Source organism: Corvus kubaryi, unplaced genomic scaffold (genome assembly GCF_017639235.1).
Source record: "Corvus kubaryi isolate FWS band 111438036 unplaced genomic scaffold, C.kubaryi_AGA036_p1.0 66, whole genome shotgun sequence".
Taxonomy (NCBI): Eukaryota; Metazoa; Chordata; class Aves; order Passeriformes; family Corvidae; genus Corvus; species Corvus kubaryi.
The window spans coordinates 19,932,117-20,065,467 of NW_024582054.1; the positions used below are offsets into that span (position 1 = coordinate 19,932,117).

The 133,351-nt window shown below is 37.0% G+C and overlaps 1 protein-coding gene across 3 annotated transcripts; it reads right to left on the reverse strand.

The window, feature by feature from the left end:
* Window positions 1-4,897: 4,897 nt before the first annotated feature.
* On the reverse strand, window positions 4,898-115,739 carry TTC7B (tetratricopeptide repeat domain 7B). Of its 3 annotated transcripts, XM_042047383.1 has the most exons (20): window positions 115,565-115,739; window positions 114,606-114,774; window positions 100,225-100,355; window positions 98,015-98,136; window positions 97,586-97,609; window positions 88,374-88,452; window positions 86,213-86,385; window positions 81,982-82,045; window positions 78,005-78,142; window positions 72,961-73,044; window positions 71,664-71,768; window positions 70,269-70,386; window positions 70,015-70,072; window positions 66,407-66,479; window positions 64,939-65,099; window positions 50,607-50,723; window positions 46,540-46,637; window positions 36,154-36,294; window positions 31,433-31,635; window positions 4,898-5,888 (listed from the first exon to the last, which is right to left on the reverse strand). In XM_042047383.1, exons 1-20 carry the CDS (start codon window positions 115,712-115,714, stop codon window positions 5,667-5,669), a joined length of 2,430 nt encoding a protein of 809 aa, XP_041903317.1. In that variant the 5' UTR covers window positions 115,715-115,739; the 3' UTR covers window positions 4,898-5,666. The 3 variants fall into 3 exon arrangements, with proteins under 3 accessions (XP_041903317.1, XP_041903318.1, XP_041903319.1); XM_042047384.1 differs by lacking the exon at window positions 97,586-97,609 and having other exon boundaries at window positions 115,565-115,738; XM_042047385.1 differs by lacking the exons at window positions 64,939-65,099; window positions 66,407-66,479.
* Window positions 115,740-133,351: the final 17,612 nt, after the last annotated feature.

The window sequence follows — 133,351 nt, forward strand, 5'->3', positions numbered from 1 at the left end:
TTCCTGAAGGGCACGCCTGGGAAGAAGTGATTTTAGTCTAAGAGCATGTAGGGCTTGTGTCAATGAAGCCACTTGCTGGGCCCTTTGGCCACAGGACCTGCCCTGAAGGTTGCAGGGTTCTCATTCCAGCTCACAGGAGTTAGTTATGCTAAAAGCTTGCAATATTAAAAAGAAGAAAGAGAAAAGCCTTTCTTGAAGGAACCCTTACAAAAAACAATTTTTCAGTCAGAAGATTACTGTTTTATTTCCAATAAAGAGCTATTTTTGCAACACAGTCAAAAGGAAAGCAACTTGGCATGTTTTATGGCCTCTGTTGCCCCCTCCAGTCTTACATTAGTAGTTGGTACTGTTTGGAAAACAACAATCTTAGGAAATCCTGCACTAATAATAACAATGTCTCAGGCTCATCATTTGATATACATCTGACATGCACTGGAAGTGAAAACTGGGGCCAGAATTTCCTTTTCTGGCACAACCAGCTATCTGTCAAAAAAAGCAAAGCCTCTTTATAGAGGAGATGGCTTTACAGGAGCTAAAGTGAACTTGTACAGGAACTTCCTCTCAAAACTCTGCCACAGTTGTAAGATGCACCTGTGACATGGCTCTCTGTAACTGTGAGCATGTGCATGCACATGTGCAGCAAAAGTGTCCACTTAAAAATTGGTAAGCAGGGCCAGTTTTCTCTTTGGGAGACAGCCCAGGGCCCACGTGCTGATCAGATGTTTGTTCCTCAGCTGTACCCACCAGAGGGACTCTCAGCTTTACTGTCCTTACAGAGGAGGGGGCTCAGCTATAGAAACAAACAGGAAAACACCAACCGTGCATGCTTTTAAAGCCATGTCACTGTGGTGATAACAAAGAAGTACTATAATTACCTTACTTAATTGTCTATCAATTGATTTTTTCAAGCCAGATAGACAGGGCGCCTTCAGTGATTTCATATTGAAGTGTCACATCCTTGGGGAGGCAATTCTAGAGGCAGAGAGGGAGCCAAGAGCTAGTCATGCTGCTCCCAGTGAGGATAGGGGGAGCAGGCTGTAGAGATTTATACCTGGATGAAGCAGACGTAAATATACCTGGAAAAAGGGTCATCTCTCCTACAGAGATCCCTGCCTCATGTAAGGACACAAAGGAAAAGAATTCAGCACAGCAATGGCACATTTCATTGACCTCTTTATGTCTAAAATAGGTTTTTACACTCAGTCCCTCCAAGGAAGTTTTCTAAGTGAAGGCATATTTAGAAAGACCAAAGCCCTCTCCCTCCTGCCTTTGGGAGCTTTGCTGTGTGCTCCTGCCGTGCTTTAGGGCCACATCCAAAAGAGCACACCTGGAGGCTGCTGCACTCTGCAAATGTCCGAAGCAGTGCCAGGGTAGTGGCACTTGGTGCTTGTCTGTCCCATGACTGGGCATGGAACAGGAGCCAGACAGAAGCAGTTATATCTTTTCAAAGGACTGAGAAATTAATAGGTACAGTTTTCTCTCTTTGAAATAGTAACTGGGGAGATTACCCACCTGGGCTATAAAGGTGCTTTAAATTGAGAACTGGAAAGGCCAGGTGACCAAGGTGGTGACAAACCAGCATAGCAGTATTGTGTTTCCCTGCAATGGGGAAGAGCAAAGTCTGAGCAACACTCACCCCCCACACATTCCTCTTTCCAAAAAAACTTTCTGTTTTCCTCAGGTTGAACTTCACTGTCCCATTTCTTCGAGTCCACCTGTTCGCTTTGCAAGTCTGAGAGACTTCCCAGCAAATTTCACACAATCAGCAATGACAGCCACATAGGACAAAAGCTGAGTATTCTCTGTCTTTCCTGTTGTCCATGAGCAGAATCCTCACCAGATAGTCTTTGTAATAATGTGGATGCATGTGGAAGTGTAACAGTCCACCACAGCCCATCAGTGTGATCAGAAAAGGTAGTTTGGAAGTGATGAGGTTAAATAGATGAAATGTTGGAGAAGTATACTTGCTGAAAGCATATTTTAGCATATAAGCTTTTTAACTTGATGCTAGAGAAGAGAAAGGACAATTGTGAGAAAAATACCATTATAACTGATAACTGAACAAACAAAGAATTAGCAAGGTATATCTGGAACTCCAGTATATCCAAGCTTCTGCTATCATTCCAGAGTAGAACAGTCTACTCAGGAAAAAACAGATTTTCAAGGAAAATTAAAGCAATTTTAAAAATAGCTTTGATGTTTAAAATGCATATAATTAATGAAAAAAAGTTTTCAAAGATACAGTTGGATTAGTTCTGCTTGGATTGGTTCTCTTGTTCCTGTGAATCATGAAAGCAAAAGTCGAAATAAAATAAATCATGGAGTAGAAATGGTTATCTGCACCAAAATTAGAGATGAACTTTTACCAATTACTTGAATGATAAGTTTTCTTACTGCAGGCGCTGCAGAGTCCAACCTTTTATCAAGTGCAACAGAGATTGCTGCTACACTTCAGCATATGCTCAGTAAACCAAATGTTAATCATTTTGAGTAGCACAAGCAACCTGCAGAATAAGGGCAGTCTCCTCTGAAACCCACTATTCCAGTCTTATGGATTTAAGAGAAGAGTATGTAATCCCCATTGAAAGGCTGGAGATCTTGGGCGTGTGCAACTTGTCCCTATATTGGTATGAGTGCTCGACGATGCACTTTAGTAACTGTTTTACACTGGTCCAAGCAGGGGCTGTCCTGCCTTTCTCCTCTGCAAATTAATGTTACTACTGGTGCAGTAAATCAGATGAAGAACTACCTGAAGCCTTTACTTGGCTCCCACCCAAAGGTTAGTAAAACCTTGAGACAAGGGAGCAAGGGGGTTGGCGTGGTTTTCAGCCCTTGACTTACCTCACCAATCATTTGACCAGCTCTGATTCCTGACACAGGCTGGGGGAGCAAGAGCACACACAGATTGTGTGTCCACATGGAGATTTTGCCAGCCACAAAGTCCAGGAGCAGCCTTCATGAGGATGACACCAACCCACGGGCACCAAGGGAACACTTCTCCGGGACTGGCTGTGCACATAGGCATTGTTTCCTTCACTAGTGACTGAAAAGTTATGGTGGTCTGACAGCAGACTGCAAAAGGCAAATCTCTCTGTATAGCAACTAAAACAGATATTTTTTTATCTTGGCCTTCTTACTTGTTTAAAAAAAAAGTGCAGCTGTAAAACCTAGAAACTTGTTGTTTTAACTCAAAAACTATGTTTAAACAAGTGTTGCTGTATAATTCATATGCTGCAAGGATTTCCACTTCTGCCTGAAAATTCCTAAATGTACAGCCTTACAGACATAATCCATTTTTAAAAATAGGTAGCTGAGGCTATTCCCAAGAGGTAGAAGCTTGTGGATTTACAGTGAAACTGATTCCAGTGCAAGAAAAAGAAAACAGATATTCAGGTTCACCTGATATGCACAACACCAGTGACAACTTCTCCACTAATAAAAGACATGACACAATTAGATTGCTAACCTTTCCACATTGGGAGTTTATCAAAACAGCCCAGGACTTGAATTGGAATGAGAAGAATCAGAACTGAATTCTGTTACAGAATTCTCCTATTCTCTACTTTTGTCTGAAGCTCTCTTGAGAAAGACCCCCTGTGTCATATCTAGGTGCAAATTGCCTTGTTAGAAAAGCTTTGATATTACCGTAAAAGGTGAGTCAATACTGTGAAGGAGCACACTTGTGAAAGGTATCACAAATTTAACTAATGGAACTGGGATAGGAGAAGTGCTCAGGAAGAACTGAATTAAACAAATGAAAGTTTTGCACTATTTTTTGGTATCATGTAATGGGTGCCAAAAGACAGCAGGGCCAGAACACCAATTATGAACTGGGACTAGAAAAGAGAACAGTTGGCAAAAAGAAAAGAGAAAAAGAAAGCCAAGGACAGTAGGAAGAAAATATGCCAAACAGGGACTTTAAATGGGGAAACAAAACTGATGTTTTTCACAGTGAGCAAGATGACACAATTTCTACTGCCTTTAAAATAGATTTGAAAACACTACCTATTACAGGGTTTTGGTCCATTTTACAGAGAACATATGGGCCAAATGCCAAGCAGTTACAATTTCAAAGTAGCCTCAGCCTAACAGGCACATGAAATGCCAGGGGGAAAACTGAAGAGTTCCCCAGGTTTAAGTCTTCTGCCATTAGAAGATGCTCACTGGACCCCCACGCTGCCGCAGTGAGGATCCTCCATGTGTTTGAGGCGCATAAGCTCTGGTGAGCAACAAAGAACAACATTTCCTGAATCATCTGCTATCCTGTGCTAAGCACTTTAAAACCACTTCTTGTGACAAATCAGCCAAGTATCAAGGAGCACCCAGTCTAATGGGGAAGCTGGAACTCTTCCCAGGCTCCAAATGTGCCCAACGCTGAAAATGAGCGGACGCTACTAGCCCAGCTCACGCACCCTGAATAGTCATTGCAACAATGACTCTTCTCTACACATCCCAGAGAATCTCTGGCAAGTATTTGTCTGCTAAACCAGCCAACTTTTCTTTCAAGGGACACAAATTGCAGGAGATGTTGAGAAAGAACTATGAAGACAGTAAAAAACCCCAAAGAATATTGTATAAATATTTAACATGCTTTTCCCAAGCACTACCAAGGTATATGTGAATGTCCGTATATTATGTAGAAGCAGTGTAATCTGGCTTCATAGAGAGCTGGAGTGGAAGGAAGAAAAAATGAGTAGTGAAGATTTAAGGAAACCTGAAATCTAAGATAACGGTACCATTGGCAAAGAGTATAGCAGCTTCTTTTCTCTAGACTGGCCTCAGAACAATTTACTTTTGGTGTTGCTCATCTTCAAGGCCAGCCAGCCAGCTCATAAAAATGTGTCCACAAACCATCTATTTCCCCCAGATTCTTAACCAGGACGGGACACAGGAAAGGTTCCATTTAAAAATCATTTTATTATTAACATAATCATCCCATTTAGCCAAGTGTGGGTTCATGTATAAGGAATGTCGGTAAATATTCCATTTGAGGCTTCTTTTTACATATTTCCATTGATAAATAAACTCTGAATTCACATAAAAAAGTTAAACTTAAATAACTAATATATTTTTTGTAACAGGCATACATTGATAAAATATAAATACTCTTGTACTCAGCCTTTGCTCTAGATAACAGTTAGCCACACATCACAGTTATTAACAACTACAAACAAGAACTCAACTGATTTTCTGGCCTGGACTAAAATAGAGATGGAAACAGAAAATTCACATTTTGACTTTGGGCCAAAAGAGGTTGAGAGGCAGGAATAGAAGAGTTTTATTAACAGACTTGTTAAAAATAGTCTGTTCTGCCACTGAATCTTATTCTACAATTGGTAGTTGATTCCATTATAATTTTATGTAACACTCAAGTATCACTAACAAAATATGGCACATCATCCATGAACAATATAACGATGTTTTAAAACTACCAGGGCAAAACTGCAGGCGATATGAGTGATTTGGCTCTGGCTCACCACTCTGTCCTCTCAGTCTGACATTAACATATGGTGGCATCTCCCTGCTTTGGCCACTTTCCCGCTAAGAGTGGAGTTTGTTACCTGTAGCTCTAAAGTTTCTCAAACTAACCAGTTACCAGGCAGTCTCATACACTGGGGTTGCTCACCCAGAAGTCAGACCAAAAATCGGTTGATCAAGGTGCCCTCTCAAAGGACTCTGGGAATGATGGTAAAAGGGACCACAGGACTGCTGGCTTCAAGCTCCAGTGCTGTCAAGAAGCATTCAGTCGCAGCATCATCATTGCCTTGAGCCTGCAGCACCTCTCCCAGGCTGTTCCAGACCTCGTGGGCTGTGGAGTTCACTTGGACGGCATCTCTGAGAATCTTCTCTGCCAAGCTATAGCGCCCAAGCTGGTGAAGTATCAGAGCCTGCAAGAAAGCAAAGGGAAAATGGCTGTAATTGGCCAGTAGGGCTTTCCTGTAGCTCAAACAAGGTCACTGCAGTGAAATAAGGGTAGGCAGCTCTTGGGCTCAAAGTGTTAGACTATGTAATTTTTTTTTAATTTAAGAAAAGAAATGACCTGATGCTGGACTGGAGCAAGCTACTCCACACCAACAAAGTCAAGGGGCTTTGTACAGGAAACAAAGACTAAGTAACAAAAACTCCACCCATTTGCCAAGAAGCAGGAATTACCTGGGCTTTTGCATAAACTCCTGTTATCTGAAGTCCTAAGGTGCATGCCCTGAAGTTTTCATATCCTCCCTGTGCATCTCAGCACCCAGCTCATACCCTGTAACACCTGAGAGCATACACAGCACCAGCGGCCCTCGGGGATGGCTGTAACAAGACTGAGTTCAGCTCAATGGGCAACAACCACAGTGCTTGATTTAATCTGCAGAACAGAACAGGGACTGATATTGCCCCAGTAATGCACAAAGGACCAGCAGGCACAGAACTTCCTCATAAGCTTCCTTGTTACAGATTCTCCATTTTCCTCTGCGAGATGAGATCCAATTCAACACCACACGATCCAGAGCACATCCAAACCCACTAGGATATGGGCTGAATGAGGCCATGGAAATCTCCATCCATCACATTCAGCTATGTTACTGTGCCAGAAAAGTCATGGAATGACCCAGTAAGAGAGCTTTATTCTGGGATTATAATAATCCTAACAATATGCGTTTTTACATTGTGATTCTGTATTGCAAAACACATATGGATCACAAATCTTTGTTTTGCAGAGAGGCGTCCCTTACTGCTTACAGAGGCCTTGTGACTTCTCCCCTCCCAGCCCCCACTCCTTGGACCACAATTCTTTTTATCTCTCTGTACATCTGTCCCTAAAATCCTTATTAACCCAAGCACTGATGATTAGAAAGTACTGACATTCTATGCAGCCTCTGAATTATCCACCATACATTTCCAGAATTGTGCCCACCAGGCTGAGTTTCAGCTTGGGAAGACTGCTGACTCCATCCTACAGAACAACCGAGCACACCCTGAACTGTAGAACAATATAAAGAGTGCTGTACAGTATTGGCAAGTGAATAAATAAATGCAATGCAGGCTAATTTGTATCAGCCTGGCAGATGTTCTCACATAGAGGTGCTAGAGGGCTTTTTTGGGTTTGGACTTTTTTTGAGCTGTCAATTGAGTCAGCATTTTCAGAGCAAGTGAACAGTACTTCCAATACAAAAACTGGATAACTCTCAGGGTCAGTGCTTTTTTTCCCTGCAGTGAAGTGATTGTCAGTGAGTGGTAGGTATCAGATGAGAAACTACAAAAAATGAAGCAAGGAGATGGAATACACAAAGCTGGTGTCACTGCAGTGCACCTAACCCTAATAAAATGTAAATGTTGTTAATTTTCAAGACAAGATTCTCTATTTTCAAAAGCCTTGCTTTTTTGGGGTGCAGATATGTCTGTTTTATACTAATTAAACATGTGAATTATTTGAATATTGGTAATACTTTTTTCTTAAATATGCCAGACTATTTTTCCTGCTTGCTAAGGATACAAGCTGTTCTTTTCAAGACTGAAGAAAAATCCAATTTTGCAGATATAAGCCTGTTCATAGGAAGAGACACATATTACGTCACATCTGCCCTATTCTGTATGGCAAAAAGGATAGCTGAGATTTTCCGGGTGATAGAACTAGAGCAAATACTGGCAGTTTGCCTGCTTTTATACCTTCCTAAGAATACAAGCATCAGTCTTGAAATTAGCATGTAGCAGTAGTGAAGGAACAACTCGTGTGGACAATGGGGTCGCATCGTGTACCCTCATGCTTTGGGGACACAGCTTTCTTGAGGGAGTGTTTCCTGAAAGTCAAGTCTTTCAGTAGTATCTCAGACTGGGATGGTAGCCCTGGGACAAGCAGCTTTGCTTCCAAAGAACCAATAGAAAATTAGACTTGTTTCAAGCAGAGCATTAAAAGGACAGTGACATTTGATAACTGTAGTTGTGGGCTGAACTCAAACAAGTGATCCAGAGAAAGAATGCGAAGTACCCTCCGATTCATTAACTCTCTGAGAATGATGGTCAGATGTCATCCATTGTAAGTGTCCAGTTTGTAAATCCCCTTCCTAGATGACTTCATTAAAATTCTGAGGCACAGAACATTTCAAATTGTTTGCAGTCCTTGCCTGACTTTGCTCTATTAAGCATTACACACCACAGGCAGAAGGAGCAGGCATGTCTATCACACAGCAATATCCTTTGGTGACCTCGCACCCACGCTCATCCAAGAAAACTAACTTCAGTTTACCAGCTGTCAGCATATGCTTGCTTTCTGAATTAACTCTTCAGGAAAAAAACCTAAACCACTAAAACCAACAATAACAACAAAACCCACCCAACTAATCCCATTTCCCAAACCAAAACTCCTCTAAGACTTCCCAGAAATCTGTACAAATTATCCCAGTCCTTCACTGCATATTTTCCTCTGCTTTCTAACTGGAAACAAAATCTCGAAGCTACCAGTTCTGGCCTTCACTTATTTAGCAGCAGATGTATGGACGACATTTATCTGCAGAATAATGTTAAGTCTCTTGCTTTATGGGTGGAGATGGGCCTGAACAACACATCAGCTCTGCAGAAACACAGAGGGATACCTAAGTGACATATGGTTCAAACCTTCAGACTTGGCATGTTAGTTTAAAACCTAAGCAGAATGCCTTTTCTGTATATCCTCTCTATAAATAGAGATATAGTCTTTAAAAAGATAAAATATTAGAGGGATTTTGGAACTGAATCAATTAGAAAAAATGCTGTATAATAATTTGTGTAAATAATAATAACTGTCAGTAGGAAAACATCCATTTGACAAAAGATAATCAAACCAGTAAGTTCCGAAGGAATTACAGAAATCTAAGGCAACCTATTCGTTCTTCATTCATTTTAGAATGCTGCAGTACTTGACAGGTGTTTAAGACAACTGTTGGCATCTGCAGGAGAAAGCAGGATCTTTCCTGCCATTGCATCACTTTCACATGAAAGAACAATAAATTTATGACATTTGCTCCTAGCAGAGTTATAAAAGCCTCTAATGTGTGCACACCTCTTCATTTTGCAGCTCGGTACAAATGTTGCTTATTACTTTACTCCATGTTTGGTTTGTTGAGAATTTTGGGGTTCTTTTAAAGTTGATTTTTTTTCCTGTGAAATCACTGATCTCCCCTAAGTGTGTTAAGGCTTTCACTTTCTCACTGGTTAGGATGTCTATATGTTGTAAACTCTCTAAGCAAACCTTATTTTTCTTTTAGCCAGTTCTTCATTGTAGGGGTTGATTTTGTAATTCAAAAAACTCGAAGAGAGAACTCTAATGAGAAATAGCACAGGCAGAAAGTGAAGGGAATCTCTGAAGAAACAAAGAGACTTTTTTGTGCCATCATCACAATAAATGAAACCAGTGCTTCATGTCTCCAATCCACTGATATTTATACCAGTCACTTTGAATAATCAACAGTACTCAAAGATCTGTGGAGCTCAGATGCTCTCTGCTCAAGGAAAGGTCAACAGCCTTTTACAGTGCCCAGCCAGAGCTGGGAGTAAAAGGGACTTTGCAATTCCAAGAGCCTCCAGGGGCTCTCCAAAGGGGCTTTCTAAAAGAGCAGCACTGTGTAACACTGTGTGCTGCCTTCAACAGGGAGGTACTGTTGTCACTACAAACAAGGTTCTATCCAGACTTCACATCCCAACAAAACAAAACCCTCCAGGAATTAATCAAAATGGGGGGGGAAAGTGCTTCCAACTTCTGCCACAGGTTATTTTCAAGATCTTGCCAACTCTTTCCTCACCCAGTCTGGAGTCACAAAGTCTCCCTCTTGGTCAATGATTTCACATGTGTTTCCTCCCTCAATCATTCCCTTTACACTTCATTTTACATTGCCCCACATACAAAACTACCAGTTTTTGCTTATTTCACCCAAACATCTCTCCAAGAACTGTTTTTTACAATGCTCAGTCAAACAGAGCCCATTTATTCATTAGACAAATGTAAGCATTTTTTAAAAGGAAAACATTCAAATGAATTGGGATTTCCAAATGGAGCATTACAGACTTCAAATAAAATTTCCAGTTAGAAAATGCACTATTATTTATTGATAAAATATCATCACTCAGAGCCTGAACAACATGATATAATAAGGAATTGTATAAAGCCCTAATTGCTTAAATAAGCATGTAGTGTAGTCTTCACTGCAAAGGTATCTTTTTTCTGCAGACAAGCTTTCTCTCTTTGCAAATTAACCTGTCATAATGATTACCAAACAGTCAATGGAAAAGACATATCTAGACAAATAAACATAGGACTAAAACTCTGTAAATAACTGATTTTTGATTTTGAAAAACAACTATTTAAAAAATGATTAAAACCAGCCATTTAGAGCAGTCCAGTAAGGTCACTTTTTTATTTGCTTCTAGGCAAGTGAGAAGCTAACATTCAATTTTTTTTCATGGAACTAACTTTGAAAAAATTACAGTCATAATTATTACCCATCATATGTCTCATCAAACCAGAGCTTTATCGTAAAGTGCTAAACTATATTTGGATTCCATTGAACTGGAAAAAAAAAAAAAAAAGGGTAAAAAGGTAACACTACAAAGATCACTGTGGCTTCTTTGGTGTAACTAAAAATTTTGTCTGAAGAGAGCTGGAGGTTTTCTTAAGGTTTACCTATCTGATTACTTCTCCACCGTGCCTGAAAATAAACAGTTCTCAGTCTCAACAAAAGCACCACTTGAGATTTTTACCTTTATTCACTTGATATCAAGAGGAACATTTTCATTTTCTCTGAGAAAAATATAGACTAGAGGTGGGAGATGTTCTCAAAAGCAATGAAATTTATTTAAAAGTGAAAAAAAAGGGGAACTGTAACCATGAGTCCATTTGCACTCTTGCCTTTTTCAGGGACGGTGCTGAACTCTCTCTGCAGAGAAGGAAACTGGGAACTGGGAGAAATGGACAGAACAAAAAACGTGGCCGACTTAATGTGCAAAGAAGTGCCAGAGATTCTCACCATGTTTAAGAAATGCAGCCTGTTGACCTACAGAAGTCTCAACTGTGGAGATTTGAGTAGTACCAGATATGATATTCATATTAATTTATTCCTGGCAGGTCTGTTACATGACTTGATTGCTAAAAAGCTTCTAGATTTGTATGACACAGACCTTATTTAGCCAAAAAATAACCCTCAGAGATAAAAGTGTGTCTTGCAAAAACAATAGCTATAAGAAAACATTATAAGCATATGAAAATAAAAAACGGACTGATTTTGCCTTTGATGATAAGAGCAGGGAGACAGAAGAACAGTGGCCAGTTTTGCTGATGACCTGCTGAAGCTCAACAAGCTAACAGCTGATTACGTATAAGCAGACACAAAGCTATTCAGATGTGGAAAAAAAAGATTTTTAAAAGCTACAAAAGATTTAAAGAACTCACTACATCCAACTTCACAATAATTTTCCCAGTTCACTATCTTACTGTTTTTAAGCAGGTCCCAGCCTAAGAGATAATCAACTTTAAGCTGTGATATCAGAAGGAAATGTTAGAAACATCCCCATCCTATCTAAAAACTTAAAAATCAGGGATTATGACCATAAATAGTTACAAAACTCGGTGTGCAATGTATGCATTGCAAATCCATATGCAGTGTAATTTTAGCATCACAAAACTGCCCCTTGTTACATGGTGCTTTTTCAGCCTATTTTGCAAGTGTTAAGGTGGCTGCTATTTTTAAACAAATCTATCAAACCTGAAGGTTTACCAGAGACTTGACAGTGTTATGCTATAATAATGAAACAGAAGTGTTAGTGAGGCAAAATGAGAAGAATTTGTCATGATACATGGAAAAATAAGTAAAATTCTACAGCTGATACTTTCCAACCTCTGTGATAAAAATACGCATTTTAAATGTAGTCTATAATCAATATTTTACACTTACGTAGAGTGAAATAGAACATTATTTATATACTATGCTCTCCTATTTTCATTTTAGCTGATGACTTTGTGCTGAAACATGTCCATCTAGTCAAAGTATGACTTTGCATAAGAAATCATTTATAAACTCCTTTCAAAGGCACATGCACGTTGAGTCATTGTACATAACTATTTTCTGCAAGTACGAAAAAATTGTGACACAACACAGCAGTTAGAAATAAGCCACTCCATCGAAAAATGATGAATAAACATAGTTCTGTATCTGCAGACACAGGTTGCATTTTAATGCAGGGATTTTGAAGGGTGGCCACATTATAAGATTTAAAACCAACTGGATTAACCACACTACACTTACTTTACAAGTAAAGGTGATAAAAAATACTTTTTTTTAATTTTTTTTTTCTTTTGGAAAAGAAACTGCAACATGTATAGAATTCGTTTTCCAAAATACAGAATAAAAAACTACTTATCTTATTTTCTCTAACAAGACAATTCTTTTGAAAAATAAAAAGCGTATTTCTTCAAATGTGGTCTAAATAAGACTTCCTAGCAGCTCAGTATGGATTTTCTTTTTTAAATGAGAACAAGCAGCTAATAATATAACAGTCAATCACTCACTAAACCAAACAAAGCAGCTGATGAACAAATATGAACCTGTGCCTGGAGCCAACACTTTTGTTCAGAGCCTATCCCAGAACACTGCCTGTGCCACATGTCCCTCTCTGCCTGGCCCCCTCCCTCGCCTTCCTCCATGCCCAGCACACCCTTTGTGTGCTCTGTGGCCCCTCTGGAGCCCCAGTTTGGTCTTTCTCTGCCCTTCCCCCAGTGCTAACATACCCCCTAAGGTATCCAATTGCTTCCCCTGCTGCAAAACACTTGTTGCTAGGAGAAAATCTACTGCTTGGCAACAGATTTTTAAAACAACAACTTTGGCTTTGTTACTCACTGAACTTCACATCGCCAGCATGAAAAAACGAACCCGTGTGGTCGGGAGTGCTTCTCTGTACTTGTAACTCCCTTGGAAATGACCGAGCCCTTCCCACAAAGATGTGCTTGCCTTTTAGCTCCTTACAGCTCACAGCCCAGAATGCAGAAAGGTTCAAAATCGAAGGTTTTTTTTAAAAAACTGCTGATCGTAGCCTTCCACTGAGATGGAAGCTCTTGGGGGACTTTTCCTGTTAAGACAACATGTTGTTGCAGTAATCTGCTGTAATTTTGATTTATACCTTATGTGAACATCCTATCAGCTTTTAAAAAAATAGCATGACTACCAGGCTACATTGCAAGAACCAATTTGACAATAGCATGTACACTGGAAACAAATAGAACGGCTTATGATAAAGTGAAGCAGATAGTGACTCCAGATCTTATTTAACTTTTTATCTCCATCTGAAAATTATATTGAGGGTCTTATTTTATATGCTGTGGCTACCAACACAGTAAACCCACAATGGTTCTCCCTTCAAAAGGCAGATGGCTACAGCTCTGGCAAGTACTGCATCACCACTGGCATCAGGGAATAATTACATATAGCCTTAGCCCTCAGATTATGGCCAGTCCTAAACTTGGAGTATTTCTCATCTGGTGCAAACGTTTTACATTTCGTCCCAGGTGTGAGACCATGAGGTGATGCTGAACTGTATGTAGGTCTCTTGATCACCTCCTTCCATCTGGAAGCTTGGTAGCACTGCATCTTCCCTCCCCCCGCTACCAGCACTGAATCCACATCATTGTCTTCTCATCTCTCCCACAAACCAGAAACGAGGATTTCCCAGATTTATAAAATACATACACCTGCAATGAAAACTGGTGCAGGAGATCACAGCTTCACGCAGTGCTGTTTATGAAAGGGCCCATAGTAATTTCTGTAATTTGGTACATTTTTGTCTTTCCCCTTTGTAGACAGTTTATAGATATAAACACATCACAATGCATTCCCTACAGAAATCCTGCCACTTAATCAGTCTAATCTGTAGCTGTATTTCAACACCGCCTGGCTTTAAAGCAAGGCCAAGTTTACCACTGGATCATTGTACTCCATACAGAGACTCCTAAGAACTGTTTGTTATTGATGCCATTATTTTCCCAGTATTGAGTCAAAGGGTCAGAAGTACAGAAAACTGTATTTCTATTATTCAAAACCTAGGAGTAACATAAAAGTTTCAATATCCAAAAAAGGGAAAAAAGACCCAAATCCTCCAAAAATTATACAAGTGCCAAACAGGATAAACAGAAAATCTCAGACCAAGGTTTTTGAAATGAGCATCCTCAAAGTCAGCCCACTGAGTCAATATTCAATTATTTGAGCAAAAGCTGGATTTTCCACAAGAACTGAGGATACCAGGAATTCAGGGTCCTTACTCCACTGCCTAAGAGTAGGTTCCAGTTTAGAACACCTGAACGTTCCTGGTTTTGAAAGCTTGTGCTCCATGCAAAACTACTATAATGTCAAGAAATTAATGTTTTTCTGTCCATCAGTCAATTATGGATAGAATTAAAAAATAAATAATTGGAAATAGCAAGCAGTGACTTTTTAAGAAGCTGTTTTTCATTAATGACAGTTCTTCTATGCAACCACATAGAACATAGTAGTTGTATGTGTCTTCTGGAAATAGTAATTAGAAAAACTGACCAAATGTTTTAATGAAGAAATCAATCTGAAGTCAGAGGAATAGTTTGTGTATCAAAGGAAAACTAGAGTTGCAGATCCAGTGCTAGGCTTTGTGAGCAAAATTTATAATTAATAGAACTGTCAGAGTTCAAATCAAGCACTGTGGATATCTTTAGCTAGATTGCCACTGTATTGAAAGCTAGCACTTGTAGTCCATGCTTGTACACACTCAGTAATACAGAAACTAGCACTTACTTGTCTGAACTTTTGAGACTATGGAAAAGGAATCAGAAGTGAATGATATTCTTCTGAAGTACCTTTGTGCATTTATGCATGTGCATTTCTCGAAAATATTCTGAAAAATGCTGTATTAAATATTCAAAAGTCAGAACTGCAGTATTAGATAAAAGATGACCAATCTTTTCATAACTAAAAAAACCCAGAAATTCATAGATTAAAGCACATTACTCACATTTCTACTCCTTTTGCCCTCAGCCAAAGAGACTTCTGCATATAAAAATACGTACATACATATGTTTATAACTATGACTAATGTCACTGTTTCAAAAGAGTTATGACACTGCAGCAGCACTTACTACACTGGCACTGCAGTAACCTCTAAGAAAAAGAGGTTATTTTTAATACAGCATTAATAAATATTTTTTTCAATAGCATCCCCAGGAAACAGAGCACTTCCTCCCCCGCAAAGCAGATGTGAACTGCCATCTGCTGCTCATGCTCAGCACACTGCACTGGAAGGGCCATCCTCATGGCAGTGTGCAAAAACCTCCCGGCAGGAGAGGGAATGCATCCCCCCCCATCTCTCCCCGGATTCTGAAAAGCAAGGCAGAAGCTGTAGGTAGCTACTAACCTGCCAGTCTGCCAGGACAGCTGCCAGCAGACTCTTCTTTAAGGGACAGCTATTTTCAGTGTGAAGGGAGGGCCCACACCCTCCCATCTGTGCACCATCAGGCACAGGTCAGAAGAGCCAGAATTTAACCATTGGCTAAGAAAGGGCTTCTAGCACTTTCAGAAAAATAAAACAAACACTTCCCTTTATACTGAATTACCTTGCACAAAATTGGATGAAGTTGAACATACTGGAAACTACAGAAAAAAGCTTCTGACAACTAAAGAGAGAAACCCAAACAGCAGTATTTTTGGGAAAAAATTATTAAAGACCTAAGAATAATGTCAATGTACCTCAACAAATCAGCTTTTGTTAGTACTGATCTGGAAGCAGATTAATATAACTGAAGCATCACCTAAGTTTTATAATTAAATTCCATATAAGCCTGTCACATTTTCTCTCAACTGGTTTTTTTTTGTGGATCATTGTCAATTTCTTGTTCCACAGTGTTCAGCCTGTAAGTGCTAGGAATCCTGTTCACATCATCTTCCCAAATTTTTCCCTAGCTAGTTTGTTTTTATTTGCTCCAGTGCCAATGCCACTTAGCCTTATTTGGATTATGCATATTCCTCTCATGTTTACAAGGATCATATATTAGTATTAAAGTTTCCTATTCCTCCCAGGAAACTCTGCAGAGATTTCCAGTGCCACACCGCAGTCACCTTGGCACTCACCAGGTGCAAGGGCAACACTGATGCAAAGCCACAGGCTGGGTTTGCCTTCCAGCCATGTTACTTGGGATTACAAGAGAATCACAGCCCCAGCCTGTGAGGAACCCCGAGTGAAACCTCTGCCTTAGTGCATACTGAGGGTTCACTTGTCCTGTTGGCTGGCCTCAGCTGGTTTCACTGGGCATGGCAGTCTCTGTTTTGGGGACATAAAGCAATCCGTGGAGCATGAACACCACCATTCCACAAGGGAAGGAGAATCTGTAGGCTTAGAAAAGGTGAGACTACACTGTTGACAAGATGATGATGCTGATAACAGGGACAAGATGATATCTCATGTTGTGCCAGGCCAACTCATGCACAATGGAGATGCAGCTCTGATCAAGTACTATCCCAGCTCTTTGTTCTCCCCAATCACTTCTATACTCAGTCTTGCTCTTGGACTTTGTATTTCTGAAAGTTATTTTATTTCTTTCACTGAAGGGTCTCCAAGTCTCACTTTTGCCTTTGTCCTGTAACTCTTCTCACTGAGTAGAGGTACTGCACGAACTATTCTAAAATTTTCTGTTAACAAATTCAGTAATATTTAGTGAAGCCTCAGTTATTTAATCACCTAGTTCTTCCAGAATTCTGGTCAACTCCTCCATACTCTTCCACCAGGAAGTACTTGCCATCATTTCTATATTTTCATTTCCACTGCTAATTTTACTTTTGCCATCCATGATGAATACCACATTCCTGTTGAAGATTGAGGCAAAATATGACTTGCGGTTACGGACTTTTTGTAAGTGGATATCCACCACTGCACTGATTGACACTGCATGTTAAATCATATTCTGTAGTTGGTTTATGGCTCTTGAAATTTTCCAAGCTGTATAATAAGTTAGTGCACAAGGTTGGAATCTGCAGAGAAAGTGTAATTCCAAATGCTGTTTTTCTCCCTCAGTCCTCTCCTTTTTTTACTATTGTCAGCTGACAGGCAGCTGGAATAAATTTGAGCCCTGCTTCCCAGAGTGTAAGAGCCCTGTCCATTTGAGTCACTTTTCTAGTTCACTGGAGCACAGTTGTCAGGAAGAACAAGAATGACAGAAAAGGCACTCCCCCACAAAGCTAGGATTTGATCAGACTAAGCAAACTGGGAAGTTAATGCTCTCTGAGTAAAGAGCTGAAATGCAAAGTGGCAGCTTCCACTTTTCAAGGAAGGAATTTTCAAGGAATAAGAGCTACAGCAACAGCATGGGTTTGGTGGGGAAGGTGGGAATTCTGGAACTTAAGTGAGCTGCTGAGTCTGAGGTGAGATACAAACATTTCCTACCAGCTATTGTGTTAAACATCCATTGATTTATTGTCACAAAAATATTCAGATATAAATGTTACATTAAATCAAATGTAATCCACATGGCAGAAAGGCCACACTTGCTCATAACAGGGTTTGATTCTGCAGCAAATGAGGTGAGTTTGGATGGCCAAGCTAAAGCTACCTCATTTATTTTCCAGAGATCACCAGCTGCTCATACTATCGTATCACAATTTTAAGGAAATTAAGTTTGACATGTCAATTACTTTAATAGATCTGACAGCATTTCATACAGTTTTATACTTTATATCAAAACCAGTTATTTCTGCCAACTGTAACCTACCAACTTGTGGCTAGGCATTCAATTAATATGACAAAGTATCATCACAGACTGCATTTGTGTCATAGCATTTCATAGCCCTCTGATAAATCTTTGGGTCCGTGACCCTCACAATACCATCTGTTCCAATGCTATTGTGGCTACCACTTTTTCAAATGGTCATAAATTAAAAACCAGACAGAATCCCAAAGAAGCCATTGTCACCTGTCAGGACAAACTGTAACAAGGACCATGGAAAAATGGAAATTGAAATGGCTGTGCAGCTGATAGAGGTTCACTTGCTCATCTTTTGAACATTTGTCATTTGTAAACACGTGACAATATCTGCCTTAATTTATTATTGCACCCATTTAGAAAATAGGGGGGTTTGGCTTTCAATGAAAGAATGTACTTTGAAAATGATGTCTTTATTTTAAAATATTTATTTTAAGGTAGCAAACCCCACTTACCATCAGGGTCATTTTAATTGAGAGGCCAAGGCAAAATCCTTTCATTTAGTAGGTCAGATCACTTCTGATAGACAGCAAGTATTCTTCCAAAGTGCTACCTAACACGATCTTTGTCCATGTAGATTTAGAGCTCTGAAGCCATTTTCATACTGTATATTGTACAGAAGAAATGTTGAATCCACATGATTTTTTTGTTATTTCTATAGCCCTTTATGGATAAGGTCTCTGTATCACTCACAATTCACTATTTTCCCTAAACATATTATGCTATCCAGTAATACAGCTAACTAAGCTAATGTAGCACAATACATTATGTTATGTTCTGGAATAACTTTAAAAAGTCAACTTTTAACAGCAGTGACTTCAGTGAAGCCTGGTTTGGTTTTCTAATGACTGTGTCTTACATCACTGCAGCGGAGAATTTACAAACACTCACTCTTGTGCGTTTGCTGATACCTAATAAAAACTGAAATAATGAAAAAGCCTTGGTAGTCTTTCCTCCTGCCTCTATTTTTGTAATATTTGCACAAGCCTCTTTTTTTTTTTTCATCATTCCCTCTTCTGATCAGATGAAACAAATGTATTAAATAATGATTTCATAGGCCTGATTTCCTAAGGATATTGGTCTTAAATAGTAAGTTCAATGTGTAAGATATAACCAGAGTATTAGTAGTGGCTGAGGAAGATTGAATACACTGAGTTGCAATGAATCATTTCACCAGCATCACTGATTAAAGACTAACTAATTAGAACCCAGAAAAAAATGGGTTTAATTTCATGTTAATTTCAGATACTTCCATAAAAGAAGCATTTGTAAATTCACTTACAATGTTTAGTTCCTGGAATAACAGGAAAGCATTTAAAAACCTCAGGATTTTTCATCAAAGTATTCAGAAAGAAAAACTGAAAGAATCAAATGTCTGCATCCTAATGGGCCTACTAAAGCATGCTGCTCAAGTGGTTTTGGGTAGTGTCTCCTTGCAGGGCTTAGCTTTTAACAGTGTGAACAATGTTCATGTTTTCATATTTCTGCCAAGTAAGTGCTTTGCTAATGAATTGCTTTGCTTTGTTCATCTGAGCAGTACTAAAAGACTGAATATTTCTTCCAGGTCAAATGCTTTATGTACAGATACGTAGCTCTTGAACATGAGCACTCCATTTTAACTCAGTGTTTTGCTAATGTTTCTTTTTCCTTCAGTTCTATACCAGCTCTTAAGAAAGAAAGAAAAGCTGTTCCTAAAATCAACTTCAAATCTAATTTAAGGGCTATTTCTTGAAAGCCAGCTTCCTTGAAGCATCACACCAGCATCTAACACAACACAGGATTTCTCAGATTAGTGTGTAAAAGCCACACATGTATAAAATACACATCAGAGATTAGCAGAAAGAAGCTGTAATGCAGTGTGATGCAAAAAGTTTTCTCAATTTCTCAAGACTCTGATAAGTGCATCTTAGTACAAAACTACATTCAGCCTCAACATCTGGACAGTAATATATACTTAGAACCATTGTGACATACTTCAAAGTATTATACAGCCCTCTTCTGTTTACCTCCCACTAATCACAGAAGAGGAGCACAAAGTTATGGCTTGCCATTTCTTACCAAACTGATCTTTCCCAGAGGGTATTATCCCTCTTCAGGGAAAAGCTGACCTGAAAAGTCTTACTGAAAACAGTATTTATTGCATAAAATGGTAATTACATAAGCACACAAACAACATAACAACGAAAGAAGATTTATGACATTAGTTCTCCAAACCTGACTCTGGTTACACACAAATAAACATTCCAGAGTTACATTTGTGCTCACCAATTCAAGTTAGGGACTATAATAGTCTTCAATTTCCCCAAGGACATACATCAAGATTTAATTCTTTTTTGTTCAAACCCAGGTAGGATTCTCATTTGTAGGAAGATGCACCAAAGCATAGACCTGAACAGAACATCTAAGAAAAACTAACCTCTCATTGTATAATAAAAGCAGCAATCCTTTCTCCTTTAGATTTCTATACCCACGTACTTCATATTTAGTTCTGGTTTGAAGTTAACTTCTCTTGAATTTTATCTTACTACCAAGTAAAAATGTAAGATAAGAACCAAAGATTTATGGAAATAATTTACCTTTATCATTTACAAAAGTATGTTACTATAAAACAGTGCAATGTTTAACTGAGCTCTGAAAACCAGATCAAAAAGTAATCACAGAAACAATGCACTGATGCCTCAGGTACTTCTGAACCAATCTGCTGTCCAAACAGACATCTCCTTCACAGGCATCTCAGCTGCAGTGACTTGGGAAATAATATATTCATTGAGCAAATCCAAGGCAATATTGACAAATTTTCCATAAAGGAGAGGAACTGGGAGAAAGAGAGACGTAGGTAAGTGAAGTGATATATTATTTAAGAGTATTGAAAGTGAGTGATACAAGGGCCTCATTTTACATGGCTGAGCTTAATGGCTATCAAGGAGATGCCACAGATCCCTTCACTTAAACTGCATGCAAAGGCAATAACTATCCAAGACATAATTTTCACTGATAAATTATAGAACTGATTTAATAATCTACTTTTTAATAGGAGGTCCATCAGTGACAGAACTAAATTTAAATATCATAAGGGAAAGTCCTCCTAAAGTCTGCCAATAATTTGCAAGTCAACACCCACAAAAGACACTCCACAGGCTCCTTTCAGCAGGCAGCGGGAATACTGATACTGCTGCCCTAACGAGGTTGACATTGGAGATGACTATGGGGAAAATTATTTTCTTCACAGTGCAGAGGCACTGGAAAGAATAATCACAGGAATTAAATGTCAGTCCCATGAATGTGATGCTCAGAATGAGAAATCAGGAGGCTTGTACTGTATTTAAAGCTAGGTATGTCACAGCACCTATGCTCCAGTTTCCCCAGTTTTTAACTGGGAATTCATGCTTCAGGGCCAAACATACTTGAAACTTAACATGTTCAGCACTCAAAATTATTATGAAAAAAATACTATAACCTTTTAAAAACATCCAAATTTTTGATTCAGAGAAAGAGTAAAAAAGATTTAAGTTATTGTCTTACTCTTTGACATACCAGCTCTTAGTTGCCGTAACACTTGCAGATGCTCAACTTAGCCAGTTACTTTTTATTCTTCCAATGCTTAAATATTAATGGCTAAAAATATAATAACTATAACTAATGGTATTTTTTTTCAAATGCTAAGAGTTGTTTGCAAAGCTAGTGTTTTAACAAAACATACAGATTAAAGTAATGATTAACTGTTGAAACTAGAAAGCTCTTACTTCTTGGCTCTCTGTAAGTCCACACATATTAGTATCAAATTTTAAAAGGTGCAGATCAACACTGTACTGCTGACTGAAAAGTGAGGAAAGCCCAAAACAGCTTTCTGTTTTCAAGTTTATCATTACTTAGTCTCACTGATGATGTATTTTTCCACCCATATCAGCTTAACCAGGTTGTTTACCATTACAGAAGTAGCATTAAAAGCATTAACAACTCTAAGTCTGCAGTCAGTTTTATTTAGAGAAAACACTGGCCTTTTCCAGTGAGATGAAGTACACAAAGTGGTCAGATAGCATGTCTCCTCTCCCCTACTGAAAAATCAAGAGATGGCAGCTTTCTGAGTAGTATCACTGCGTAATTTTCTTCATGCCATTTGTTGCTACCTGTTGAAAAGAATATACTCTAATAGGAATAATTATGGAATAATAACCATCAGACCTTCAAAATGAACATAGTTTTCAGAGATGTACAAAACGCACTTCAGATTTCTCCACAAAGCTCACTGAAATAATTGCTTTCTCTTAATTTGTTCATCTAGATTAAAAAAAAAATAACTTGACATAAAAAATAGCCCATCACTAACCTTAAAAGCCAATTCTCTAACTCCATCTAACACAAGTTTGCTACCAGAAAACACAGTCTATGTTTAAAGAAATCTAATCTTGGAGAAAATATATTATGCTATTCACACATAGTAAGTTGGTTGAATTCTTCCAAAGTGCAAGGTGCAACTCATCTTTAAACTGTAGACTCATGAGCAGGGGAATTACTGCTAAGTATAAAACTGGCTAGCAGAGACACTAAGCCTCAGCAATGGAAAAGAGGTCTTCAAATAAAATTTAAATGAGATGAGCTGAAGAGGGAGAGAGAGACATAGGAAGACTGCTCCAGACTGGGGATTTGCAGAAAAACTCGGAACCAGAGCAGACAACTTATCTGGGGAATACAGCTGCTTGACATAACCCTGCAAAAGCGAGCATTAAAATGATTTCCTGGGGGACCGTTGCTTCCAGATCTCTAGTTTTGCATTAAGGTAGGCTACTTTCTGCTTGATAAGGATAAAATAAAGCATAATTTTCAAGAACAAGTTGTTTAAGTTCCTAGTCAGAAAAAAACCCAAATTATAAGGTAACTTCTGGTCCTCTCAAGAGCAGTCTGTTTTTTTCAGGAAATAGCTTCTGCCAAAGCAAGTAAAGCTCCCTTGTGACAAATACAAAAGCAAAAAGCAAAAGATAATTTCACCAGTGCATTAGAAATGCATCTGAAAACTGCATAAGATTTATAGCAAAATACATGCACTGATAACTCATGCACCATTTTATAATAATGTTATTCTAAGACAGACTGACAAAGAGTCAGGACGCAGACACCTGCTGATGGTGCTGCAAGTTTCTCACACACATTTACTCACCACCTCAACTAAGCCACATGGAATGGTTTATCTCATTCAGATTGCTGTTGATGGTAGCACTTAGTTATATTTCACCAGTTTGCAAAGTTAGGCAAGAAAAGAAAAGAAAAGAAAAGAAAAGAAAAGAAAAGAAAAGAAAAAAGAAAAGAGAAAAGAAAAGAGAAAAGAGAAAAGAAAAGAGAAAAGAAAAGAGAAAAGAAAAACAAAGAGACAACATGTCCACAGGACTGCAGACTTCAAGTGTCCTGTAGTTAAGAGTTCTCACCTACAGAATTCTACAACAGAACCCTTCACAAGAGAAGGAAAATAAAATCTCTTCTGTTCATTTAAAGTTGAGGATGGCTGCTCTCTCAAAGCCTTTTTCAGATTCTTTATATTTAGCCCCCAATCCTTAAAAATATTTCTTTATTAATTATATGAAATTCAATTATAAGTGATTAGATGCCAGATGTTACCGACAAGCAAAAGCATACCAGGTGCTACGTAGCTTTTATTGCTGTGTAAGTTCTCAGCTCCATCTATAAAGAAATACTTTAATAAATTCAACGAGCGCAAAAATGGTCAGGGAAGCAAAATAATCATAATTAGCTCAGTGCATACTTCAGCAGAATGACCTAATTTTAAAGTGTTTTGCAAAGCAATTCTCATATTGAAAGGCAATTACACAGAGCAAAATAAAAATAGAACTTTTGAGATCCATGCAAAAAAGGACCAGCAAGTATCCATGAAAAGGGATGTAAGAGACTACAGAAGATAGCAGGGAAGAGCACACATTTTCCATTTTGTCCATGCCTTCTCTCTTTTCCTTTTTGTTCTTTTTTTTTTGAAAATAAGGAGAACTTAAATATCAAGAACAACTATTAGCACTTTACTGACACAAGGCCTCCTGGCCATTTCCTGAATTACTAAGACTGCTAAGACTACTGACATTTTCCTTCATTAAATTACTCATCCTTGTTAATATTTTTTTGATTAGTATAAATCTGTATGTTTTTTCCCCTACATCCTATTTTAGGTGGCCAGTTACCCAGAAAAAGGCACAGAGGAAAAGGGATGTCAACAAAACCCATCTGTCAATGGCCTTAATGTAGTTGGCCCTTTAGAGGGTAAAAGGCATAAGAAGATAGAAAGACTCTGGAAAGACTTTTAATAGGAATTACCCTTTCTAAAACCTACAAAGAAAAAAAAAGCCTGAAAAAGGAAATTTTTCATTATGCTGTGATCAGATGCTTTTACAATCTTGCTGGCTGTTCATCATCTCTGCTTAGTACTACGAAAGAGATACTTTCTATGTAAACAACAGTGAAGAGTCATAAATATTTTATTTTCTTTAAATAATATTAGACACATCTCTGTCTATGGAAGCCTCAGTGCAGATAACAGTACCAAATTCAAAGACTTTATCCTATAAAACGTAAATCAAAGCTTGAGATGAACACTACTTGTATTTCAAAAGCTGGAAACAAAGATTATTAAAGTCTTCCAAGCAAAGAGAAGGAACTCCATTGGAGTACTACTGCACGTTGCAGACTGACCTGCTTCAACAGTGAATTGTCATGAATTATCTGATGGGTGGACTTTTTTCAGTTCCACACAATACAATAAAAACAGTGGAATGATTCGTGCCCTGCCAAATAAAGAGCAGTAACTCTAGCCAAAGCATCCCTTCCTTCTGCCAGCATCTGCCACTAATTAATTTTCCATTTTTTTAAATGGGAACAAATAGAAGGGATAAAATGGTTTCTGGCAAGCTGTGCCTGAATAGATAAACTGTGGAAAAATCTATCACACAGATAACATGAAAACAGAAATTTAAAGATGAGATTACAGGCAAAAATCCTCATGTTAAAAAACCCCAACAATCAAACAAAACAAAAAACCCCAAACACCCCCAAAGTTTAAAAAAAAAACCACCCCAGCTTTCTGAACCTTTAAGTGTTTCGGTTTTGTTTGCTTTTTTTTTTTTGTCTACTTTTAAATTAACATTCCTAGGATTTCTATTTGAAACAGTTTCTCTCTGTATTCAGAAAGCTGCCTTAACCATTGCTACTAGATTCTCAGTAAATAGTACACCTCAACAGCTGAGTTTCTCCATATAAGCCCAGTTCCATTCAATGCAGCCATTGTGCATGCTGCACAAAATCAGATTACCTTTTCATCTTCAGGTACTCAGATTGTCTAAACCAAACAACCATTTAAGTGAGCTGCAGAATTCCTTTTGTAATGGCTCACGGCTGAGGACAGCACCAACGAATTGAAGAGACCTTAGAGAGCTCGCTCTTACAGGGTGAAAAGCATCCAAGAATGGAAGTATTTTCTTGTTGAAAGATCTGCTCCTGTCACAGCTGCTTTAAGCCATTTGGAGTAAATACAGAGTAATGTGAAAAGAAAGTCTGTTATGAAGCAGTATTATACCATCAGCCCCATCATTCCACTTACAGAACAACAGTTCTCAGGGAATCAACAGTCTTGCCTGAGTAAATGGGAGTTCACCGCTTCAAGCTATAAACAAAATTAGTGCTGCAAATTCCTACAGTCACTTTCTGTTTCCAAAAGAGCAACTAGGTTCTAGTTTAAACTCAAATTTGTAGCAGTTATTGTTGTCAAATACTGAACAAATATAGATCTGCTTTAAAAGAGTACTGTAAAATTCAGGTAAAGCATTTAGGCAATAAGAAATTCTACTAATCTTTCTCCAAGTCAGTATGAAGTGGTTAACTGCTGTACTTGATCTCAACATTACAAATAAAAGAAGGTAACTTTGAAACAAACAGGGAAAAAAACTTCCCTAATTTTTCACCTTGATCTCCACTTTATTGTATTTCAAAACCTAATGACCATGCAAGTTGATTTTATGCACTTTTTTACTGCACCGAGCACTGATGGCTTTCTCTTGTAAGGCTAAAAGGGGAAATAATATTTTCATGACAGAAAAGAATATAGCCTGGGAGTGCCTCACAGCAGACAAAGCATTTAAAATGTATTGAAATGGTCCTTGAGTTACTTGAACTCAATGGTTTCCAGGTTAAAATGCAAGCAGAATTGTTTTTTCACAGTACAGAATACAATCATTTGGAACATTTAGACGTGGCCAAGTCACAGTGAAATGCCATTGTAAGGAGCAGTGAGATTTTGGCCAAACATATATTTTGCTTTCTCTGCCTTTTGTGAAATGATCTTGAAGTTTCTGAAGGGCAAACCCAGAACACTTTACTAACAGATATAACAAAACCAATGACCTTTATTTCTCCATTCTTCTTCAACCACCATGTGTGTAAGGATGCATTTAGAGTGAGTCAAATGAGCACTGAGATTTGGCATCAGCATTTAGCTCTGTGGTCATCAGTTACAACCCAAACCACCCATGAGAACCAGCGTAATGTGCTTAGGACAAACCTATGCAGCCTAAACCAACAATTTTACTGTGCAGGGGCCTGAGGATGAAAATCAAATGAGTTACTCAGTGTTCTCCAGATGAGAACACTGACTCACAGAAAGAAAAAAGTTAGTTGGGTGACTGTATTTACACTTTATCTTCCTTAACTCCCATGATCCCTTCAAACAGGGTCTGAATTCATGTTTCTAAGTCTTCTCTGTTTTTCCTTTCTTTCAGTCAACATCTGTGACAGGCTCGTAAGCACACACTACCCACCCATACATACTGCCAGACTTCTTTCTGGCAGTGTCTTTGGGTCAAAAAAATAAAATAAGAGTCAGTATAGTAAGAAATAAATAACAGTGTATTTATAACTGAGAGATAAAGCACACATAGTTAATCTGAGCCTTAAGAGATCTGGTTCAGCTATGCATAATAATAGGAAACTAACAGGTATCTAAAGTGTGAAGTAGGGAATGTAACTCTCTAAGATATTGCTTTCTGAAAACTAATTTCTACATGAGTAAATTGCTTAAGTAATTTCTCCCTTTCTGTTTTAGTTTTCTACTCTTAGAACCTAAGCTACTAATAGTATTAAATGGCAAGTGCTATGACGAATTACGTAATATTCAGAAAATACTACAGTCTTCTGGGATTATACCAACATACGAATGCTGGATACCTATTTAATTTCAAAGCTAAATTTACATAGGAAATTTTCAGCCTGAGAGAGAATACACAGATTTGTTTCCTGGACAATAGATTGAAATATTCATTGCCATTTCAGGCATTAGAGAATGATGGCCTGTTTCAGGACTTTTCAGACGTCAGCAGTAAGGGCTACTTTCCACAACAGCACTCTGACTGCAGGAGATAAAAGAATGTTTATTCTTTTTTTCACAGGGGAGGAAAACAATGACAAAAGCAGGAAGGCAGCAGTAATGCAGAAATCTGGAGGTGGTGATAAAGGGTAGGGAGAATGGAGAAAGTTGTTCAAATAAATCCATTTTGGCCAAAATCAGGCAGGTGATAACCATAGGTATATGACATTGAAGTGTGAATCATCATTTTAAAAGTAAGTAATTAAAGAAAAATTTAAATTTCATTAGGTGTGAGAAAAAAAAATATTTGAAATTCAGGAAAAAAACCAAAGCATTTGAAACCTTTAGAACACAAGTCCACATTGTTTTTTCTGAATGCACTATACAAACCTTAAAAGGAAGAAAGGACACTGCATTTGTTCAAAAGCATTGCTGCTGCATTCTGTAAAGTACACCTAATTAATACTGACATGTTATTGCTTCCCTCTGGACACCTTGTGAACAGTCAGAGCTAGCCAAATAGCAAGCTGGTATAACCTCTGGCTTAGAGAAAATTTCAGTTAGTGACAAACAGTAAAAAATAGCACCTGAGAACAAGGGAGAGCTTAAAATGAGCATTGCTCAACAAAGTAAAGTGAATGAATGGATGGATGGAAACATTAACTGTATGGGGAATAATTTAGTTCCACAAGGAACTGCAGAGAATTTTAACAGCATTTCTCTTTGAAAAAAACTAGTTCTATTGCTTGGCTGATTTAATTAATAAACCCCCCAAGAAGGGAGGTTTTATTAATTAAAGGTATTAATAAACCTCTTAGAAGGGGCAGAAATAGCAGTGAGCACAAACACAAACATGCTGCCCCTGCAGCTAGCTCTCTGTTGGAATAGCTCCCATCTTAGGTAATGCAATAGTATGACCCAAGAAGTTCCATTTCCCAACTTTAGTTAAGCAGAATACAGCTAAACCATTTGTCATTTACTTGTGGATCAAGTCCCCAGCATTTGCTGTTATGTTGTCTTAGGCATTTCATTAATAAGGTAAAAACCTTTCCCCCAAACCTTCCCATTTATGATTATCGTTTTGTTGGCAAACAGACCTCTTTCATCACCCTTAAATGCTTCAATTTTCACACCATCATCAAGACCTCCCCTTTTTCATTTTAGTAAATCTCTTGAAAAAGGAGTAAATGAGTGAAGACCTTCAAGACAGAAGCAAAATGAGTAAGAAATTGTTTCTTTAAAAAAACTTTAATTTTGCAAAAATAATGATGCCAGCCAATAAAAAGTAGCTTCATTCAGATAATACATTAGACTCCTGCAGAGTCTTCATGGTCACACTAACAGAATGTGGAGTCTGCACAAGAGACAAATGCAAGAGTCTTTTTGCAGAAACTCCAAAGCGCAGCACATGCTGTAACTCAGAGGAAGAAGTACAACACTTCTGAAGCCACAAAGCTAACTTTTCTGGTCTTTATTCACACATTTCTTCAGTAATTTAAATTAACAAGGTTAATTTAAATTTAATTAATTAGCACTTAATTAATTTAATTAGCACTTCACCATAGTAGATCATAATCAGGAATAGGTACTTAGAGAGACTTACGGCCAAAATATTGTATGAAATGTTATATGAAAAATAGTAAATTTTTCAAAGTTTAGCTTTTCATCCTCCTTACCAGCACAATGTAACATCATTAAAAGGATGGATTATAAAAGGAGAAAACTCCTATGCCCACTATGCTATTGTTGTTCATACAAATTGAAACAAACATTTTATTTAGCTTTTTTTTCCCCCTCTGGACAACTACAAAGACTCTCTCCAATCAAAGACTCAGATTTCCAAACCATTAGGATCAGGAAATTTTACTGAGTGTCAGATGTCACTCATTCTAAAATTTTAATAAAAACAAAGAAAAGTTCTTCCAAACTAATTTCAGGTTCAACTATTTCAAGTAATTTCACTTGGAGAAGCGGGCCTGGATACACATGCTACATGCTAGAACTCATGCCATCCTTAAATCTTACTTGCTTTTTGTTTCATTTTATACATAAAGTTATTATGATCTATACTCAGTATTTGCCCCTCAAAAAGAAATTCACCAAAACTTATTAAATAAACATAAGCTCTAAGGTAACTTTTATGTGAAAATAGTTACATTTTATAATACTTTCTAAGCATTACTAGAAAGCCATATCAAATAATTTTAAAATATCAAATTAATCAGAAAATAAGGGGTTTTTACACAGAACTTTCATTCATAAACCAATTGTCAGCTTAGAATTGTGAATACAAATATTAGAAGCTAATGTTTGAGCTGTTGTCACAGAGGCCGATACCTCCACATTGCTGTTGCTATAGCTCCCCTGCCACTGAGATCATCTCTCTTTATAATAACTAGGTAAATATATGCAAACAAAGCGTTGGGATGTACAGATATTCATCTATACACACAGGCAAGAGTAAACACTGCAAGCTTCCTCATTAAAATACTTTTTGCAATAGTCAAAAGGTCAAGAAGTATACAGAATCCTGTACTTTCTCCTACATGAAATTACATAGACAAGTATTTTTATAGCATACGTCTTGAATATTTGTATTTAAGCAGCATAAATCTCTCAGAATCTACTGAAAACAACATCCTAGTGCAGAAAAGTGCAGAAAAGTCTAGAACAGTAGAAAAAGCTCTTATAAAAATTTTTTAAATTATAAAAATCCTTTAAAAGGACTGTCCAATCCAATGAAATGAACAGTTACCTTCAAGCTAGGACTCGAACAGAAAATCCCATAAAAAGGAAACCTGGATTAGAAGCCCAGTAATTTTCATCTCACGTGCCTCTTAGACAACTAATTTCTCAGTCATTCTGAAGAGTACTGTGTGTTTACAGACTATTTATTCAAAGGTGCATTCAGAGGAGGGGCAAAAAGATACCCAGCAAAACATGAGCTTTCGTTTTCACTGAGTTGCCCTGCTTTAGATTGACTGCCTGCTTCTTCAGAAAAAGGAACCTTTTGGCATTTGTCAGCAGGCTCAAATATCCTGAAATGCTGAAAAGGTGAAACAAAAAAATTTCCCTGTGCTGCCTTCCTATCTGATCTTTTGTCTCATATGTTTCCCTCAGGGATGCACAAGAAATTTCTCTGAATAATTCATAAGTACCTAGGCAGAAACCAGCTTCTACTTCCAAATAAAAAGATGGGGTATGAAGCTGATTTCAGCTGTTCTATTCTGCTCTATCTGGAAGAAAATTGGATTAAAAGAAAGTAAATTTCCTAACATAGCAAGCACACAACATATACATGTATGTATCCATGAAGTATATAAATAAGCATACGTTTATACTGGGGAAGGTACCTTTGTACTTAAAGCTACACATTCATTCGAGGGCAAGACTGATTCTCTACCTTTCAAAAACCCAAGAAATCACATAGCACAAAGGTAATCAATAAACACGCAGAATGAAGAAAACAGTTCTACTCGGCACTGATGTAGCCTCGAGTCCTGTGTGTAGTTTTGGGAACCACAATGTAAGAAAGATATAAAGGTATTGGAAGGCATCCAAAGGAGGACCATGAGGATGGTGAAGTGCTTTGAGGGGAAGCCGTATGAGGAGCAGCTGAGGGCACTTGGTCTGTTCAGCCTGGAGAAGAGGAGACTGAGGGGAGACCCCACTGCAGTTACAACTTCCTGTGAGGGGAAGAGGAGGGGCAGGCACTGCTCTCTTCTCTCTGGTGACCAGTGACAGGACTGAGGGAATGGCCTGAAGTTGTGTCAGGGGAGGTTTAGGTTGGATATTAGGAAAACCCAGAGGGTGGTTAGGCACTGGAATAGGCTCCCCAGGGAAGTGGTCACAGCACCAAGCCTGACAGAGCTCAAGAAGTATCTGGACAATGCTCTCGGACACATGGTGTGACTCTTAGGGGTGTCCTGTGCAGGGCCAGGAGTTGAACTTGATGATCCTTTTAAGTCCCTTCCAACTTAGAATATTCTATGATTTTACAAATTCAACTTTTACTTTGGAACACCAAAGTGACTGGTCTTTCCTGTACTGTATCCAACTACAGTATCCAACTCTTCTCTTACCATAAGCCACCTTCATTTCCCAATGGCACTGAATATTAGGCAGATGCAAATGACTTCTTCTATAGTCTCTGTTAGGATTGAAATAGTCTTATGGCTGGCAAATCCTTTTTATGTCCCAACACACAGAAGACTGAATAAATGCCAGGAAAGACTGTTTCCAAAGCATTTTGTAATAAGAATATAGATCCCAAACTCACAAGCTATGGGTTATGTACACCAAGCCAAGACTTCCCCAGTTGAGATGATGCTGCTTATGAACATGGGCTCAAGACTTACCAGCCTCTGCATGCTTTTCACATGGGTAGGACTAATAGATAAGGCCTCCTCATACCAGCGTTTAGCTTCATCAATATTTCCACGAAGTTCAGCCACCTGACCTCTCATGTAGAGAACATAATGTGACATCGGAAAGAGATTAGCTGCTTCCTGGGTACATGCTGTGGCCTCAGCAGGCTTCCCAATTCCTATGTAGACTTCAGCTGTGGAAGAAACGTCAGGACCAATTAATGATTCTTGCTTCATCATACCATGACTAGGTGTTGTCACATGTGCTGTATTTGCAAATAATTTCACTTTAAATAAAGGCTATTTTCCTAAAAAAATTTTGCGTCTTAAAAGACAAATTATTACCTAAATTATTTTAAATTAATTATTCTTTCAGGAAAGTTGGTTTTCAAAGTGTATGAGGAGTTACAATTTCTAAATGGCTGTTTTAAACCCCAGAATACTCTTTATAGTTTGCTATTTTTATCCTAAGTCTTGGATTTTTTCATTTTAGTTTTATTTTTAAGACACGAGCATGTGAGTATTCCAGTACTCTTTAGTTCAGTTGAGTAGCCTGACACACACTTATGTAAATCAGATTGACTATAGGGGAAAAAAGTTTCATTCAGTGAGTAATTAACAACTAACAATAGAAGTATTTGCCTTCAGTAGCTCTTATGATACTCTAACACTCTTCAACATTGCTATTTCACTACCTTGCTGGTTCATCCTAATCTCTTGCTGAAAGAGTGGGAGAAGAGAGGAACAAAGAGATACTAAATGCAAGAAAAAGCTATTAAAATTCTGGGTTGGGTAATCTTTTCCTTTACAGACCAAATAAAAATAGATTCTCAAAGTAATTGTATGACTGCATTCTCTTGTGTCACACTGTAAAAGAGTTTTGTAGATTAAGGTTTAAATCAAGCTGCTGCATCAAAACAGCAAAGTGATCTGTCACTGCTGGAGACATGCTTCTCACTGTATGATACAGGCCACCCATCTTGGTTTAAAGGCTCTCACATCAGGAACTCACACTACAGCAGTGGATTTCAGATTATGCCTAAAAATCTGAATCAGACTGATATTTGAGTGCCTTTAAAGGAGCTTGCTTATGAAAAAATTGCAGCCAACAGCTTTAAAAGTATCTCTAACTAGTCAAATTCAGTATAGTAGAGTGTATACATTGTAATTTACAGATGATACCTGCTATGAATATTCATAATTATTTTCATAAATATCAATTTATAACAGTGACTAACAAAACACGGACTTTGAGTTTAAAGGTTTAGTAGTTTAAAGGTCCTTCTCCATTTTTATTTTATTAAGCTATTTTTACATGGTTGCAGGAGTAAATTCTTTTCTTCCTGTAAGACCAGCTCATATTGGTGAGAGAACAGACCTTTTTCTACCGGAGGAGCATTATTTTGCTCCTCAGTTGACTTGGTGATTTCACAGAACACATTCTACCAAATATAAATAATATGTCTATGTAGATGTATTGATTAATGCAGTTTATTTTTAGAAAATACTGAAATGTTATTTGATGGAAAAAGTCTCATCCACATGAAGAACTAACATGAAATTGCAGATCCAGTCACACTTTTTACCCCTCTTCCCCTCAGAGCAAGTTGTAGACTGCAATGGGGTCTCCCCTCAGTCTTCTCTTCTCCAGGCTGAACTGATCAAATGACCTCAGCTGCTCCTCATACGGCTTCCCCTCAAAGCACTTCACCATCTTCATTGCCCTCCTCTACATGCTATCTACTAGCTTAATATTTTTTTTTTTATATTGTGGCACCCAAAACTGCACACATTATTCAAGGTGAGGTCACCCCAGTGCAGAGCAGAGTGGGACAATCCCCTCCCTTGCCTGGCTGGCGATGCTGTGCCTGATGCCCGCCAGGACACATTTGGCCCTCCTGGCTGCCAGGGCACTGATGATTCATGTTCAACTTGAGAGGACCCCCAGGTCCCTTTCCACAGCACTGCTTTCCAGCCTCCCCTTCCCCAGTCCGTCCATACATCCAAGATTGCCCCATTCCAGGTGCAGAATCCAGTACTTTCCCCTGTTGAATTTCTTATGGTTGGTGATTTCCCAGTCCTCTGATTTGTCAAGGTCTCTCTGCAGAGCCTCCCTGCCTTCGAGGAAGTCAACAGCTTCTCGCGGTTTTGTATCATCTGCAAACTTGCTCAGTATCCCTTCCAGACCTGTGTCCAGGTCATTTATGAAGATGTTGAAGAACACAGGGCCAAGCATAGAGCCCTGTAGAACCCCACTAGTGACAGGTCCCCAGTCTGATGTCACCCCATTCACTGTAACCCTTTGTGCCTGACCCATGAGCTAGTTGCTCACCCATCCCATGATGTGTTTATCCAGGTGGGGGCTGGACATTTTGTCAAGGAGGATGCTGTGAGAGACGGTATTGAAAGCTTTATGAAATCCAAAACAATTACATCTACTGGTTTCCCTTGATCAACTGGGTGGGTTACCTTGTCATAAAAGGAAATCAGTTTTGATAAGCAGAATTTTCCTTTCATGGAGCCATGCTGGCTGTGACCAGGACTGCATTGTCTTTCAGGTGTTTTTCAATACCTCCCTGAGTAATCTTGTCCATAACTTTACCAGGCACTGAAGTGAGACTGACAGGCCTGTAGTTCTCAGGGCCCTCCTTCTTGCCCTTCTTGAAAATCAGGACAACATTTACCAGCTTCCAGTCAGGTGGGACCACTCCAGATTCCCAAGACCACTCAAAAATCATCAAAAGAGGTGGTGTGATGACATCAGCCAGCTCTTTGAGGATTCTTGGGTGAATCCCATCAGGCCCCATAGATTTGCAGGGATCCAGCTGGAGCAGTAGATCCTGCACAATTTCAGGGTTGACTGGGAGTTGATAATTCTCCCAGTCATGGTCCTCCAGCTCAGGGCCCTGAGACCCCCTTGGTCCATCATCCATGTTGAAGACAGAGGCAAAGAATGTGTTAAACACCTCTGCCTCATCCTGTAATGGGCTGATGTTATTTTTATACTGCTTACTGCCGTTAATACATGAAAAAACTCTTTATTGTCCCCCATATTTCTGGCAGCTTCAACTCCAGCTGAGCTTTGGCTGCATGAATTTTCTCCCTACAGTGGCAAGCCCATGAGTTCTGCCCATGTCAGAATATTTTAAAGATATTTTTAAGAGTGGACAGTGGCCTGTGCAGCAGATTGTAGCAGCAGACCACCAATATGCATGCAAATCTGACAAAGTTGTGAAGTAAAAAGGAATCAGCAAAGAGTGTCCAGACTCCTCCTTTGTGGCCAAACAGTAGCAGTCACTTGCATGAATTGAATAATCAGCAACAGCACATGACCCAAAAAAATTTTTAGAACACCCCCACCAAACAGCAAATAAGTAGTGGAACAAGCTGCCACAGAAGGCTGAGAAATTACCAGCATTATAGATGCTAAGAGTTACTGTAGATGGTCATCTGTGACAGTTTATAAATATTTAAAATCAATGATGCCACAATGCAGAGCACTACACCCTGTTGGACCTTGCCCTATTCTAATCTGTGTTGCTTTTGAGTAGCCCAAATGAGATCACTATTATTAATCACTGTAATTGCTCTTTCTTTCTAATCTTCTGGGCTTTTCCTCTAAACCACTAATAGCTGGGAGCCATTGCCCTGCAATGACTTTCACACCATAAAACTGTAACTGTAAATAGGTAAATTAAAATGCTATGAAATAAAGCACTGTTTTGTTGAATATAAACACTAAAGAAAAATAAAATTATGTCACTGAAAAATGCTCTAAAAGCAGAACAAAACATAACAATTGCTGGCTGATTTCTGAATTACATCTTTCTGATCCAGCTACCAATAAAAACAATTGCATGTTACACATTTTAAGCTGTGTAAAAAAACACTGGATCACCATTTTCTGGTTAAAATGTTATGTAACAGCCACTTGTGATATTGCATTTAGCTTGAGGCTTGAAGCATCATAACAATACTAAATCCACTCAAGATGACTCCACATTTAGACAAACAATCCTGAGTCTTTTACATTAATGAAACCAGAAGGAAAAGAACTGAATTCAAGCTCATTATCACAGCTGCAAGGGACAGGTTGCTCAATAGTACTACTACTGTTTCTTTCCCTGCATATGCAGAGTTATTTATTTTCTATTATAAACTTCTGTAGTTGCAGGAACTCTATTCAAGAATCTTACTAACATCTTTTTCCATTCAATGGAATCAGTGACCTTGGATTAGCTCACTTGGTTGCAGAACGGTGCTAGTAATGCCAAGGTCCCAGGTTCCACCCCTTATGGATCATTCACCTAAGAGTTGGACTTTATGATCCTTGTGGGTGTCTTCCAAATCAGAATATTCTGTGATTCTGCAAGGACACCTAGATTTCCAAGTACTAAGATACTCTAGGTACTTCAGCAACTAAATTCTTCAAGGATCAGGGAGAGAGTGCTGCATTTGTTCTACAGAAGACGTGACTCCACTGGTAACAGCTACATTCTAAAACTACTGCCTTATCTTTCATAAATGATCTTACACACAAAGCGACTCCAGTGTGCTTTTTATCTCTTGGCTTGTTTCAGTGCCATACACATGGAAAAAATATAATCTGATAAGTGGTTACAGATTCTGAATGAAACAGACAGATTTTGGCAAGTCCATAAGCTAGCAAGAAAGGAGAGGGTATAGAAAAATAAATTTTACTATCACAATACCTGCATGAAGCCATATTTGAGCCAGAGTCATCCAAGGATGCAAGGGACCTTGTTTAGGGGCACTGCTTTGCAGAGAAGAAGCAACCTCAGACAATGCTTGCTCCACTCTGGAAGCTGCTATTGATGTAGCATGGACAGAACCTGTAGAAGTAATAAAAAGAAGTTACCACCACAGAAAGAATGAAGGCCATATACATTGCATAAAACATTTAATCGCAACCCTTTTCATAAGAGGCTTTACCCCAAACTCAAGATTTAATTTACATTCACCATTTTGGAGATTTTTTCTCAAATGCCAGATGAATTTTCTTATGAAAGCTTTTATACTGGTCTGAAAGTCTATATAAAAAACACACTAAACTTTGGTAACTGTACCTGACACTTTTTTGGGTTGCTACTATGAATACTCTCTATTAAACTTGACACCTCTTTTCTGGCAATGTACAACCCAAAAAAGGTTTGTGATGGTATCATACACTGTAGTCTTCAGGTTGCTGCATTGGCTTCAGTGTTAGTATTAGCTATGTCTTTCCACAGAGTGCAATTAGAGGATTATTTTACAGCTAACAAGAGAAGAAAAAAAGAGAACTAAAATACACACAGCGATCATGACATACACTATCACAAATACACCGTTAAACTGCACTGAATGTAAAATGTGCCTCATCAAGAAGGCTGAGTTAAAGTGCCCTGTGGCAGAAAAGTCCGTTGCATAAAAAACATTCCCAAAGCATACTAAGGATAATTCTCATAAAATGGATAATTTCCAAGTCAGATTAGAATCTCATTGGCAAATAATACCCTTTTCAAAGTACTGGAATTAAAAAAGCTTCTATGACTAGAGAATATCTAATGGGAACTGTGCTTTGGATAGTCAATTACTGCCAGCATATTTAGTCATGACTTTTTTTTTTTTTAAATCAAGACCATGAATATTTTAAACTAAACTCCTTCTTGTCATCTAAGCCTCAGCATATATCTAGTTGTTTTATAATTACAAATTACCAAATCTCAGACTGATTAGGCCTGATTAAAAAATAAAGGTAGTAAAATATTCCATACTGGATCAAATGAGAAATTGTCTAATTCCATCACCGTATCCATAATGATCAACAATGGCAGATACTCCAAAAGAAAGTACTGAATCCTGTACAAGTTGAACTGCACCACAAAAGCTTGTCCTCATCATTACAAGTTAAGAAATAGACAAAACCTTCACTCTCAATATCCCAGGTTTTCTAAAAGTTTTAATGAGAAGAGATCCCTCACATAAAATACATATTTTTAAATGTGACAAGATAAATCAGCAAACCAGAAAGCACCAGAAATTCCTAGTACACAGATCAACAGGAAGAGGAAGTTTGTCTGAAAGTGTGCATCATAGTTCCCTTAACTGACAGAAACAAAGGAAAAGCAGCACAGGACATAATTAGCAATTCACGTCTTTATGAACAAGGAATTGCCCTGAAGATCTGAAACAGTGTCTGGCAGTAGAGTTTGCTTTCCTTTTTACTGGCTGATGAAACAACTCGAAGTCCAGCCTGCACAGCTGAACATTCACTAAAGATTTTGTGTATCTTATTTTAAAGCTTAAATTCTGAAGAAATTTAAAAGGGAAGTCTAAGCAAGAAGTACATGGAGTGCATGATAAGAAAAATACTAGCAAGGGTACCAAAAATAAGCAATAGTCACGAGTAACCCTTTTATTGTCTGACAGCCATTTCTGTAAATGCACATCACTGCAGCCTGGCACTTGTTAGCCTTCCAGGGACTAATAGTGAAACTGCGTTCTTGTCTCTCCAGAACAGTTTGTAAAGAAAAGGTGCAATTCACTGCCATAAAGGAGATCACCTAATCCCTTCCTTTGGAAAAGCAAGTATGCAATTTAGTATTAAAAAGGGCCTGTATTTTCTATTATTTAAAGCAAGGACTCTGGCTGCCAGCCAGGCCATAAGTAATTTCATATAGAAAGTGTGCTGTTGGATTTTAAGCCTCCAGTACTAAACAATAAAGCACATATGAAAATATATTATTAAAGCTTTTTTTACATCAATTTATTTATAAGAAGGAACTATACTGTGGTATGATTCTTATGAGTTTCTGTGCCATCTGTATTAAAATTAAACAGATTGAATACTGAGTGCTTCCTACCCTGGACTTTGTATAAAGTGGCAAAAAAGGAAGAAAAAAAAATTTCAAAGTATTTCTAAAATTTTTCTTTGAAGTGCTATTGTTCAAGTTGTTTATTTTTCCTTTTAGGAAAAAGGTACCTCATAATATATTGCACCAATTAGTTCTCTGAAGAAAACACACACATATACAAAGCAATGGCCAATCAGGCATCTTTCAGGGACATTGCACTCATGCTAATACTCTAACCCATGAACCCCTAAATACTTCTTTAGTATTGTCACGATTAGCTGTCATCTGACTCATTTCTGGCTCCTTCTGTTAAAACACATTTTGTAAACTTTCATTTTGCAGACAACTAAAAATCATTTAAAGACTGTGTGTACTAAAAAGTTTTTTCCTACTTTCCTTCAAATTTTACTCAAGCATTTTCATATTAGAACTAATTTATCTGAACCCTTGTCCTAATCCAGGATGTCCTAACAGGTTCAGATCTCTATATTCACATGATAATTCTAAAACACACAGTAATTTCAACTACAACTGGTAAAGATACAAAGTGGGTTGTGAGAAACTGAGGGTAATGAGTAGATCTTAAGAGTCTGCTTGAGGCTTTACAGATCCTATGTAGCCAGTTTATTTGGAGGTTCCCTGTTGGTTTTGTCACCAGCTCTTCTCTCTCATCTCAGTCTTATCTGCACTTTGCCTTCTTTGGTCTGAGGTCAGTACCACAGCCAAACACAAGCATATCCTACTTTCAGTATTACAATTCACTCTGTTGTAGCTTCCTTCAAATGCTCAGACAGAGCTGCAGCAATTTCTCATTTAATATTTTACCGTATCTTTCACACAAAAAATACCCTTGCTCTTCCCAGACCTGCTGTTATAGCATGACACTTAAATATCAAGAAAGAAATCCATCCAAATACCACAAGCAGCAAAGAGTATTTATTTTGAAATAGAAATCATGAAGCCTGGAAAATTTATATATCACCAAAATAGATCCTGGCTACTCGCTTTCATTTGTTTAGCCTTGTTCTGAAGCTTGTTTATACTAAAAAGGCCAAGTGTGAAACAGGGACTATCTTTGCAAGATGTAGAATTCACTACTTAAATTGATTAACATCTGGAATCACAATCACATTGCACATTGCAAAGTGTGACAGAAGGTTTTAACCATGACAAAATGTTCCTAAACCGAAAAGGTATAACCTCCCACTCAAGTTTCCTATAATGGCACTTGCCCAGAATCTAGTTTCTACTCATCATACTAACATCCTATGTTGCAGATTCAGTGTTTCAATTCAATCTCAAATAGAAAACCTACCAAGAGCCTTGAACAAAGAAAATTTAACCAAGAAGTCATCTCACAGAAACCTTTCTTTTCCAAGACACATCTACAGTTAAACTTTTGTGAATAAAGTATTCAGTTTATTCTCTTCAGGCTTTTCTTAAATGTTACAGGAGAGGCTATATGAACTCATCCATTAAATGCCATTTATAATACCATACATCTTATGTAAATGAGCCTGTTATGACTTCTTCAGTTCTTTCCTTTGTCATTTCCACATAACTTCTTCACAATGCAGTGTAATGGACATGAACTAATACATGGACTCTATCAGGACATAGATGGCATGAAGGCTTGGAGAAAAACAAAATCACTTTGCTATGTACATCAAATTTTCCTTCTGAAAATGAGTAATAGAATGGCTGCTCATCCTTCATGGAACATGTTCATATCAACTCACAAAAACACTATGGCAGGATTTCTTTTTATACCATAAAAGAGAATATTACTCAACAGTTTTACATTCATCCCATTTTAACATTTCAACATTTACATAAAGAAAATAATGCTTTAACTGCAATGCTTATGCAGGAGAAAACAGGAAAACCCCCATGACTCCACCTCGCATGCACACGAAGAGCTGGAAGTAAGAATATTAGTGGTGTGACACACAGAGAACTCCAAGAAAAGCGATTACATCATGCAAAGAGGCAGCACCTTCTGCAGGACTAATACATCCCTGAAGTGATGCATTTGATAAGACGGATTGGCAGATTTAGCCAAAATTCTCAATTTTTTCCTTTAAAATTCATTGAGAGTCTGAGATACTTTTCACAATCACAAATTACAAACATAACTTTTACTGCAAAGTTATGCATGGAGATGATAACAGTCAGGTATGGACAGCATCATTCACAAAGCATCCTCTCAGCTCTTTGAAAAAGATTTTCTGTGCTTAGTCACTGCCAAACGTGTTGGTTTATCTATCTTTTCACTTTTCTCTCCTTCACCAAATTGATGTCCTGTACTACCCCATAAAAATCTATTGAAAGGTAAACAATGAAAAAAAATACAATTTAGTATTGAATGCTATGAACACAGCTTTATAAGGTAACTGATTAGAGAAAAATAATATTATTCCACGTCCTGGTTAAAACAGCAATTATTTTTATTGATCTATATTCCTCATTCTTTCTTATTTAGCTTGCTTTCATAATTTCATTATTTCAAAGCGTACTCTTCATTTATTTTACAAGCAAAACTTGTACCACAAAAGAAAGTAATAGTTTATTATGAGTCACAACAGTAGTTGCAATACTGCATTCTGGATCAATGTACCTCTTTAGGAATAGCAGTGGCATAATATCTTCTCTAATACAATGTACTGGCAGTTGGCCATTATGTTACACAAGACCTGCCTAATATATCTTTATTTGCAGTCCTCTAGAAATGAATACTGCCTCTTTAATTATTAAATGCAAGTGTTAGTTGAGTGCATTCAGGTCTCGTAAGATTACAGCCCTTAGGATGACTGAATGGGCAAAGAGCATCAGCCTTGCTTTACACACTATCAAGCTTCAACTACTGATGGACAAAACGTCTACATTTTGTGGTAGAGGAAAAGGTGATTTTAGTCCTTGAGAAATGAATATAGCTGCACAGTGAATACTACTTACAAACTGAAAAAAGGGAGTAAACCCCATGAAAGTAAGCATCTGATGGATTGCCTTTGGATAGATCAAAGCACAAATTAAAACCCAAAGTAAGAAGAAAAAAAATGTTATATAGATATATATAAGCCAAAAATTCTAAGAAAGCAAAAAGATTTCTGATAATCTTCAAACCGTAAATCAGGTTTTCAAAAGATGAAAAAATTAAATAAGATGCTACACCTCTAAAATCATGTTTCTGTTCAACAGAAATTGGAAGTCAAGTCTGTAATACAAAATGCCCTTGGCTTCTTTCACCAGAAAAAAAACCTGAATTGAGCAAGATATAGAACATGAGATTTTCAGCCCCTTAAATTATACTAACATACTATAGGCATCTAGGGAAATGGCTCCTTACTCAGACAGCTTTATCTTTCATTAATTATTGACACTATACAAAGGACTCCAGTATCTTTTTTTTTTCTTTTTCATGGTTCTGCTACTTCTCATGCATATGGTAGAAGCTCCTTTCCCTGAGGACACAGTAGCTTGGAAATGCAAAACTTGGGCTTCATGTAATGGAATCTGTGCTTTGGCTTCATCATTCTTTCAGTTCGCCTTCATTCTTGAGTAGGTTCTCATTAACTTATAGCTTTGCAAAGAACAAGAACAAGTAATTTAAAATTAACTGGAATGTACTCTTTATAGTATAGGTCTGAGCAAGTTCAACTCAACGATACCCAAACCTGTAAAAGCAGGCAGTGAGAAAGTTAGACTTCAACTTCGGTAGGACACAGATTTCCTGGCATCTGAAGGCAGAACTTTCCTTAATTTCCAGTTACAGGCTTACATATGTACGTCAGCTATTTTAACAAGTGAACTTTTGCTAATATGCAAAGATTTATTTGCTACATTTTGGTTGGAATTAATATCTTTGACATGAAATCAGTCTAAAGACTAGGTATCAAAATTAATTTCTTAAAATCAGATTATAGTAAATTCAGTGACAAAAACAGCGCTATGTAGGCGTGAACGGCAATTTAACAGAAATTAAAAGGAGTTAAAAAGAAATGGCTAAAAAGCTTTGTTGATTTTACCCTGTCACGTGAACTACTCTGGCAGCATTGCTGTACAGTTTGTATTCAAACAGCATGGGGATTGATCTTACAGCTGGTTTAAATTGGCATCATTTCAATTAACAACAGAATAGCTTTTGACTTGAAACAGCAGAATGCTGATTTTCACTGCTCTAATGCCTCTTCCAAATCATACCAATCTGCCCTACCTGCATTATGATACACACTGATACTTAGGCAATGGTTTCCTTCATGTGAATTTTCAGGGAATGTTTTGGATGCAATTAGTTAAAGGCTTTCTGAAATTAAATTAATAAAAACTGTCCAGATAAGAGGAGATTCTGTGGCAGGGACAGTCTTGTTAGGCAAAAGATGCCAGCACTGGAAATAATTTACATTAGTAAATGCTACAAAGCAGCCTTGACCAATAATCTCTTTTACTGAACACCTATAATTTTCTGTAATACTCATGAGAACAGAGTATTAAATGTGTCTGTAACTTTACATCTTTTGGGATCAATAGAACAGTCTTCTCTGATGAAACTCTTAAAACCCATGCAGTATTTAATGAAAAGCAGCTGAAAGGCCAGATTTCACAGACACTGTTGAAACATAATATATTTAAACATGGTTTATCAGCTATGAAGATTATCAGAAAAATACAGCACAAACACACTCATCAGGAATAGAAAGCCAATTTACAGCGAGTAGGTGAACAGGGCTCAGGAACTTGGTCACAGTATGGAGAGGCTGCATGGGGCCAGACAAAGGTATCTGGTTTAGGATGAGGATGAGGAAGATGAGAAGATACAAACAGTTGGAGAGGAGACTCTGTTCTTGAGAGAGAAGATGAGGAAGTATCAGAGGCTAAAAAGCGAAACAAAGAGAATGATAAGGGAGTGTGGGGGGGGACAGGAAAGAAAAAAGATCCAACAGGGTTAATGGACTCATGGATGCCAAAAATGCAAAGCATTTGTTTCACTATTCAGTAAGATCAAAATGGCTCCTACGTAAAATAAATGTCACTTCTGAAAGCAAAAACAACAAAAAAATACCACTTTATTTATATGTGCTCTCCTTTCATACTAAATTTGATTAAAAAAGCAAATTAAAGATTTTTTTCCCCTATGTTCCAAATGCATAAATTTTAAAAATATATTTAAGGGGAAATAAAGGCCAAAATCTAAAACTCAGGTTATATTGTTTCTTCTTATGATAAAGTCAGTGGACAGCAACTAAACTGAACAGAAAGTTTTAAAAAAGATTGATTGCAATTTATCTTAACCAAATAGCCAATGAGTCTGTAGAGATTTGCGTATTTTTACCTGTTGTTGGATATGAAATGTGTGTGTCTCCCTGTGAGATTGATTGGTTCACCAAAGGCCTTTTTTTTCCTCTCTACATTTATTTCCTTCATCGATATATACAAATATGAGTGCACGCCAGTCATGGCAAGCCAAGTGAAATGGAGACAAAGTAAATTTGACATAGTTATTGATCAGGACATTAGAATCAACAGTGGAGCCATGTAAGAAATCCACAATACACTCTTGATACTTCAAAGGCTACACAAACTTAAACTTGAATCACTTAATTATTATAGGATTGGTAAGAACTCCATATAAAGCAGGTTTCTAATACTTTTAAAAGGTCAAATTCTGCTTAATTGATACATCTAAGAATAAGATGAATTTACATCCACTGCAGCTAGATTTTTTTGGAAAGATTTTACATAAACTTCAAATTTGAATTTTAGCTCTCATTTCTTGGTACTTGGATGACTGAACTCAGACTAGACAGGCAAAGGGGATCATCATCATCATCATCATCATCACAGATGGCAAGCAAAGCTATGAAGGGCAAAATTTCCAAATGTTCACATGTATTCACATATAAATGTGCTCACAATGTAGCACTACACAAGGTAGTTTAACGAGGAGAGGAGCAAACATTTCCATCCTAAGACAACTTTCAGCCAGAACTTTCCTGCACTTTAACGTTTGTTTACTTATTTGCCAAATTCCTTCTGCATTTCTAAACTCTGTGAATCCACAGATTTTGCAGGTGAGCTCTTTCAGCCCTATATAGGTCTAAAATCTTGACCATCTATAGTTTCTATCATCTACCTATTGTGAATTATATTTTATTGACAGCCTGCTTAAGCTTTCTCAAACTCTATGACAAGGCTGACTGCTTTGATTCTTATAGTACCATAATCTTTTAATTCCTCCTTTATAATTATAAAAAGAATGTTTATATAATATTCTGATGAAGAATTCTGAACGAATACTGGATGTGGAGATTTTTTATATCTATAATTACATAGAAACAGTAGATAACAAAGCTCTAGTCCTTGCCAGAAATTGAGTATTAGTATTGCAACAAGGTTTCTTTTGCTAAAATTAACAATTAGCAAAACCCCACCAACAAACAAAATCAACTCCAACTCCCAATCAAAAAAAAAGAAAACATAAGGGACATCCACCCACTGATCCTCCACAATTACCTTTTATAAGATAAATAATCAAAAAGGGATCCCATATTTTTAATTTTCCATCTTGCTCTCCTTGACAATAGAGTTAAGTTCTAACAACACAGCTGAGATTCAGAAAAAAATACAATTTGGACCTGCTAGAAAAATCAGAATGTATGCAGAGATCCTATTTTGATCAGGGTATTGGCTGCAGGATTTGAATCTGAGGCAAGCTTCTTGAAAAGCTCACTGTTTTGAATGAGGTTTCATCTTTACTTAAAAGCATTGAGGAATATTCAGCCTTTAAAGTGCACCAATTCACTGTGCTCTCAATGTGGCAGATATGAAACAGGACACCCTGAAGGTATAAATCAAGAGCTGTATGCCCCCACTGGAAAAGAAACAAACAAAAAACCACCACAAGAAACATTTCACAACACCCATCCACAACAAGCACTTTTTTGAAGGCATAAAATTTTATCTATAGCTATGTCTATCTATATATGTATATGAAACCTATAAAATCTAGTTATGTTCTTAAAACAGAAACAATTAGGCAGACTAGAATATAGAATGATCACCATAGAATGATATAATGTTATCCATTTTAATTATACAAGAAGAAAGAAGATTCCACGTTGTTATATCATACTGCTATTCTCTGAAATCAAGTGACCTGATCTTTGCAATCAAAACTGCTTGCACTATAGCAAGCACAGAATACTACTTTGAATTCAAGATTGAGTGAACATTCAATCCAATTTTAACATTCAGAAGTTAAATAGCTAAATTGGATTTTTCTCTACTGCACTATTCTGATATTAAGCAAAGACATTATACATTTCAACGTGTCTTAATTTATGGGTCAAGTGTACTCAAATTCGTAGGCTGGCAAATTTTCCCATAAGCTGTTTGTGTCAAAGAGTGATTGAGCAGAAATACACCCCTGAAAGGTGCCAGGAAAAGCATTCTATGGTTTTAAAAAGAAATAAGAAAACTCTCAATATTTAGAACACAAGTAAGATATGGAAAAAGTTTTTGGAATTAGCAGCATCATGATAATTCCTTCTGCAATCTTTGCAGAATGCATGGCTCACATGCTTTTTGATTGCATAACTTTTAAAGTATATTAGTTTGCCTTGTGATAACTGAATATATTAATACAGGCAAATTATATATTGTCAGTATTTACTCACATGTAACAATCTTAGCTTTTATGTAGCACAACTGTGCACCACAATTTTTTATATGTATACAAAAATATCACAGTATGTATAATTTACAATAAATAAATTTTGCTTATGTCAAAGTATGCCCACAGTAAGCCTACCCACCCATGTAATTATATTTTAACATATAATTGAGATTTTAACTAATTAACATCTTATATTTTTTTGAGATTAAAAGTTCTCTGAAGTTTTTTTATTTACCTTTTAAACAAAAAGGTGCAAATACAGAATGGACCAAAAAGCACAGGACTTTGGCAAGTAGGCTAGTTCAGCATACTAATTTTTAGCCCTTGCATAAGGAAATGCTACTAAGCTCAGCAAGAACTATAGATATTTTAATTTACAGAGAACATGGTCAGCAAGTACTTCATAAATAAAAAAGAAAAAAATAATTATATTACACAATGTCTATTTCCACATATATGACAATAATGAAAATATAACTTCATTATGCAAAATCAGGGGAAAAAAAACGAACACAAAATCTATCTACGGCCAGATCATTTAACCTATTTTATGGTTGATGTGCAGTTCTTACCTGTTTCAGGATCACTGAAATCTGGTAATGTAATTGTATTAAGCTGTCGTCTATCGGCAATAGCTCTGTCTAACAAGCTGCTCCCACGTCCAGAATCACTGTAATGAAGTACAGAAATTGTAAGCTATTAAAATAAAAAATTATATACTGATATACAAGTTGCATGCTGCCCTACTCCCACAAAAGTTCTTGCTATAAAAGTTACTGCTATGACCAAATTTAGTACCAAGCACCACTAACCACTCACAGTGCATGAAGCCAGTTGCATTAAAACAGAATTAAGCTGAGCAAAATTAAATCCTTATTTACTTCAGCAATTCTGTTTTCATAATTAATACAACCACAAAGGGAATACTGGCTTTTAATTTGATTCATAACTAACACCTCTACAGAAATGATATGGAGTACATCTATTACAGAAAGCTGAGAAGGCAGGTATTAGGTTGAAAATCGACACTTTCACCAGACTGAATAGAAACACTAAAGCCAGGACATCTAATTTGAGGTGAAGATGTTATAAAGGGCTGTTTTGGTTTTGTGATTTTTTTTTTGTTCTTTATATATGCACACATGCAGATCAACTGCCTAATGTTGAATTTGATTCTAACAGCATAGCAGAAACATTTTGAACATTTCTAACATCTCAGGAGCCAAAGCAGCAGCAGTGATTTTTACTGATTGCACCTGTGGACAAATGCACTTCTACTTTAGCTGTAACTCAGTATCTGCCCCTCAGGCTTCTTGTTGATATGCTTGCTGGAAAACTAATTGCTCCTAGAACTACTATTAAAGATTCAGCAGAAGAACAGGGACTGAAGAACTAAATACTTTTTCTCCTTAATATGAGGCAAGAATTGAGACACATTGTCAGCAAAGTACAAGGAAGCATACATGGGCATTTCTTCTTTAACATTCTATGGTTAGTACAGTAATTTCATTTTTAGGATTGTTAAGTCTGGTACAATTCATTATCAATAAATATTTTCTTTAAAGCCTCATTAAGAAACCAAACCACCCCACAAACTTAAAAGTAATTAAGTTTTAAAGCAATTGAACTGCTAGCCCAACTTAGCAGAGTGTAAACTTTCATCTGAGTCTCCCTGAAGAGAAAAAACTGTATGAAATTCCTAGTTTAAAGTAAAGCCTGAGAAACTTTAATCTAAACTGCTAGACTGGAATTCAGCACATCTCTCTATTTGCCTTAATTTTACAACTGCTTCCTTCTGAATTTGAATTGAGAGAAGAGCAAGAATTCTACAACAGTTCTTAATTATTGCAAAAATCAGTGATACAACATCCTCTCTTTGTAGAGCTGTTACTAAAATGGTAGAATTAAAATTTTGCGGTATCCTAACATTATTGCATTATTTCCTTACAAAATGACATCATTATAGAAATCTACAGGAAACAGAAGGGAACTTTCTGGGACATGCACTATCAACTATAGCTGTTACATCACTTGGTGTGAATTTTCTGTGGTAATTACTTCCTCAATCCACATGCAACCACATGCCCAATGTTGCTGACAAGTAGAGCCAGACCTACCGTCAGTATCTTCTAAGCACAGCACTGGCACTGTGGTTTATTCCTTTTCCAAATGCAAACCATGAAGTGGGAAAGAATTCAACTATTTTCTAATGCATTTTAAGCAGTAGGCTAAAGGCAAACATCTTCCAAGCCTTGCATCACAAAATAATTTTAAAATTCATACTAACCATCTCATGAGAAAAAAGTTTGTATGTCAATTAAAGACAAAAGTTCTCTCTCAACTGAACAAAGGTAATGCACAGTATTGCATTTGGCCCATTTTAAGGTATATCTAGGTATTTGTGATTTATTTTTATCATTAAAACATTATTGGGGACACTGAACCCAAGTTCCCACAAAATCTGATTAATTGCAGAAGAAATATTCAATATAAACCACAGCTTATCAAAAAAGTAAATTCTTTTCTCATTGGGAAAATGATACACTAAATTAGTTTTCAGTCTAAATCAGAATAGAAAAAGATATTTCAAATAAGCATAAAAGATATTTAAATCTTTGAAAAACAAAATTACAAATAGGTTTAAAATTATTAAAAGACCTTTTATTACTGGCTTAAAGAACTTTTTTTAAAAAGGCTTCAATTATTTCCAGTGGCAGACATAATTTTCAAATGGTGCTTTGCAATAAAATGAAGTGTGTGTTAAAACTACAAAAGTTGAAAAATTAAAGTTTTCACAATAATCCTGCATCATCATTCTTCAGTACATGAGGAGTGCAGCTGTGTGAATAGAACCTCCCAGTCACATTTCAGGTCTCTTTATTCACTGCTTGATGTAACTCTGAATGTGTGATTTGGGAAACCTGTCTCCTTCCATCATGACACTTATCCACAGGTCCTGTTCATTCCAATCTGAATTTGATCTTAATGCACTGCCATTAACTTCAAGAAAAGACTTAGATGTTGAGATTAAAAAAATCAATATTTAAAAAAAAAAAAAAAAAAGATGCAAGGTAGTTCTCACTAATTTTTCCACTTAGATGTTCTTGAAGGAGAATGGTGCCAAGGAGAGTTATCAACTACTGCTGTTTGAAGCTGACACAGTCAAGAGTAAGTTTTCACAGTCACTGCTGATGTCTGAAGGAGGCATTACTTAATGTGTGTTTAACACGGCACAGTAGCTCTTAGCACAAGAACAAGAACAACAAAACAGTAATGACAAGCTATGATGAGAGCCCTGATCTGTGTAAAGGATATAACAGCAGAGATGGAAGGTGAAAAGTTGTGTTGGAGTACATGCAAAGCCAGTCTGAAATTAGGCTTGCACAGAAACTGTAGCTATTCTGCAAAGCACAGCATTCAGACACTAAACTCTTAACCCTGCCTGCCCACACACACAACCAGCTAAATAAAATAAAGCACCACCCACTAAGTTAGAAGAGAAATTTTCTCCCTGGCCCCTACTCCTCATTCAGTGAAAAGATTGAGCTCAAACCTTTCTGGCTGCTGACATACTTGCTTTGTGTAACCTGAGTGATGCTCCCTGCTCCACAATGCAGTGTCAGGGTCTCTCAATATGCTGTGACTGACTCAGGTGCCTTCCCAGCCTTCTCCTGCCACACCCTCCAAACTTTGCTGCTCTGAATGCTCACTAGCTCCCTAAGGAGAGAAGCAGTTCTCCCTCTTCTGCCATTAGGTCAACTCTGTCAATCTTCTTAAAGAGATGCCTGTGTTTACATGACTGGAATCGAAGTACAGCAAAAACTGCATATTCACCATACTGCTGCATAGGTATCTAATGTCACCTGGTACAAAGCCTTTCTGCTGCAGCATCTCTTCTCCAGAAGCTGTCAACCCTTCAAACGACCAGACAGCAGGAAATTCTGCTTGTCTCCTTCTCCAGGTATTTGATAAACATGTTGAATAGTACCAGCATGGATTCCTGCTAAATAGCCTTCCCATTTGTTTCACAGCTTATCTAAACATACATAGCAAAGGACCTTCACAAAAGCATTTTGGAAACCCAAACGGGACTATAAGAACTTATCTATGTACTTGTTAATGCCCCTGAAGAACCGAAATAGGTTCACGAACAAGACCTCCCTTTAAAAGACAACCATGCTGACTATGCAAGCACATCATATCTACCCACATGTGATCCCTGATGCTTCTATGGTTTTAATTAATATCTTGTCCTCTTTCATATTATTTTTGAAAGTCCTTGAACTAAATTCCTACTACAGCAATCTCTCTCCTAGACAATATAAAAGACTAAAACCCTGATCAGGAAACGAAACAAGACCATACCAGTACATTGAGAATGGATGGGTTACCCAACCTGTGTAACCAGCCTTTATCGCTGCAGAATTTAGTAGCTTTGGCATACCTTACTTCGTGGAAGCCTGGGTAGTTCCACATGACCATCAACTGATGTCTTTGCAAGTCAGTCTCCCAATACCCCAGGGATTAGTTTGTTCATATGAAATACCAAAACAAGTAAATGCAGGACTGCTGACCTAATATTGCCCTGAAAAGCTACTTAGCAAGGTAGTGAGCAGCCCAGCACTCTACAGCATCTTACCTTGGGTTAGTTAGATTGTAGCAGGATTTCCATATCTGGAGCATGTGTTTACAGGTAAGGAGTGCTTCATCTGGGCCTCTGCACAGGGACTCCAATTTGACTTTTGTAAACAGTAATCTAGTGAAAAGGAAAGGGAAATTAAAAGAGATTACAATTCAAGAAAAACATTTTTAAAGACAGTCAGCATCACACCAAACCGGAGAAAACATAACTTCAAATACAGTAATAATTTAAGTAATAGTTTAATGAAGTAATTATGATAAATATCTAATGCCATCAGAGTAACAGTGCTTTTTACAAGATGCCTTTCAACTGGACAGAAACAATAGTTGACAGGATTTTTTTTAATTAAAAAAAACGTTTCAAGACAACGTAGCTTATTGATATCAGCAGTACCCCAGGATTTCACAGGATGGATCAAGTTGTAGGTTTTCCACAAAGATTAACCTAGACACCTTCCTAGTTACTTAAAGAATATAAATACAGTGTGACAATAAAGGAACTAGTCCATTGGTAGACACATTTATAGGAGTCACAGCACCTAGGAACAGATAATACACTAGAAAAATACTAACTGAAAAGCAATTTTTAGTAAAATCCCAGATTAAAGAACACAAAGCAGAGGAAGAGCATGCATATAAAACTGTTAGCCTACTTTCTGTTTTAAAACCCAGGTGTACTTTGGTGTTTTATTCCACTGCAACCTTAATCATACTAAGTGAAAAATTTATATGATTGCTCATATGGTTTGTGTGGGAAGACTGAGAAGGGTGTAGCGGGTGGGTATGTGTGAAAGCTCAGAAGTTTCTTATCCCAAATACAAACTTGGAGGCTGCTAATAGTAACTGAAAAGTGCAGAGTTTTCTCAAGAATAAGAAACTACATCGAGTTACAGTAGTTAAATCCTTAGCATTGCACTGAACATCCTTGGCAGAAACTACCCAGCATGGAAATCTAAAACTGAATCACACAACCTTAAGTGTGTAACGTGTGTGTTGTGGGACTGAGAAGAAACAAAAGGCAGGTCACTGAGTTAGCTTAAGAAAATGAGCAATGAGCACCTGCCAGGTACATAAGGTCATATGGAGTCTCACTTGGTATCTTGTAAGAATGAAGAGAAGAGTAATCAGTTACACTAGTTTAGCTTTCTTCCTATCAGTAAATTGGATTTGAGTATACAGGGAACTATATGGATAATTTAAAGCTGTGTTTCATTTGGCAGAGATGTCCTCTCTAGATATTTGTTTAACAGTGACTATATCACTGAAAGAAAAACATGCCCAGGTCTGTCCATCATTTTACTGAAAAGAGAAGGAAAAATGACAAATAACAACCTCCTTCCTTCACACTCCCCTCGTCTATTCTATCCTTAACACATGTGCACACACACCTCACCCAAACAGCAAGACCTAGGCATCAAAACCTGAAACCAAAATCACAGGAACCTATCTCATACAAACCCTTTCCTGCTTATCTGTATGTGAGATAGTACATCTGACAGTTTGAAGAGCTTATAGAAGTTCAATTTCTTAAAATTTGTGATCATAAAGCATTTTACAAAAGTTATGGAACATAATCAATTCAGAAGCACTGAATTTGCAAGTTATTCTAGAGTCAATAATCATAATATATACCTTATTATGTAGAGTTTACAGATAGACTGAATTTCCATTAATAGCATTCAAGCATTTAAGAGTTTCAGGAATTTTGTAGCAGAGGGAAGGCACAGGGTCAGTAAAATGCTAAGATTCAGCAAGCAAGATTTAAAAGGAAAAATGGAGCAGGGAATAGAAAGGGAGGGGATTTGGTTATTAAGAAATTACTTAAAAATACATGTACAAAATAACAGGAGTCTGTGTAACAAAAATGTTGGAACCTGGGCTACTAGTGTAGGATTCAATGTCAAGACAGCAGAAGACAAATATCTGCACAAGAATGAAAGCAACACATCAGTTTGTTGCTTTTGGATGTACTTAATACACGTTGCAACATCATTCCTGTTTCTTGCGCATTGTGGCAGTCTGGACTGGGTGTTTGCACATTTTCCAAAATACAAACAACAAACAAAGTATGATGGAAAAATATTCACAATTCTAATAAAGAAAGGCTAGGAAATTGCATCTAATAAATAAAGTACACTGGTGTGGGATTATCCACACTACAGCAAAAATAATCTTTTGAGTAGAAAAGGTTGCATTTATAAAGCCACAAAAGCAACTTCCCTGGATCCGAGAAATATTTGGACTATAAATCTTAAAAGAATGAAGACACCTCAGAAAACTGAAATGGGAGGTTAATAATAAAATGAAAACCTGCCAGCTACTCATACTTGACAAATAGGGGAAGGAATGGAAGAGGAAGGAGGCAACAGAAAGAAGGAACACTATGTGACAAACAGGTCTCCCAAATTAACTTAATTTTTTCAAGTTCCCTTGAAACATGGCTGGAGGTATGAGCAGCTCAGGGACAAGTATTACCAGAAAGGTTTTAGAAACCAAGAGGTAGGTTATCTGAAATAAGATTTTCTGAAAGGTCAGCTTCAAGCATCTGTGAAAACAGCTCTTCTGGAACACAGCCTGCATAACAGATACAGAGAATTTTAAACATTAGAAGAAGTTTTGATACTCTATTAAAATGATGAAGAACAGATAAAAACTACCAAATGATAAGATGATGAAAATAAAGCTGTACATTTTATGAGCATCACTAATTATCTGTTTCTGTTTGAGAGTCAGAAGTTTAAATTACTGGCACATGGTGCCAGAGTAACCTTGACATGGCGGAACAGCACTCTACTAAGAATACAAGTACTGAGAAATAGACAGTATTCAAAAAAGAAATGAAGAATAGGACAATGTGTGTCAGAGATGTGGAATAAATATAACAGGTAAGAACAGAAATCTGTTTGGGTCAAATCCTTTGGGGAAGGGAAGTAGGTAAAACAGGTTCTTTCAAAGATAGACTAACAGGGCATTTGTTCTACCATCAGTGTTTTCTCTGGATGCAGATCTTTAACATTGTTAAAAATAAAGTGAATTGTATCATTTTAGGAGATTAATTACCCAGACACAAAATGGAGAACAAATCAAACTCTTAAGTGGAAAGACTTAGTTATTCTTGGAGCTAATAGCTGATAAATTTATGAAATAGCTACTGAAGCAGCAAATGACTCCATTACTTGAAGACTGTTCTCACTAACTAATGAGGACATTATAAAACAGCTGCTCATAACCTAATCCATATATTACTGGATTTTTATTTAAATAAAGAATAAAAAATTCCAAACGGGTTTATAACTAGGTCTTTGAATTTCAGCAGCAAGTAATTTGACAGTGAAGGTTAGCAAACACATTCAAGATGCAGCAGAAGCCTGGTGTTTAGCACAAAGATGCTCAAACATTTAAGGATCTGCATCTCAAGTTGAGTGGGTAAAACTCTATGTGTGACAAGCCAATCATTGATAAGACTGTGCAAATAAGACATCAGAAATGTGCAGAGATCCTATCAAGAACAGCAGGGGACAGGCAGGGGACAAAAGAGCAACACAAAAAGCTGCATCTTATGTACATTAGTAAAAAGCAAAGCTAAACTACACCTGAACAGATTATTATACATTAAAATTATAGGTTTTTAAGGCTTTTTTGTTCAAAGTAGGAAAAAAAAAGAAAATGTGTTTACTAAACAGGGATGAAGATTAAGAATATTCAGGGATGAACCCCCAGCCTTCACCATAATCTTTACCTGTGTTGTCTGACATATGAAAACTATGGCAAATGGAGAATAAGAACACTTTAAGAATGACTAAAGTTAATGCAGTCAAAAATAATCCATTTCTCAGAATTATGGAAACAGTGACACATAGGATTGTCCTTTCTAAAGTAAAAACTTTAAAGAAAATATCACTTCTGGAATGACTGGGGAACAGCATCTATACTGCCAATGTTTTTGTCAGGAGGGTAGGAACATTAGATAACACCATTAATGAATAAAAGGGTTACTGTTCAAGTTTAGTAAAGAGATTGTACCAAACAACCTGTCTAACCATTATTCCAAACCAGAGCTGCCTAATAGCTGGGCTCATCAACGTAAGACAGCTGTGAAGAGGCCAGATGCAATTCAGGGACTACTCATTGGAACAGAAGGAGAAAGACACAGTGCCCTTGTACCATATCCCAGTGAGATCACACCTGGAATGTTACATATAATTCTCATTGTAACCGCTAAAAACACACTTGAGGAATTTCAAATTGGAACAGCTGCAGAGAAAGGCTGTGAGGATGATCCATTGACTGGAAGCTGCAGAGTACAAAAAACACTTCACTTAGTCAGTCTAGCAGAAAAAAAAAGCCAAGAAGAGGTACAAATTCTTTCTATAAATACAGATGAGACAAGCAGCAGGAAGGGAAAAGAACCATTTATCTAGAGGAAATAGTTTTCACAAAAACAAGTATATCTAAAGGCCATTCAGAATATTAAAACACTAAGGGTGGGAATTAGGTCTTCTAATTTATAATTAAGTTGTAGAAAAGACTGCTTCCTCACAGTTTGTTTTGGATAGACCACAGAAGAGGTGGTGCAAATAACCTACCTTTTTAAAATATAACTGATAAGTTCATGAGAAGTATTACAGACAGGACAACTGGAATAATGGGGCCTTGTGCCATCAAAGGCTCTTGCTACTGCTTTATTTCCTAATTGATGCAAACTAATCTATTAGTCCATGATCTGAAGCTTTCTCCACCAGCCAACCAGTGTAATTTGTAGCAAAGAACTTAGGAATCTCCAAAATACAATTGTTGTCCTAACTCTCAGCCAGCCCGTTTCACTTTTTGAATATGCTACAACCACCAATTTCCTTCCATAGCAACTCTCTTACGTCAGGAGATGAAGAGGAGTTAATTTGTCCAATACTGGCTTAAGCTTTTGAAGGTATTTCTAACCGGTTGAATGAAGCAAAAATTTGAAGTATGGAAGACTGAGCTCTGCTATGTGACAAGTCACACTATTAATATTGAGAACTCTTAGTTCTTTCAGTGAACAGGTATTGCTCACCTCAAGCATCATTTTAAAATCAGCTGTTTTTCTTTTGGGATCAAGTTAGCAATTTCCACAAGTTGCTGTGCACCATAAGAGTGCAGTGGCTTGGATCAGACATAGTTGGATATCTCTATTTCATACACTACTGCATGGATGACCCCTGCCTTACATTCTGTGATCCTTTCTTCAAATCTAGCAACATGACACATTATCTATGATTCTTCCCCCAGACCCGCCTGCTATAGCACTGTCACTCAATGCAGTAGTAATCAGGAATCTCCCTAATGTCTCTCAGACTAAGTAACATCCTACAGGAAACTTACAGTTCCACTAGACTTCTTCTGAAGGGTGCATATCCCCATATCCTGATCAAAACTGCTCAGACTGCTCTATTTTCAGTCAGTGTTGGAAGCAAACTTCATTATTATTCTCTTATTATATAAATTATTTACATTGTTCAGGACTTGAAGAACATAAGAAAGAGCTGTACGTAACACTTAAAAGTATGTGCATTGAAAATTATAGTGTAAAGTACCGAAAGCCTTGCTGAGAAACCTAAGAACCCCCCTAGGAAAATAAAATTTAAAAGGATGCATCAAATCTGCTTGCTTGGAATGCAGGATTAAAAATGCAACTACTTTGGTTTATGTTTAACCTACTTGGAGTAAACTTACTAAGTTTTAAGAGAACCTTTTTGAATAATTTAAGAGTTTGCTAAGAGTAACTTCAGCTAACAGTATTTTTTACATGACAATCAATTATTAAAAATGTTAGGAAATAATTAATACACTGGGAGTCCCATAAATATGGGTACAACCAAGAAAAAAACCACACAAAGTATCAAACAAACAGCTTGATCTCCCAGAAAACCACATCAATTTCTACAATAGCTTAAGTACAATAATAAACTTTATATAATCAATTCTGATATACAGCCTGTTACTTATGAGACCATAAAAGAAAGGTGAAAAATACCAATTCTATGTGGAGTTATATAATATTTCATTTTTCACATTTAAGTGCTTATTTGATATATCTCACAACTTTAAATCCTAGAATGCTAGAAGAATTCAAAAGAAGTTGTTCTGGTTTTAAAACCAAGCACTATATCAAAAAAGAAAACCAAACCCCAAACAAAACCAATCCCCACAAAAACTATCAAACAAACAACGCCCCCCGCCAAAGAAAAAAACCCACCAAGTCTAATCAGATGACTTGCAAAATCTTAGACTAATTAGTTTGACAATAATTCTGCACTAAGAAAAGAATCACAGAAAGGATGATGCAGAATGTAATGCTAAAGATACTGGACTCTGAAAATAAACTCTTTTTTAACAGACAGTGTAGACTTCTTTTCATATGATCTGAATTTAAGGGAAAAAATAAATACGGTGATGCAGGACTTACATTCACATGCATACTTCATACTGTTTGATCTCATTTCTGTAACAAACTCTCATAGTGTCAACTGCTTGTGCAAATTAAATCAGGTTAACTATGAGACCCCACAGAATAATTGAAGTGGGAAAGCTGTACACAGAATACACAAAATTAAGGTGGAGCAATTATTATTCAAAATTGATTGTTTGCAAGAATCTACATCTATTGACCTTTCCTAGATAAAGCATTAGCAAGTCACTCCTTGCACTCAACAATTACATACAGGGAAAACTGATGACTGACAGGAAACATAAGAAATTAGGAAGTAGGAGGGAAGCCAAACCTTGGCACCGTCAGTTTTCTCTGTGTCAGCACATGCTGTGAGCACGTGCCCTTCTAAAAATCTTGTAATGACTCAGAAATAAATGGTTTAGAAGAAAAAGGTTAAAATTAGAAGAAAACCCTGAAGTTCCCAGTGTTTATCTCATTCACAATCCAGATTTTGACAATAGTTTACTGTCTGCAAGTTGGTAGCTTCTTTTAGAAGGAGAACATAGGGCTGATTGCCTTAAAATTCCTCACTTGAGAATTTCAATTAAATCCAACAGGACTCTAATTTACATGTAATACACCCTCCTAATGAAAAGATCCTTATAAAACACAGTAGGAAACTTCCTCAAGAAACTGTTCAGCAGTACAGCTTAATAGCTGTCATGCCAAATATCTTTTTAAAGATTAAATACATAGCTATTGGAACAAATACAGCCTTTGCAATCTATATGTGGAAACACGTCATAAAAATAACTAACCAAGAAGCAAATAAGAATGCCAGCAAACAGGAAGTTGAATAGAAGTCCCCAGTGAAGCAATTATGCTCAAAATAATTAACACAGCCCTTTTGAGGAGACATGATGCAGGTGCTTCTTGTATAATGAAGTAATAAATGATATTGAAATATTTTCTGCAGTTCTCGTTCACCTGTGATAAAACTGGCTACAGTGCAAGGAATAACTGAAAGGGTGGAGAATATGCCCTTACTGCCAGCAAGTAGAGTGACATTCTTATCAGAAAGGACGTTGGGAGGTGGTCTCATTACAGAAACTACCATCAAGAGAATGAAGTCACCAGGACTGCAGAGGGCTTAGCAAATTATGATATAAAAACCAATGGCTGGAAAGGAACCAATAAGGGATCAATTCAAATTAAAACCAAAAATGCAGTCTTAATGAAGAGTGCAACTCCCAACACTGAAATGAGCTACCACATGCTGCAATGGTTTCTCCAGGTTTAGATGTGTTCTTATCAAGATTGGAAGTCCTCTGGAAGGTATGCTTTAGCTAAACCTATATTAATATAAAAAGTAAAGTAAATTTAGGAACTTCTAATATAAAGACAGTTGGGGGGTTAAGAATTGATCATCCTGGCTGCAAACTATAAATTCAAGCATCCAGTTTTGACAGCTGTCCCTTTCACACATGCTGTAGAAAGCTTACAGCTTCACATTATTCAATTCCCAAATACCTGCCTCATTACCAAAACACGAAACGACACAATTGAAAAATTTAACCTACAGGGGGAATGACAACATGAAACTAGACAGACTATGAAAGACATGTAATTTTGTAAAGGATGTATTTACACATTCAGTGATCTTAGATGCAACCATGATAATCAAAGTACAGAAAGAAACTGAGAGGTGTCTGCTGCAATTGCAAAGTGAACCACTGCACAGTCAGTCTACTCCATTTTCAGTACTCAAGGAGAGTTCTATTATCAGGAGAGACATAAAGAGTTAATTATAAAACATGAGAAGTCATCATTTTTAAGTACCTTGAAATCACTCAAAGTCCAACACTGGCAACAGGAGGTCAAACAATCAAATCTAGTTTTTATAAAAACTCCAGGAAAGCATTCAACTTAATAAAAAAAAAGCATCCTAAACTGTTTCTCAATCAATCACCAAACATTCTCCAACTCCAGCCACAGAGATCCCAAGTACTGGAAATTCCATACACACACAGAAACATGGATGAAGTAAAAATAGGCTGTTCAGATTGCTATTTGAAGCATGACTCTCAAAAAAGCAAAAGAAGCAACAAAACCAGCCCTCAAGCCCCAAAATAATGCAATTTTCTGAAAATCATGAATAGGTATATTTGGTGTCCATTAGATGGACTTCCTCGCACCCTACTGTTCCCCATATATTTGTTCCCAAAGCAGTCAGACCTGTGATTTTTGGTGCAGTGTTTGTATACTGTATTCCATATTATGAACTCGATGTCCTTAAGAAAATGTAAATCTCTAAAGTATAATGAAGATAGTTTCTGACTAAAGCCAGAACAAATTAGTTATACTTGAAAACTTTTTGTTTGTATGCCTTATATTCCCTGCAGCAGCCGGCTCATGACCCAAACTGGGACTCTTTCAATCAAGTTTCAAAGAATCTACAGCCTAGCAAACATAAGTCAGGGATAAGACCCTGAGGCCAATGACCAATTTGTTATATAAAGTAATATCTACCTATCAGCAGTGTCTTTTTTAATGGACCATTCAGTAAAAGCATGTAACAACAACCAAAGGGGAAGGGGGATGAGGGAGTGAGGTAGAAGAACACAGAATAAAAAAAAAAAAACAAAAAACACAAGCAAACTAAACTGTCTTTCATGACTTACAGAAAAATCATTCCTGAGAACTGATTCATTTAACTCCCAAAATAAACAGGATCAAAATGGAATGGATTTGAAAAAGCATGTTGTAAAATGTTGACAAGAATGCATATACAAACCTGAAAGACATGATTTTGGCAAGCATAGCAAATCACTACTTCTTGTCCAAACTTATATTACCATCCTTTCCTCAAATAATTTCCAGGGCTCTATTTATCAAGGAAAAATCCCCACAAAGTTTTACCAGCACCACATACTGCAGTGCAACTACAGCTGACATTGGGAAAGCAGAATAGGGTAGTCTGTTTCCTTTAGTTGATAAATATCTTCCTGTCCCACAAAACACCATTGTATATGTATCATCCTACACTGCCTGTACTAACCAGTTCTTTTTTTATGCCCACCTGGACATCTCCAAGGAGGAAACAAGTTTGTTACACACTGAACTGAGAGGAATGTTAAAAGGCCCTGTGATTCTGGGAAATCTAATGTAGCTCAAAAGAGCCCTTGAGGGTCAGGAAGGAAAAGATTTAATAGTTTTCAGAGGAATGACATATTGGCCTGATGCTTCTGTGAAATATTCTTGGAAGAAAAAAAAAATTCCATCACACTTCAAGAAATGTAAATGTTTAAACTGTGAACTAAGTCTTCAGTTGTCTTCAAACCTGTTACCATATGTCTTTCCTTTTTGAGTGTACTTAACATTAAAATAACATGCTTGCACTCCTCAAATAACCCATCTGCTGTTCCCTACTTCTGCTACTTTAAAAGCTTGTCAGCTGCTATCCATTGCAGTTCCAATTTTCAGCATAAAATTAGCAATTTACTACTGATTTTGCCTAATTACACTAATTGTAGGCATTACATTCGTCTTCAAGTGTCCCAGCATTTGAAATAATAAGGGAACCCCAAACAGTTAAGATTAAGAAAACAATATCCCAAGTACTTCACTAAGAAACCTGACTCTGTCTCCCTTGACTGAGAATCTACTTTTGACTAATCATGAATTAAAAACAGACAGAAGCGTGGTTTCAAGATTTCACATCATTTGAAACACCACTAAGATATAAATTCCTTGTAACAAGCAGATAAAAAAACAGGGTATATTGTACATAAGGCTCCTCAGGTACTTGCACATGTATTATATATATTGAACAAGATATACAAGCCCAATATGAACCAATGCAACACAAACACTGTTACCTTGCATCACCTTGAACACACCCTCAGACTGAAATGCACACCTCTGGGACTGCTTACACATTCAGAGAGGGAAATCACTGGATTAACAGAAATAAATCTCAAGGAAAACCCAAGCAACTGAGACCTGAAGCCCCCTCACAGCTAAGCACTTTAGCAATTTAGAATATATTATGGCTCCTTCCTGCCTAGTGTCTTTGCATTCAGGGCAGCACATCCCTGCTTCTGTTACAGGAGGAGAAAGTGATCATCTCCCTCAGTTGCCCTTATAGTCTGATGGTTAGGACTCTGAGCTGCCTCATTTGTGGGTTCAAATCCTGTCAAGCTGGAGAAGAATTGAACTTACATTTCTATGAATAGGACAAGCTGTCTAATGAAAGGAGAAAAACCTTAACTTTAAATTAATTTGAACACAGTAGCACCTGATTGAGATTAACTATTCAGGTTTTTGGTGCTGGCATCTTATTCCCACCCATCTCAGTATTCATACTGAGTACAGTATTCATAATCTTTTCAGTATCTTAATCTGTTCAGTAATCTCTTGTCTAGAGATCTTTTTGTCCCTGGATTAAAGCATGCTCAGACTGCAGGAGGCTTCAAAGATTAGCTAGCATTTAGAAGGAGATTGATTTTATTCATACAGATGATTTCTTTGTAAGTAGAGTGGCTACAACCTAGCAATTTAAGCTTAAAAATAGTTTGAAACAATAGTGCTATAAATATTCAGTAAACAACTTCCTTTTTTATTATTTCTAAAAAAACATAGCTACATATCTATTTCAACTTTAGAGGTTTCTTTGATTTTTGCCAATAGTTTTCCCAATACCTATTCAGATGTCAGAGGAAACTGCACATTTATGCTGCCAATATAATGAATACAGGAGGAACAATCAACTCTCTATTCAAAGAAAAAGCTATACCTTGCTGCTAACAGCCCAATGTGTTTGCTCCTTCCTTCCACTCCTTTAGATAATGATGGGACAGAATTCTTTGGCTCTGAGGAATTTCTTTCTACTTATTGACCTAAGATGCCCAGGGCAAAATCATGATCTGATTGGCCAAATCTCTACCTTCATAGTGCAGGAAGGTTAATACTAATTGCACATCCAAACGTACGCTTGCTGTAAGCTTCAAATATTGAACATGAACTCTAGTAATGCACCAGGTTTCCAAATGTCAAAAACTGACAGACAACATGCTTACTAATTGATTACAACAGAAGAGTTCTGGAAAGTAGCGACTTTTCTGTGTGATTCATGGTGTATCCTATGAGTTCCTTGCAACCTCTGGCATTTTACAAATAATAAGTAATAAACTTGTGAAAACATAGATTCTTTTTAAAGAAATGCATAACAAAAAGAACATACAGCTGTGAAGAGAGCAAGAACAGCACAGTGCAGCAATGCAATTACAGCATATAGAGGTATGCAGATAGGAATAATGCACAAGAAATGAAAGAAACAGGGAATAATATAAATCACAAGCACTACGCTTTAATATTTCCAAGTACAGGGATTTACTATGCTGCAAAGCCATCAAAGTTTCAATTTGCATAAAGCTGGGGTAATGGATCCTGGCAGAAATACAGAGAATACCAAGAGAAGTCTTGTAGTATTTAGTTTACTGGGTTGCAGACATAACAGAAAGATAAAGCATAAAGGTATCTGAAGGGTTTACAAAACCAAATAAAGCACCACAGGCAAATAATCGTATGTTTCAGTGTATCTAAAAATTAGCAAGCTGTAGAGGAACACAAAAGGATCTCTTTCCAGTCTACTAGGAAATACCTAGTAGAGACTATATTGTTTACAGAAGTCACAAAATAAGAAAACAGACTCAGCAATACACAAAGAAGTTGTGTTTTGTATTTTATATATATGCACGTACACATTGTCAACCATTTCAAGAGCACCACATATAGTTTTCAAAAGCTGATAAATCCTTGCAAAAATAACCCAGTTACATGACGGAATCAATCCAAATTTATATTATTGACCAGATGTGCCTGTCTGGCTGTCAGTATCAATTGCAGAGAGCAGACAAGAAATCTCAATTGTATTTTCGACTTCTCTGGGAACTTGACAGCACTAAAACGAGACTCTAAAAGACTTTCTTGAGATACATGTAACTATTTCACCTTGGATTCTTTAGCATTTTTTGCCACATCTGATGGCGATTCCTACTGCCAAGATATTCCTCTCAAATTCCCTGACCTGTACCAGTACACTGTAATGCAGTACACTGTATTAACACAGAGTCTGTTTTATATGACAGGACCAACAATTTAGAACCACTATGGTGACCCATATGATGAATATATATACATAGATTAATACAAAGATCAGTACTGTAATGAACAACTTGGACAACATGTTTAACCAGAGCTGCAGTATAAACTACTCTGGAAAAGCCATGAACCACGTTTGAAAAACCCATAAATACTTTTTGAATGCTCACAAGAGTAATTTTAAACATTTTACTGAATGAACCTTTTTTCTCTCATTACAACAGAGATGAATATAATAGGGTGTTCTCTTATAACAATAGGGAGTTCCAAAACGACAGTTTCAGAAATACTTCAGGATTATTACTACTCTGAGATACATAGCAGTTGTAGATACCTTATTTACATTGCCAATAAGTGGCAGAAGATGAAACAAGAACAGACAGAAGATGACAGTCATAGTGCTTTGAACATATTTGTCCTTAACAATAATAGGGTATAAAATTAGGAAGCTGATACTTCAATTGCCTCTCAAACCTTGACTTACTGACAAGTCCCTCGGTCCTGAGGAAAGCACGAACAGATATGAAAGAGAAACTGCAACATAGTTCTGAAATTGTGAAACATGGATAGAAGGCCCTGATAAGAACCAAGACAAGTCAGGTGTGTAGATAAACTAGGAAGTGAGATACAGCAAAAAGCAACAAAAGCTGTTGCACAGAACTGACTGCAAGCCATGGAAGTTTGGAAAAGAGATGGTATCAACAGAGGTCCTGGTCAGATTTGTGAGGAAAAAGGCAACAGTACCTTAAAGAGACAGTCAAAAGGAGACATGAAATGTCAAGGAAGAGGAAGGAATACCACTATAGTTTCTATTTTCAAACTAATAATACAAAGAAATCATATTTTTCTGGTAGGTTGATATAATAACAATTTAGGATATAGGCCAGTCATTTAGAAGTTAAGAATGAGATACTTCAAAAAACTGCCCAAATAAGCATGTAGGCTATGCGTCATCTTATGGATTATAACCTTAGTGACAGCTGGTAAATCACCAAAGTGGAAGACTGGAAGTTAATGGAAGCTGTCCCTAAGATATCTTCCTATAAAGAATTTTATTAGATTTTCACAAGAAAATAAATTTAAAAACAAACAAAACCAAAACAAAGAACCCAAACAAACAAACAAAAAAAACAAAAAACAAAACAAACCCAAACCTCACAAAAGTACAAAATCCAAATGTATGGTTAGATGTACTTAACATGAAAAATAAACAGAAAGAATGATTTTTTTATTAAACAAGAGAACATTTAGCAAACATGCTTCTTCCCTGTTCACTTATTTAGTTGTCCATCAGCCAACTTCAGATGAATTGTTATTATCTAAGCAAATGTGGAGATTCTCTGTTCATGGTGTATTTTACAAAATAGGTTACATATCCATAGAGTTATCTGTAGGATGGGATAAATCTGTCCTAGCTAATAGTTAAGTCCTATTTATCCTTCTTGGAATATTGCATAAAAATAGAAGACACAAACATACTATAAGTCATGCAATAGGGAGAAATTATCTACACAGAGGGTGTAGAAAAAAACAAAGAAAGATCACCTAACCAGTTCTAACCTCCCTTCCAAACCAAATCCTTTATCCCTGTTTAACAAGCCTTTAATAAGCAGACTTGCGCTAAATGGCCAGGAAGGAAGACTGCTGGAAAAAGAAAATAGACCAATCTTCAAATCAACCCCCTCTTGAAATGAATGAGATGAGAATCCAGGAAAAATAAATACAAGAGAAAGCGTAGAAAGGAAACATGACATTCACTCACATAAAATTTTCTGGATATTCACTCAAGGCCATATCAATGATATTCAAAGCATCATGATAGTGTTTCTGGGCTGATAGCAAGAGTGCAAGGAGATGAAGAGAGTTGGCATCATCTCCTTGTAGCTGCAGAGCCTGACGAACATAACCCAAAGCTTCTGGTATCTGATTTAAAAAAAAAAAAAAAAAAAAAAAAAAAAGGCAGAAAAAGAAAGCACCACTATTAGAAGTATTGCCTTTTACTTAATTGACATCCATAAAATTTTCAAAATGTTCACCCAGATAACATGTAGAATTCTATACACTCCTGTAAGACACTGCTCAGAAGTTTAAAATGGACCTGATGCTCTGCGGTGAACACTGAAAATTAAATAATATATTAACCCGGGAAAGTAAGATACATGTTTTTATAAAACAGTTCCCTTCAGCCCCTTAAAATATTCTCTTTCAAGTCCTGGCTGTATTTTTATATGATTTTGAAAATATTTTAATTGCAATGTTTAACTGAAATGTACAGTTAGACAGCAACAGTAACTTTTCTTCATGTAGAATTTTATTATCTCCTCAGCTGCCTGTGTTTTTGTTCAAAGTAAGTTTTTTTTTTGTTCACAGTAAGTGTTAAAACCAGGAAATTTAATTAAGCAACACAAGAATTTTGGAATTCAGAAGTACAGAGTCATAGCCTGCTACTCAAAAATATTTTGTGCTAGTAAAGTGACAATCCATTCCATTCTAAAGTGACATAGTCCAAGGTCTGTGCTACTCATTAGCGATGAAAAGTAGTCACCTAGAGAATGTAAACAACTGTGCTCAGGGCTACTTTATGAAATAAACCTGACACAGGAAGAGGCTTACCATGATATATAGAAAGCAGTTCCACATTATCCAAATTCACGTGATGTATGGTAGAATGCCTTAAACATACCAGCTGTACAACCTGGACTAAGCTCTGATCTCTTTTATAGCGTCAAAATGTTTTCCAGTTTTCTTAAACAAGTTTTTGTAATTTTGTTCACAACAACCAAGCCTCATTCCGGTATTCAGGAAGGGCATGGCTACTAGCCAGTATTCAAGATTTAAGCACTGTCAAGATGGTTAAAGACTAGATTCAAGACCTCCACTCTCCAGGATCTGAGCAGTAATTACACATAATAGGTAAAAACACTGTAAAAACTGACTTTTTTCTCTCTAGCAACACAAATGCTGAAGCAAGTGGAATTACTTCTGTCTTATTTCTGATCCTAGAGCTGGAAATACTGGCAGAACTCTGGAGAACTGCTTAAGACTGAAGGTGTTTGGAGAGGGTATTTCACTATTTTTTTTCAGTATTTCAGTATTTTTCCCTATATATGAATATGTGCACAAGGAAAACCAGGTTTTTATTGAAGAAATATTCATCTGTATTCATCAACAGATACAAATTCTAATCTTCATATGACAGCATGATACTGCACTTTTAAAACATAACTAACCTGTCTGGATATGGCAAGCTGCAGTGCCAAGTAAAATGCTGCCAAATGATCCGTTGGAGACAAACTGTGAGCCCTTAAAAACAAAGAAACAAAACAAGAAGTGAATTTTCCCCTTGTTCCAACAGGTTAGACATACCCATAAATGTATATATATTCATTTATTCATATTCAGATCTCTTCACTACATGTATACTCATATTTTGGTTTAAGTGGTGTTCATTTCAGCAACTTTTCTCATAATTCTTAATCATCCTTGTTTTAAAGGAAGCACCTTGGGATGTGAAAAATCATTTTTAATAGAAAACAATTATGTCATTTCAGCTTAAATCTTAAAAATAAATCTTTAATACAAAATGATTCTTCAAATAAACTGTACTCCTAAACAAACACTAGATGTCATTACTTAGAATATTTATAATAAAAATTCCTTAAATTAAGTTTTCTTACAAAGAAAAAGGGAAAAAAAATCCAAACACTAATTCCCCAGAACAGCATGCCTTTAAAGAGATGAATTATATCAACTTTTTCCCACCTTTTAAAAAAATTATATTTGTTCTCTTCTTTTTACAGTTTCAGTCAAACGCGCACACTGAGTCTGAGTCATTTTACTATCCCACGGAAATTGTTCTTGTAATACACTCTACTGTTTCCCCCTGTAATACAATCTTTCTGCTGCAAGATAAGAGCTTTTTAGCACAGGGATGCTGGAGCATAGACACAAAAAAATAATTATGGCTGCACCCCAAAATGATGTGTAGTAAGTACTGGGCAGGAAGCCTGGAACTATTCCTTTATTTACATTTGTGGCATTCTTTTAATGGAGGCTCATTTAGAACTACGACGTGCAATAATCATCTTTGGAACATGTGAGTCGCTTCCATTGGGAGGAAGGATCAAAACTGACCTTTAAACCACTACAACCACAGAGAACCTTCTGCTTCTGACCTGTCCATTTCTGTCTTCTCAAGTCCAAAGAGCTGTACAGGTCCCTTAGTTTAGCAACTACACCCAGCATGCTTCAAAGCAGTTTTAAGTTATTAAGGGACAGTTCCACATTTTGTTAACTTCACCTGTAAATTGGAGACTAGATGCACAGGTAAAGCCCAACAGCTTCCAGGACCAGACCTTTTTTAAATTTAAATTCTCAAATTAAGCAATACGAAACAAGAACAAGAGATTTTAACTCAGAACGTTCTTATTCAGTCACCCAAGTTTCAGATAGTGAAAGAATAAAGCTGTTACTATCTATCTACCATTTGGTGAGGTCTGTGAAACTTCAGTTCACACCAACCACAGGAAAAGCACTGAAAGTCTTCCAAAATTTAAAAAAAAAGAAATTTAGTGAAACGAACACCCCCTCAGTACTGTGTGAAGAGAGCAATAAGCACCTTCTTGAATGGCCACCATTACAAATTGGTCAGCCTTGACATCTGGCTCAGGCAATGGTCCAAAAAGTAAATGTATTTCTTCAGGACATTTATTTCTTCAGGAACTGGCCCTCTAGGTAGGTGATTTTAAAAATCTAGAAAAAAATTATTTTAAAAAACAGGCACACCAAAATACACAGCCCAGTACAGGCTGCTTGCTTTATAAACTGGTAGGAGGTGGAGAATTCAACTTTCTTCTCCTGGAAAACATTTATTTTTCAGATGTGGTAAGAGAAAGTGGGCATGACTGGTGTGCTGGGTGAAAGGCAACATAACACACAACCAATCAACAATATTTGAACAGAGATTGAGAAAGAGTAATTTCACAGTGATAAGAAGCTGAATATTGACATGACCTGGCGATGTGCTTTTACAGGCCAGAAAGCCAACCATGTGTTAGGCTGCATCAAAAGAAGTGTGACCACAGGGCAGGGGAGGTGATTCTCCCTTTCTATTCCACCTTCATGACACCCCACCTGGAGGGCTGTGTCCAGGTGTGGGGTCCCCAGCACAGGGAGGATATGGACCTCTTGGAGTTAAGTCCAGAGGAGGGCCACAAAAATGACCAGAGGGCTGAAGCACCTCTCCTTTAGAGACAAGCTGAGAGAGTTGGGATTGTTCAGCCCGGAGAACAGAAGGCTCAGGAAGATGTTACAGCACCTTCCAGTACCTAAAGGGGTCCTACAGGAGAGCTGGAGAGGAGATTTCTACAAGGGCATGTACGGATAGGAAAGGGGTTGTGTCTTCAAACTGAAAGAGAGCAGGTTTAGATTAAATATTAGGAAGAAATTCTTCAGTATGAGGGTGGTGAGGCACTGGAACATGTCCAGAGAAGCTGTGGATGCCCCATCCTTAGCAGTGTTCAAGGCCAGGCTGGATGGCGCTTTGAGCCATCCAAGAAGTTGACTCTCAGAATTTTGGGAATCACTATACTGAACTGGAGAACAGGGTCAACAGATGCTGAACTGAAATGGGTTAGCTTCAGACTATGGGCCATTTCACCCCTTGCTGTTTCAAGAACCCTCAGAAGGAAGCAATTCACTATCAGGGTCTCAAAAGTAGTGAATGAGCAGAATTGGTGAAAAACGGTTAGTACAGTACTTTTTGAAATAGTGATGATTAAGTCAGTAGTGGTAAGAGGGATGGATGAGGAACTGAGTTATAAATCAGGAGGCAGAAAGTTCAGTTTCAACATGGAGAAAATGCTGAAGTAGTAAAAAACTAATTAAAACCACTAAGGAACAGGAAGAGCAATGTTAAAATATATTTACATACCAAGGAATTGCTAAGACAACACAGAACAAAGAAGGACCAACACATACCAGCCTCACTCTAAAGTTACCTGCAAAACACATTTTCAGTCCTATCCCCTCAGATACAAAATCACCACCAAAAAGCCAGGACTTCATTTTCACAATAATGCACAAATCTGTTTCCCTACATTTAGGCTTCTCTCACCAAAGAAGGGTTTTCAAGGGTATATAAACATAAAAGACATATTTAGATGCTGCAGCCCTTTTTCCAGCTTTGTCATCAAGATTTGTTTCTTCTATAATTAGTGTAGAAATGTTCTCATTCACATGTTTATTGTCATTTCGTTTGCAGAGTCCACAAGAATGAACTACTGTCATCCCCAATGGCATTGCTTCCAGGTAATGCACTTGGAAGATGACATTTGCATGTCATTGCCTACACTGTTACATCTCCAGATAGAATTTTCATTTTCCCCTAGCTTACTACCTCACCACCTGCACTTCACCGCTCAGCCCCAGCAGCAGGGCCTCAATTATTGCTCTGCTCCTACAGAGATAATTGCAAAAGCCTCCTATACAATCTGATCAGTGGACAGCTCTTAGAAACACTATCTCATTGAACCATGACTTGAAATCTTACATCATGTGTTTTTTCCTTCTAGATCAGAATATTTGAACAAATATTTTATACTAGAGAGCAACACGAATGTCTTTTAAAAAAGGGAAATCCTTAGAAATCAATTTAGGTAATGCTGGCAGAAAATGATGGAAATAAATGCTAAAGAAATACATTCTGTTCTCATGACAGGAGACTCCCAGAGGTGAAGCTGTCATTACAAAATCTTTTACAAGTCTCTCTTTTCAGCACGTAATAAAAGCTTTGCACTACATATAGCAGAATGAAATGGAAAGATCAACACCCACTCACCTCTGAAATGCAAGAAGAGCCTTTCTCTGCAAGACCTCTTGCATCCCTCGCAAAGATGCTAAAAAGGATATATTTAATCAGTGATATGAACGATGATGAGATTTCATTCCACACACTAATTGAAGAAGTTTTAATACATTGACTGAAAAAACGATTGCACACAGAACCTTTAATTAGATGTCTACCATTCTGCCAGGTATCCTTTTTTAGACAGCATGGGAATTTCCAAATGTGAATGTTTATTCCTGTCTTACCATCAGTAGCCTGCAGACTGTAAGTCAATCCCAGTGCCAAGTAGCCTTTTGCTTTGAACTCTGATGTTTTGTCCCCGAGATCAACAACTGCTTTGGCAAATCTTTCAGCTTCTTCCAACTGAAAATATTATAAAACATCCATGTAAGTCTAAAACTAGCTAAATCTTACATTATAATTATAAGAATGCTCAGAATGCTCACAATGTGTATTATGCACATTGAACCTGTTAAAATCTCAGCCATGATTGCTTTGAAGGACTATTTCATTTCTCATTAGACTTAGTTTTCTTGCCAAATACTGAGTAAAAAACACAGATTTTAAGCTGAAATACCTCTTCCTATGGTTGAGAGAAATCTGGCACAAAACACACTTACTGTGCTTTTGCCTTTTTTCTTTTTTTTTTTCCAATAAAAAAGGAAAATGCCATCTACCATTTTTGCACTTCATAAATATGGTTCTTGACCCATGAACCATTTATTTAGGAAAATCAATCACAAGAACTGTGGCTCCTACCCTGTATAAAAACAGTATATCCATGCAGAACTGCTTCAAATACTGCATTGCTGAATGGATGCAAACTCATAAACAGAGAAGCAGGTAAAAAATCGAGGTTTAACTGCACACCCATGTTAGCACACTATTTAATAATCTAGAAAGAAAAAAAAGCCCATTTGAATCCATTCCAGTAACAATAAATGCTAAGTACAGTAAGCTACTCCATACGGACTCAATCCATAGGGAACAATTTACAGAACTAGGATATACCTTAATTAAGGCTATATTTTTGTCAGCCTCAATAAGCCATGTTTGTGCTACTACAGCACTTCCTCAATTTCTGTATGTGACCTTTCCCTTCTCTTTTCCTTCTTTTTAAAATATACTCATTCTTCTAAAAATTACACAAGTATCTTGAAAACAACACGATGATCTTCGATCACTTTAATGTTTTTTGTACAGATACACTGATTTCAAGTTTATCTAAAATACAACTCAACTGTCCCTACTATGAATTCATAAACCACAGCTACCTGCAAACATGGTATCACCAGAAGATTATGAAAGATTTGTCTCATTATCTTCCCAAAAGTTAGTTTCCTCTTGCAGAAAATAACAGAAGTTGCATTTATAATCTGTCTTCCAACAATGTTTCAATTTCCATACATTTGAAGCTATGTCTTAGACTAGTATCAAAATATGCTACCTTGATAAACATAACCACTGTCAAGTATTTCAAATTAGCCATTCAAACAGGGATGTACACATGCATATTCATATCTGTGCTGTGTTTTTAGATATGTCCAAGTGCATGCAATCACTGTGCAAAAGTATTTGCTACGTATCTAAATCAAGATTTTACTACAGCTCTTGCTGAGAAGACAGAGGGCAAAGCTTACCCAGTGCAGAGATCCCATACAGAGCTTTGCAGCAAGGAGTGGAATAGTTGCATCATCTGGTTTCAAACGTATACATTCCTTCAAGACTTTAACAGCTCGAGCAGACTGTTTAAAACATTTTCCATTGAAATTATGAAAAGCATAAATATTTCACAGATAGAAGATTCCTATTTCCAGAATTTACTTTATTTTTCCTTTGTGAAGGAGACATTACTACACATTTTGGTGACAATTTGTCACAACTCCTCAAGACAAGACTTCAGGCACTGCTGTTGTTATTTAACTCCTATGAGCTATCATTAAGCATCCCCAGAGAAATATTGGCTAAGAATGTAATTCCAATGGTACACAATTCAGAAAAGTTTTGAGATGCATTTAAAACTTTGCTAGGCCTGTAAACTCACAGCATTTGAGACAGGCAAATGAAAGAGAAAGAATGGGACAGTTTTCTAAACAAGCAGTGTTTTGGTGTTCTTTGGGAGTTAAAACAGCACATAGGAATAGGTCTGATATAAGATAGAATGACACTGCTCCTCTTTTTTTTGACTTATTTTGCCTCTATCTAATCACAGTTTGGAAGATAACTCAAAGTAAATAGAGTTGGAAGAAGAACCAAGTCTCTTCAGAACCAATGTGCTGCTAAATATTTTCTAAGGAAAATACATTCCTTTCCCCCATACTGAAAATAAGCAAAATATCCCCATTGAGAATGGTATTTTAGAAAATTAGTTGTTTACATTACATAATGAATGTCATTTATTTTCTGTAACATGACAGGGAAAAGCAAAAAGAACTGAAAACAGAGAACAGCATCTCAAAACTTAAGTTCTTAGTTTAGATAATTTTTTTTAAAAATCCATTAGTTGCACAGAATACAGAGTCTCAAAGGCAGCAATATTAAAGAAGATAAAGTCAGAAATTTCCAAAGGAAAAAAAAAAAGCAAGAGCATCACGAATCAGCATTAATTTGTACCTAAGTATAAAATAAATTAAGTCATCAAAAGCACACTTTAACAAGTTTTACAGGATAATAGGATCTGGTGTAACTCACTACTTGTATTCAATCAGCTTATTTTAGGATTATTGGCGAGATAGTTGTTATCATCACCCAGGTTAGAAGCTGTTCAAATAACAACATTCTTTGTACAGCACTGGGAATAAATTCAGGAGTACGGCATACTTAGTTGATTTAAGGATTAGAATTATTTTCAAAAACACTACAGATGAAAGCTATGGAAGCGCTGAACATTGTTATCAAATGCCATCAATACAAGAATTAGAAAAAATTTAGACTTACTTTTCCTGCTGCCATCAAGGACAATGCAAACTGATACCAGAGATGGAACTCTTCAAACGCAAACTTCATGGCTCTTTCTAAACACTAAATATGGGGGGGAAATTGTTATTTAAGGTCATGTTCTTCAATTATTGAGAAGATATTTTAGTATCTAATATCTAGTAGTATTATCTAGTAGTATTAAGATTTTCTTATAGACTCTAACTTACATGTAATAAAAATTTTAAATTATTCAAATACATGAAAACAGCTGTCAGATTCTATATGGAAAAGAATTTAACAGAAAATTGATTTCCCGTTTACTATGTTTGTTTAAATACTCCTGCTGGTACTGTATTACATAGTCTGAAAGAAGAAATGATTAATATCACCTTACTGAAGATACCATCTGTAAAAAGTAGGAGATAAGTCTTAAGTGAAAATTGTACACACTCTCTTCCTAAGTCGTGAATACTTAATAAGCAACAGTACCACAAGCACTTACAAGTACCATTTAAAAGGAGGGGCGGTATATAAAGATTCACCTTGAAGTATTATTTCTATTTGTAAAAATTTTAACTTCACACTCCATATTCTGCTGAGATTTTAAACAAACTAACTGAATGCCAAAAGGAAAATCTTTATTAATACACTGAGATTAAATATATGAAATTAGTATTATACAATAATTTTGTATGTTTCATATCTGCTGTTGTCAATAAGAATAATTTCATTTTGCTATGTTAATTTTAACCAATCAGGCCTGTTCTAAATAGCAAAAAGGTCAAACACTTTTCTGCAATAAACTGATTTAGGAATTAATTTTCTAGTCTGCAGAGTCCAATTACAGGAAGCAACTTTTCTGCTCTGAGAGCTACAGTGTATATTTTACACCATAAAAACATGAATTATTTTTCCCATACAAACTCAGCATTAACATTACAGAAAGCACAACAAGGTGTGCAGTGTGTTCCCACACTAGACCAGAATCTGAAGCAAAGAACAGCACTGAAAATTAAACAAAAGGGAAGTGCATTATTTGCTACATGTGACTAATGCACACTAGAATTTATCCTACTACAAAATATCCAATATCAAGACTATTACTTAATAGAACTTTTATTATATTATTGTAAAGGAATGAAATGTCTAAAACCAAATACTTTCTAATATTGCTGTAAAAGGTTCATTAGGTTGCATGTGTAGTAAGTTAATTAAATGTCTATTTATGAAAAACAAGACAGGATTTATTTTCCCATTGGACTTTTCATAAGTGAAAACAAAAAGAGCACAGAAAGAAACAAGTAAGTTATGTGTGATTTCTTCTATTATTTTAGATACTTCACAGAGATGCGTACGTAAGTACTGTAAAAAATGCAAAATTTCTTCTCTAGGCCTTGCTCAATTAAAAATTAATTACCAATTCTAACTGCAGAAAATGAGGATTAAGAAATTGATACTTTAGGGCTTTATAATTTTGCAACTGTAAGGGCACAGGACACAACTGTAGGTTATCCAAAAAGGCCTGAGTTTCAACATACTAATAATATATCTACTATTTTTTTGCTTGACTTCAAGTTCTATTTACTTGGCCCTGCTCAGTAAGAAAAGTGACAGGTTACATGACTTGACTTTTCTTTGTAAGATGACAAAACCAGACATAGTGTATGTGGGGGTAAGGGATGAATGGATAGATGTGTTTGTGACCTACACAACAACATGAAAACCTCTTAAACTGGGTTCTCCTGAACAAAGTAACAACAAGGAGTTTCAAAGACATACAGCCTTTAACAAGAACTACATAACAAGCAATAGTCACCAGGCAGACTGCAAGTTAAGAAAATGTTCAGGAGAATGGCAAATGACTTAACTACTTGAAAACACATTCTGTACAATCCCTCTCCTACGGAAAATGCAAATGTTGATATTGCCTTGTAAATAATCACAAATCACTATATGAACAGGCTATGTTGAACACACTACTGAATTTGGTTGTTTAGCACTATGGTCTCCTGAAAAGTATATGCTTGAAGTTAGAGAGCTGAAAGATGAAATGATGAAAATGTAGGAAAATGTCTGGACTGGAAAATATCTCTTCTAGTAGGACACTTATAAGCTCAATACCTTGCATCCTACAAAGCTTAAAAACTAACTTGATTACAAGCAGAATACTTTTGTTCAGGAAAGAATTGACAGTATAAAGCTCCTCCATCTATTTGAAGCCACCCTAAGAAATTGAAAGCCCATTATATACAAGCTGGATAAAAACATGAGCCCTTTTCAGTTAAGAACGTGACTTGGCATTAGAGCAGTTTAACATGGATGAGACAGATTTTTGATCACTTAATGTTCTTATATAACAACCAACTACTTCTGTATGTAATCAGCTAAACCAGAAGACAGCAATAAGATAATGGAACTGGAGGGTGCATACCATTTCCACAGTTAGAATAATTTCCCAATTTCTGATTTAATCTAGAACAGCTCCACTACAGCAATCAAAATCAGCTCAAAGACAATGAAGCCCTAAAACATTAAATGCCTATTATATAACTGAACAGAATGTTTTAACATTTCTGAATTTGTGTTTATTGTAATACTTCAAATTATAAAAGTTACAGACTATGGGCAGCAGGATTTGAGGGCAGATATTTTCTACTCACTAAACTGCAAGAGCTTCTTAAAGTCTGTGTTTTCCACTGTGCTTTGAATGACAAGGATAGGAGGAAATGAGATGTTCTAAACATTTCCTGGTAAGCTCCTGCTGCAGCTATATATCTAGAATATCTGTATGCTAAAATAAGTATTGCTTATTATACCAGGTCTTCATAAGATCACTTTTTTCATATTCAGGAAAGATAGTTCATGTACATATAACAGATACATTTTAATTATTCTGTATTGAAAGTATTTTTCAAACATAGTGGAATTATTTTCTTATTTTCAAAAAACATTTCAAAAGAATATACATACAATTTTGTTGGAATATTACCACAAAGATGCTAGACTAAAAGATGCTAGGTTAAAAAAAAACAGAACAAAACAAAACAACAAGAAGAAAAGACCTTAAAACAAGCCTTAGGTAGGCTTCAGCTTTCAAAGCCTAAGGCCATGACTAAAAACCCCCAACCAAGTAGCTCATCAAACATGCAGTCTCTCCTACTTTCCACATATTTATGGCCCTGCTTTTGTCTGTAATGAAGATCACCACCAGCACAAGAAGTTCCAAAAAGGCACTGAAATCAGAGATCTAAGTCAAGTTAAAACATCTTCCACTATTTAGAATATTCAATTGTGCCCAAAGGACAGAAGGAACAAGCAGTACCATCTGTCAGCTACAGGAGAAATCACACAAGCAGTGAGGGAAACAAGTGCTATGCTTTCCTCTATGTGAGGGGACTGTAAGTCTTTCCTTCTACCCTTCAGGGTAATGTCCTACACTTCAAGACACTTGGCTAAGAACATGGCTAAGAGATACCTCCAGCCTTCCTGATGAAGTCAAAATCCTTCCCTGTTAAGAAATGTAAGAAGAACTGGAAGCAAGAACTTGTATCTACTGTGACATAAATGCTACCCAAAGTGTCCCAAAGGAGACTGTAAAGAATCCCAGGAACCTGTTATGTTCCCGTAAATATAATGGTTGTTTAACATTCTAAAAAAGACAAAAAATCCACAACAATAAAAAAAAAAAAAAAAAAACCACAACAAAACCATCATGACACCAGACAAAACATAAGAATCAGATTTGGAACCCAGGGCTCCTCTATCCTTGCCCAGTTGCTAGGCTACTATATAAAATGGAAAGGTTGTCAGTCACTTAAAGAAAAAAAAAAAATCAAAGTTTTCAAGGTTTTTTGGCCTCTTGGGCTTTTTATAATACTTGTTGGGTTCTAGACTGAAATATATGGATGGGCCACCTCTTGCACCTTTGGTGCACCTGCCTAAAACCATATCAAGGGGATAGTGTCTGTGGTGGCAAGTAACTGGAAATATTGCCGATTAGATTATGTTGTAGGGCTGGTCCTGTCTTCGTACTCCTTTGTTCTGTGAAACACCTTCCACTGTACTGATTTAAACTGACTTGTATCCCAACTGGCAGCTAGGTAATACTTTCAAGAAAAAGAATACCCAAACTGAGGGTTTAACATCACGTGAGATGCAGATTAATGGGTGACTATCAACATATACCAAAGAAGAACTAGAGCGCTTTTTTTTCATCTTTTTCTTAATAGAAGTCCTCTATTATGGCAGAGAGAAACTGTTTCTTAACAAATCAGCTCCTGGGTATGCCTTCCTAGCACATATGCTGAAGTACTCTTCGTCGATACCAATAATTAATTGTGGTCGGCAACAGTATCCTGCTGCTGAGTGAGCACTGTTTGAGCAGCAGAAAGATCTGCTCTGCCCAAAGAGCTGTAGCTGTTTCTCAGGTATAAAACTGTTAACAAACTTGGCAGTTTCCTGAAGCAGTTGCCACAATCTAACAAAACACAAGCATGCTACATAATTAAACATAAGACATTGAGGTAAGTAACACATTTCCCAAAGACCTGAAATTTTTTTTATTAACTTCATTTCCTTTTTATTAACTTCAAAACAATTACAAACTGTAAGGACTATGGATCACCTCAAATATTAAGAAGTGTAAAAGAAAGTTTTCTTCTGAAATCCTTTTTCATTCATTACAAACATTTTTCCTAGGAAATTATATCTACCACTTCTATATCCAGAACAACTTTTATTTTTTGCCATTCCTTCTTGCTCTGTCCATTTAATACGTACCCTTTTAAGCAGATCCATGCATCCCCACCTAAAAATCATGTGAATTTCTGTGGCATTAAACATTTACCACACCTTCCACACAACTTCTCTGTTTGGCCACCTCAAGTCACTTGTATAAATTTAGACAGCAAACATTTTGGGGTGGAAACTACCTCCTGTATTTAGAAAGCAGTCAGAATAACAATGTCCTATATTAGTTTTAGCCCTTTATTACTACCACAATTACCACGATTAACAGAAAATATCAACAATGACACAGGAATATTCGCAACTCTCAACAAACCTCTGAAAGCATTTCATATTGGCCTCTTCTTCCCAAGGCTATCGTAAGTAAATCGTAGACTACAGATGCACTTTGCAAACTGATGATACGATCATTCTTGTGTTCTGGTATTCTGCTCAGCACAGCATCACGGTTAGCCTGAAACACACCACAAAGAAAGAAATCAAGTCAGCCATTGTAATTCAAGCTACATTTTCACTCAAGTAACTACCATTGTGTTCAACCTCACAGACAGCAGTTACTATAAGGGATAGAGAGAGATAGTATCTGGCATTAATTTACAGATAGAAAGAATCACCAATTTTATATATTAGTGGCAAGACTGATGGACCTACTTTTAATTACTTCATTCTAATCCCATAAACTAAGTTATATATCTAAAATTATTGAAGAGTTCCCAGAAACAAAAGAAGGTATATTTTCAATATAATGGATATTCATCTTCTAAAATTTCTTTTTACTTTTTGTGTGCTAATAGAACATATTAAAAGGATCTTCAAATCCTCTATTTCAGTTTCCATAAAATAAGGCTATCAACTTCTTTTCTCATCACAACATTATGACACTACCATCTAACTTGTGAATGGTAACATGCCCAGGATAACCCACAGTCACCTTCAGCAGTTACTACAGAGAAGTGAGAACTAATCCTGGTTCTGGGCACAGCTTTGGAATCAGGCTGTGTTTGCAGTAAGAGTTTACACTTTCAAATCCGTTTCGTGAAAGGCACATTGCAAACCTAATTCCTTAAGTAAAGTGTTCCTTTTGGGAAGGAAGAAAGCTGAGCTAGAAATGGATTAAATTAATTGACCATGTTCACAGAGAAATCATGTTCAAGAGTAAAGAACAAAATTTGGGTCTCAGAGTAGCTAGTACCTTACTGAACGACCCAGTGCTTCTCCCACTTTACCATCAAGCCTCTGAAAACACATTACCTTCCTATCCTATCTATTTCTAGTTTTCTTGGTGTTTAATATTCCCACTGGTACAAATGCTAGTATATCTGGTAGTCTGAAATCAGAAGTCAAAGATACTTCTCTCTTCACTTCCCCCTCTTTATTTTGATTTCACAGGGCATGGCCCCCTTAGTACATTTACTTAAATACACTAAATTTTAATAGGCAGCTTATTTTCCCCTCTTTCAGATGCAAAAAATGACACACACTAAGGGATAATAAATTTTTTCTCCACTTTAACAGGGTAACATTTTAAGCTCTGAACATACTCGATAAATCTTTAAAATCAGAATAATTAAACAATGAAAATTTTTCAAAGAGATACATGGAGTGTAAAATGCACAGACATCTCAGGAATTATCAACTGAATAATCCACACCTTGGTTTGAAACAACCCCACACATACACACACACAATCCCCACCCCCCACACACCCACCCCCAAACAGACATTTTGCTTTCTTTCGATCAAGAAGTCTTTGGCTTTTCCTTTTTAAACTGCATAAATATTTAGTCAACTTCAAGAACTTCTTTTTAACTCCACCTCTAATCACTATTTGACTCAGCTCCTTGCAAGTTTTGAACAAGCTGTTAACTAGCACTTCTTGTGAAACAATGGTTGACAATGCCAAAGCACAAGGATGTTTCATAATTATCACAGATATCTTGTGTATTTGAACAATCATTTTCTTGATAATTATAAACCAGAATGTACGTAGGAACTTACATGCTCAGTATTTCAGAACTGCCGTGGTCTCAGACACTCTAAGGTGACAGTTAAACCACAATGTGTCATCTGGCCACACTTGCACACTTTAAGCCTGTAACACACTTGAGCAGTATAATTCAGTGCAGCCTCAGTGGGAGGAAGGATATGTTCAGCCATTTTTCCACTGGTTAAGAATCACACCTAAAGCTGAGCCCAGGAGGTGGTGATCAGTGACACAAAGTCCAGCTGAAGGCCAGTAACTAGCAGTGTATCCCAGAGACTGATACTGGGCCTGATCCTGTTCATGAGCCCAAGTATGTTTGCTGAACTGGTATGTCAAAGGGCTGTGCTGCCATCCAGAGGGACCTCAACAGGCTGGAGGAATGACAGGAGGAATGACATGCACTGTAACATGAGGATGTCAGATCATAGAACCACAGGATGGTTTGGGTTGGAAGGGACCTTTTAAAGATCATCCTGCCATGGGCTGGGAGACTTTCCACCAGACCAGATTGGTCAGAGCCCTGTCCAACCTGGCCTTGAATAGGGCTTTTTCTTACTAATTCACAGACAATGAAAGTAAGGGATCATACTACTTTAATAACACAATAGCATATCAAAACACCAACGATTACTCAGTCTTCTCTAAGTGTTACTTCTTTCCCAAATATTGGTTTCAGAACCCTAAATCACATACTACTTCACAACTACTACAGCTAGAAAGTTAACATGCACTGAAGCTGGAATAACAGGTCTCAACTCTCAGAAAGGTAAGTTTGTAATGATGAATATTTTTATGCTTAATCTTCCCCTTTCCCTCCTCCGAAACTAATTTGAACAAATAACTTAGCCAAAGTAAGTCAGTCATGTCAAAGATTTTATACTCCCCCGAAACAAACTCTTTTGCCTGAAATAACCTGCAATAATTACTGTAAAAAAAGAAAAAAATTGAAAGCTTGCTAGAGGTATATGCTCTACAGTGACAGTGTTTGATATAATTAGGCAGAGCTAATTCACAAAGGAAAAGCTGTAAGTAACCTGAAATGACACTTAACAAGGCAGTACTTTTAATTTGGTTTTTGGCTTCTTAATGATATGTAAGGAACTACACATGCAAACACAGCAATCTGTAGTCAGATCTTGCAGAACTGGGACTGCTTTCACTTCACGTCAAAACCACAGTTCACATCAGAATTCTGTACATCTTCACTGCTGCTCAGGCACATTACAGAGGCACAGGCAGCACCTCTCAGTGGTAAGTATATGCTGCAGCAAAACCAACATATGATATGTGAAAATCTTTGCCCAGTTGATTTTTCTGTATTCTGAGAATCAGAATCTAGACAGAATTTCTAGATTCTGTCATGAATATTGCAAGGCAGATCACTAGGAATGAGGAAAGTAGTTAGCACTACAATGTAAGTATCTGCCACTTTAAAACAGTTAAACTAGGACAATGTTCACTAAAATGTTCTGATCCTATTTAACTGTAGCAAAACAGAAATTATGCCAAAATATGTAAGCATTTGAACCACCTACAGAACTTAAAAGACTGCATCTCACTGATGTGCAGTGAGACAGACTGCATGATGCCTGAGACTGTACAAGTTTCATCCTCCCAGTTAAAAAAACAGCAAAAGCTCCAACATATCATTTTACATGAGAACATAAAACTGACAAGGTATGAGAATGTCAGTATGTGGCAGTTGATTGATGGCTAGCAGAAAATATAGCAGGTTGATAAAGGTCACAAGTAGACCATTGAAAGGAATCACTTATTGAGGAAATGGGGACATTTAAAAAAAATAAACCAGTAGCAAAGACGGAATGTCAGTATCATCAAAAATCATTTACAAATTTGAGTGACTGAAGTTTAATGCACAGTGGAAGGTACTTTTTGGCAATGTTTATTATGCTCTTCTAGTAGTTTTTGATTTGCTTTTTACAACAAAAATAACTTAGATTTTTTGTCTGTCTGAATAGCAACCAACTGGTGTAACAGTGGTTCATACTGGTAAGTGATGTCAAATGAAAGACCGGGCTTGTCCACCTGCCTATGGCTGGAAGGAGGCGAGGTACAGCCAGTCCAAAGGAGAAAAACTCCGTAACACTTGCAGACCTCATCTTGCTGCCTCAGAGGAACAAAAACTTGAGTTTCAGTAATAACTGCCTGCTTTCGTAACACAAAATGAGAGATAAGGCAAAGTAAGGCATGGGGGAGGAGAGGGGGATGTCCTGTTTTGATTTAAAAAAATAAAAAACAAAATAAGGAAAACACACAGAGCACATGCACATTCACTCTATTTTACCTACCATAGATTCACTAATAAGCAGCAACAGTAAGGCTTCTTCTGTATTTTCTTGAGGACAGAAGATGCTGTTCAAAACGAGAATTTAATTATTTAAGCAGAACACATTACTTTCATGAGTAGTTCACACATATATATTAAAAGCACTGTAAAAACTGGAAAATGTCCGAAAAAGAAAACAGAAAGTAACTCGCATAGAAAAATCAATTGGTTAAAATGCATTTCTTTGCAATGCTCTATATTTTCATTTCAGAAAAGTTGTCTGAACACAATAAACGAACAAAACTACCACAGCTGTCAGAGTTGGACTCATTCAAAGACTCCAAAATTGAACATAATTTGACAACTGTAAACACTAAACCCATAGTTTAATTAGCCTCTTACACGTAATCTGTCTGAGCTGAATCTACATCACTGACTCAAATGCTGGCAAGAGGAAACTCTCGCACAAGAACAGGAGAACTTTTGTGTTTCAGGCAGTATGTAGAGAAATACTTCTATCAGTCTTTCATGAGATATGCTTGAGAATTTTTTCCTGATGCATTCAATAGCTATGAATATTTTTAAATAGAGCCATGACAATCTCCACCTGCTTGCCATAACCACTCTTACTTCCAAGCAATAGAATTATTTGTTAGTAATGAAGCATACTTCCTTTTAACTTAATGCTGAAGGTCTGCATAGGACTAGTTTCCAGACTTTACTGCTTTCTCGGAATACTGGATGCTTTCTGAACACTCTTCTATGCTGGTGAACAGACAGCAGTAATCTGCACTGGGTACCTGACTGGCAGGAATTAATTCATCCATTCTCATACACACAAAAAATTCCCCCAAATCAGTGACTATGTTTTATCTCTTCAGATTTCTTTCTCTAAACTATTTCTGAATTAGCAAAAGTACCATTTTCTGTTAATTCAGACCATTAGTTTCACAATTAACTGTTCAAATGTAGAAAATAATTTGCTGTTAATAATCAATTCTTACGGTCCTAAGGGTGTTTAAACTACAATACATTATAGACAGGAAACAAAACTTGTCTGACATTAAAACATCTTTTGGGGTTTTTTTAAAGCACTAGAAATATAAGCAGTAATTAAATCCCTGAAAGAAAATGGAAACTAAAACACATCTGAACTCCAGGCAGGTTGAAAGCAACATTGTTAATGTTGTGGTAATATAAAACAATACATTGTAATGTATTGTGGTAATATAAAACAGCTAAGACCCCAGGGCAGCCGCTCTGTTGTTGTATTTTTATTTTTTAATCAATGCAACTGCTCACCAGATTTTTAAGAGTATTCTAAATCTTAGAATACATTTTTATTATTACATAACAAAAAAATTTCAAAACACAGTTATTCGTGAACAAGAACCACCCACGATGAGGAATGAGGAGTGATGAGGAAGCATCAGAGTGATCCTTATTTAACAATCCACTCTTCTATGAAGAATTTAACAACTTGGAAGAAGATTTAACCTGACCAACTGACAATGGCATCCAGAATGCAGAATAATGATTGGAAAGAGCTGCTGGAGAAATTACTTTCTCAGAGAAAGAAGGGATGTTGCCCCAAAGAGAACCACTAAAAAGTCACTTATCAAAACAAAAGCAAACATTATTTTCTCTTGCAATTTCAAACATATTTTCATAGTTATATTGATGTTTGACTCAAACAGTGAAGATCCTCTCTGTGCAGAAATTAGTGAGAAATTTCCTTGACCTGTCTAAGCAAAAAGTTCAGTTAAGTTGGCTGAACTCAGACATTTTCTGTCTCCTGATAGAGGCAGGCACGTGAGTAAACTAATTTCAATGTAACAGGGCAGAGCAAAAGAGGCAACCAAAAGCATGAAATGGCTATAAACCAAAGGCAAACCATGAAAGTTATGCTCAGTTGAAGAACTTATTAAAGAAAACTGAAGAGGCAATTACACAGAGATCTACAAAATCATAAATGCTATTAGCCAAATCACACCCATAATCCTCAAAAGAACACAATGCAGTTATCTAGTATCAGGCAACACAGAAAAAAACAGTGCATTGTGGAGCCAGTTTTGGTGGTCAGAACAATACCTAGGAAAAGATTTCCTACATATCTGTCTTGCTATTCATTGTCTTTGATACTTGCTTTCAATCACTGCTGGAGATGAGATACTTGGCTGGACATATTTTATGTGGTATGGTATTAACCAGTCTGATGTGATGGAAGGACTTAATTACATGCTCCGTTGAAATTGTGGAACTCCTTACCTGCACATCCCAAGAACGAGAGAACTAAACTGAACAAAGCCCCGCTTTTGCAGGAAGCATGTTGCTATGAGTTGAGAATGGAGAACATAAGTTTGAAAGACTGAGCCCAAGAAACCTGCTGTAACTATTCTTGATCCAGGAAGGAGAATTGCTAGAAGTCTTTGAAGATAAAGGCCATTCTGCTTAATAACAGTAAAGGCACCATAATTATGTGGGCTTGCTGCTGTGTAAAATATTCCTTAATGGAAATCTGCAATAAATACAGCTAAGCAACTCAAAATGGTGTCATACTGCATGCATTTATGTTACAATATAAAGATACTGTGAACACTAAAACAAAACATCCCTCCATTATGTAAGCAGGGCTACTTCTATAATCAATCTGCCACAGAAGCAGACTCTTTGGCACATAACAAGGTCACTTTATGGAAAAAAGCTTTCATGTTAACTAATAAGGCATATATGCTGTAAGAGAGGAACAGACTGTTCTTTAGGATTTGCTGTGCAATACCAAGTAGTTCGAGTAAGAAAATAATTAAAGCTGCATAAAAGAGATTTCCTCATGTCTGGGCAATAAATGTACTTCTAAGAGCAGTGATCAAGATGTATTCACAAAAAAAGGTACTTCCTTTATACAAAAACAGGCTGCCTGCATGTACAGTTTATTAATTATGTACTTGCAGGGAAACACAGTTAGTTGTTCCGGTAAATTGATTGTTCAACTCCGTGCCTGTATCTCTTATTAAAGCTCAACAGACTGCTTTTAATAACTTCACATCCCAGAGCTAGTCAGACAAGATTGAAACTACAATCCCACAATGCCTGACTTTTAATCCAGATGGACAACAATATAAACAAAAACCAATAATAATAATAATAACAACAATAATACATTTTTGTATTATAATATATATATTACATACATATATATGTATATATACATATATATATAAATGTATATATAAATGTGTATATATATATAAATATATATATCTTATATACATATATATTTTTATATATATATATAAATGTATATAATAATACATTTAAAAATACATTTTTGAAGAAAGAGGGTCAAAAATTTCCCATGGAACAGACAACGTGATCTTGTAAGATATTCCCAGATCATAGTGATTTCACAAAATCACTGAATAGTTGAGGTTGGAAGGGGTGTCTGGGGATCAGAGCTATTAACTTCTATGAAAAATTTCAAATGAGAGGAAACAGCTATCTATATCTAATACTAACCCTAATGGTGATTGGTTTGGAAAAAGAAGTTACATTTTCAAGAAGGAAGAAAACACACCATAACTACTCCAGAATTCGCTATGAGATATACCACACAAAAATGATCCAAAAAGCATCACCTACCTGATTCAAGGGAAGATTAAAACTAAACAAAAAGATGGCATCATAAAGAAGTGCCAAAACTCATCTAAGATGATTAGCTGTAAGGTAGCTGCCTTGGGAAATAAACTACCTTTGAAACTGCTAGATAAATTTCTAGATATGTTTTGTTTTTTCATAATGCTTCCTGGACCAACTTGACCATATGGCTGAATCTTTCCTTTCTATGATAAAGCAGGATAGATGCCTAGAAGCAGCACACAACTTTTAAAATGTGCAATATCGGATTTGCCATCCAGTCCATGTTTTCTTTTTTACCCCATGCATAATAAGAGATATTGAATATATCACATACACCAGAATAGGAAAAAAAGAAAAAATTTCTACAATTTCTACAAAAATTTCTACAATTGAAAACAAAAGGTCTAATGTATACAGTGCAAACTTCCACCTGGAGAGCCATGTTTCTTCCCTAGGTCTCTTCAGAGCATCTATCTGTCTGTCTACACAGCATGGGAAACATTCCCATTCACACTGCCAAATTCCTTCTATGTTTTCAAAAATATAAACTAAATTACCCAGTGCACTGGGTAACAACTGCAGTTACAGAAACAAAAGAGGCAGAAACTCAGCCATACTTTTCTCCAGTGTATACCCGTGGTCTTCTACTGAGCGCATAATTCTTAGTATTTGAACCCTTTCGAAGTGGATCATCGAGGGGTGATTGGTGAGGAGGATCTTCCAGTGGATTCCAGTAACTCTGTTCACACATACCTCGTAACAAAATTTCTGCAAGTTGTCTTGCTATTGTCTGTAAAAGCAAAAGATAGGTATTTTCCCTCGAAATGCTGAATACAAACTCTTAAAAAATGCTCCGATTTTTTCTAATGAAGACTACTTATACAGAACATATTTTTTTATTCTACAACATCCAAAAAAACAGGCATGATGCTGTTTAACAGGTAAAAGTACCCAGTTCAATTCTCTAAACACAAAGAAAAATAATGGCAATAACAAACAATTTTTCAATTTTATTAGTTAAGTTCAGATACTTCTGAAGTATAAACAACCCAATTGCTGCTCCTGAGACAATCAATAACCTAAGATGCTCAATAACCTCTACTGCCTTGATGGCATCAGCCTCTATAAACCTGGAGCAGTTGCTTGCATGACAGAGACCACAGTGGAGCAGCTGTCCACACTGCAGCCTGCTAAGAGAACCACGGTGAAACAATGATACTCCCTGAAGGAACTGCAGCCCAATGGAGGGACCCCATGCTGGAGCAGGGGAAAAGTGTGAGGAGTAAGGAGCAGCAGAGAGGAACTCACCACAACCCTCCACCCCTCATGCACCACTCAGGGAATGGGAGGGTAGGGAGAGGAGGTAGAAGAGTCAGAAGTCAAAGACTGAAGTTGAACCTGAGAGAAAGGGGGTGGGGGGGGGAAAGGTGTTTTAGTTTTTGTCTTTGTTTCTCATGATCCCACTCTCTTTTAATTGACAATAAATTAAGTTAATTTCCTCCAAGAAGAGCCTGTTTTGACTGTGACAGTAACTGGTAAGCAAACTCCCTGCCTTTATCTCAGACCTCAGACATTTTCTAGCTTATTTTCTCCCCATGTGTTAAGGAAGGGGAGCTTAAGGGCAGCTGGGTGGGCATCTGGCAGCCAGACAAGGTCAACCCACCACAGACAGTTGTGGTCTGTGGGCTGAATGGGGCTTCTGACAACTAGTACTTGAATGCTGGTGTTAGCTACTGTTAAAGCTCAGCAAGAGTGAAACAATGTTGAAAATCAGCATGAAAAGGTTTATTTTGACTATTACTGTCACCATATATTTAACTGTAGAAATACTTACAAAAATATTTTTAATTAAATAATACTAATTTAAAGCTTTTAAGTCATCCTGTAATCCATAAGTATCAAGTTAATCTCCTCTTTAATGTTTCATACACATGCAATAGAACCTGCACAGCCACATATCACAATGATGAAAAATCAAAGATTTTCTACCAGGGCAGTAGAAAGAAGGCAAGATCTAGATTTGCATCAGAATTGGCAGAATTTCCCAGTAATGTTTCCCAAAAACAGATGTGTAATGTTTAAGTCACAGACAGCACCATACAATCTGCATCTTCCACCTTAACTTCTATACCATAAGAAGCCCTTCATCTTTTTCATTAAAATTTGCAATATTATCCCTGTCCATTGAAAGTCTATTTTTTAATAATTTAAATATATTTACTAGGAATCAGTTACTGAATGAATTAAGAAACCACTTACCTTCCTTACTACCATTTTGGAAGTTTTAAAGGCCCAGACTTTTTATTATATAAAAGATTCAAGTTTCTGACAATATAAGTAACAAATCTTCATGATTTTGCTTTTATGGTTTTCCTTTAAGAGGCTTTATAAATTGATAGCCTTCAGCTTAATAGAAACCACACAAAAATTATGCACTCTTTTCTCACTCCCACTACCTTACGAAAACATGAAACTACATTGACTCATAAATAGGACAATTATAATCAAGGTTGAAAACATGGTCACTTAGAGACCAGTCAGGTTCTAATTATAACCACATATAGGAAAAAATAGGGGAGAGACTGGGTACCAAACATTCCTTACTTTAATCATTCCCTTAAGCCAGGAAATGTTAACCTTACACAGTGTTGGATACCAGGTCCTTATCAATATGCTACGTATCTGACTATTTTTCTCTAACTCATCCATTATTTTTATGCTTTCCCTGCCTACCGAAATTCAAATGCTACAATAGGAAAGTGGTTTAATATAACTTACCATTCGCAGGTTTTGTGTAGTTCTTGTTTCAACAGCTCTTAGTAACTCTCTAAATCTACCAACTCCTCTTGTCAAGTTCCTGTATACAAACATAGAATTTGACACTATTCCAACTTGGATGAAGTAATACCTTAAAATATTTCTCAATAAAGTTGTTAAAATCCATGCTACTTTCTTTTTTTCCCTTCATAGCCTCACTGCCTTTCTGTGAGACAGATATATAGAGATAGAGATATAGATACATATTCATCTGGGAACCTCAACACTGATTACTATAACAACACTCCTTGACAGTTTATTGAAAACAGGGACATTTTCATGATCAGTAGATAGTTCAAGGGAAGGAAAGGAAAAAAGTAAGAAGCAACCACCTCAAAAAGAAAAAACTAAGTTGTTCTCTTTGCTACAATAGTTTTAGTTGTCAATTACATTAGGCTTCAAGTATAAACTTTGAAAAAAAAATCCATTTTAGCTGCCTCTTGACATCTTAAAACAGGGAGACTAAAAATGAGTAAATCTTGTAACCCTGAAAGCAATATAAAACATAAAATTTTGAACTCCTTTTTAGAAGGGAAAGAGCACAAACACATTAAGGCCCACTGTGTGGCCAGAAGAGAACTGGGGGATCAGTGTTCTGTTCTTGACTCTGACTGGCTTTTCATGTGGCTTCTGCAATTCAAGTTTCCCCATCTACACTTCTTCCACATGTGCTGCCTAAACAGCTTTTGCAGAGATTGAAGATCCTCAGAGGCATCATTGATACTAACAATTTTAGCAGATCTGAACTTTCTTCTCAAACAATAGATTATATTGAATGATCTTACAGCTTTACCTTTTTTCTCACCTCTTTATCAGTTGTTTGGAGGTTTTATTACACATAAAAGCAGTTGAGAGTATTTTATTTTATACTAATACAATTTGTCTTTGAACTGGTGAAGGACTGGGTTAGCTTTTTGCTGACCTGAACAACTGAATTCTGCAACCTGAACACAACAATAGGACAACCATTTCACTATTTGAAGTTCAGTCAAGAAACAAAGTATTTGATCAAAAGTATAATTTGTCTCAAATCATTGCTGTTACATCACATATTGTCTTAAGGTGTGATGTTATGGGCAAGTTGCGTAGCATTTACCCAAGACAGAGCCCAAAGAGACAAGAACTATTACATATTGTGTAAGCTTTCTGTAAGTAAGAACACTATTGCACTGCACTATAAATCAGATGTTAAAACTGCCTTCCTTAGTTTGCTGTCTTTCTTTAAAAATATATTTAAAATACTGATCTTTTGAACTGCAACTCCGCACAAATTCAAAGAAAGCCAGCATTTTTATACAGATATTTCTTTCAATTTAGTTGCAGAATACCTGAAACTAGTGTGTGAAGCAAGAGATCTTGCTATAGGACTGTAGTACTCCTATCACTTTACCTAGAGACCTACTCATTTATTTTACTCTTCAGATTACATGACAGCACTCATCTCTGTCCTGTTTTACATAATAAAGGATTATCAGAATATTTCAGAAACTTTAGTTTCCACACATCTTTCACTAGCATGACATCATCTTTCACTGGCACAAGTTCACCTTCTAAAATACTTTTATATAAAAGCTCATTTTAAAAGAAGTAGCATTTCCAAATAACAAAACCTGTACGAACAGCTTGAAAGTTATGCCAAAGTATGCCACCAGTTGGCTAAAAAGAAATAATCACCAATCACACAAGAAGTAAAAATTGTTTGTAAAAAGCCCACATGCTACAGCAGAGCTTGACCATAGCGGGACCAGCGAGTACATAGAAAAGAAAATGCATCTTGTGTAAACATCTGCATGAAAACGGCTGTGTGAAAGACTATATTGATTTATACATTTCACACAGGCAGGCCTCAATAGCTGATGACTATTACACCAACGTCATACACTAATGAAGGACAGATAGTCATTAGGCTAAATTTCAAGAAAACCTCCAAACTCATTGGAAGCTAGATACATTCAGCACCTTTGGAAAGCCAAAATGCATATCATTCAGTAATACCACATTCCAAATATTTTAGAGAGCCAAAACCAGTCCACTGGAATCCCAGCTTTAAGTCCTCTGGTCTAAGTGTGTATTTCCCATGAATGGTGTTATTTCTCAAAGACTGTATTGCAAAGTCACAAATGTATCCTTATAACAAGATTTTTAAAAAGAAAATAAAACAAAAACAAAACCAAAAAACGAAACAACAAACCAAGAAAGAAAACCCCAACCAAACAAAGCAGACGCCAAAAAACTGAAATGCTCCCTGCAAAATTGTCGAAGAAGAGTTATGAGTAAGAACTTGTCAGCTTGAACTTTTATTTTCCCAGTGCAGATGAAACATATACTATGTAGTAGAACTTCAAATCACAATTAACTTCATGAAATTTTAGGAATTGGCATTTTTTTCCATATGTAGTTTATGTCTTTTGATGTGTTACAAGAACAATAACAAAACACTTTATGAAAAGCATGCAACTTTCACCAGCCCTTAAACACTTCATGACAGGTTGCTATCAGTTACCTATCACACTTTTTTAAGCATCTGCAACGGACTGAAAATTGTGACTGAAGTTCTACGGTATCATGGAAAAAGCAGTAAGATTGTACAAGGAAAAAAAAGCAGTTAAAATACAGAATTAGCTTTTGCTTCATAAAGCATTTAACAGTTATCCACTGCACAAGTCAACACAAACACAAAACAGACTTGTCAAGCATCTTCTACATGAAATTTAATAAAAAACAGACTTCAAAACTACAATCTAAATCACCCTAAAATCAAGTTAAATGCTTTGAGAGACAAGAAATGAAGCAAAATACACCATGAATAATATGGTAGATCTCCACACCGTACTGCTTTCAGCAAAGTACATTTCCTGTATTTGTTAACATTTTGTAACATTGAGGAGAAGAGTGGTGGCTATTCTGGCACATGGTTTTTCCTTCCTAGCCTAGGACACACACAGCTTTTACTTGCTTTTCACTACAATGTGCCCTCATGTCAGCAGCTCTCGCTGTGCTGATGGAATGCCAGAGCAAAAGGGCACATTAACTTAGACAGCAATGTCCCACAGTGTCTGTAAATGACTTTGAGATCCCTTCCTTCCATGGGACAAGGGATTTTAAGGTACATTAACGTTCACTTGTAACTGACACATTTTCAGTTATTTCAGACAAGACAAAGACAGCCCACAGATGGACACTGATAGTTACATACATGTGTTTATACGACTGCCTCCTGCCAGAACATGCTCAAAGCAACTCCTTTGAATTGCATTTTTCTCATTTTTAAAGATAATTGAATGTTTGATGCTTTAAATCTTCAAGGAAAAAAACCCCTTACTTTGACTCTTTAAGTAGCCCTCTGCCAGTTAGGCTGAGAACCAAGATCTAATGAAAGTCCATACAGACATGCCTTTAGGGCCTATTTGCATCCTTGTGTCTACGTATTTGCACCCTAAGCCACAACAATTCATGTTAGAACCTAATTAATTATTCTCATACAAGATTGACCTCACTTCCCACCTTCTCTTGTGTTTTCTCTCTCTTTCTGTCTATACTTAGAAAAAGAAATGCAATGTTTGTAAACTCATAGGTACGCTGTAAGTTTTAAAGTTTGGTTTTTTCTCCCAAAAACTCAATATGAAAGTAAAGAAATGAATTCTTTTAAAGGTGAGGAGTAAGGGCAGCCAAAACTCTTAATGTGCATGCCAATCAGAACAGTGACATTTTAGTAACTTCAGTATAACTGACATGGTTACAAAAAAACATAAGGATTAATATCCATACACTCTAACTAATTCGTTTTAGCCAATTAACAGTCATTTACACAGTATTAAGGCCAGAAACAATTTCACATTAAAATAAGTTACTACATAAGCAAAAAGCAAGAAATGTGACAAAGCAAGAGATTAACTCTTAAGCAGTAACAGAACATCCTAATACCAAGGTATGCTGTTTACCATAGTGCTTTGTACAGCCCTACAAGATGAACTAAAAAGAAAATAAATTAGGACTGCAATTCTATGGCTCTCTTCCATAAATTTCATAAAAGGCCTGCCCAAATGGACAAAGCTACATACTCTGCACAATGGATGGTGCTTTGGATGATTGTGATTAATGTCTGTGTCTGTTTTCTGTTCATGTTTAAGAGGGTGGAGAAGAAGTATAACTTAATCCACAATTAAAAAAACACCCTGGGATGCATTTAGATACCGATCTATGAGAGGCAACATACTTGCAACTTCAGACAGTCCTGTTTTCACTCTCTTCCTTTCATACTTACACTCTCAGTACACCCACAATCGATATAACTTTCACAAAACATTAATTAACACAGGGCATTATTTTCTGAATAAAATGTAGAAAATCCCTAATTTCCTGGCAGAATCTACTTTTTTTTTTTAAAACCTACTTTAAAAAAATGTTCGTGGCACACTTCTCATTTTATCCATTGTTACCTCATGTAGAAAGAAAAATCCCAGATTTCTCAAATTCATTACAGAAGATCATGTTTGCTTGATGTTTGAAAGTTCTTAACTGCTGTTTGGGCTTATAAATAAAACATCTTCAGTGTGCCATTAGAGCTACACAAGCTTAAGTATTTGAAAAAGCCCAATCAAGCAGCAATTCTGGCATTCATGCATTCAAAATGAAAACACTGCCCAGACTGCAGTTCCACTGGTAGGTAGTCCACCTAATGGTTCACTACCTGAAGAGGAAGATCTCATCCTCCCCATTCCCATCTCTTAGTGTTTGTTCCCTTTTTCCACCATTCTTCCTTCTTGATATCTTCCTATGCTCACTTGCCATGGTCCTATCTCATTTCTGACAGCCACACCAGCCATTATCACACCTTCCAATGAATCAATTCTTCTCACCAGAATGAGAGAAAGACAGGATTTCCTTGAGAACAAAAAGACTCCCCAGAAGAACCAAACAAGCACCTGAACCAGCAAAAGGCAAACAAGGAAAATGCATGCTAGCAGTGTTAACTCCTCTTTACAGTGGAAAAACAAGAGCATTAACTACAGCAGTAAAATGAGCATTTTGAGGGGAGTAAGGGAAGTGTACAAAATAATAACTCCCCAGACTGAGGATCCAATTTTGTTTGCCAGCCATCACAACTCATCATAAAACCAAAAGCTACAATCTGATGCTTGCAAATGCAATCAACAGCCACCGTCAAGACATGTAGTACATGGGCTAAAAAATGCTACATATCTTCTTGGAAAAAGTGAGCTGGAGTCAGAATTCCAATCACAAACTATTAAGAGTATCAACCTTGAACATCAACTCAGATACTGACATTACTCTTTCATTGTTCTTTGTATAACTAGTTATTACAGAAGTTGATAAGGTTTTGAATAAAAGCCATTCCTTCATGTTTATTTCCACTTGAGTCTTCCCTGTAACACTGCCAGGTTTCCTACCTGTAACTTCACAATGGAATCTTATTTTAAACTCTTGAAGTTAAGACACAATTCTGAGCAACAAACATACAGTAAGGTTTGAAAGAGAAAGCATTCATAATGGATGATTTTATCTTGAATATCTGAGGGAATAATAATTTCCTCTCATGTTCAAATGAAGTTTTTTCAGTGAAAACTAAGAGGTAAGAACAGTATTGGAAATAAGGATGAGGAAAGCTTCTGATATGGCAGATTAAATAAAGTATCCTTTGAAAACTTATTTTTGCTAGGAATCACAGAGCAGTGATTTTTGTTCCTATCTTGAATATATTCTTGCATTACCTTCCTAACCACACAAACATGAAAGCAGGTATATAGAGAAAAAAGCTGTTTTGAAAATTGCAGCAGAAGTGATCTTGCTTGCTTTCCAATATACAGCAGTGATATTTTACATATAAGGAATGTGATACTTTGTAGGATTTCAATGTTTACATCTTACTTTCTACTCTACTTAAACACCAACTTGTTTTGAGCCTGATGTAGGATGTGCAACAAGATCTCAAGAGATGCAGTGTGATAGGTATCTAGTACTGCATTCTAATACAGTAGAGAGCTGATCTTACAGGATGTTCATGTGCATTTATGTCAAGCATTTCCATAAATCCTTTTCTCATGGGTTTCATCACTAAAATCCGTAGTTGTGAGCACTGTACAGATACACATGTGGAATAGAAGCACCTACAGATTGGCCCTCATCCACTGTTCCTCCCTTACCAGAAAGAGAGCAATATTCTTATGCTATTTCTGTCATATGCTATAGTGAAAAGACAAAAACAGGTAAAAGAAATTCTACATAGATAAATCCCATACTCTAAGTAGGGCTTTTTGTTGTGCTTGTCAAACATTTAAAGCCAATATAAATCAAGTATATCAATTATACGAAAATTGAGAAACATTGGTTGATCTTTTTAATTACTTTTTTTAGGGCTAATTTTCTATGGAGAAGAAGCCAATCTATACATAACAACTTGCTGGAGGAGACTGGTAACGTCTTGCTTCACTGTGGCTGTGCCAGCACGGGTAATGGCCCCATGAGGAGTACAGATCTTCTCCAGGATCCTCAGGCTTTAACTGAGTATGTGAACCATGATGGAGACAGACCAAATTGCAGTCTGGATCCAGAGCAATATCCTTGGAGGAGGTGTAAAATAAGCCAAAAAAAATAGCTCTGAAAGTTAGGTAAGTCTGGTTTTCACACGATGGCCTACTGATTTTAGACTTCAACCAGAACGCCACTTTACTTCAAGAGCACACACTTCCAGTATCTTTGTGAACATTATTACCTCAAAAATAAAAACCATAAAAAAGACAAAATTAATTTGTAAACCTCATAACATGAATACAAAGTAAATAGTAGGATTGAAGAAACACTGGGTACATAAACAGCTGACCTCTCTTTCTCAGGGGCATTCTACTTGAAAACAGTTATGTTAAATACTAATGTCAAAGTTCCTGTGCTCACAGCTTTTCTTGGAAAAACATCAGAACTTTGAACTCCTTCAATATGAAATTACAAAGCAACTACTACACAAATTATGTAATCATCCTGAAAGACATGTAAAGTTACATATTTCGGAATGTTTTTTAAAAAATACACAAACCCTACCCTAAGTTTTAGAAAAACTTCATCAACCTCCTTGTTAGGCATTTCCAAGCTGAAATGTTCCTCATCTCCCAAGTGAAAAATGGGTATGTAGTTTGTTTCTTTAATGAAATTCTGTATGCTTCAGAAGAAACCATTCATTTCAGTTTTGTGTCTTAATAGCACTAAATGAACACTTTTCTGGTTCAGACTATTTCCACTTCAACTTTTTTTTTTTTTTTAGCTAATTGCATTTCCATGTATTTTCAAAATACCACCACTTAGCAGAAAGGCTAAGTTAAGTTTCAAACACTTCCTAGCTTTTCATACAAGATAATGCATACCTGTAACATAATCACTTAAACCTCTAGAAAAACTTGATTACTCAACTTAAAAGAAAATCTTTGTACAGTTAACAAACAAAAGGGAAATTTGAAGTAGATCAACCAACTTTATGGGTAGGCAGCAATACTCCCTAAGTTACTGCTGAAATTATGGTCTTCCAGCTCGTATAAAAGTTATCTTATTTTCTTTTCTAGTTTGAAACTGACATACGTGTACAAAAATGATTTTAGATTACATTAAAACTTGAAGTATGTTGCAAAGCTTACTGGAAAGATCTCAAACCTACTTTCTATAAACCTGACATCAAGAGGGATGACATATTTAAAAATGAGACAAAACATCCTTAAAATAGATGCATGAAAAAGCAGGCTATAAATTAAATTTATACCTATTAGAAAAAGTATATATTTAAAGTTCTCTTCAGTTCTGGTAAACTGAAGTTAAAAAATGAAAAAAATTAAGAAAGCAATCCCTAAAAGCAGCCACACAACAAGCGGCCTGGAACAATGACCATATTAGGAAATATTGAAAGAACTGTGATTGACTCTGAATTAAGGAAGGAAAGTAATGGATGTAACAGCAGGAATATATAAAATAATGATTGTCATGGAGCTATTTTTCCTAACACCTTACTTCCTATCATACCACAAAAAAAAGTACCACTGGCCAATGGAACTAGACGAAGAAATTCAAAATTATATATATAATGTGTAATTAGCTTATAAACTGCAAGGGATCACTGTACCAAAGACTGCAAAAAAATTATATGCTTATGTAGGAGTTAACAAGATCACCAACAACTTCACTGGGAAGGATTAAAATGCACATGAAATAAAATCGCCTTTCAAAGTTCACACCAGACCAGCTGATATGGTCTAGGAAAAACACTCACGTCTGGATGCTCCTTAACAATCCACTGCATAAATTTTTTTGTGCAGTTGCTCTTTGTTTTCTTCATTAATCACAACCTGCTTTAAATGGTGCATTTAATCTGACATGTTGTGTGTAAAAGCAATCAGCAGTAGACACCATTTCCATCCCTGGCCTTCAATCAACATTCTTCAAAATGTGGAATACCTAGCTTATTCTTAACCATGACTGCCACTGGGATTTTTTCAGTAACTATATTTTATTTATTTTTTGTGCAGGCATGAAAAAAGAGATCTTATTTTTAGCCCTGGTAAATGAAAAAAATTAGCTTTCAGAACATTCCATTCCTCCTGCAATTAAGTTATGAAAACAGAACTAAAGTGTAACTCGCAGATCATGTTATTGCACCACTACTTCAATACTTTAAGAAAGATTTCAAAAGCACAGTGATCATTTCCCTGTTAAAATCCCTGAACAGGTTAAAACTTGGATAGCCTTTTTTTACCCTACCTTCAGTACATTAAAATCTCGAACTCTTTACAGACACTGCACGATTTCCTGCATCTCTGGTTTACGTATTTGAAAGAATAAGGAACATTTTTGGTACAAAATAGTAGTCCTATCAAGAGTTCCAATATTTCAATAAAATCAAATTTCCTAATGAAATAAGAAGCCCCAGGAACAAATTTTTAAAGTATGTGATTACAACAAATGTCAGAAATGTACTTAAAACCCATTTGTGCCGAGTTTTGAAGTTCTTAAAAATGGAGAGTTGTATTCTTTTTCTCATTCTGTGTGGTAACTGAATTTATTTTTAGGCTTTTAAGCAAAGCCTTATTTAAAATAAATTATAAAGAAACTCCCATGCAGAATCTAAAGGGATCTACAGAGCAGGTACAATGAAGATTGTATACTTGTATACATACTGTTGATCTTCATGCACATTAATCCTGCAGCATAATGTTAAAATAAGTGATAACTGAAGAGATTTGGAAAAAAATTATACAAAATCAAAATTATAAAAATCAAGAGTTTCAATATGTTGACAATTACTTTTAAGAGTGCTCGATAATAAATTTCAAATAGTTAAAACTTAAGGTACTTTAAGTTCTTACATTTAGTAAGTAAAACTATAAAATGCTTTCTGCTTAATATACTTTGACTAAACAATTTTCCAATATGTAAATAAATACAATATGGGCAGCCTTACTATTTTAATCAAAAAATTACTACTTTATTAATAAGGCATCTCATAATTACAGAATCCAGAATTGCTAAAAATGATGCTCAGTTAAATCACAAATACAAAACCTAAGCAAAAAACCAAACACAATAAAAGAAGAATCAAATCTCACCCATTCTTGAAATATAAAACATGTGCTCTTTGAAGTCCTGTTTCCAGAAAAAAACCAAGTTCTTGTTCATGTGCAGTGGGCCCTGGCTTAGGGCTTCTGTTTTGTATATTGGCATTAATTACCTAAGAGAGCAAAAGAAAAAAGGGGGAAAAGTGTATTTAGAAAAAAACCTTAAAACCAAGGTTTGTGTACTTTTACATGGAAGCTAATATTTAATGTTGGAGAAATCTTTGCCATTTGTAGGTGGTGGCTAGTAGACCATTTCTAGCTTTACCTCCATTGCTACCTAAATATCAACCTTTTTGCTCTTGGCCCTTAAAGATAATTTATTTACCAAGCAGAAATACTGCTAAGCAAAATTTTATAATACTTATTCAGAAATTGTTTGAAGAATGGTATATGAAAGAGAGGAATATGAAAAAGCATATTTGCAACCTTGTTCAGTAGCAGGAGGTGATGATATTCAAAAATCTAAAACTCCTGTTAGGTTAGAAAAGACTGTTGCAGAGAGCAGTAAGCAGATTGAAAGTTATGTCCAGACGGATTTCCAAAAAAATCTTTAGAAATAATTGTATTACCTCAGCATTAAAAATGCTGTCAAAATGTGGAGTTATCATTTTTCATTTGCCTTCATATTCAGTGCACATAGTCTACCAGCCACTAAAAGATGACAACAAAACAAGCAAAAACCCTCAGAAAATAAAAACCTGTATGAATTTTAAAAACAATGTGAATTACTTTTTTCTCCCCCATCCCATCAGTTTTCTTTCCCTTTTCTTCTGTTTTTCATGACCCTAACTGTGTCTTATAACTCCTTCAAAGACAGCTGTCAGGTGACAGGCCTGAAGCTTGCAAGCAATGAGTCTGAAAAAGAGGATCAGATGGATATTGTCACCTCACTTCACTCAAACAGCATTCACAAGCCTAAGAACAGAGCCCCAAGCATACTGCATTTTGCCCAAATGTACCTCAAAGACTAAATAAAAAGCAACAGTGTGTAACTCCTAGAAATAAAGGGTACCACAAATTTCTTTTAAAAAAGCATTTATATCACTTAAGGGTTTTTGCTAAGTGGTAACAAACAGAAGACAAAAGTTAATGGTGTAAATGAAATCAAGAGGAGGAAATAAAAGAGCCTATGTATCCCTTTAAATTCAGAAAAAGCTTGAAGCATTTAAATCATGAAGTGTTACGCTCTTAACAAATGAAGAGCCTAAGTTTAACTTTTTATAATTCATAATCCATAACTTCTAAAAGGCAGGGAGGTACAGGAACTTGCTTAATATTCTGCAGAACTGCCCATATTCTGTTGTATTTTGTCTAACATTGAGAAGCTCAGATATAACAGCTTTCATTAATAAAAACCAAGTCTACTACACATCTAGTACCCCAGAGTCTGACAGTGACTGCAGTTTCATACATACATGCAGTAAGGAATATATTTATGAGAAAAAATGACAAATGGACTATCAAATCCAGGAACATTTTCCTGATTCAATTTATAAAAGTATTGAGAGTTATCTGAAGTTCATCTACATTTCAAAATCATATGTTTATCTGGCTATGATATCTGATGATTTTTTCATTGCCCTAGGACTGTGCCTATCAGCTGAAGAAACACACTTTCAGTTACTGTTCTGGCTGCTATGTCATTGAACTTGCTGACGGGTACAATGTTATGTCAGAATTTTATCTTCAAATAGTTTATAAAAGAGAATTTAGGCGCAGTCATGTTATTGACTCAAAAAAACCATCAACAAGATTAATTTTCTATCTTCATAGCTTCATTTTGAATTAAATTCTTTTCAAGAATTATCTGAACAGCTAGTAAGGACATACATGCAACATACATATTGTAACATATGTGTTTGAAAGACATCATAATCCCATGATTCTGAATGAACTACCACAGCGTAACAAGAGGCCATAGATCAGCATCTGAAATATATAGAGTAGCTCAGAGGAGCTCTGTCCCTTTTTTGGCAATTAGTGCTGTTTCCCAAGAGGTCAGAATGAGACAACAGTAGAAGGATAGATGCCAGGCATCCATTAGTGCATACTAACTTATTGTCAAATTGTAAATGTGCATTGAATTCTTATGAAAAGAAACACCAGACATCTTTTTGTTGAGTTACCAAGATGTTGGTAAGACCACATCAATGAAAGATGAGCCACACAATTCTTCAATCAGGAAAATCACCCCAGCTTACCCTTTCTATCTCCTGGAGGTACAAGAGAGCAATATCCCCAGCCTTCTCATAGCATGTAACAATTTCTTGTTCACGGTCCACATGGAGATTGCTAGCTGAGGAAGATATTGGCAGCTTCTCAAGACAGAGACCTTGGGAGGCAAAAAAAAAATTCAAACGAAGCATTAAAAACTAATGTCATCTAGTATTATACCCAAAACATAGTCCAGGTTAAGCCCCTTTAGTCAGGAGAAGAAACAAAGGAAAGGAAGGTATGATCCCCTAAAACAGACACTAATAATAATAATAATAATAATAATAATAAAAATGAATAAATAAAAGTGGCTCCTCCTCAATAATTATAAATCCAGAAGCAGCAATTTTTTTAAAGCAATTTTGATTTAAAAGACATTATGACAATCTACCACAAAAGTATATGGTGTCTTTCTATACCAGTTTTACATTACTGAGTATGCCTTAACTTTTCCAGAATGATCATAGAAACAAAGGCACAGTGAAAAAAGGCACTCAAGGTAATATTAACCTAGTTACTGTGCAAGGCAAAAGCATCTATAAAAACAAATACATTTTAAAAAACCAATGTGTTAGGAAGTGTAATTTATAAAAACAAATACATTTTAAAAAACCAATGTGTTAGGCAGTGTAATTTTTGTATTTAAATTTAGAAGAGGGAGTTCACTCTCATCAAGGCCATATAAGACCTTTCTGATCAGGACTTACCCAACAAATACATTATGTCGTGCTTTGAAGAAAAAAAAAATCTTTGCTTGTCTCAAATAAAAATGCAACAACTCTTACTAATCAATACTAACTCCTACACAAGTCACTTCTATTACAGCTATTTTCAAGATAATTAAAGTGCTGGAAAGGACCTCAAGAATATGAATCCATTTATCTGATGGAGGAACCAACCAACCCCTGACACTTGTCTAACCTGTTCCTTAAAGCTTCTGAGGATAGGGATGCCTTGGCCTTCATATGCAAATTACAATAGAGCTCAACCATTCTCACAAACAGTATTTTTTCCTAATGCCTAAATCTCTCTCTCTAGATAAACTACTTTGATTCATTCTCACAGAGAGGTTATTCTGGTCTTCACAAAACACTGCAAGTTACAGCATGGTGCCAGTAACACCAGGGTCATGGGCTTGATCCCCTATGGGCCATTCACTTACAATTGGATTCCATGATGCTTCTGGGTCCCTTCCAACTCAGATTATTCTGTGATTCATCTAGAGAGAGAGACATGCTCGCAACAAAAAATGTCATTTCTCACTAATTTCTCTTTTCATGCTTCCTTGACAGCTAATCATTTTTATCTCCTCTAGACACTCTCCAACTGGTTACCTCTACCATGACTCACTGTGCCAAAACAGGATACATGGCTTCACTTGAGGCCTCAAGAGCACTGAGCAGAGAAGATTAAAGACTTCCTGGTTTTCATAAGGGATACTTTAAAAAAAGGTATTAAAAATCAGCTGAACTTCAGTGCCTTCCCTTACATATTAGTAAAAACTCTCTTCCACTTATGATCTGCAACAGATCACCAGCTCATATTCTTCAAGCCAACTATTTCATCTTATATTTATTTGAATAATTAATTGCATTTGAGGTAGGACTTGCCACACGTTAACAGATTTATTTCAGGTCATTCTTCCAGCTTGTCAGCAGTACACACTAATCCTAAAGTGCCTTCAACTGCTCCTACATTGATATAATCTACACTTTAAATTACTGTATTATCAACTCATCATTGAAAGTTTTGAGAATCCATTGCTGGAGAAACTAAAACCAAAAACAACAGCAAAACACATATATTGGGCAGATGTCTGTAGAATGCCAAGTAGTACAAATCCAGTTTGAAGAACATTTTATCAAAGGATTTCTGTCAATCAATACTGTAAGGTCAGTACAGTATGTTTCATTACAATTACAAAAAAACTTGGGAAGACACAGCTACATAACCTGGAGTTTATTTATTGGTAAACTCAAAACTGTGCAATATCTGTGGCCTTCAGATTATTTCAGAACATCTATTAAGTTTCAATCTCTCTGTAAAAGTGTAGCTCATCTGTATAAAAAAACATAAAGCCAGATTTCTGGCTTGAGAGGATGCCTTACGTTTGTATGAGAGTTTGTTGGCCACCTTTACCCTCCAATCCACCCTTTACCAGTACAAGCAACATATATCTTACTCTATGTGCTATACATCCAGCTAAGACAAAATCCTGACTCCAGTACTAAGACTCCTGCTAAAGACAAAGTAACATCCAATATACTTTTCAAAAAAACTACACATTCCTAAAGCACAGCAAACACACAAATTGTCTGTCTCCTAAAAACTCACTAAATCTGAGTAAAGTAGGCACTGGGTTTTGCTGACATGTCATAGTTTTAACCTAGCATACCTCTAAAACTTAAGTATATTTGTAGAGTCTAGAGTACCTAACTAATCTGCTTTTTTTCAACTTTTCAGTCAAATCAAAACATCCAAGAAATTTTTTGAATAACAATAAGTCCCCAAAGTAACAATAGACCCCAAAGTAGCAAGGCTTAACTATAGAAAAAAGTCAGGTCTCCTTGTACTACAGGAGGTTTGAAGAGACTTCTGAAAGGAAGATCTAAATGTAAGCTTGATACTGGATAGAAAGTTTGCAGCGTCCTACACGAACACCTTCAAACTCAAAGGTGACTAAAGAATACAATAAATGAGCTTTAATAAACACATCAAATGACTGAAAGCACCAGGTAATTTGTGTGTGGATCACTCCTCCCCATTCCTTCTCTCCCATACTATGAACAGCCAACACCCCTGAGTAACCATCTACTATATGAAGCATATTGCTCAACTGACTATTTGTAGATGACTCAGATTTATTCTTTCTATTTTTACAATTTATGGCCATAACTATAATCTTTTAAATCTGAAAAACTCACTATAAGGACATTGTCTTATTTTAGCTGAGAATTATCATTATGATACAGAAACACCTCAGTGTTCAGCCAGAAATTTTAAGTAATGAATTAGGGAAGTATTTAATTTTAAGTGTTCTTTGAAGTACAGAACACTACTTCTTAGAGAAACTCCACTGTGTAACTAGTATTCACTTTTTCTTTTTTCTGGTATTTTTATTAAACCCAGGAAATTATGTATATTTTAAGTATGTAACGCTTTGGAGAAGGAAGTTTATTTGGAGATCTATTCTGAAATGACCACTTATCAGAATGGTTTGCATGCTGTATTTGTTGTGATGACACAAGTAAAAATTGCAGTTTAATGCTGTGTTAAAAATGAAAACGTATCAACTAGAGGAAAAATCCTGAAGAAATTATGATTGCTCTAATTATGATTTCATTAAAACAAGTCACTCCAGACTACTCATTTTTTTCTTAAATGCAGATGAAATTTAAGAAATAATGTAATGTATAAAGAAAATAAAGTATGTATATACACTTTATATATAAAGTGTATATATATACTATTTAATTTAAAATATACATACATAGCAACACAGCAATAACAACTACATAATATACTGCCCACTTCTTCATGAGAATACTGAGAGATGATAAGAAGTTAATTAAAATAGGGATCATTATATTGGGCCCTCAGAAACAAGAACAAGCACATGGTAACATATAAAACAGAGAAACACATGAAGTTCAAAAGAACACATATCATCCTAAATTATCTACTGAAGATTTGTCATGGAATCAGACAAGTCACTTCTCCCCTTTGTGATTCTTCCCACACCTGCCAGGCAGGAATCTGCTGTTCTCCCCCAAAAGGGTAGGCATTTCTTTAACTGTTTACACACTGCTTAGAGATATTTGGAAATAAGGTACAGGTTACTGCTATAAAATGTTACTGCATTTGTTGTAAAGGCCATAGCTATTGCTTTATTTAACTTTTGATTATTTTGTTTTATTCTGCATTCAAGAGTATCATGACAACTGGTATCACAAGTTGACTTTGATATTCAAGGCTTTTAAGATTGAGCCGTTCCAGTTAAAACCATCTTCAAATAAAAGCTTCCAACAAACTGGGTCAGTTTCATTTTGGGAAGACACTTATCTCATACATATCTAGTCCTGATATCAAGCAACATGACTCCTGAGGGAAAAGAAAGTGAGAAGCAGTGAAAGGAATACGAGTCCATACTAATTAAGCTTACATGTTTTGCAAGGTAACTCTAAAATTGCTTGTCAAAAGAGCAGAAGAGCAACAAACAGCATTTGGACAAGAGAAGAATATTCCTGATATTTAAATTATATAGTAACTTGAAAAGGTTTTCCTTAAATTTTCAAAAACTTTATATGTTTTATAAAATATTCAGAAAGCAAACACTAGACTTTTTTATTCTCTTCAAATAAGCGGCATTCTTGTGTCTGCAGTATCAAATCAGTGGCCAAGGTTATGCCATGTAAACATTTTTTCCAAATAGAAGACCAGGCTGGCCGTACCACCACATTTCCAGAAACTGACCACTATCCAAAAAAGAGGATGCCTCAGTAAGAACAAGTAACAAACTATTTTTAAGAAGTCCTCACATAAGTAGTTAATCAACCCTTTTTATGTCAAAAAACCCCAGACTTCAGTTCTGTAGGAAAACCAATTAAGCCATACTCCCATTTCACCACACAGAGTAAACCAAAAGTTACTCTAAGGTCAAAAGGGAACCCACAGCACAGTTCAGATCTTTACCAAGTACTCTTACCACACAGACCACTACTGAGATCATTTTAAAAAACCCAACAGAACCACAAGGGTAAGGCCTGTCACACTTATAGCATTATGTATCTGAGGATTATCCATGATGCCAGCCAGTACCTTGTCTGCAGAAATTTTAGAGACCACAAATAATAACGGACCCCATTGTTTATCCACTGTTTCCAGTAGACAAGTCAAAGGACAGAGGAAAAACAGTGAATTACTATTTTATACTTAAGTCAATAAACATGTTTTTTTCAAGAGAGAGAGTTGTATCAATACATAAAGATTTCTGGGTTGGCTTCCTGTTTTCCTTACATGGACATGTAAAACCTGAGTGTATTTGAGTATACAGCACTTTGTTTTCCTTATATGCTATGCAAAGTGCTGATAAATGTTCCAAATGCTGGTAAGTGTTCCAAAGGCTGTACACAAAAACCCCCTTTCACCTCCTTCTAAAGAAACTTCATGTTTAGTTTATTGTTATTGCTATCAAGGAACTCCCACAGTTTATTCCTGAACTTAGAACATAAACTGCTAATCTCACTGAAGGGAAGGACTTATTAAATCCTCAATCAAAGATTTTGATTTGCTTGCAGAGAATATTTTTAGAGAATTTTTTTAGAAAGCAAAGCATGGGGGGTGTTTTTTTATTCAATTCCCTACTGATATTTGGAAAGTAATTATTATAAAGGAAAAGAGAAAAAGAATAAAGAGTAAGCAAATATATTTATAATAAACTACCTCTTACTGTTACAGTGACTCAAGATGCACTGTAGGCATTGCCTATTGCTTTAGACAATTTAGGGAAACAAAAATAATTACTCTGATTTTTAAAGTATCTTGTACTGCCCACCCCATTATGCCAAGACTCAAGGGGAAAAGTCTCCAACAACTGTCAGAATGCAAGGTTTATGGCTAGCTTCATACATGTGCTTTCCAGAAAAGGCACCAGGAAAAGAGCCAATATCCCCTTCTCTCAGCACACTAGATTTTAAGAGAAGGTCCTCTGGCTACCCACTCTTTTAAACATGCACTACTTACAGAGAATTAAATTCCATTCTAGACTAAACCCGGAGTAACATAAGCACAACTTTTCAGGCAGAACAGAGCATTTTATCCCACATGCCCATACTGCAATGTCATTTCATTAATACAGCTTTTCTAATGCCATAGTTATTATGCTAGCGCTTCTAAGCACCTTGAAATTTCTCAGTTAAAAAGGGAAAAAAACCCAGAAATACTCACCTCTTTTTCTGAAATTAATACCTACTTATTACTCCAAGCAGTCAATAAAACCATAACAAGATTTCAGGATTTCTTTTAACATCATCTGAGATAACTGTTGTGAAACAACTGGTCACACTTTTCCTCTAAATGTAATGCATTCCAATCTTTGTGTTTTCTTAAGAAACCGACTTTTACAGTATCTTTTAAACAGAAGAGATCAGTATTTTTCCACACACACATTTGTTTGTTAATAACCATGTGCCAGGCAATTCTTGCTACAGTATAGCCCTTTAACAGGCCAGCATCTTGTGGCAGGGCTGAAAAAGTTCAACCTAGAGATAAAAGCTGGAAAAAGGACTGGTTATTGTTGCACATCCTGGAGTGAGTGAATATCTCTCTGCTGAACACTCCCCCAAAGCAGAAATGCTGCTCACCAGTGTATGGAATGGGCATCAAGAAAGCTATTTGCTAAGGACAAAGGAAATTATTTAACTATGGAATTTATACTGTTCTACTGTAAAGTGTCAGGATTGCTCCTACAAGCACCTCTAAGGAAAAAAGACAGAGCTCCACTGTGATATCTGCTCTTCCTGTGGCATGAGAAAAGAAGGCCAGAATCACTACTTTTTAATTTGGGCCCAACATTTTTAATCTCTCTTCACTCTTGTCTTGGTTTGAAAGACAGGTGTCTGCTACGGAAGGCAGGAGCCCCCATTGGAAAAGCAGATGCAACCCCCCTTCCCTCCGAGTTATTATAATTTTGAAATCAAGGGGCTTTTAGGCAAAGATGTGGGAAATAGGAATAACAGTTCTTTACTATTATATATCTATATGTGTATAACCAGTCAAACAAACAGCAACAACTATGGCAGTAACAGCAAACAACCACAAACCCAGTCCCAGCCTTCTCGGCTGTCGGGCCCTTTCCCCTCGGGTGCAGTTCCGCTCGCAGCCGGCAGGGGCGCTGGCGGCTCCCGGTGAGCAGGGCAGGTGCGATGGTTCCCCCGCGGCTGCAGGGGGCGCTCCGGAGCGAGCTCGGGGAGCACGCGGCAATGGTGAGCTGGGATCCCGGGAAGGGATGGAACAAAGGCTTCACAAACCCCTGGGCAGCCGATCCCGGTGTCCGGCCGGACCCTTGGGAACAGCAGGCTGGAACAGCAGGCTGGAACAGCAGGGATGAGCACAAATCCCGGATGGCAGATGAGACGCATCCGAATGGGGAACCGCCCAGAGGTCTGGGCAGGCAGGGTGAGCACAGCTACAGCGTAGCGAAGGCTCGAAGCAATGGCGGGGGCAGGGTGGCCACGGCCCGGCTCCCAGCGGGGCAGGGAAAGGTGGGTTTGGGATCCCGGGGTTTCTCTGGCAGAAGGAAAAGCAGCAGACGAAAACAGCCTCCCTCTCTGTCCAAAAGACGAGACCGACTGCCCACACACCCAGGTGAAACAAAAGAGTAGCCAGATGCACCCCACCCCCAATGGCTAGGTCTTTGTTTTTCTTAAGTACCCAGCAATTTGTCCCCGTAGCAACACGCATGGGGAAAATTCCTTTAACAGAAAAAAAAAAAAAAAACAGGAGAGTTCCTAAAACCCCAACAACTCTGCCAAATGAAGGATTCTGAAGAAATTCTAAAGGTTTCGAAGAAACTAAAAAGACACCAACAAACTGCTCAAGTCCAAAAGAATTCTATTTTAACAAGAAATAAGTATTCTTATTCAGAGTTTGGCTTTCAAATAATAGAGCTAAAAGCAGCACTGAGGAAAGCAGGACAAATGCCTGGGCTCCTCCCAGTCCCTGTTCCAGCAGGGCAGAAGTCATAAATGTAGTCTGGGGAAAGAAAAGCTTTAATGGAGAAAATTTGAACTCCCTATAGCATAGACCTCCTTGCCATGGTCTGCAAAATGCTCACTGACAGTCTGCAACATTTGCACAGCAAGACAGGAGGGGGGGAGGAACCTGAGTTCTTGACCCATTGCCTAATGAGTCTAGAGATCCCCAGCATAATTACTAAACCAGCTTTCATTTAGCATTCTTCCATGAAGAGTTGCTCGGTGTCTGCTGACACAGGCTAGCAGCGTACAAGATCCCATTACAATCGCATATGATTAAAGTTAAGTGCAGCATCTTTTCCCAAATGCAAAGTAGCAATCCACATGCACCTGACACTGCCACTGAACCTAATGAGTATTTCCATGTTTCTGTAAACAGAACTAATTAATAGCCAATCATTTAACTTGGTAAATGCAACATTAAATTTGAATATGGGTCAGCAGCAGTAAAGACAGTCTCACCTTTCTCAACATACATCATCTATATGTAAACACAGTTATTCAAATAAAGATGTAAGCAATAAAGATGTAAAATGACCTGCGGCAATAAGGCTACAATTCTGTAATGTCACAATCTAACTTATAAAACAATATCACTCACACACTTAACAAGAATTCATTAATGCAAAGCAACACAGTCATCTTGACAGATACCTGAAGTAGTCTATAAATCTATACACTGTATTAATTATAAACACATTCTCTTTACTAAAATCAAGTTTATAAAGTTGCAGACTTTAAGAAACATCAGACCTGTAAATCGCTGTCTTCCTCTATAAGCATTTTTAGAAAGGGTCGCTAATTTGTAATGCCAAGTATTATAAATTCATTTTTTCAATTATGTCTTCTGACTTAGGCAGCAGTATCAGAATTATGTTACCAAAAGTTTCAATAAGTTTATTTCCTAGTTAAGTAAATACCTGCTATTTCAGAGTTCCTGACAAGTTGCTCCTCCCCAAAATAATACCTCAATATCCCACAGTGCGTGCATTTTATCTCTGCTTCCATAAGCAAACAAAATTGCTTAGAAACATAGGAGATACTGCCTGCACAGTATTTGAATACTGCCTATGTGCGCTTTCCAGTATATTACCTCATTCACATACTGCTGAAAACTTGCAGAAACTTAATTGTTCTGTTCCCAGAGGCCACAACCCTAGGGGATTATTAGCTTCAGCCAATATTAAAATGGATTATAAATACATGCTTCTGCATGGCAATAGCACATAATTTTTTTTTTCTGATTGGTAAGAGAAGTAGGAAAAGTTAAAGCTAGTTACACAAGCTTGACATTAAAAGAAAAAGACATACACACTCTTTAATTACTTCTTCATGGATTCATAACTTGTCTTATTTCAATTCTTCATGAGTTCAAGATTGTCCTCAGTCTCAGAATTGAGCACTGCTAATTAAACTGATCTAGTGAAGAACATATACAAGTAGACCCTAAAGAGACAAACTTAACCTTTTGAACAAGGGAACCTTCTCTACCTATCAGAAAGTAGTCCTTCCTATGAGGATACTTAAATATCAAGTATTTAATACAGCCAGAAATGTGCAAAATACCTCTACACTTTACTTGGAGCCAAGACTTGTCACCACAATCTCAAGACTGTCTTTCCTTCCTCCTCCCCCTTCCCAGCCTCATTTCCTAGCTTTGCTCGATCCACATAAGACAGCTCTAATAACCAGTACTGATATCCAAGTTATATTTGTGGCAGAAGAAACAAAATCTGCTTTTTTCTGTACTCCTCCTTGTAATTTCATACTAAAGGTATGATGTGCTCCTGTGACCAACAGGCAACAGCTTCAGGGAGCCAACTCCAGCAATTTCATACACCTGCTCTCAGGCTAACACATTGCCACAAGAGAGTCATGCAAACCTGCCCATCCTCTCAGCAATGTCATACTTTTACACCTATTTTTCTCTCCCTCATCACACCCTCTTGAAACAAGCTGGCAACTCCAACCACAGGCATTTTGCTACAGAAAATTGTTTTAATGGATGCTTCTCCTCTGCTTATGTGTCAAATGAATTTACAAGCAGATGGGGGGAAAGTTAACCAACAGATCCAAATAAGTATTCTCATGTTTTTGCAAATACTAAGTGGTCCATTGATTTGAAAAGCTCCATCTTTTCAATTTATGTTTTATATTATATTTTAAAAATGTCCCACTGAATGTCTTCAAGTAAGTCTTTGAATTTTAAAAAATTATGTATTTAATACAAGAACTATGACTTTATTAATAGTCTATCCCACACAACACCTTCTACATACCCATACAGAATCATTACTCAGAAGCACAGCATTGAAATTAGCTCTTTCCTTAAAGAAAACACTAGGTGTAATCAGAACTGTATTCTATGGGCACACACACACAAAAACATCAGTGTAAGGTCAAAAAGTATGCTAGTCCATGAAGTTAACTACATAAAAGAAAATCATCTTCTACTATGACTCTGTTTTCAACATGTGAATTTGAGGAATAGGGTGAAGAAAGGCAGGAAAATATTGGAATTCTACTAACCAAGTTTCTGAGACTTTGCCTCATGCATTCGCATGGTTAGTCTGCTCCCTGTTGTTTTAATGGACACAACAGCAGCAAACTTTTCATCAGATCATCCTACATCTTCTCTGAGTCAGGATAAAGCACAAGACATCACTACTAGCAGCAATTTTTGTTGCCAGAAGCCAGGAAAAAACTAAAACCAAACAACTTGTCCATGAGCTATTGAGTCTGATAAAATGCAGCCATGCGTTTATCACCACACTAACAATATTGAACACTTTCCCTAGAAGAAGCAACAGAAAGGAACCACTTTCCAGCACTTCTTGGGCACTGAGACTCTGTGATTCTCTGCACATCACAGGCTGGCAAAGAGCCACATGTAATGGAAATAGAAAATCTTTCAAAAGGTAAGTTGATAGAATTTTCTTAAAATATTGTTGAAATTTTACAATGTTGCACTTTTGACAAATCTAGCAAGAAACTTCCTTTGGAAGATCTGAAGCAGCATTTCACTAACTGGATATTTCCAAGAAAATAATAACAATTGTTTAAGCTTCCTTGCTGGGTTTGAGAGTTTTGAAACCTTGGCTTGACTTACTATCATTCCATATGATCCCTCTTCTCATATATAGTCTTCTAAATATGCTGTCCTCAACTAAAGCTATAAGCAGCATAAAGAACTAAAAGCATTCTTTTAAAGATATACGTATATAGAAGCATTTAACTCATATATGTAATAAAAAATTTGAGGACACCCTTCATGAGTGCACCACAGGCAGCAGATGGCTTTAGTTCTCTGGTTTCCCCTTCCATGTTCCAATTCCATTTTTTCTCCCCACCACTGCCACTACTGCTGCTCCTCTTCCCCTTCTGTTTACCTATCAGTAGATAAAAATCCAGAAAAATTTAGCTTGAAGCTGACCCTGAATCCATTTTGTACTTTGTTGCATCCATACACACATGCTGACCCTTCCTCTGCTGTGAAGAACAGAGAGACGTACTTTGATGTCCATGTAAGAGTAAGATGAGCCATGTGGAAAGCAGGTCATTTCCAAGGGCTTCTTGTGAGCTGTGGAACTGTCTATGGTTACAGTGCAACATGCTCATATAATTACCCTGTAAAAACTGTAGAAGAAGAAACATGTCAACTCACGCATCCCTCTCAATCTATCACCTGAGGTTACAGAATGAAGCCTCAGAGTGAAAAGGTAAGTACTTGGAGGTGGTCCCACCTGAAATAATGAAAAAAAATTAAAGGCAATTAAAAACAACCATTTGTTATCTGCTTTTTGCCTTTCTCAGTGGTAAGAACATGCATAATGGATCACTATACAATACTACAAGACTGCAAGACTGCAAATCTACTGGAACTGGATTGAAGTGGGGCAATTTCAGCAGGTATCTTTCACTGCCTCTGCAGACTGCAGCACAAAATGGTGCAGCTGGGCCAATGCTTGCAAACAGGCACGGACAGTCCCTCACTGCTTAATACCATGGTACTATGACTGCCAAAGAAATAAAATCTAAATACTCTGAAGAGTTTTACCTTTATATAATCCAGTTATCCTGAACATACAAGCAGAAATACAAATCCCAGTGAAGCACAAAATCTCTGTAAGAATAACTTGTATTTAGTTGGGTAATACCTACAAGCCTCAGTCACCTCTGAAGAGACTCTAAATTCAGACTGTAAAGTTTACAGCTCACTCTTAAAGGAGGAAGAAGAAAATCCACCAGAAAGGGAGAAGAGAGTGAGAATGAAATATACACTACTGGGTAGAAACATATGCTATTTAGTTGTCAACTACTCTAAACCTGTTCAGACTTTGAAAACTAAATTTAAGACTGCTCTGTGATTACCACCTCATTCTAGAACACACAGAAGACTATATTCTTGCAATCTTCCACCATGAGAAGAAGGGAAATTAAATTTTTTTAATCTTCTGAGAGCATTGGGGTCGTTCAGCCTGGAGAAGGCTGTAGGCAGACCCTAAATCACCTTCCAGTACCTAAATGGGCCTACAAGAAAGCTGGAGAGGGACTTTTTACAAGAGCATGTAGGGATAGGACAAGGGATAAAGGCTTTAAATTGAAAGGGGCAGGTTTAGATTAGCTATCGGGAAGAAACTGTCTACTCTGAAGATGGTGAGGCACTGGCACAGGTTGCCCAGAGAAGCTGTGGATGCCCCACCCCTGGGACTGTTCAGGGCTAGGTTGGATGGCACTTTGAGCAACATGGTCTAGTGGAAGGTGTCCCTGCCCATGGCAGGGCTATTGGAATGAGATGATCCTTAAGATCTCTTCCAACCCAAACCATCCTACAATTTCATTCAAACTGGAAACACAACAGTAAAAAAAGATGTTCCTGAACATGAACAAAACAACAAAAAATCCCCAACAGTTTGCTCAGGTAAACTGGTAACCAGTCACCCAATAGAAGTGACCAAAGTAATGAAGTCCGATCAAGATAAATCAGGCCTCATATGACAGATTTCAATGTTTTAAGAATAAAAATTGAAATAAGAAGAGAAAAACCACACATCTAGACAGAAAATATGCTGGGTTTCTGTTCTGGTTTTTTTTTTTAAATTCTGAACCTACAAAACATTCCAGAGTAGAAAAGACACCCGTTTTTCTATTTTCTAATACATTATGTTTAAATTAGTAAAATTAATAATACTTATATTTTCTGCAAGATTTATGCCACCATGGTTTCAACTGTTTTATATCCTTATGAGGCCAAATAAAACAGAGCCAGAAGAGTTGAGCTCTGGGAAAAGATTCAATTAAATTCCTTGGAGATAAAAGCAAATTTAGGTACTTAAAGTTGATCAAGTCCATGGAGAGAACATGACAAATTCAACAGGCATCCTCATAGATTTAAAAAACAAAAAACAAACAGCCAAAATCCACAAACCCAAGTGGAAGCGTACCCAAACCAGACACTGCCCAAAAGCCCACAGATATGCTGTTTGAGAAAACTGGGCAAATTTACATCTTATACAAGAATTCCCCCTATACTCCCACTTCCCATTTTAATCTAAATAGTGACCAGACTTATGAAGCATCTTTTTGTCTCTGCTACCAGTTAGTTTCCTTATTTCCTTGACATCTCTAAAGGACATGATTCATGCTTGTCTAACATTTACTAGAGGACTGTGTTGGTGGAAAACAGTCACTCTCTTCCAAGACTCACGTTAGAAACAATCCTTGATCAGTTGTCAGTCAAAGCTATTGAAGTCTCTCACAAACTGTTTGCTGCCTTTGACACCCCTCTTGCCATAACAAAAAGTATGTATGCAACCAAACCCAAGCTTAAACACAGCAGATCAAAGCAAACACTTCACTCAGTAAATCCTAATAAACCCCTGGCATACAAACTACCATTTTCCCCAACACACTGACCAGCCCTAAGTCTATTACGGACTTTTCTAAACTGAAGTGGCACTGCCACCTTAAGACACAAGGCCAGCATTACAATTTTCACTATACTAGAGTAGTAAAGAAAATGCTTTTTAATTTCCTTCACCTTCTGAATTTCTAAAAAAAACTCTATTAATATAAGAAAAATTCAAAAATAAAATGGCATAAGTGATGCATCGCTTTAGGTCAGTTATCATGTCATTAACACTCTTCAATTAAGTGGCAATTTAGCTGTGCAGCCTAGCTTAGATTGAGCATTTTAACATTCAGTAAAAGGCATCACCGTGAATCAAGGTTCTCCATTCTGCCCACAGCCACCACAAAACTGCACTGCATTTTGTAACCCTTAACTTTCTGCAATAGTGATAGATACTTTTAGTATCCAGCCACAATTGTTGTGATATTTATATATGGAAGGACTTTTAAATATATACACTCAAAAAATTTGATCAGGTGACAGCACAGTTAGAATATTAATTGACGTAAAAGTCTTCTCAACTTAGAACAAACCCTGAATAATTTAAAGGACCCAAAACACCCTCTTATTTTATCTACAGATATGGCACTCTACTACTGTGTAGATGACATTCACACTAAAAAAACCTTCATCTTTGGACAAGATAAAAATTAACTTTTGAAAAATTACTTCCATATTATGATACTGGGAAGAGCAATCTTACCTTTTGTAGAATATGCTTCAGCAATCATCCGTAGCCGATATGGTGGCACTGCAGTCAGCTGCAAGTCATCGACACCAACTCTGGCATATGTGTTCAGAGCTTCTTTGTAATCACCTTCCACATAGTTTAATTTGGCCATTATTAGGTTGGCTTCTTGTAGGAATTCTGGCTAAAAGGAAGAAAAATAAGAAAGTGTTTTCCCTGAGAAAACACACCTAATTCTTTCTGATAATTATTAGGTATGTTTTCTGTCACCCCCAGAATATTTTTTGTAACAGAGCAACAAATGAACAAAATCCTTATGTAATATTTGAGAAGATTGAAGTAGAGGGGAATTCACTAAATCTCATTCCAGCAAGTTACTGAAAAGCATTACCAGTCATTTTAGATATTCTCATACTTATTTACATGTGTACCACAAATACCTCTCTGCTGGAAACCAGCTTTGCCAGGTGATAAAACTATTTAAAGGCAGCCTATCATTACAACTCCTTCAGTGATTTCTTTTTCTACCACAAGCACAGTTGAAAATAACATAGCATCAAAACTTAATGATATAAGCTCCACAGCCTACATATTTAATTCACACCATTTCAAAGTATCAGGGCAGAATAAATAGAATAAATAGAAAAAAAGAATTAATGGAAGAATGAAGAGAGAAAAGAAAATTAATACTCCCAGAAGCCACAGAAAACAAAATGTTATAGATGACTGTAAAATAAGCTTCTTTTGATTTCTCAAAAGATGGATGTTGAGAACAGAAGAGGTAAGCTGATGTAGTAGCTACAACAATAGTTAAGTAAAAGAAGGACCAGAATGAACATTAGAAGGTTCTGACAGAAAAAGTTCTCTCATATTAATCTCACTTTCAGCACCTGCAAATATAATTTAAGGAACCTTTCTTCAATACTCCAGTCAAGCTCAACTTTCCTAATTCTTGCTCAGGCTGACTTACATACCTTGAGATTTCCCCTATCAAGTGCTGCCGTGAGATGTTTCCTGACCTCCGTCAGCTTTGGCTGGGGGCCCCGTGGACTATTATTGTGTTTAAGAGTATTTTCCTTCAAAAATTGTTCTAGTTTGGACTCCCCAAGAAGAAGCTCTGCCATGTCATCTGTAAAAACAACAAACACAGGAAGTATTAGAAATAATTTTATTTCACTAATTGCCTGAATTTTAAATACAAACCAACCAAAACAAACACAGCATTAAATACTCAGGTTTTTCACGTCATCTGATACTTTGTTTTACTTTTTGATTTATCTTCTCCCCACCTTGATTCACTGTAGAATCAAGTCTCCCATGTTCTAAAATAAAAAGAATTAAAATATTAATCTCAAGTCAGTATTCTGCCCTTCCTCCTCAAAAAGCAGCACTTGATTCCAAAGATTTATGTAGCTTTCTGAACAGGACAAGATACACTTCTGATACTCACTTCCCCAAAAAACTGGTTTCAACTATGAATCCAAATATCACTGGATTAATTTATTTGTTTGAAGTTACATGTCCCTCATTATGTCCATGATCACCATCCGTATCTTCTCTCTAGATCTCCCTCAGACCTTGTTAAGGCTCCAGCCATCCCAAGTCTTCCATATGACAGCCCATTTCTTAGCCATCTCCCTGTTTCTCAGGTCTTGCCACCACTTCTCAGACCCGGAGGTAGAATGGAATACCAGGCTGCCCAGCAAAGCTGCACCCAGGACACTTCTGAAATCCAAGAAACTGGTAATGCTCTACTGCACCCTTATCCAGGACCACTAAACTTCTTTTACTGAAATGTGTTGAGTTTTCCTTCAAGTCAGAAGAGTGCTGCAAAAGTCATCACCCTTCTGGGACTTGAAAAGACTGGGTCGTGTCTTGCAAACAATGTCTGAATATGCAATACAAATACGTAATAACAATAAATGAAATACATTTTATAAAAGGGAAAAGGCAAAAGATTAACAGTCAGAAAAGTGCTCACCACCTTCAGCATGGTCCCTAGAAGTTACAGAAAGGGGCAGAAAGACCAGAGCATGCAGAAGTCAGTGTTACTGCAGAGGAAAAGCTTTCCCTCAGGAAATATATGTATTTCATGAAGTATAAATGCATCAGCACTATATTTTAAGTATAACAAATTTCAGTATAAGCTATAAGGACTGTAGTAAGCTATAAGCTTCTGTCCTGGAAGGTGTCCTACCAAGCAGAAAGACAAAAACCTACAATTTTTTCCCTAAAACTTCCAGCTATCTGCTGATTCTTAAACCACAATTTCTTCAAAAGAAAGTTTAAGAGACCAGACAAATAGGAAACGCCTAAGGTGTGTAAGGAGCACTTATTCTTCCATTTATATTTTTTATATGGTGTGCTGGGCAAGATATCCACAGTAAACTTAACATTTATTTATTCTCAACTGCCATTCACTCATGTTTTACTGCTTAAGCACTACTGCAAAAGGGAAAGTTCTCAGCATCCAGAGGAAGACAAAACACACTACAGATGCAGCCTGGTTACCAGCCTGCTTAATCTTCTGTCTTTCCAACCACAACTGTCAAATTCATCAATCTTAAACTTTTAGTAACAGTTCTTTTCCCAAAGTTCACCCAAAAGAAGCCCATCAAATCTTCTCCCAATATTTCAGGAATACTCATTTCATCTCCAGATCAGACGACACCAAACAATCTGAAGTGTCGCTTTCTACAAGCATCTTCTTCTCCTAAGAGCACCTTTATGCCACTTCACATGTATTTTTGTTTTGTCTAAACTGTGCACCTTCTGCTCAATTTATCCTTATAACTCTGGATACAGCCTTGAAATATGAGGAAGCAGGGGGAAAAGCTTCTGTTTTATCTCCCTGGTGCACCATTGCTTTGGAGACATTTCAAAAAACAGTGACAATTCCATCTTTCAAGTACCTATTAAAGGCACGCCATTCCCAGTTAAAAAAAATTAATATTACTACCACACAGTAATATAGCTACATTATAACAAAGAATCACTAACTGCCCCCCAAAAACCTGCTTTTCTTTACCTCTCCAAAGCTCATATGGCAAACGGCAGTTCGACATGCATCAGCAACTCCATCATACAGTTTACACATCCCTTAAAAATGAAGCTGATCTGTTTATAAAGTTTGACCAACGTTTCATAACAAATAGGAGAACTTAAACGCAGATTCTGATAAATATAAAATCTCAAAGTTTGTAGACTATAGTATTTTAGATGTAACTTGGGATATACTGAACTGAAGGTTAGTTATCTTCCTTCCTTGCACACTGGTAATACAAAATTTCTGAACAGAACTGGAATGAGAAGGTTCTATGGCAAATAAGAAATATTTTGGTAATGCACAAGAAACCCATTGTTATCTGCAGCAGGGAACAAGTGAGCCTGTGAGGACTGAGCGAATTTATGGCTTAATATGGCTTACAGAGTCTTTTCTGTGTTTAGAAAACATTATGTCAGAGTATAGCAAAAATCAGGGAAAGGGCCAGTAGATGTTGTCACCTGGAAGGACCAACACCAGGCTTTGAAATCCCTTGTCCGCAGCCTCCACTGCTCCACTGCCTTGTAGCAGCAACAGCCACCAGCTCCAACAGTCACCCTAGGAAAGGGTCCAAGGCATTCCCCTAGGAAAGGGTCCAAGCTAGAAATCCCAGACTGCTTGCCCCCTCAGCCACATAGGTTTGTTTGAAGCAATTTATACTCATTTTGCCACTCTTTCATTGAAGGCCATTCAGCAAAAATGAAAAATAAAAGATACTTCAACGTACTAAGTGAAGAAAAATAAATAAAACACATATTTCAACAGTAGGAAATTATACATAGTTTTGAGCATATCCACCCATTACAAAACATCTCCAGATGACCTTGTACAACATTTGACTGTTCTTCTGGAAATTTTTAGCTTGCTATCCACTCAACATTTCCCTTGGTGCAATTTTTCTCCATTGACTCCGACCACTGTCTCCATCCATACAATCACTTTTCGTCAAAAGCGATCTGGTTGGTTTGTCCTTGATAAACCCATGTCAACTGATCCCAATCACCTCCTTATCCTTCCAGGACATACTTCCTAATCTTCTCAAGGCCTAAGGTTAGGCTGATCAACCTGCAGTCCCTGGACCCTCCTTGCAAATGGCCATATGTACCTATTTCCAGTCACCAAGAATCACCCTCCACCACAAGGGCCTTCAAAAAAAGGGGTGTCCATGCAATTGCCTTGGCCAGCTCTGTCACACTGACATAACCTACCAGGCTATCACAGGCTTGCATTCCCCTTTGTACAAAACAGCAGGGCATAGTGCTTCATTTCATGGGACTTTTCCATCAAATAGCTTTATAGCCATCAATAACAACATATTTTATGCAAGCTCTGATACATATACTAAAAAGCACAAATGGTACAGACAATTGTAATTGCAATAAAGTAAATTTTCCAAAAAACCCAATATACAACAATGATTTTTTTTTATTTTTAAAGATACCCAGCATCTATTTTGTTGCAGTCTGTTTTCTGCATATTCTTTCTTTTCCTTCAAACAGAAGTTATAGCATAATTGATATTATCAACAACTCATATAGCTTCAGTTTCAAGCTGCAAACTAAACAAAAAATTAAAGTGACCAAATCTAAACATGGTACTTCAGCCCAAATCTCCTTTGTAACAGACTTATTCCAAACCCCACATTTCATTACCATAGCCACAGTATTATTACAAACAAATAGTAAAATCAGATATTATGACCAACATTACCCTGCTCAAACATAGCTTTAGCATAACACTCCGTAGGACTGCACACTTTCTGCAACTATTCCACCTCTCTGGAAATCAAAGAGTTTAAAGTGCATGCACAGAAAAGACACCTGATTTTGTACACCAATTCAGAGCAGGTTAGTTTGGTTCAAGGAGTTTAACATGGCTGTGTGAAAGGCTCTCAGAGATCGGAGGCCCGCTCCAAACTTATGAAACCAACTTCAGTTCACTGTATGCAATTAATTGCCTTTCAAAGACTCAGTCACTGGGGGGTCCTTTCAGGACAGGTATTTTACTCATAATATTCAGAAGATGTCAGTCTGTCCTGAGTACACAATTTTTGTTTATGAGCCTCTTTAAAAAGGGGATTAACAAACAGGAATGGACCTTGAAAATAATACTTGAGGTCAGCACGGTAATGTCCCACTTGGGAGAAGAAAAATGAAGATTAATTTAGCTAATTGTATTTTTAAAGTTAAGTGGCAACTTAAAAAAAGGGTGAAAATATGTCAAACTGGTTACTTTATGTTTTAAGGGATGTGAAAGTTGATACTTTCTCTCTGATCTGTACTCACTGAAACCAAAGTATTTAATTTAACAAGTAACATTCCTCTTCCCTTTTATTCAGTTTAATGCTTCACTGAGCAAGCTCCATTTCCAAAGAAGGTTGAGGAAACAAGATTGTCAAACATAGCAAGGAATCTAAATTACACTCTAAAACAAGTGCTTTGGTTCAGGAGCTAAAATACCACCAAGGCTGTTTACAATGAAAAGAGTGAGGTCTATCACTGACATTCTTTAACACTTCAAATAGCAGAACTTCAGAAGTGCCAAAGAAGAAAGTAGCACATGTACCTTTCCCTCTCACAGGCACCCTTTCAAGTAGGTCTCAAAAATTGTTCTGGTCCACACTCTTGTAACAAGCATTTCTTTAATTAAGTTAAATACAGTAGATCTATCTCTATGGAGAAAGAGGTAAGAACAGCTACAACAGCAACAGCTGCCAGATATGTTTTGCTTATATTAACTGCATAGTTGTCAAGGAAGCATGTGAAACAACTAGTTTGGATTCTTACAACAGATGAGCCAAAGAACAGGTCAGACACCAAAGAAAATAAACCTTTCACTGCTAGGTATGAAAATGCATACCTTGAGGCATGAGGATTTGTAAAACAAAGTGCTGAAATAATTTCTATTACAAATGGGGAAAATAATCACTTTGCCTGTAACCAAACAACAGCACTGGCACATGCAAGAGCAAAGTGTAGCTATATCAGCTGCACCACAGAAAGAGGAAGACCAGCTTTAGAAGACCCAATTCCCACCCATTTGTGGGGCCACAGTAGAACAAGAGAGGGATAGACACAGATCTAGCACTCTACAGAAAGTTTGTAAGATTATTTCTCTCTTATACACAGCAGAATTTCTCACATTGGGGAAAGTAAGAGGAGAGAAACAAGAAGCCACCTCTGGGAAAATTTAATTTATCCTCTCTCTCCCTTCCCTGTCTCATCCTCCCCCCTTCACCCTGAGAATAGTTTCACCTCTCTGATAATGACTTGAAAACTTTAGAAATTTGATGTTTTTCAAGACAGGACACAAGCGAGAACAAAGCCTTAAGTTCAAGCTGGCACATACTCTGAAACTATCCAGGCACCTTAAGATGAGAATCAAAGTAGTCAATAGGACCCAGATATTTTGTTCCCATCATTGATGCAAGTCAGCGAAGCTAATGATTTACACAGCAGCTAGAGACAGTCACAGTGCAGCAACATGTACTGCCCATACTTTCATTCAGAGGAAAGGTGGGAGAGGAGAAAACAGCAGCTGCAACTTACACACAGATCTGACCAAGCAGCAAAACAAAAGCTGCTCTTCTAGGTCATTCATACACAGCACAACTCACCCTTTCTCTGTACCACTGCTGTAGATCATGAGACACAGCACCACGAGAGAAAGAGTTACTGTCAGACTGGCTTTCATCACCGAAGTGCTGCACTGGTGCAGCTGCTGCTGACTAACACTTGAAAATAACAGGTCACAGACTGCAACCCATAAAAGCCACTGCAAAGCAGAATTTTCTTATTTACTGAGTCACTCATCTGCTAAGTCCGTCAACCAGGGCCAGATATTGGCAACAGACTTTTAAAGCAAATTATTACTGAGTGAGTGCTTTATTAACAAAGCATTGGTTTTATCGTGTCAACCATTCTGTGCCAGTAAGATTCAATGGTGCTTGTAACAAAATTCCAATTACATGGACATTTCTGAAGGGAACCATTTAAAGCCATAGCTCTAGCAGAGTTTTTCATTCGATACAGCTATCCCTTAAGACATCCTGAAATAATATAAGAACTGTTTGAGAAGAAATTGCTTTTCTTTTTCTTCCAGCACAGCATGAGTGTTCTAGATGATATTCTTCTATGAGACACTTTATAGAGACAGAATTAAACTCTGTAAAGTTGATACCTTGAAGTCTAGTGTTCCTTCAGCCAGTCTAAACAGATGTTTCAGAAGAAAAACTGTTCAAAAACAGTTTCAGTATCATGAAAACCAGTGTCCCACTTTTAGAAAATTGTGACAATTATGGTTCGATATACAGTTCTTGATTAAAGGAAAGACTCCCTCCTATTCATCTATTTCGCTGCTGAAAAATTCATCAACAACAATTACTCGGCAGATTTAGGGGGTATTTGATGACTTACATCACAACTGCATTGCAGAACCATTTCCTAACTGGAGAAGAAGAGCCTAACTTGCCCATCTGTTTCTGCAACATCACAGTATCACTGAAATGATCCACCTGACTAATAGGATGTCCTCTGCCTATTATCAAAGACAACTCCGAGCACCTTGGAACTCCAAGACAAACTCAAGGATGCTTTAGGTGAAATTCCCATTTCTCTTAGCACTCAAAGCAAAAACAAAAAACACAGACACTTCATGTAAGCTGCTTTCTTTCAGCTTAGAGAAAGCTTAGACACTCGTACAAAATGGCTTGAGAAGAGCCTTGTGTAGACATGGCTATCGCTCTTTGCAATATGGATCAATATTAATCATCTTCAAAATGAGAATACAGGCTGCCATAAACAGGTGGTAAGAAAAAACACACAATGACGTGTCTTTGTAAAACAGTCTCTAAAAATATCATAATGAAAGCGGCTTTGCTACTTTATTTTTAGTATCTGTTTTTTGAAGCAAATTCTTCACCACAGTATCAGGATCTGAAGCAGTTATGCACAGAAAAACAGAATTAAAATAGAGGATTAGTCTTCATTTATCCTTGGTCAAGAATGATGAAGATTACTTATAATACTAATACTGACTTAGGTTAAAACCATAGTCTATCTTGAACCATCCACTGAATCATATGCTAAAATTGGAAATAGTCATCTTTCTGATGAATGCTACCACAACCTCCAGGTACTTGTTGAAGAATGCAGGGGTTGTTAGCAGGCTGGGTGAGAGGAATATCTAGCTCTAAATTCCTCTCGAAAAGTAAGATTAGGGAGAAGGAGAGAGAAAGAAAAGAATGGCAACACTGCATACAGCTAAAAAAAAAAAGCATAGCTGAATACAGAGTAGGAGCTCTCTCTCGCCTTCAGAATTCACTCCATGAAGTCACTTCAAAAGTTTATTCAATTCCAGAGTACACTAAGATACATTCATAGTGAATGCTGATGTGGTCTCAATAGACCTAATGAACCTGCTTGCTACCTGTTGTTTTGTGGGGCACCAAATAACTGCTTTGGTAAAGTATTACTTTTCCTGTGGTGGTTCAACAGTTTCAGATAAAAACCAAAGCAAAACACAGAAGTTTGTCTAGATCATGACTACTACATATGCAGTTTCTCAAGTGTTCTTAATATTAATGCAGAAAAAGTAATTTTTTTAAGGGTCTGATAATTACTTTTTTCAGAAGGAAATACTTGGAAGGTATAACAGAAACACACCTCTTGGCTAACAACTGCTATCACAACTGTGGCAACAACTATCAACAATCCTGCTCCTGTTATCAAGTCTCCATGCACCAGATGTTTCTCTGCAATTACACATCCATATCATGCTGCTGTGGTACACTGGCAAGAGTACACATGATCCTGTGCTAACAACGATAGTTACATGTTATTTAGGGAGCCTCCCTCAACAGCTCAACATCTACAGCAAGAAAGAGTATGGAGAAAAACACTTTTTCTTCCATATACGCCAAATGGCATAGATGAAAAGAAGTACTTCTAGTATTTCATTTCTCTTTCCTCTGAATTACACAGCTGCAAGGAAAAAAAGTGCATAATTAGGATAAAATCTCCTACTACAATGATTTAAGCAAAGATGCTCAACCTCAGACTCAGGTCCTGGGGATCTGAATTTGAATAGGATGTATTTAGGAATAGGAAATACAGAGCAAAATATCTACAGAATCTGACTGGCCAAACAAACTTTAATCTTTCCTTGTAAGCAAGCAGATAAATCTAGAAGCATGTCATGTCACATGTATCATTTCACCCACTCTTCACCAAAATCATCAGTATTTCAGGTAATTTATTTCAGACTCTTAAAAAGCACAATTATCCAAATGCGTTGAAGTCTAAAGATCATGATTATCATTAGTTCCAAATGAAGACACTGTATGAGGTGAGATTAATTAGATGAAGCATGGAGTTCTAAGAACAGAAGACACTGCTGCTTCAAGTGCCCAGTCCCAGAGTCCAGAAAGAAAGAGAAATGAAAAAACTCAAGTCCTAATTCATGACTATTAAAAAAAAACCAAAAAAACCCAGGGTAGGAAAGGGACAATGTGTAAAGAGGACAAGTATGAAATTTCCAGAATCCAAATGGGATCATACATTGATGTGCAGAATTCCAGGAAGCTGAGATTTGCTTTGTAAACTCCATTCTGGTGCTTCAAGCCTTCCCAGAGGGAAACTAGCTTGGGACTGAGAAAAGAAACTATTCCTACTCAATCCCTGAAACTCTTACTCTCTCTAAAGGTAAAATTGAAGGCTCAGAGTACCTGAATGCATGGTGCATGCTGCAGTATTTTATGACGATTTTTCCCTCAGAAATCCTATAACCTTTTGGAATATCATTATGCCCAAATTAAAAAAAAAAAAAAAAACCAAAAAACAACCCAAAAAAAACCACTAAGGAATTTTATCTAGGAGTGGTATGCAGCAAGAAGGATCCCAAAGGGGTCAACTGCTCTATATCGTACCCAGACAAAGATTTCAGAGCGAGGTTTCTGTAAAACAGCTGAAAACAAGAAAAATCTTGTAGCCTCCCACAGGACATTTATGAAGGCGGCCATTTAAAAATTGAGCTTTCTTCCAGAGGAGGATCTGGAAATCCTGGATCCAGAACTGATTTCATATTCATCTGGCAGAAAAAGCATGAAACACATGTTTTATACCCAGGAACAAGTTGCACTTAAAGCAAAGACATTTGCTTTGTCCACAATGTATCAAACAGTAAGAGCATTGGCTTGAAGAGGAATATCAGTACAAGTCTCCAAGTACTCATACTTTGTGCTCAGCACTCAGTAACTCTGGACCAGGAGCTACTTAAATTAAAATGAATGCTAAAACTAATCTTAGATTTCTACAAGGTTTACATTAAAAACATGAAAAATAACATAAAGATATACAGATGACACTTAGATTCCATCACTGATTACTTAGCAGCAAGAATTCACAGCATCAGAGGATGTCTGACACTGGAAGGGATCACTGGAGATCATCTAGTCCAACAACCCTGATCCAAGCAAGATCAACTAGAGCAGGTTGCCCAGGATCTTGTCCAGCCAGACCTATGGAGACAGCAGAAAAGTATGCAGAAAACATGTGCAGACCAACAAGCACTATTGGCAGAAAGGCTGCAAACTGATGCAGATGATACTCACGTAAAACCAGAAGGAGAAAATACAGAGCCAGCTGTTCAAAGAAATTTAATTTTACTTACTAACACCTTTAATTATGTTCAGTCATTCATTTCTCTGCCTCTTAGGTACACAGTGGGTATGGCACCTTTTTCCTGTGTAGCTATATAGTATCTACACAATTTTCCTGCTTGACAGCCAAAACTTGCTTTGAAGAAAAATATTATAGGCTTTCCAATCTATTTATGTATAGGCAAATTTACTTTCAAAGTACCACTACTACTGAAATTTATTTTATGATGACACATATTAAGAACAGAAAACTGTTTCAAACTATTTTTTTTTTTTAATATTCAAGCTCACCTGATTTCGTGAAATGTTAAAGCCATCAGAACAGTAAATAATCAAGCCAGGGCAGTCACAGTGTATCATCTAGAATACTGACAGGCTTACAATTAAATAAGATTTGGCCCATTCAGTCAAATGCAATGTAAAACCAAGAAATGAGTGTCATACCCAAGACTGGGAAGCACAAAGTGTGGAAAACAGGACCACCATCATCTTTGAGTATTTAACTGGAAGCAATTCTATCAACCACACTAAGGAATAATGATCAAAATTTAGCTTCTTGCCATCTACGTTTTGTTTAGGTTATAAATATCAAAGAATGACTGGGAGAACAGGAAAGGCACATGCTTTGATAGCTAGGAATTCATTCCAATCTTGCTTCTTGCCACGACTTATTTCTCAAAGGATAAAACGGTTTTTCGTTGCTACTAACAACAACAACAAAATACTAGAGACTATTTAGATAGAAGGCAAAAACCAAGCCACGGCATAAGGACAGTGGCTCTTGTCCGTTCTCTACCAAACAGCTATATTGCAGCACAGCACAAATTTGAGAGATGATGACAGTGATGTTGTCACAAAAAGATAAAGAAAATGATTGACAAAAAAGGAAATCACTGATTAATTTCCAGGTCAGAAGAGAGACATTTTTCATCTCTGGGGTGACCCAAAGCTTAGATTAAAGCACATAGATGAGCCTCTGTTCCCCAGAGGCAAGATCTCGCAGTTCTCTACCATTTCCAATTTTCTTCTCCTAGCTTTCCAGGTCCACTTGGGAAGGCTCAAGTAAATTCTTGAAAGATAGTACCCTACATCTGTCAATCTCAGAAACAATTGTCTCAGGTACATAACTAGCAGTGTTAAGACATAAAGTACCTTTTGCCAACTTGGTTGGTTGGTGTTTTGGTGGGGTTCATTTTTTGTGGTGGTTTTTTTGTTTGCTTGTTTAGTTTTTATTCTACCAGCTGTTCCAAAAACAATAGGTCTCTATTCTGCCTTTCCTCAAACCCAGCTCTAATGCAGTCCCATTAAAGCCTTGATTAATGCACACCATTTTCTTCCCATTAAGGTAAAGAGACTGCAATTAAATAGTAAAAAGTAAAACAGAAGTGTAGCTGCAAGCTAAGCCCATGCAAAACTGAGTTTGAGATAAAGCACACTTAAAAGATGACCTACAACTTGTTCACATAATTAACTGCAGAAAAATACGGGAGGGCCTGTAAAGTGCTGGTGTTTTCACATCTTGGTTGCCTTTGTAAAAGTTTTATGGAGATAAATCAAGTTACTGGTCTCAGGTGAGCTGCATTGAAAATTCTAGGAATAAAAGGGATTTCCCACCCACTTTTTGTTAAAGAAACACAGTTTACAACTCTAGATAATATGAGATTATAGTATAGGATTTCAGCTTATGCATACAAATTCTGAGTGGAATCATATCAATCACACACAGGTCATCAGTGGGGTGGGAACTTGCAGAAAGTTATGCAACACCTCCTGAAGTAACTCCTGAGCAACTGATAACATCACAGATCAGAGCAGCTACTAAAAGCTGCCACTATGCATTCTGCCACACATTTGCTCACAGCAGGGAAATGCCCAGATTCAGCATTCTCCCTCCACAGCCTGGAGCAGAGATCAAATGCTCTCCAATTATTAAAGGTCTGGCTACCCACCTCACACTATTAGCCAGACAGCCTCACTTCTTCCAATTTATCTCAGTATCCTGCCACTTCGCTTTTTACAAAGCTCACTCCTTATCAGTGCACAAATTAAACAGCGCTCAGTGTGGAGAAAACTGTGAAGAACTGAACCATTAAATTCTAAGATTTTATTCTTATAAAGACAGATTCATGGGGAGGAGGAATGGCCCAGATTTGGTAGGGAAGGAGAATGGCTCATATTTGGTACAGTTAAGGACCTTCTGACCCCTTCTTTACTAACATGAAATTCAAACTCAAACAAAAGTGATATCAATGATCCTGAGTTTACGCTAATGAATTTATTTCCCTATAGAAAAGTTAACCATAACCTTTAACCCCTGAAGTTAGTTTAAAGGAACTGAGAGAAGCTATAATACAGATATATACCAGTATCTATTCACTGATAAACCTGGCTACTATTTCTTCTTGTAACTTTTAAACAAGGCAAAAGTGCAACCAACCCAACATTACTAAATGAGACATCCAATTTCTAAAATAATTACATTCATAATATATAGAAATATCCTTATAAATGTAAGCAGTTATAAGCCCCAAATATCCCAAATACTTAGTTCATTTCACTAAGACCAACTACATGCTTCCTCACAGTTCCCCTCACATTTGCCCTTCACTGGCTGCTGCTACTGTTCATTTTCTACCAGCTGTTACACTACTCAGACCCCTGTGCGAGGCAAATCAGCTTGGCAAGCCAGCAGACACAGCAGGCCCCAGAACAAGAAGTACAGAGTTTACTGCTGGCCAAGCAGAGTAATTGCTACCTCTGGTGTTCGTCAACACAAGGGAGAGGCCAGGAACACATAACCAGGAGAAGCTGCATAGAGAAGAAGCAGCTTGATTAAAGGCAGGAAGAAAGAACTCCTCTACATAATAGCAGCATGCGTTAGACCAGCTTGGTTACTTGTGAAATCACACGCTAGCATTTTCTATTCCAGATGACAACACAGTTGGAGTACAAGCAGATGATCCACATCATCACTTACACTGTTGTAACACCCCTGGCTATCTGAAGAAACAAAGCTGTCAGTCAAAAATATGAGAACACATCTAACTACTGTCACCACCTTTGCTCTTCATTCAGAAAAATGTCTGTCCTTAGTAAGCTTGTTCTGTAAATGTGACAGTGAATGCATCAGGAGGAAAACAAAGATAACAAATGAAGAGTCCTTCACTTCTACTTTTGTGGACATGCAAAAAGGCACGTCACATGGTCTGCAAACTTTTCTGGTAGAGATGTCAATCTCTTAGGAAAGCTTTGCATATATAAATCGCACTACAAACTGTATGTTTGAAAACAAACAAATTTGGTAAACACCTTCTAAGTAGGGCATGAGTCCTAAGAGGTTTAGAAATCCCTTGTTTACTCTGAGGATAAGCTTCAACCATACATCTGAGGTCTTGTATTTCACAAGGCTGCAAAATGATGAAAACCGATGTTTCTATTTTTAGGTCCTACTTATATCAAGATAAGGGAGCAGCATAGAAGGTGACAAACAAGATTAGACATGTAAAAATAATTCATAATCTTTTGGTTTTGCTACTCTGCTCCTAACTCCTCTCTGTTCCATTATTCTGCCAGGCTAAGTATGAGGATAGGTCTAATAGAAGACTATAGAAACAAGGTGTTGAGAGGAAAGGCAGTCAGAGAAGTGATCACAGACAAGACAAATCACACAGAAATGGGATAGCAAAAGTACTAAGAAATTCACTAGGTAAAAAACCATTGTGTTACACTGTTGGCGTGTTTCCACCAGCAAACTTGATACCTGCAGGTAATGTTCTATTTTCATGGCAATGTCACAATGCCTTTGGTAGCATATAGATCCGTGAACTTCTTGGGCATCCATTCTCTCCCCGCAGTAATGCAATATTTCACACTGGCTAAGGTTTCTACAGAATTACATCATTCTACCTCATTTAACTATAAAAATTCACCCCCTCAGTGCTTTTCCAGACAGAGGCATACATCTCACTGAACTGGAGCAAGGTCACGTTCCAATTGCAGAAACAATGAATGGCCGGAAACTCCCGTGGAAATCCATGGATCCTTTATTTTATCCATTCAGCTTGCTACTGAACCAACCTAAAGCTTCCTCATTTTGTTTCCAAAGGAAGGAAAGAAAACACGAGAGTACTGATGCCCTGAAAATGCCCTGAACAGACACAACCTTCCGACTGAAGTCTATTGTAGACACTTCCTATGAGACGCTACTGTTTCATCAAAAATACATAATGGCCTTGCAATCAGCTTTGCAACGTGATTGCTAGCTTCCAATTGTGTTTCTCAGTTCCAGGAGCACTTTGAAATACATTCTCATTAGTTTCAGATATTCAGCATTTAGTATTGTAACCTCTTCCAATATTCTGTGAGCAAGAAATTATGTACTCAAGGCATCCACTAACTCTCATGACCATGCTTCACCACCACGCTGTTCATTTGCAATGTTAGACAAAATTCAACAAGCAAACAAAATTTCTTCAGATCATTTTCTTAGGAGCAACCTTTTTAAGTTAGTTAAACCAGTTGGGAACACTCACAAAGTTTCATTAATGAAAACTGCTCTAAGATTTTATTTCTAACAACTTTGGGTTTTTCTCAGTTCCATTCAAGAAGTGATACTCAGGATGTGAACACTGAACACTTGAGGACGGCACCAAACAGGTTACAGTCTATCCAAGGACTGCATCTCTGCGACCTTCAGGGCAGCATGATGATTTCTATGCCAGCTGCTACAGTTTTTGAAAAGCCTGCTGTACTGGTTATAACTGGCAAGGTGCTGGCAGCAAAGGGGCTGCAGGAGTAGCTCCAGTGGGAAAAGGCCAGGGGTTGCCCTGCCCCAGGCCCAGCTGGTTCCAACAGTACCACAGCCAGACACTGCTGAGCCCTTGGCAAAACTGACAGCATCTCTGTGAAACTGAATTTAAGAAAGGTCAGAAAATGCCACAAAACAAAATAAAGGAGAACAAAAGGAGTGAGAAACAGCAAAAAACCATCAAGGTCAGAGAAGGAGAGGGAGGAGGTGCTCCAAGCCAGGTGGATATGCCCTGAAGGAACTGTACCGCGCAGAGAGCCTGTTCAAAGCAGGACCACTGTCAGCTGGGGAGCTTATGCCAGAGCAGAGGAAAAACGTGAGAAGGAAGGAGCTGCAGAAAGAAACTATCTTTCACTGTGACCACTTTGCCCCCGGCACCACATGGGGAGGGGCACAGGAGTGAAGTTCAGCCTGGGAAAGGGGGAAGAAAAATTGTGACTTTCATATCTATCTTTCTGTCTCAGTATCTGACTCTATTTTAACTGGCAACAAATTTAATTCAGTTACTCCAAATCAAGCTATTTTGCCCAGAGCAGTAAGTGATCTCCCTGTCTTTATCTGAAGCTACAATCTTATCCTATCTTTTTCCTCTGCCCCTCTAAGGAAGGGGAGAGACTGAGCAGGGGGGTGGGCATGTGCTGTTAGCCAAGGCTAACTCAGCACCCTGCACATAACAGTTTTAACCCAATCTTTTAGCAGAATGCTGATGAAACAAAAGCTCAAACCAAGATTTGTGTTACATGGCATGAATCTCAGTACTGCTGCTGAGTCTTGGTTCTGAAGTAGAGAAATATAATACAAACAGGCTAAGTGGCTAACAAATCTGAGGTTAAAGACCCTTTTTCATCCATCCATCTATCCATCCTTTGTGAAAAGCAATGCAAGTCACAAGCTTGACACAGAATACACATTTTCTATGATTCCAATTGTGACTACTACTTATAGAATAGCAAAATAAGTGACCAATTCATCAATATTTCTCTTCTCTCTTTTTCTTAAAGCTCAGCAAACTCAGAAAGCCTTTCAAATGCAATCCATCAGACACAGAAATTTGTTCTAGTGTCGTTTTTATGCAACCAAAATCCTACCTAAACTGTCATTTATATTTGATCCACTGCCAGGTTTTATACACAGACTTCTATTAGGGAGTAGATAAGATCCATCAACAGAACTAAACAGGATAAACAATACAACAATCAAGTCTGCTCAAAATACTGCACCTCTCAAGTTCTGCATTTCATCAGAAGTACATACTATTGCCTTATGTATCCACACAGACCTTCATCCTGGGAGTTGTCATTGCTGTTTCTTCCTTCATCTTATTTAGGCTCCAAGCTTCAAGAGATGGGAACTTGCTAATGCAAAACACCCCAAATAGTAACTTGGACCAATAAACTTTCTGTCAAGTTGTCTAATCCCCAATTCCAAAAAGGAGATGTAACGGAGTCCTAGTAAAATAGCAGTCTATTCTTTTGCAGTTGTGCAAGATGGAAGAGATTACAAGAGGCCTTCCCCAAAGGATTCATTCCCATCTGTGTTTAAAGAGCAATAAACACTATTCCTAGCAATGTTGATATCCTCAGTTGAAATGCTCCAGCATTCAAGAGTTGAAGCCAATTCCCTACACACCAATACATGGTCAGAATGAAGATCCTCTTCCCTACGCTTTTAAATCATTCCTATGACATATTGTTACACATTCAGGCAAAAACCAGATTCTTGTTATCCAGTCCCAAGTCAATTTGTAAAACTGAACATCAGTACAGAAGGATGCAGTAAGGTCCAGAGTACTTTTTCTTCACTTAATTGCTTCAGATTAAGTAACAAAAGGGATATGCATCAGAGTGCCTTTCAGTGCACATCTCTCTTCATGGGTGGAACACAGGCACTCCCTCTCCTTGGTAGTCTCACTAGCTGATAACCTTGGCCTGCAACCTGTTAGGTACACCCACATCTGGAACACAAACTTCCAGTTTTAGACACTCTCAACAGCAGGTGCAGGTATTTCACTAAATAAATTATTCTCCTCCTGTGTTACTCCAATACAAAAGAAGAATCCCATATGATCACTTAGCTTACTCACTGTTTATGTTCTCAGTTAGCCAGACTTGGAAGCCATGCACATTGATTTAATCATTCATGTGCTGTCAGAAAGAGATAAAATCTGCATATGACACTTTCCCATATTTTAAAGATCAGAAAATGCTTCAATAATTTGTATTTTGACTGGTACCGAATCTAGAAGATGCCTTCATAGGAAAATCACTGAAGTGTAAAGTTATGCAGATTGCATAATCTTCTCTGATATGCTTCAACTAGGTAAAAAGTACACAGGTTAGAGAAATTCAAGTCAAACTCTCAATAACATCTCCTGCCTAGCTCTCCCTGCCTGTCTGAAATACCTAAGTACATCTTGAAACTATGAAGATCGTGCTTCCCAACTAGACAGCAAAAACATGCCTTTGCTTGTAGTTGTCTCTAACTAGTTCATAGTCTATCATTCAATGATGCATGTCGTGAAACTAAACATACCTTCCATCTTTTCAGTCATATTTATTTTTAGTTAGCATAACACCAGTGTCAGGATCACCACTCAGTTGTTTTTAAGGCAAACACATATAATGTTACCTACTACCCATTTATTCTTAAATTCTTTTCTCTTTGAGTCAGGCTTTTCCTCTTTTATTTGTATTTCTACAGACCTGAATCTTGCAGTTTTCTTCCCCATCTAAACGTGCAAAGCTATCATTTCTTTCACAACAAACTTCCAGTTTGTTGTCAATGTTATGCCTCATCCTCTCTCTGTTAACTTATCACCTCTGAATTCGCCCCAAGTTCTGTCTTCACAGACTTGACTGCACTCTGAAAATACCTCCAGGTCCACCTCAAGCATATGAGTGAGCCCAGAGAAGCAGACACTATCCCCATATTTTCTGTCACACAGAATTAAGGCATCCGTGGCAAAGAGAACTTCCCTGTATCTCCCGCATTCATTACGTACTTCCATGCCTCAGAATGAAGCTGCGCTATATTGCTGAGGTTTGCTTTTAAAAGGAAGGACGGAAGCCTTCATACGACACGCTGTGCACAGACACTCTGGCAGTCACAGAAGGCAGAAGGACATTTAGGGCTTTATGCACGCTGTCAGCATGTGCGCCTGCAAACTGCAGCGCTCGTGATAAACACCGGGCTGCTCCGCGCTTCGGGGCGCCAGTGCACAGGGCCGCGCTCCCGGCCAGACGGAGCGTGGCCCC

What these genes read in the sequence shown, in the direction of transcription:
- TTC7B (XM_042047383.1), bottom strand. Translation starts at nt 115,714, where the DNA reads ATGGCAGAGCTTCTTCTTGGGGAGTCCAAACTAGAACAATTTTTGAAG. An exon ending in GAATATCCAGAAAATTTTAT is followed by an intron (nt 50,724 to 64,938) that starts GTGAGTGAATGT and finishes CCTTTTCACTAG; the next exon opens with ATTACTGTTTACAAAAGTCA. An exon ending in TACAATCTAACTAACCCAAG is followed by an intron (nt 46,638 to 50,606) that starts GTAAGATGCTGT and finishes ACTTCATTACAG; the next exon opens with TGATTCTGGACGTGGGAGCA.